Source organism: Nelumbo nucifera, chromosome 8 (assembly GCF_055504915.1).
Source record: "Nelumbo nucifera cultivar China Antique chromosome 8, China Antique-T2T, whole genome shotgun sequence".
Taxonomy (NCBI): Eukaryota; Viridiplantae; Streptophyta; class Magnoliopsida; order Proteales; family Nelumbonaceae; genus Nelumbo; species Nelumbo nucifera.
The window spans coordinates 37,337,067-37,481,245 of NC_142656.1; the positions used below are offsets into that span (position 1 = coordinate 37,337,067).

A 144,179-nucleotide genomic window follows, 5' to 3' on the forward strand; every position below is an offset into this window, starting at 1 on the left:
TTAGGTCATATTTGCTTGGCTCTAAAGTGATTGTTTTTTCTGACCATGCCGCTTTGAGATACCTACTAGCAAAGAAGGAGTCGAAACCGAGGCTGATAAGGTGGATACTCTTGCTCCAAGAGTTCGATCTAGAAATCAAGGATCGAAGGGGAGCTAAGAATTCGGTGGCTGATCACCTAAGTAGGTTGCTGAAAGACGAGGACTCCTCTCCCATCTGTGAGTTGTTTCCTGATGAGCAGTTGTTCCACATGAGAGGTATGACACCATGGTATGCTGACATTGTGAATTACTTGGTCATGGGAATTTTGCCTAATGACCCTATCAGATCCATAAAGAATAAAATCAGGTATGAGGCGAAATATTATGTATGGGACAAACCCTACCTATGGAAATTTTGTTCTGACCAAATGATTAGGAGATGTGTCCCTGAGGAGGAGCAGATATCGATTCTAAGGTTTTGTCATAATTATGCTTGTGGAGGCCATTTTGGGCCAAAGAGGACTGCTCGAAAAGTCTTGGATAGTGGGCTGTATTGGGCCACCCTATTTAGAGATGCCTAATTGTTTTGTAAAAACTATGAAAGATGTCAACAAACAGGTACACTATCTCGCAGGAATGAGATGCCCCAAACCCCCATTCTTATATGTGAAATATTTGATGTTTGGGGCATTGATTTCATGGGACCCTTTCCCCCCTCTTGTGGTTTTTCTTACATACTTTTGGCAGTCGATTATGTCTCAAAATGGGTGGAAGCCAAAGCCACCAAAACTGATGATTCTAAATGTGTTATAGGGTTTATAAAGTCTAACATCTTCAGTAGGTTTGGCATTCCTCGAGCCATCATAAGCGATCAAGGGACCCATTTTTGCAATAGAACAGTTGAAGCCTTGTTTAGAAGATATGGGGTGCATCACCGAATTGCCACTGCTTATCATCCCCAGACTAACGGGCAAGCTGAAATTTCCAATAGAGAGGTAAAGTCCATCTTGGAAAAGACGATGAATCCAGGAAGGAAGGATTGGAACCTACGTCAAGATGATAATCTCTGGGCATATCAGACAGCTTACAAGACCCCAATAGGTATGTCCCCTTACAGGTTAATTTTTGGCAAATCTTGCCACTTGTCGGTGGAAATTGAACATAGGGCCTATTGGGCAATCAAGCAATGCAACATGAATATGGAAGAAGTAGGGAAGGAAAGGAAGCTCCAGTTGCAAGAGCTGGAAGAGTTGAGGTTAGAGGCATATGAGAATTCAAGAATCTACAAAGAAAAGACCAAATTGTTCCATGACAATGCACTCTTAAGAAAACAATTTAAAATTGGACAAAAGGTCTTATTGTATAATTCTCGACTTCAACTCATGCTAGGTAAGCTGCGTTCCAGGTGGATGGGTCCGTTTACTGTGACTAAAGGTCTTAGTTGCTACCATGATCAAAAGTCTCGACACAGGTAAGATCATCAAGGTGAATGGGCATCGATTGAAGTTGTTCCACGAGGATGCAAATGTCCCCTCTACAGTAGACATCTCATTGGACATTCCTCGGTATTCATTGGATTAAATGAGCAAAAAGAGGACGTCGAGCATAACGACGTTAAACAATTGCGCTTGTGGGAGGCAACCCATTGTGTTTAATTAATTTTGTTATTTTGTTTGGTTTTGATTTTTGTGTTTAGTAGGAACCCAACAAGACAAATAGGGAAGTACCCCCAAATCCTTCTACTTTATGCATAATCACATACATTGGGGACAACGTATAACTTAAGTGTGGGGGGATTAGGGAAATCTAATGGAAATTTGGGATACCTTACCTTTTGAAATTTCTGCTCCCGAAAACTTATCCTTGAACAATTTCAACTTATTAGGAATCACGTGCTTAGGCTGAATAGATAAGATAGGATGCAAACATGACTAACTGAATCTTTCTTGGCTGCATATGGTACCTCATAATTTTAATCGATCAATAGGCAAGATGCATAAGGGTTTGATTGATTTTCACATAATTATCTATCAAACATGGGTTGATTATTCTAGAACTTGCTGTGTTAGGCATATAAAGACCACGATCAATGAATTCATGGATCAGGCGGTGAAACCCTGTGATTCTTGTGATAAAAAAAAAAAGAGATTAGGCATATAGAGACCACGATCAATGAATTCATGGATCAGGCGGTGAAACCCTGTGATTCTTGTGAAAAAAAAAAGAGGGGGAGTTTGAAACTAAAATCGTGACTAATGTGAGATGGAGCATAAAATGCACTCACATCTAGAAACAAAAACAAGTGTGAGATGGAGCATAAAATGCACTCACATCTAGAAATGAAAGCAAGTGTGAGATGGAGCATAAAATTCACTCACATCTTGAAAAGAAGGCAAGGGTGAGATGGAGCATAAAGTGCACTCACCCTAGAACCCCAACCCCATTCTCACCTTCAGATCCTAGGAATTCACACTAAGTGGTGGAGATGTGATGCATAGCAAGCTTATGGCAATAAGCACACATTGTTTTGATTCAAAGAAAAGTAATTGCATCTGGCTGAATTAGTTTGTTAAAAGCAATGAGCACCCATGCAGTCCAAGGAGTTTCAGCCCTGGAAGGCTTGTCTCCTTGACTATCGATTTAACTTGGGACCATGAGAACGGTGATTTGCGATCACTCTTGGACAAGAAAAATGGGAGAAAGAGATGAAAAGGGAAAGGTTACCAAGTCTGAACTAAATCATGAAATGAACCAGGCCTCATGTAGAGAAAAAGAAAGATTGAAAATCAATAGTTAGTCTCTCTTGAGATACTTGAGTTTTTTCCTTGCTCGAGGACGGACAAAGTTTAAGTGTGGGGGGATTTGATGAGACCAAAAAGAACCCTATTTCTATCCTCTAATATTCACTCTTTTATATTTATTTACCACTTAAATGGACTCATTACTCTTGTATTTTGATTCAGGGCAATAAAGAAGGCAATTGGAAGAAAACAAGGCAAATCGGGTGATTTTGCACAGTTTCGGTGACAGTCAGTAATCTGGGCCTAACTCTCAATTCCGGACTCCGAATTGGACAATTCAAGAAGCATTAAAAAGAAGAAAGGAAGGTCCACAACTGTTATGTTCTGGGTTTTGATCGATTCGGCCCGCCTTGAGTACGAAAACGAGCCTGAAGTCAGAGCAAGTTCGCAGTCAGGCCCATTTCACAACTTAAGCCCAACTCGCAGAAGTTCATTGAAGCAGCCCAAGTTTTTAAGCAGCCCAACTCGAATTCAAGAGTTAAGAGTCCGAATTTCGAAAGTAATCTCCAAGGATAGAGTTTTATCTGATCTAAAGTCTTGAATGTAATCCTAGAGAGATAAGAAGATTGAGATTAGATCATTAGATAAGAGATAGGATAGGATTAGTTCAAAGAAGATCAAGACTCCCTAAAAATAAGATGATCTCCTAGAAGGAGTTGGAAAACAGCCCTCTCCTTTGGCTATATAAAGAGGGGGGCAAACCAGCTCTAGCATCACTCACTCTCAGATCCAAGAGATCATCAAGAAGACCAAGAAGCTAAAGAAGGCAATTCGGCTATGGGGAAGCAAAGCATGGAGATTGCACAGATCATGTGTAGCTAAGCTTCTTTTTTCTGGTTCAAGGGGGGAGGTTCGATTGTGTCATCATGAGGTTCTATAGCTAAGCTTCTTAATGCTATCACTGTTTAACATGGAACGCTATCGTACCCAGTTGAGTGGTGATAAGGGTTGATCGAATGCTGGATTTGGTCAATTGAATTAGGAAAACACAAGGTTTATTATGGCTATCCTAATAAATCAAAGGTTAAATGCTTGAATGGAAAGAATGCTGAAATTTACCTAGGATCGATGGCCAATCGATTCAACCCGAACCCTTGAACCAGAATTCGGTAAGACTGATTTTCTCTTGTTTGTTTAGTTTTTTATTGCTTTCTTATTCTTTTAATTCTAGTTATTAAATTTTCCCACTCAATTATATTATCCATTCAGCTAAGAGATTATTATTTAGCTCCCTGTGGGATTCGACCTAGTACCACTTTTACTGCAAATATTTTTTTGTGGGACTAGTATTAATTTTGAGGGCTTCGACAAACCCATCAATGGTCTAGTGATGGTTACTGACGTGTCGCTTTATTTGAATGAATGTGCCTTTCAGAACCCACCTTTAGAGGGGTATTTAGGTAATTCCTCTAGTTTCTTTTCCACTAAGCATTGTTTTGGGCGATGGACAGGCGACCTTTCATCTTCTCCGACGCCATTTCATCTGCTATGTATGTGGAAGTGGGGATTCACTATAAAACGAGGAAGAGCAATCACATTTGTTCTTTCTTCAGCCCTTGTTGTCATCTCTGCATAATCATTTGTTCCTTGAGTTGCTGCGGAAGGCTTTTCCCTTTCTTTCTTAGCTCCTATTTTTTTGTCTGTTTCGTCTGCCTCCATGGCCACTCGTCAAGGAAATTCAGACACCTTTTTCGCCGACTTCGTTAGTGAAGGGATGGGAGATCCATCATATGGATGGCCAAATCATGCAAAGTGGCTGGGCAAAATTTCAAAAATTTCTTTCTTCCATCCAGGAATCGTATTCCTAATTTAGAAAAACTACATTTTTCTACACTCATTCTTGAAACAAACTGTACTAGATATGAAACCAAAAGAGGGAGAGGAATATACCTGATATGGAATCAATGTAGATAACTCCCAACATAGATGTTTGTGCCCAAAGAGGTCATCAAAACCCACCTCCACTGAAGATGACATAGCTTATGTTGAGACAGGATCAACAAGGAGGTTCTTTAGCAAGAACACTAATTCTTCAGCAAGAATCATGCAAGGGGTTGTGAGCACAACTTCAGATTGTTTCTTCTAGCAAGAAACAATATCAAGATCTAATCTTGATCAATTCCAAAAGTGGAGATCGAACTGGGTAGGGCGGTAAGAGCGGAGGGAGAAAACTACATAATGCTGAATATGTAAACTAAGGAATTCGCCCCCTTATTTATAACCTTCTTTGGATCAGCTTCCTAATCCAATTAGGAGTGAGTTTCTTGATCCAAATCTGTATTTGGATCTAGACTCTTAAGTGGATAAGACTTATCTTATCCTATAGCTGATCCTAATCAGATTATAAGCATTAATTCACCCCATTTAATTAAATCACTTAAGCCCAGTTCGAAATGGGCTTTAGGCCCATTAAGTCACATAGCTTACTTTCCCTTTTAAATTCTAGCTAGTGTGGCTCTCTTTATATGGCATGGGACCCTAGCATTGATCTCTACAAAAGCCATATGGGTTCAGCCCAGCCTCTATTACAAGGCCTGGCCGAATTCACTGCTGAAGATAGTGAACCCCTGAGCCTATTAGTATGGGCTCTTAGTAGGCCCAAAATTTACACTAGATGGTCCCTGGGTCCAACCACCTTATGAAAATCCAAGGACTATGGATTTATGTGAGATTATTACATCAGGTATAACCCTAAATGGTTTTACACATAACCTCTTAGCCCATAATGATCAAACACTGCCCGACAAGAGAGGACCTTGGTGGGTGTCGAATCCAACCAAAAATAAAAAGTCTTGCTCGAGTGAATAATTTGTATATAGTGATGAGCAAGGTCGTCTCCACAGGGATTGGGTGGATTTATTTCCAAGTATACGAAGTAGGGGTTGTTGAATTAAGGAAAATAAGATGAAATAAAAGAAAATAACAGAAAGCAAGGATCAAATCGATGGGAGATAGCTTCCGATTGAAGGGACAAGTTCATCTTTGATTCTTATCATTGATCCTCGATGCAAGGATAAATTCATATGTTTACGAATAAATTGGTTATAGCCATTAACAAGCTCTAACAGCGAGCCTCTACTCATATTATTAGACAACCAAAACAAGCTCTTTGATTGCTTTTCTTTTTAATAGAAAGTCCTAAACAAGCTCTTAGGATTTAATCTATTAATAGCATTAAGAGGGGAGAGACCCAATTCTGGTCAGCGATTTCACAAGCTCGGACCATTTAAACCAAATCATACATTTTTCCTAACATAGGTCAAAAACTTTTTTGCAATCAATTTCTATTAGTTGCTACCATGATCAAACTTACCAATCATATATGAAACTGGAGGTTCAATCGGCAATAGATTATTCTCATTGAATGAGCAAGGGCGCCTTCTTGCTTAATCAATAAAAATAATCTTCATAGTTAATCATAGAAAACATATGAACACCGATAAACAATGAACTGAAATAAAAATCAATTAGATCTCACAATGTTTATAGAATCAAATCTTCCCTAACCCTTCAACCAGAAATTAAAACCTTATAGACACTTCATAATGAAATCGCAGCTTCTAGATGAGAGGGGGCGAACTCTGCTTCTTCCTCCTTGGTTGCTGATTGCTCTCTTGAAGGCTAAAACTCTCTTGGAGGATTTGATGGTGCCCTTGGGTGTTAGTCCGCCCCCTTTATATAGACTTAGGAGGGAGCTGTCTCCTGCTCCTCTAAGGAGTTCTTTCCCCATTGGGAGTTCAGTTTTCTAATAGATAATGCCTAGATTAGATCTAATCTACTCCTATCTCTTAACTAGTAATCTTAATCTCTTTCATCCTTCTAGAAATACAATAGAAAATTGAATCTGATAGGACTCTTTGATGTTCTTATTCTTGCATTTGTATTGGGCTTCTTCAACGAATTGGGCAGCTGCAAGGCTTCTCTGCGAACTGGGCTTCAGTTGTGAATTGGGTTTCTCTATGAATTCGCTTAGACTTCGAGCAGAACTCCTTGTATAGTTTTTTCTTATCTTTTCAATGCATCTTGAGTCATCTCATTTGGAGTCCGGATGGGAGAGTTGTGCCCAAATTATTACGTGGCACTGAAACTGTGCAAAATTACCAGGGGATAGTGAACATACCTAGATCCTTGCATTTAGAGGGTAGTCTCTTTTGGATAATTGCTGAAACATTTTCTCCTTAATGGACTTTCTCATTGCCTTTAAGCCTTCTCTTAGTGGTGCATAACTCCTTGAGGAATTTAGCATAGCGGCATACCTGCTTGATTGCATCAAGGAGGGGGATATTTACCTCAACTTTGCAGAATGTCTCGAGAATATCCTTGTCTTGCTCCTCCTTCTTGGATTTTGCAAATCGGATAGGAAAAGGTGGAGCGATGACTATGGCTTGGGGTTGCTTTCCACTTGAATTTTTTCAGGGTGATGGTGTCTCCTTTTCTTTCTCTTCTTTAGTTGTATCTTTAGATGCTTCTTCACTAGGTTCATTCAGCTCCTTCCCGCTTCTTAAGGTGATTGTGCTAGAATTCTGTTTCAGATTAGCTATGGTTTGGGAGGGTAGCCTTCCTGATACTTGAGATTCTACTCAACTCACAGTAGTTGCCAATTGGCTGAATTGATTCTCCAGGTTTCGGATGCTTGTCCTTGTCTCCTATTGAAATGATTGAGTGTTAGTTGCAAGTGCTTTAACAATTTCATCTAGAGACATACCTGGGTTGGAAGACGAATATTGTGGAGCTGGCGGTCTAGATTGATGTTGTTGTTGGAAGCCGAAGGGCTTGGCTCCATAGCTAAGGTTAGGATGATCCCTCCATCCTGCAATGTAGGTATTTGAATAGGGATCGTATCTCTTTTGTGGGAAGCCTCCAACAGCATTGGCTTGTTCAAAGGGTTCATCTTGATGTGTAGGGCACATGTCGGTTGGATGACCCGTAGTTGAACAAATGCCACATGTCTTTGCTTGTTGTACATGACCTACCACCAATTTTTCCACAAGAGAAGTAAGAATGTCTAATCTTTGATCGATGGAAGAAGTTCTTACCTCATTGACCCTCCTTGGAATGGACTCCTGTCTAATGTCGAACTGTTGTGCATTGGTTGCCATGTTCGAGATTAATTCTCTTGCTTGGGTAGGCGTTTTGTTCACCAGCACACCTCCGCTTGCTGCATCAATCATACTCCTATCCAGCGGCAATAACCCTTTGTAAAAATATTGGATAAAGAGCTGGTCTGGAATCTGATGTTGCGGACAGCTGGCACAGAGTTGCTTAAATCTCTCCCAGTATTCGTAGAGAGTTTCCCCACTGAATTGCCTTATACCACATATCTCCTTTTTGATGTTAGCAGCTCGGGAGGCAGGGAAGAACTTTTCAAGAAATTGCCTTTTCATATCGTTCCATGTGGTGATAGAACCGGAGGGTAAGTAGTAAAGCCAATCCTTAGCTTTATTAGCTAATGAGAAAGGAAAGGCATGCAGCTTGATCTGTTCCTCAGTAACACCTTGCAGTTTCATGCTTAAGCATACTACATGGAATTCTTTTAAGTGTTTGTGGGGATCTTCACCTAAAAGTTAATGTAAAGTAGGAAGTAAGTGGATAAGACCAGATTTGAGTTCAAAAGGTACTGCTAGATCTGCATACTCAATGCAGAGTGGTTGTTGGTGTAGATATGGTGCGGCTAGCTCTCTAAGAGTTCTCTCTTTGATGTTGGCCATGATTTCTTCTTCAGCGTGGTTAGACGGCTCAAAGATCTCTACAGCCGATTTCACCCTAGGAGATGAGAGTGATGCTGATTGGTTGCGACGTTGCTTGGCTTCTTTCCTCAAGCGGCGAACTATGTTTTTGATCTCGGGATCGTAGTGGAGTTCACCTACACGAGAAGAACGAGGCATAAACCAAGCAAAAGGAAATAAATCTACTTATGACACCAATCCCCAGCAGTGGCGCCAAAATTTGGTGGGTGTCGAATCCAACCAAAGATAAAAAGCCTTGCTGGAGTGAATAAGTTGTATATAGTGATGAGCAAGGTCATCTCCACAAGGATTGGATGGATTTATTTCTGAGTATACGAAGTAGGGGGTTGTTGGATTAAGGAAAATAAGATGAAATAAAAGAAAATAACAAAAAGCAAGGATCAAATCGATGGGAGATAGCTTCCAGTTGAAGGGATAAGTTCACCTTTGATTCTTATCACTGATCCTCGATGCAAGGATAAATTCATATGTTTATGAATAAATTAGTTATAGCAAATAACAAGCTCTAACAGCCAGCCTCTACTTGTATTATTCGATAACCAAAACAAGCTCTTTGATTGCTTCTCTTATTAATATACAGTCCTAAACAAGCTCTTAGGATTTAATCTATTAATAGCATTAAGAGGAGAGAGACCCAATTCTGGTCAGCGATATCACAAGCTCAGACCGTTTAAACCAGATCATACATTTTCCTAACATAGATCGAAAACTTTTTTGCAATCAATTTCTGTTAGTTGCCACCATGATCAAACCTATCAATCATATACGAAACTGGAGGTTCAATCGGCCATAGATTATTCTCATTGAATGAGCAAGGGTGCCTTCTTACTTAATCAAAAAAAATAATCTTCACAGTTAATCGTAGAAAACATATGAATACCCATAAACAATGAACTGAAATAAAAATCAATTAGATCTCACAATATTTATGGAATCAAATCTTCCCTAACCCTTCAACCAAAAATTAAAACCTTACAGACATTTCATGATGAAATCGTAGCTTCCAGATGGGAGGGGGCGAACTCTGCTTCTTCCTCCTTGGTTGCTGATTGCTCTCTTGAAGGCTGAAGCTCTCTTGGAGGATTTGATGGTGCCCTTGGGTGCTAGTCTGCCCCCTTTATATAGACTTAGGAGGGAGCTGTCTCCTGTTCCTCTAAGGAGTTTTATCCCCATTGGGAGTTCAGTTTTCTAATAGAGAATGCCTAGATGAGATCTAATCTACTCCTATCACTTAACTGGTAATCTTAATCTCTTTTATGCTTCTACAAATATAATAGAAAATTGAATCTGATAGGACTATTTGATGTTTCTTATTCTTGAATTCGTATTGGGCTTCTTCAACGAATTGGGCTGCTACAAGGCTTCTCTACAAACTGGGCTTCAACTGTGAACTGGGCTTCTCTACGAATTCACTTAGAATTTGGGCCCAATTTTGGCCTTAACGCATTTGGAATCTATCAAAACGCAAAACATGAAAGTTGTAGAGTTTGTCCTTCTCATTCCAATGCATCTTGAATCATCTCAATCGGAGTCCGGATGGGAGAGTTGTGCCCAAATTATCACATGGTGCCGAAGCTATGGAAAATTACCCGATTAGCCTTGTTATTCACCCTACGCCTTCTTTCGTGCCCTAAATCGAAATACAAGAATAGTGAGTCCGATTAGGTACTAATTAAGTATAAAATACTGAATATTGAGGGATAAAAATATGATAATTTTTATTCTCATCAGACCTCTCCCTCGGCTGTAAGGTATAGTGTTGCACTCTTTGCTCACATGGATCTCAGGAATTAAAACCTTTGCAAACATTTTGTGAAACCATAATATATATGTATATCTCTATATAAATGTATTTTGAAAAACAAATCTCAATAAGTTTGAAATCAACTGCCGATAGTTTAGGTTTCCATCAGAGAGAGTGCATTCCCCGATCATTCACTTTGTCTAACAAAGGGGCTGATTCTGTCACTATGATCACCCACTCAGGCGAATTTTCTGACTGTCCCAACATACCCAGGTTTTGACCACCTCTAAGGATCTCACTGATTGGCATATCAAAGACAGCCCAATCCTACACATAGTGTAGTACCATAATCGAGTGTAGGGATTAGGTGTAACTTTCCAGTTTTGCCCATCTATTACCATGGTGTAGGGCATAACTAGAAAATGGTCCAGTTTAGAATTTCAATCAAACCCACACTACATGTTCTTCAGGTCATACCTTGGTAGCTGAGACAAGCCACCCCAACCTTCTTAACAACACATTAGTGTTAGCCTTGGTAGGATAAACCTCCCCAGGCCTATCCAGTGGCTGTGAAGATTCTAAACTAACACAAGTCTCATAAGTGTCTAGTTTAAGGGTATTACATTGAAACACACCATAATAACATGGGTCAATTATGCACTTTATTTATTTACAATAAATGTCAATAAGTACATCAATCTGATTAGAGCTAAGGGTATAACTATCTAATAGTTAGGCAGGTTGATACCACATCATTGTTGGTGGAGAGGGAGGCGGCCATGGCCATTGATGGTGGGAAGGGTTTTTGTTCCCTTGTGCCTGTGCCTTGGGGTTAAGGTGGCTCTTTTGATGTCATTACCAACACCGAATTAATGTGTCTTTGCGACACTACAGATGTTTCTAGGTCTTATAAGTGCCAGGACCCCGAACCAATGGTTCAAGGTCTTCCACCAACTATTCTGCCTAGACGCGATACATCCTTGAGAACCCCATGTATTGTCGGTTGCTTCAAGATGGTAGGCTTCTTAGGTTCATGGGTTGCTACACAAATCGTCAAGGTTGGGAAGGCATCAAGTATGTAAGGCACCTTCTGAGTCATTGGTGTTCTCATACCCACACCTTCATGGGTGCATTTGGGGAGTTTACCATCACAATGGAGGATGTGGCGGCATTGTTAGCGTTACTGGTTGGGGGTGCTGTGTCTGTGCAACATTTGCAACATGTTGAGTCTGTCCCTATAGAGTTGAAGGGATTATGTGTGGAGCTTCTTGGAGAAGCTCCTCCCTTTAAAGCGTTGGTGGACCAATCCACCTCTCGGGGTAAGATGTCATTGGATCAATGGATGGCATATTGGTTTGAGTGCGTGGTCCGGGTTCTCAATATCACCTTGCCGCCTACATCCTTTATGTGGCCTCCCATTTCCTATTCCCAGGGATACCGGATTACGGTCTCTATACCATTCTGATTCCGTTAGTTGTCCTTGTTGCCAGCGGGTATCAACTTCTATTGGCGTCGATGTTCCTTGGTTATTTGTACAAGCAATTGGACAACACTGTTTAGCAACTTAACAACCCCAACTGCAGGAGCCATGTGAGCTATGTTTTTGTGCCTTTTATTTGGATGTTTATTTGTGAGTGATTTAAGCTTAATGTAAGGCCACGGAGCCTACGTCCTCTCCATCTTCATGTCGCTACTCTCAATGGTGATGAGTTGGAGGAGAAAGTTTTCAAAGTCTATAGGGGAAAGTGCTAGCTCTAGGCTAAGAGGCACAAAAGCTTCAAGCTGAGTGAGATTAGCATGAAGTTGCCCTCTTTGGACAGTTACATGTGGAGGCCGTATGCTCAGACAATGTGCCACTCTATGCCATTTTGCATTGGTGTGCCTGTCCCAGAAGGCGGATATAATCAGTGTGCTCTCGATATGGGAAGTGCCACTGTGAGTATGGCATGGTTGGTTCTGTGGACTGGTGTTATTGGCTACTTAGATCGCTCAGGTGAGGCACAGCTCTCTGTGTACCATCTGGATCGAGTGCTCTGGCAATTTGGGTATGATGACATGGGTGCCCAATTTTTGAGGTCCGCCAGCGAGGACATGTTCTGGGTCCAGCATCACAACCATGCTTTCCTTGGGTGCGCTCAGTTTCTAGTGGCTGGATATGGCAGGGTATAGGTGTGTAGGTCTCTCCACTTGTCATATCTCTACACATTGTTTGGGAGGTTCTAGGAGCTGCTGTGGACAAACCCCCATCTGCGTCATGTGTCAGCCCCTTCTGAAGGTCACGCTGCTAACCAGGGGAAGTGAAGTTATTGTTCGCCCCGGTCTATTGAAGAGGTCGCTGTCCAAGCATGCCGAGAAATGGCTGGTTGCCAATGAAGGGGAGTGTAGCTATCCCCTTCTAGTGAAGAGGGCTAGGTCTGTGAGAGTGCCCCTTTCTTTTCATTCTAACAAGGCGCCTGGTGTAGCCGAAAGTGCATCGTTAAACACCTCGGAACACCAGTTTAAATATTTATAATTTTTACCATTTCTCAAACAACTACTAACATAGTAAGTGGGTGAGAATGGTTCATATCCATAGGGAAGCAAGGGAAAAATTAATATACACTCAAATCCAAAGAAGAGAACACAAGAGGGAAGTGTAGAAATATAAAAGTTAATTAATTCAACTGAGAATAATATAGAATTCGAACAGTACTGAAAGTTAAAAGTGCAGAAACATAAAAAAATACAGAAATAAATTAACAAAAGAAATGAAATAAAAATCTATAATCTGATCAGAGGTAGCATTCTTCGGATCTCTCCTTTGACTCTCAAACTTCTTGAGCTAGGCCTTCCGTCTTACCTGGTCGAATTGCAGATTGGTAGAAAATAAAACAAAGATCAAACGGAATGAAAATAAATTGCAGAAAGTAAATAACGAAACTAGAATTGGAAGAACAAAATTCCAGAGGTGGCAATAGTGGTGTTGGTGAACTGCAAGTAGGAACCCTTCCTCTTGCCTGGGCGTCCTCCTCTTCCTCTACCCTTGAAATTCACAAGATCAGCCTTCCATCTTACCCGGGGGCAGAATCCAACCCTTTCTCAAGAGCTCTTGGGTCCTTTTTATAGAGAAGGGTGGATATAACTGGAATTAGAGAGAAAGAGGGGGGTGGCAGTTGGGTTTTAGCAAAAGTATGGATGCCCTAGGGTTTAGAATGAAGGGTTGGTATGGTTCTACAGTGATCCTAAGGCTGAGAAGAGAAGGAGAAAGCACCCAATATTATGTAAGGCTGAGATTTAGTGGCTAAAGGCTGAATGGTGATGATTAGAAGTTAGGTGGCTCCTAGGGTTAGAATGCTAAAAAGAGAGTGCCCTAGAATGGATGGTGGAGATTAGAAGGGATGGAAGGTGAGGATTTAGCAGTTAGGGGTGCCTAGGGTTTGTTAAGAGTGAAAATAATGGGTTAAAAGGCACCCTAGGGTTTGCTAAGGTGTGGGGGGCATGCTAATACAGTAGGAGGGGCACCAAAGTGGGTTCAGCAGCTAGGAGGCACCTTCTTGCTTTCAATTTTTCACAAAAACACCCCCTTTCTTAACTGGACTTCACACTAGCTTCCCAAAAACTACAATTCAGCCATGAAACCTTCCCAGTTTTGCATAGAATTTGCATAGAGACCCTCAGAGGTCACAACATTGAATTTAACTAGGAAAAGGGCATACTTTGACTATTGTAAGGCCAAAAATAGCCATGAAATGATGCCCTAAAGGCATCAACATGTAGAGTTATTAGCACCAGAGCCTTCGCTTGTGGCTTCATTGTAGGTTTGTGAGGGTGGCCTGGGGCCTCCGACCTCGATTGTTGTGCATGGGACTGTGGTAGCCACAAAGTTTACAAGGATGCCAATTATGGTGGGAGCCGTCGTCTATTTCTCTAGCGGGAAGATGAAGAGGAAGGCCCCCCCCACCCTAAGTGAGGTCCTGGGGGTGATGATTCGATAGGTTTTCTTAATTTGTGCTCTACCTTTTCATTTTATGTTGTGTTTGGACAAAAAACTATGATAATGTTGTTTGCCCTTTCCTTTTCATAGTCTGTGGAGAGCGAAGTCATTCGTATGGACACAGAGGCTTGGGAGGTGCCTCCGGAGCAAATGATAGAGGCTCCGATCACCTCCTCCGCCGAGGCGGGTTTGGTGAGTGCATAAGTGCATGTTTTAAATTTGAATTTGTTATTGTTGTTGTTAGTATATATTGTGAGAATTGATTGCAAAATAGTCCTTTGTTCTTAGGCAGGTTGATCACGATGAAGCTCAACCCAACGAGGATGTCTTGACCATCAATGGAATGGATCAAGAGCTAGATCACAGTTGTGTTTCATTGCCTATTCAGTATGTGGCATATGGCCAGTATCGTTAATTTGACTATTTGTATTTGGCTTTATCGCAGGCACTCCTCTTTGAATGCCTAGTCGGGGTGCCAGGCACACCCTTCTTCAAGCGATTGGTTGAGGAGTTGAGGGCAACGCAATCCCCTAGCATCGAATCTGCGGTAGCTAAGGTTATCGTGGATGGCCGCATAGTTTCTGTGGACCGGACCAGTCAGCCAACTACAGACATGGGAGCGCCAACCGATTATGTAGAATCCTCCGATGCGGCCACTAGTGATGCCGAAGGCTCTGAAGGTGTGGAGGGTGCGGTTCATGTTGAGCCACAGTTCCCTATTATAACTTGTGGCATCACCGGGGATGCTTCTACACAAACTAGGGTAATCGACTCTGTGGGGCCTGAGGTCTTGGTTGAGGCGGAGCGTCACTCAGGGAATGAAGAGGCAGAGCCCAGCTTTGTCTTTCCCTCCGAGGAGGAGCTGTTAGACAGTGTATGCCCTTACCTCTAATCAAATTGATGTACATTATGGAATTTATTGTAAATGAATAAAGTACATATTTGATTCATGTTATTGTGGTGAATTCCTGTGTAATAGCCTTAAACTAGACACATATGAGACTCGTGTTAGTTTGGAATCTTCACAGTCATTAGATAGATCTAAGGAGATTTATCTTGCCAAGGCTGACACTGATGTACCGCCAAGTTGGTTGGGGGTGGATTGTCTCAGCTGCCAGGGTGAGACTTGAGGTACATGCAGTGTGGGTTTTCTTGAAACCCTGAACCGGACCAAAATTCCAATATTGCCTTGGACCTTGAAGATAGATGGGCAAAACTAGAATGTTACACCTGACCCTAAACTTGACTATGATACTGCACTAGGTGTCGAATGGGGTTGTCTTTGATGTGCCAATCAGTGAAATCCTTAGAGGTGGTCAAAACCTAGGTATGTTGGGACAGTTTGAGAATTCATTTGAGTGGGTGATCATAGTGATAGGATTAGCCCCTTTGTCGGACAAAGTGAATGATCGGGAAAATGCACTTTCTCTGATGGAAACCGAAACTGCTAGTAGTGAATTTCAAATGTGTTCGAAATTTGGTTTTGCAAAATATATTTATATAGAGATATACTTATATATTTATGGTTTCAAAATGTTTGCAAAATGTTTAAGTTCCCGAGATCCATGTGAGTAAAGAGTGCAACACTGTACCATGCAGCCGAGGGAGAGGTCCTCTCTTGTCAGGCAGTGCTTGATCATTAAGGGCTGAGAGGTTAAGTGTAAGACCATTGAGAGTTATACCTGATGGGCTAATCTTGCATCTGCCCATAGTCCTTGGACCTTCATAAGATGGATGAACTCAAAGACCATTTAGTGTAAATGTTGGGCCCATTAAGACCCCATAGTGATGGACTCAGGGATTCACTATATTCAGCAGTGAATTCAGCCTGGCCTTGTAATAGAGGCTAGGCCGGACCCATGTGGCTGATGTATAGATGAATGTTAGGGTCCAATGCCATACAAAGAGAGCCAAGCTAGCCAGCATTAAAAGGAAGTGAGCCTGAAAGCTTAATGGGCCTAAAAGCCCATTTTGAATCAGGTTAATTGGATTAATTAAATAGGGGCGGATCTGGGTTTGGATCAGCATATAAGGATAAGAGGATAACTCTTATCTACTTAAAGAGTCTAGATCCAAATAAAGATTTGGATCAGGGAACTCCTAATTTGATTAGGAATAAGTTGATCTTGAACTGTAGATAAGATAAGGGATTATCCTTATCACTTAAAGAGTCTAGATCCAAATAAAGAATTGGATCAGGAGACTCCTAATCAGATTAGGAGGTTGGCTCTTTAAGGCTATAAATAGATAGTAGGGCGGACCTGAAAAAGACGCACAAACAACACTAAGAAGACAACTCAGTTTGACTGTTTCTGCCTACAGTTCTTTTTCTCCCTGCTCTTGCCGCCCTAACCTGTTTGATCTACAATTCTTGGATCTGATCAAGATTTGATCTTGATATTGTTTCTTGCTAGAAGTAACAATTTTGAAGTTGTGCTCACTACCCCATTTGATTCTTGCTGAAGAATCACAAGTTCTTGGTGAAGAACTACCTGCTGATCCTGCCTCATCCTAAGCTGTGTCATGTTCAGTGGAGGGAGGATTTGGTACACTCTTTGGGCGTGAACACCTACGTTAGGAAGTGCTTTTTGCATGGATTCTGTATCAGGTATATCCCTCTCCTCCCTTTTGGTTTCAAATCTAGTCCGGTTTTGGTTCAAGATTGATCCTTGAAAATGTAATTTTTCTAAAATAGGGAATGTGATTCCCAAATGGGAGAGAGAGAAATTTTTTGAAATTTCGCCCAACCTTCCCGCATGGTTCGGTCGTCCGTATGATGGATCTCCCATCCCTTCAAGAGCCTTTTGAGATACAGAGGGAGCTGTTAGAATATTGCAACAATCATAATATCCCATTGTTGCACTTCCCAGAGGTGGAGCCGGTGCTGGTTTAGGAAAAAGGCCTACAGTAGAACATTTCCAGCGTAGTTGCCAAGTTCGCGTCGACTGCGATTCATGTGGGGTGTTTACCAAAAGGGAAGCTGCATCCTAAGATTGTGGGTCTTGCCCTTAACACTATTGCTACCCTAATGAGTCGTGTGATGCGTCACCCATAAGAGGATTTATCATGGGCTGACTTTGCCTGCTGATTGGAGGTGTGTCGAGGAGTTTCATCGAAGGGTTTCTTCATGATCCTGATCGAGCAACGAATCATGATATTAGTGCATGCCTTTTGGAAGGTCAACTGGGACATACCTCAGAATAACTTGTTCCGTTCCATGAAGGATGTTTGTAAGCGCCGAAAAATTGTTGAGGCAAGCATTGCTAGGGTCATAGATAAGCTAAAGGGTTTGAGGAAGAAGTGTGCATGACAGGAGTGGATCCTTGATGATTATATAGCAGAGTTGGAGAACCTGAAGAAATTTGAAGAGTCTAGCCACATTCTATAGGCCATATCCATAATTCGAGAAAAGTTGGTCGAATGACCATTGGTTGTTGCACTGTAATAGACTTTTTTGGGATTGCCCCAAATATTGTATAATAATTTTTGTTAGATAGTACAGAATTTGATTGTGTTCGGTGTTAAAGTTGTCACATATTATAAGAAGATTATCGGTTTTCAATCTTTTGGTCACCAATCGCATTGTGTGTTTCTGGTCCCCATGGTTCTTGCGAGGCTACTAGTGCGCTTATCTGACATATGTAGTGTGGCATTTGCTTATGCTCAACCTTCTGGCTGGACTTTATGAGTGATAACCTATAGTTCAGATATGTAGGCAACTTGATCATGGTATACCACTCTCATGTTTGTACTTGTCGTGCAATAAAGATGTAGCAGTGGGCGTTAATTAACGAGTGCCCTCATCGGCTTTCTCGTAACTGAAAGCGAGCATAATGTCACTTTATCGCAGGCTATTTAGAGAAACCAAGTGACATGGGTTGTCACCTTATCGCAAAATATTGATGAGTTGTGTGGTGGACACTAAGTTCGTCGTGATCGTTAGTGCAAATGGCAAGCTTTGTGTGGGTAAAATTTGGTCTCCCAGATTTTGCTAGGGTAGTGGGTATCTGTGTTTGTGAATTTTGGTGGGGGGGTTCATGCGTTATATCAACGGAGCCCCCCAATGATTTCGTGGACGTGTGCCCCCCTTGTGTAGGAGTAATGCTAGTCTTCCTTTTAACACACCAATTTTATTGTGAACTGGGCTCGATCATGATATATGTAAGTAGCATAGGTAGGACTTTCTGTTGGACAATTTTGTATGCCCTTAGCTTCAATCAGAATGATGTACTTTATGAGTTTATTATAAATGAATAAAAGTGCATATTTGATTCATGTTCCCTTGGTATGTTTCTGTGCAATACCCTTAAACTGGACACTTAATGAGACTCGTGTTAGTTTAGAATGTTCACAGCCAGTGGGTCGGTCTGGGGAGACCTATACGGATAAGGCTGACACTGTTGGGCCACCAAGTCGGTTGGGGTGGCCTGTCTCAGCTGCCAGGGTGAGACCGTAGGCACATACAGTGTAGGATTAATTGAATCTTTGAACTGGACCAGATTTCTAGTATTGCCCTGGACCTTCGAGATTGATGGGCAAAACTGGAAAGTTACACCCGACCCCTAGACTCGATTATGATACTGCACTAGGTGTCGGATTGGGCTGTCTTTGATGTACCAATCAGTGAGATCCTTAGCGGGGGTCAAAACCTGGGTATGTCGGGAGAGTCTGAGAATTCATCTGAGTGGGTGTTCATAGTGACAAGATTAGCCCCTTTGTTGGACAAAGGTATTGATCGGGGATGCACTCTCACTGATGGAAACCAAGACTGCCGGCAGCTGATTTCAATCGTTGATATTTGTTTTGCAAAGTATATTTTATATTAGATATGAAAGTATATATATTATGGTTTCTAAAATGTTTGCAAAATGGTTTTAATTACCAGGATCCATATAAGCAGAGAGTGCAACACTGTTCCTTGCAGCCGAGGGAGTGGTCCTCTCTTGTTGGGTAGTGTATGATCATTATGGGCTGAGAGGTTAAGTGTAAGACCAATGAGGATAATACTTGATTGGCTAATCTTGCATCTGCCCACAGTTCCTGGGTTTTACAAGGTGGCTTGGCCCAGGGACCACTTAGGGTAAGTGTTGGGCCCATAGAGCCCATTTGATGGGTTTCAGGGGGTGCACTGTCCATAATAGTGTATTCGGCTAGGCCTTGTAACAAAGGCTGGGCCGAACCCATGCGGCTGATGTGTAGGTATATGGGCCGAACCCATCAACCCTAATTCGGCCCATATACCTAGATAATATTAATGGTTAATATTATAGATTTAAAATGCGCTTCAAATGGGCCTTACAGATAATTAATTGATTGGATCAATTTATCCTTGCATGTGATGTATGGATGTGTGATGTGCTATGTACATGGGCCATAAATGCTTGGCCCATGATCAATCGACGGTGGCTCTAGCGCACACCATGGCTGAATGCACAACATTGCCATGGTGTCCCTTTTGGTCATTGGATGACCTCCCTCAGTGGTGGGCCCCACACCTCATGGAGAGGTTACGTGCGGGACCCTAGCCGATTTGGGCCAAACCGAAATCTGACTTTATGAAAGTTAGTGGGAGCCACTTGGGTTTGACCTAGATCAAACTAGGGCATAATTGATTGTTCCCTCCAGCTAATATGAGTGCATGTGATAGGGAGATTCATATGATGAACTCTCTAAAGGCCTTCCATCATTAGTATGAGGATGGGTCCTTCAGTAATGAGGAAACACACCAGAAAATGGGCAATCCATTTGCTATTGGGCTTGTCTGAATGTTTCATGAGATGATAGGGGCGTCATAGACCGATGTGGGAGGGGATTCACCAGAAAATGGGAACTCTCTCATGGTACCTTGGCGTTCACGAATATGATGGGTTAGCACTCACTGGATAGAAAGGTTTACCTGAAATCGGCTCTGAACCTTGTCTGACAGAGGCCAAAAGGAAAGCTCATATGATGAGTGGATATGATCCTTCACAGAAAGGTGGTAGGGTTTTGCAGCTAAAACAGTTGGCTCCATGCACCCAATGTGATTTCCCACATTTCCAGAGACAACTCGCAGTCTCCGTCACTGATAGTTCAAATGGCAAGTTTTGTGTGGGTAAAATTTGGTCTCCCAGATTTTGCTAGGGTAGTGGGTATCTGTGTTTGTGAATTTTGGTGGGGGGGTCATGCGTTCTATCAACGGAGCCCCCCAATGATTTCATGGACATGTGCCCTCCTTGTGCAGGAGTCATGCCAGTCTTCCTTTTAACACACCAATTTTATTGTGAACTGGGTTCGATCATGATATAAGTAAGTAGCATAGGTAGGACTTTCTATTGGACAGTTTTGTATGCCGTTAGCTTCAATCAGAATGATGTACTTTATGAGTTTATTGTAAATGAATAAAAGTGCATATTTGATTCAGGTTCGCTTGGTATGTTTCTATGTAATACCCTTAAACTGGACACTTAATGAGACTTGTGTTAGTTTAGAATGTTCACAGCCAGTGGGTCGGTCTGGGGAGACCTATCCTGATAAGGCTGACACTGTTGTGCCACCAAGTCGGTTCGGGTGGCCTGTCTCAGCTACCAGGGTGAGACCATAGGCACATATAGTGTAGGATTAATTGAATCTTTGAAGTGGACCAGATTTCTAGTATTGCCTTGGACCTTCGATATTGATGGGCAAAACTGGAAAGTTACACCCGACCCCTAGACTCGATTATGATACTGCACTAGGTGTCGGATTGGGCTGTCTTTGATGTACCAATCAGTGAGATCCTTAGCGGGGGTCAAAACCTGGGTATGTCGGGAGAGTCTGAGAATTCATCTGAGTGGGTGATCATAGTGACAAGATTAGCCCCTTTGTCGGACAAAGGTAATGATCGGGGATGCACTCTCACTAATGGAAACCAAGACTGCCGGCAGCCGATTTAAATCATTGATATTTGTTTTGCAAAGTATATTTTATATTAGATATGAAAGTATATATATTATGGTTTCTAAAATGTTTGCAAAAAGGTTTTAATTCCTAGGATCCATATAAGCAGAGAGTGCAACACTGTTCCTTGCAGCCGAGGGAGTGGTCCTCTCTTGTCGGGTAGTGTATGATCATTATGGGCTGAGAGGTTAAGTGTAAGACCATTGAGGATAATACTTGATCGGCTAATCTTGCATCTGCCCACAGTTCCTGGGTGTTATAAGGTGGCTTGGCCCAGGGACCACTTAGGGTAAGTGTTGGGCCCATAGAGCCCATTTGATGGGTTTGAGGGGGTGCACTGTCCATAATAGTGTATTCGGCTAGGCCTTGTAACAAAGGCTGGGCCGAACCCATGTGGCTGATGTGTAGATAGATCAATGCTTGGGTCCCACGCCATAAAAGGAATCCCAACTGGCCAGCAGTTAGGAAGGTTAAGTGAGCACATAAGCTAAATGGGCCTAAAGCCCATTTCGAACTGGACTTATTTAATAAGTTAAATATGGGAGAATTCCGAGATGGATCAGTAGATAGGATAGGGTCTTAACCCTATCCACTCAAAGAGTCCAGATCTGAATATGATTCAGATCTATAAGCCTCTTAATGAGATTAGGAGAGGGCTGATCTAATCTGCAGATAAGATAAGGGTTTATCCCTATCATCTAAAAGGATGTCTGATACAAATATGATTTGGATCAGCAGCTCTTAATTGGATTAGGAGCTGATCTTTTAGGGTTACAAAAGAAGGAGGGGGCGGCAGCCTTTAGAAGAATCACATAATCAGATCCTCTTCAGACTGAAATCACGAAAGAAAGATTTTTGCAATACCTACAAAGATCTTTCTTGCCGCCTCCTTCCTGCAGCCGCCAGACATCCAATTCGATCTCCAGTTGTGGGAGAAGTCAAGATTCGATCTTGACATTAGTTCTTTGAGAAAGAATTGATAGGAAATTGTGCTCACATGCCATCCTGCTGTTTCTTGCGAAGGACAGAATTCTTGGAGAAGAATACTGCTGATTCTGCTCCATCCTGCATTGCGCAATCATCAGTGGGAGCAATCTTTGGATCCTTCCTTGGGCATGAACACCTTCGTTGGGAGATACTTTTTCTCCGTATCAGGTATAATCCTCTCCTACTCCTTTTGGTTCAGATCTGGTTCAGTTTCTGGTTCAAGATTGATCATTGAAAATATGATTTTCTCAATAGGGAATGCGATTCCCAATTGAAAGGGAGAGAAAATATGATTTTCTATAGGCCATATCCGTAATTCGAGAAAAGTTGGTCGAATGAACATTGGTTGTTGCACTGTAATAGACTTTTTTGGTATTGCCCCGAATATTGTATAATAATTTTTGTTAGATAGTACAGAATTTGATTGTGTTCGGTGTTAATATTGTCACATATTATAAGAAGATTATCGGTTTTCAGTCTTTTGGTCACCAATCGCATTGTGTGTTTCTGGTCTCCATGGTTCTTGCGAGGCTACTAGTGCGCTTATATGACATATGTAGTGTGGCATTTGCTTATGCTCAACCTTCTGGCTGGACTTTATGAGTGATAACCTATAGTTCAGATATGTAGGCAACTTGATCGTGGTATACCACTCTCATGTTTGTACTTGTCGTGCAATAAAGATGTAGCAGTGGGCGTTAATTAACAAGTGCCCTCATCGGCTTTCTCGTAACTGAAAGCGGGCATAATGTCACTTTATCGCAGGCTATTTAGAGAAACCAAGTGGCATGGGTTGTCACCTTATCGCAAAATATTGATGAGCTGTGTGGTGGACACTAAGTTCGTCGTGATCGTTAGTGCAAATGGCAAGCTTTGTGTGGGTAAAATTTGGTCTCCCAGATTTTGCTAGTGGGTATCTGTGTTTGTGAATTTTGGTGGGGGGGTTCATGCGTTCTATCAACGGAGCCCCCCAATGATTTCGTGGACGTGTGCCCTCCTTGTGTAGGAGTCATGCTAGTCTTCCTTTTAACACACCAATTTTATTGTGAACTGGGCTCGATCATGATATAAGTAAGTAGCATAGGTAGGAATTTCTGTTGGACAATTTTGTATGCCCTTAGCTTCAATCAGAATGATGTACTTTATGAGTTTATTGTAAATGAATAAAAGTGCATATTTGATTCATGTTCCCTTGGTATGTCTCTGTGTAATACCCTTAAACTGGACACTTAATGAGACTCGAGTTAGTTTAGAATGTTCACAGCCAGTGGGTCAGTCTGGAGAGATCTATCCAAATAAGGCCGACACTATGGTGCCACCAAGTCGGTTCGGGTGACCTGTCTCAGCTGCCAGGGTGAGACCCTAGGCACACACAGTGTAGGATTAATTGAATCTACGAACTGGACCAGATTTCCGGTATTGCCTTGGACCATGGAGATTGATGGGCAAAACTGGAAAGTTACACCTGACCCCTAGACACGATTATGATACTGCACTAGGTGTCGGATTGGGCTGTTTTTGATGTATCAATTAGTGAGATCCTTAGCGGGGGTCAAAACCTGGGTATGTTGGGACAGTCTGAGAATTCATCTGAGTGGGTGATCATAGTGACAGGATCAGCCCCTGGACAAAGGTAATGATCAGGGATGAACTCTCACTGATGGAAACCAAGACTGCCGACAACCGATTTCAATCGTTGGGATTTGTTTTGGAAAGTATATTTTATATGAGATATAAAAGTATATATATTATGGTTTCAAAAATGTTTGCAAGAAGGTTTTAATTCCCGGGATCCATATAAGCAGAGAGTGCAACACTGTTCCTTGCAGCCGAGGGAGAAGTCCTCTCTTGTCAGGCAGTGTATGATCATTATGGGCTGAGAGGTTAAGTGTAAGACCATTGAGGATAATACCTGATGGGCTAATCTCGCATCAACCCACAGTCCCTGGGTGTTACAAGGTGGCCTGGCCTAGGGACCACTTAGGTAAGTGTTGGGCCCATAGAGCCCATTTGATGGGTTTCAGGGGGTGCACTGTCCATAACAGTGTATTCGGCCAGGCCTTATAACAAAGGCTGGGCCGAACCCATGTGGCTAATGTGTAGATCAATGCTGGGGTCCTACGCCATACAAGGAATCCCAACTGGCCAGCAATTAGTAAGGTTAAGTGAGCACATAAGCTTGATGGGCCTAAAGCCCATTTTGAACTGGACTTATTTATTAAGTTAAATATGGGCGAATTCTGAGATGGATCAGCACATAGGATAGGGTCTTAACCCTATCCACTCAAAGTGTCCAGATCTGAATATGATATTCAGATCTAGAAACCTCCTAACGAGATTAGGAGAAGGCTGATCTAATCTGCAGATAAGATAAGAGTTTATCCTTATCACCTAAAGAGAGGTCTGATCCAAATATGATTTGGATCAGCAGCTCCTAATTTGATTAGGAGCTGATCTCTTAGGGTTACAAAAGAAGGAGGGGGTGGCAGCCTTTAGAAGAATGACATAATTAGATCCTCTTCAGAGCTGAAATAACAGAAGAAAGATTTTTGCAATCCTTGCAAAGATCTTTCTTGCCGTCTCGTTCCTGCAACTGCCAGGCATCCAGTTCGATCTCCAGTTGTGGGAAAAGTCAAGATTCGATCTTGACATCAGTTCTTTGAGAAAGAATTGACAAGAAGCTGTGCTCACGTGCCATCCGGCTATTTTTTGCGAAGGACAGAATTCTTGGAGAAGAACACTGGTGATTCTGCTCCATCCTACACTGCGCCATCTTTAGTGGCAGCAGTCTTTGGATCCTTCCTTGGGCGTGAACATCTTCATTGGGAGATATTATTTCTCCGTATCAGGTATAATCCTCTCCTACTCCTTTTGGTTCAAATCTAGTTTAGTTTATGGTTCAAGATTGATCATTGAAAATATGATTTTCTAAATAGAAAATGCGATTCCCATTTGAAAGGGAGAGAAAAATTTTTTAAAATTCGCTCCTTTATTCCGCAAGATTTGGGCATCCATACGATGGATCTCTTATCCCTTCACATCAAATATTTCACATATAAGAATGGGGGTTTGGGGCATCTCATTCCTGCGAGATAGTGTACCTGTTTGCTGACATCTTTCACAATTTTTACAAAACAAGTATGCATCTCTAAATAGGGTTGCCCAATACAGCCCACTATCTAAGACCTTTTGAGCAGTCCTCTTTGGCCCAAAATGGCCACCATAAGCATAATTATGACAAAAAGTTAGAATCGACATCTGCTCCTCCTCAGGGACACACCTCCTAATCATTTGATCAGAACAGAATTTCCATAAATAGGGTTCGTTCCATACATAATATTTTGCCTCATACCTGATTTTGTTCTTCATGGATTTGCTAAGGTCATTGGGCAAAAATCCGGTGACCAAGTAGTTCACAATATCAGCATACCATGGAACCATACCTCTCATGTAAAACAACTGCTCATCAGGAAACAACTCATAGATGGGTGAGGAGTTTTCATCTTTTACCAACCTACATAGGTGATCTGCCACTGAGTTTTCAGCTTCCTTTTAATCCTTGATCTCTAAATCAAACTCTTTGAGCAAGAGTATCCACCTTATCAGCCTCGGTTTTGACTCCTTCTTAGCTAGTAGGTATTTTAAAGCTACATGGTCAGAAAATACAAGTACTTTAGAGCCAAGCAAATATGATCTAAATTTGTGTAAAGCAAACACAATAGCTAGTAGCTCTTTTTCAGTAGTTGTGTAGTTGCTCTATGCAGCATTCAATGTTTTGGAAGCATAGTAGATGACATGGCTCTTCCCATCAATTCGTTGACCTAGAACAGCCCCTACCGCAAAGTTATTTGCATCGGTCATGATCTCAAAGGGCAAGTTCCAATCGGGTGGTTGAATAATGGGTGCAATTGTTAACAACTTCTTGAATGTGTCAAATGCTTCCTTGCACTCCTCACCGAAATTGAAAGGCACATCCTTTTGCAGCAAATTGGACAATGGCAGGGCAATTTTTGAAAAATCTCTAATGAACCTGCGATAAAAACCTGCATGTCCAAGAAATGAACGAACCTCTCTAACATTTGTAGGGTAGGGTAAGCTCACAATCAAATCAATTTTGGCCTTGTCGACCTCTATTCCTCTAGCTGAAATGACATGTCCCAACACAATGCCTTCCTTCACCATAAAGTGGCATTTTTCATAGTTTAAGACAAGATTTGTTTCCAGACATCGATTCAAAAAATCATCAAACGAATCACCATAGACAGTAAAATCATCCATGAACACTTCAATGCATTTCTCAATAAATCAGAAAATATACTCATCATGCATCTTTGAAAAGTGCCTGGAGCGTTACACAAACCAAAGGGCATTCGTCTATAAGCAAAGGTGCCGAATGGGCAAGTGATGGTTATTTTCTCTTGGTCCTCCTGGGCAATAACAATCTGATAATATCCTGAGAACCCATCGAGAAAACAGAAAAAGGCCCTACCTGCCAATCTCTCTAGCATCTGATTGATGAAGGGTAAGGGAAAATGGTCCTTCCAAGTGGCCAGGTTAATTTTCAAAAATCTATTACCATTCGCCAACCACTTTGTACCCTCATGGGAATTAGTTCATTATTTTGATTTTTTACTACAGTAATCCCAGTTTTCTTAGGTACAACATGAATAGGACTTACCCATTTACTGTCTGAAATTGGATAAATTATCCCTTCACCTAATAGTTTAAGTACTTCTTTCATTACCGGGTTGAGTTTTTGTTGTGGTTCTCTAGCAGGTTTGGCGCCATCTTCCAAAAGGATCCTATGCATGCAAATCGAGGGGTTGACCCCCTTTATGTCGGCTAGGGTCCAACCAATCGCCGCCCTATATTCCTTTAGGACTTTGAGGAGCCTCTCCTCCTGTTCCTCAGTCAACCCTTTTGCAATGATCATGAGCAGTGCCTCTTTTTCGCCCAAATATGCATATTTAAGATGATCAGGTAGGGTCTTCAGTTCTAACTCTGGAGCCTGCAAAACAGAAGCCAACAATTTTGTATGAGAAACTGTCGATGGAATATCAGAATTACATACCTCTTGATACGGCATCGGTTCCGGAGTATCATAGGATGCATCGAACTCCTCTTCCTTGTCTGATTGTGCCTTGTATTCCAGTTCATCATCCATGTCCTCCTCTCCAAAGACTTCCTGCACAATCGAATCAATGGTATCAATAGAGCAGATCAAATGACATTCACTAGGGTACCCTCGTCCACATCTGTTTTGGTCTTGGCCATTTTCATGAATGGCCTGCCTAATAGAAGTGGATCTGAGCTTGTGGTTGTGCCCTCCTCCATCTTCAGGATGTAGAAATCAGCTGGAAAAATTAAATCGTTAACCTGCACCAATACATCCTCAACAATCCCTTCTAGGTAGGCATTAGAACGATCAGCTAATTGAATAACAACTCTAGTCTCTTTCATAGGACCTAGTCTCAAGGCACAGTAAATCGAGTATGGCATGACATTAATAGATGCACCTAAGTCCAACATGGCACGCTCGATTCGTTTATTTCCAATCACACAAGGTAGGGTAAACATACCTGGATCAGCACATTTTTCTGGCAAGTTCCTCTTGATCATGGCTGAAACGTTCTCTCCAACTCTTACCTTCTCATCGATTCACAGCCTTCTTTTGTTAGTGCATAAATCTTTCAAAAATTTTGCATATTTTGGGCTTTGTTTTATTGCATCTAACAAAGGGATGTTGATCTCCACCTTCCTGAAGGTTTCTAGCACTTCTTGCTCATATTCCTCTTTCTTGGACTTTCCCAACCTGCTAGGAAAAGGTTTCTAGCACTTCTTGCTCATATTCCTCTTTCTTGGACTTTCCCAACCTGCTAGGAAAAGGTTTCTAGCACTTCTTGCTCATATTCCTCTTTCTTTCCTCTTCCTTGGCTACCTTCAATGGCGAGCTTGGTTGGGGCTGCAACTCCTTTCCACTTCTCAACACTACTGCACTAGCATTCTCCTTTGGGTTAACTACCATTTGTGATGGTAGTTTCCTGGAGCACTGCGCCTCCAACTTGCTATTGGAAGTGGCAAGTTGGCTGATTTGGTTCCCCAAATTCTGAATGCTGGCTCTTGTTTCCTACTGAAATTGCTAAGTATTAGTAGCTAGAGCCTTAACTATATCATCTAATGACATACCTGGATTTGGGGGTTGGCCTTGCGCTGTGATAGGTGCTGAAAAATGGGGTTGTCGACTGAAAAATTAGGGCTGGTATTTCTGCTGTCCTCCTTGGTTCCTGTAGCTTAGATTTGGATGATCTCTCCACCCCGGATTGTAGTAATTGGAGTAAGGCTCATATTTTCGTTGGGGCTGGCCCGGGAACCGTCCTACGACACTTACTTGCTGCATCGATCCATCCTGTAGTGATGGACACATGTCCGTAGGATGACCAGGGATCGAACAGATACCACACACCCTGGCTAGTTGCAATTGTCCTGCAATGAGTTGCCTAACCAAAGCAGTTAAATCTGAAATATGATTTTCCAAAGTATGGCTTACCTCATTTACATGTCTAATGGTACCATTTGTCCTTGCACCAAACTGCTGTGAATTTTCAGCATGTTAGAAATTAATTCCGTGGCCGCTTCGGGTGTCTTGTTCACTAAAGCTCCTCCACTGGCTGCATCTACCATACTTCTATCTATGGGCTAGAGCCCTTCATAGAAGTATTGGATTAACAGTTGTTCGGGTATTTGGTTGTGTGGACAGCTAGCAACAAGTTGTTTCTCTCCCAATATTCATATAGCGTCTCACCACCAGATTGCCGAACTCCACATATTTCTTTTCTTATGTTTGCAGCCTGGGATGCAGGAAAGTATTTATCCAAAAATATCCTGTTCATCTCATCCCATGTGCGTATTGAACCGGGAGGAAGAATATACAACCAATCCTTTGCTTTGTCTCGTAAAGTTAATGAAAAGGCTATAAGTTTTACCTAGTCCTCGGTCATACCTTGGGGCTTTATAATCGAACAGACAACATGGAATTGCTTTAGATGCTTATGAGGGTCCTCACTAGGAAAACCATGAAAAATAGGCAATAATCGTATTAAACCAGATTTCAGTTCGAAAGCTACCTCAAGAGTGGGATATGTTATGCATAGGGGTTGTTGGTTCGAAATCCGAGTTCACCCTTTTAAGCGAACGATCCTTCCTTTGCTTTGCCTCCTTCCTTAAACGACGGGTAGTCCTCTCAATTTCTAGGTTGTACTCGAGTTCAGCTCGTTGAGAAGCATGAGTCATAAAATAAGAAGGTTAACAAAAAGAAGGTAATAGCTAAGAAATTAAAGTTGCTCCCTGGCAACGGTGCCAAAATTTTGACGGGTTATCGAAGCCCTCAAAATTAATGCTAGTCCCACAATAAAGTTTTTTGCAGTAAAAGTGGTTCTAGGTCGAACCCCACAGGGAGCTAAACAATAATCCCTCAGTCGAATGAATAATATAACTGAGTGGGAAAATTAAATAACAAAAATTTCTAAAAGAACAAGAAAGCAATAGCAAATTCAACCAACAAGAAGTAATCAGTCTTACCAAATTCTGGTTCAAGGGATCGATTTAGTCAATTGGCCAACGATTATAGGTAGACTTCGGTGGTCTTGCAATTCAAGCATTTAACCAAAGATTTATTAGGATAGACATAATAAACCTTGCATTTTCCTAAATCAGCTGACCAAACCCAGCATTCGATCAACACTTATCCCTAATCGATTGGGTATGATAGCGTTCCATATCAACTAATGATAGCATTAAGCTTTGTGAAAACAGTTAAACCAAAATAACAATAATTGAGATAGCTGCAATTATCGAATTCTGTTCCATCGATTCCCTTTAGGTTAAAACATGTCAATACATTGTTCAAAGGTTGTCACAAACAATTGACCCAGAAAGATATTAACCTAATTGCTACTTGTACCACTATTCGTGACAATTACGGATCACCGAACTATGGATAACAGTAAGAAAATCAACATTAATTCAGTTTGTCAGACTAATTAACATTAATATCCAATGAAAATATGCACAAGAATCAATGAATACTTGAATTAGAAAGCAAGATCTTAAATTAAATACTGAACCTCACAATGACTCATGTTAGACAGTTTTGTATGCCCTTAGCTTCAATCAGAATGATGTACTTTATGAGTTTATTGTAAATGAATAAAGATACATATTTGATTCATGTTCCCTTGGTATGTTTCTGTGTAATACCCTTAAACTGGACACTTAATGAGACTCGTGTTAGTTTAGAATGTTCACAGCCGGTGAGTCGGTCTGGGGAGACCTATCCTGACAAGGCTGACACTGTGGTGCCACCAAGTCGGTTGGGGTGGCCTGTCTCAGCTGCCAGGGTGAGACCCTAGGCACATACAGTGTAGGATTAATTGAATCTTTGAACTGGACCAGATTTCCAGTATTGCCCTGGACCTTGGAGATTGATGGGCAAAACTGGAAAGTTACACCCGACCCCTAGACTCGATTATGATACTGCACTAGGTGTCGGATTGGGCTATCTTTGATGTACCAATCAGTGAGATCCTTAGTGGGGGTCAAAACCTGGGTATGTTGGGACAGTCCAAGAATTCATCTGAGTGGGTGATCATAGTGACAGGATCAGCCCCTTTGTCGGACATAGGTAATGATCGGGGATGCACTCTCACTGATGGAAACCAAGACTGCCGGCAGCCGATTTCAACCGTTGAGATTTGTTTTGCAAAATATATTTTATATAAGATATAAAAGTATATATATATGGTTTCTAAAAGGTTTGCAAAAGGTTTTAATTCCCAGGATCCATATGAGTGGAGAGTGCAACACTGTTCCTTGCAGCCGAGGGAGAGTTCCTCTCTTGTCGGGCAGTGTATGATCATTATGGGCTTAGAGGTTAAGTGTAAGACCATTGAGGATAATACCTGATGGGCTAATCTTGCATCTGCCCACAGTCCCTGGGTGTTACAAGGTGGCTTGGCCCAGGGACCTCTTAGGGTAAGTGTTGGGCCCGTAGAGCCCATTTGATGGGTTTCAGGGGGTGCACTATCTTTAACAGTGTATTCGGCCAGGCCTTGTAACAAAGGCTGGGCCGAACCCATGTGGCTGATGTGTAGATCAATGCTTGGGTCCCATGCCATACAAGGAAGCCCAACTGGGCAGCAGTTAAGAGGGTTAAGTGAGCACATAAGCTTAATGGGCCTAAAGCCCATTTCGAACTGGGCTGTTTATTTAGTTAATAAAGGGGCGAAATCTGAAGTGGATCAGCTAATAGGATTGGGCTTAGACCCTATCCACTTAGAGAGTCCAAGATCTAAATAAGATTTAGATCTGGAAACCTCCTAATCAGATTAGGAGATGGCTGACTTGATGTCCAGATAAGATAAGGATTATCCCTTATCACTTAAAGGGACTTCTAACCCAAATATGATTTGGATTAGCAACTCATAATCTGATTAGGAGCTGATCCCTTTAAGATTATAAAAGAAGAAGGGGGCAGCAGCCTAAAAACACACACAGATCATCAGGTTTTCTTTAGTGCTGAAATCAAAAAGAGAGAATTCTGCTCCCTACAAATACTCTCTTGCCGCCTCCCTGTTCTTGCCGCCCTGTTTGCCAGTTCGATCTCCAGTTGTGGGAGAAGTCAAGATTGGATCTTGACATCAGTCCTTTGAGAAAGGATTGAAAGGAAGCTGTGCTCACGTACCATCTTGCTGATTCTTGCGAAGGACAGAGTTCTTGGAGAAGAACACTGCTGATTCTGCTCCACCTACACTGTGCCATCTTCAGTGGGAGCAGTCTTTGGATCCTTCCTTGGGCGTGAACACCTTCGTTGGGAGATATTACTTCTCCGTATCTGGTATAATCCTTCCCACTCCTTTTTGGTTCAGATCTGGTTCAGTTTATGGTTTAAGATTGATCCTTGAAAATATGATTTTCTAAATAGGGAATACGATTCCCAGTTGAAGGGAGAGAAAAATTTTTGAAATTCGCCCCTTATTCCGCAATCTTTGGGCATCCATAGGATGGATCTTTCATCCCTTCAGTGGTATCAGAGCTAGGTTCAAATCTTGAACCAGTTTGTTTCAGATCTGAACCTGCGCAATTGGGTAGAAGGTGTTCTACCCAATTTGCGCAGATATGGGTTTTGGGAAATTTTGTTCCCAAAATTAATGGGCGAATAATCTGAAATTAATTTTATATAAATCTGATTATTATTTAGAATTGTTCTTTATGATTTTCTTGATTTATGGGCTGTTCGTACAAGAGGAGATCGAAATCTTGGTTTGCGCAGGGAACCTGCAAGATTTGCGGTTTCTTGATTTATTTATTACATTTGGTCTATAAATATTTTTTTTATTTTCTAGACTCAATGTATAGGTATTCGATCTGATGTAATTATTAATAGAAATAGGATTTCTATTTTTTTTTAATTTTGGATCGAAGATGGCGGTGCAGAAAGGGAGATTTCGCAGAGAAGAAGATTTCGCAGATGGGAGAATCGCCATCTACGATTTGTAGTTTGTGAAACTGCATTCTGTGATCTAACCTTTGTTTTGCAGGATGGATTGTGCGAACAGCCCTGATTTACTGATTCTTGTTTTTCTTTTATCAGTAATTAATTTCAGAATATTTTCTTGAATTAAAGATTTAATTAAAAATCAAACCCTAGACCCATTCGAACCAAGATTGGTTCAAACTGTTTGGACCGAATCTAGGGTTTAATCAAGGCTGAAAGTCAGCCCTAATTTCCCACTAATGGGCCTAAGGATTGATATTTAATTAAATGGTTAATTCGGCCCAACCTGTAAAGGCCCAGTTTTAAACAGTTAAAACTGCTAAAAGCCCACCTAACCCTTAAAAGCTATATGGGTTGAACCATTCGGCCCATATACCTGGATAATATTAATGGTTAATATTATGGATTTAAAATGGGCTTCAAATGGGCTTTACAGATAATTAATTGATTGGATCAATTTATCCCTACATGTGATGTATGGATGTGTGATGTGCTACGTACATGGGCCATAAGTACTTGGCCCATGCTCAATCGACAGTGGCTCTTTCGCACACCATGGTTGAATGCACATCATTGCCATGGTGTCCCTTTTGGTCATTGGGTGACCTCCCTCAGTGGTGGGCCCCACACCTCATCATGAGGTCTCGTGCGGAACCCTAGCCGATTTAGGCCCACCAAAATCTAGCTTTATAAAAGTTAGTGGGAGCCACTTTGGTTTGACCTAAAGATAGAACTAGGGCGTAATTATCTATTCCCTCCAGATAATATGAGTGCATGTGATAGGGAGATTCATATGATGAACTCTCTAAAGGCCTTCCATCATTAGCACGAGGATGGGTCTTTCAGTAATGAGGAAACGCACCAGAAAATGGGCTATCCATTTACTGTTGGGCTTGTCTAAGTGTTTCATAAGATGATAGGGGCGTGTGTTGTTTCCTGAATGTCAGCAAACAGGGGTCCTAAGTAGCAAATGATAGAAATTCTACATTTGGATTTGGTTTCACGATAGGATCGTGTGTTGTTTCCTGAATGTCAGCAAACAGGGGTCCTAAGTAGAAAATTAATAGTCCACAACCCAAGCCGAAAGCATTGCCGTAAGTGAGGCTGCCTTATGAATGAAGGTGTTCATTCCTGAATTTGGAATTCAGCACATCACCCATTCCACTGTTGTATGACAACGCTGGACCTACGGGAGGATAGTGTAAAGAGGTAGCATCAGTGGAGAATGTGGTAGAGCCATTGACTAAGCCACTATCACAAAAAGTGTTTGAGAAACACGTGGAAAGCATGGGACTCCGGCTAGTACCTGATTGGACCTAAGTGCAAGTGGGAGCTGTTAGACAGTTTTGTATGCCCTTAGCTTCAATCAGAATGATGTACTTTATGAGTTTATTGTAAATGAATAAAGATACATATTTGATTCATGTTCCCTTGGTATGTTTCTGTGTAATACCCTTAAACTGGACACTTAATGAGACTCGTGTTAGTTTAGAATGTTCACAGCCGGTGGGTCGGTCTGGGGAGACCTATCCTGACAAGGCTGACACTGTGGTGCCACCAAGTCGGTTGGGGTGGCCTGTCTCAGCTGCCAGGGTGAGACCCTAGGCACATACAGTGTAGGATTAATTGAATCTTTGAACTGGACCAGATTTCCAGTATTGCCCTGGACCTTGGAGATTGATGGGCAAAACTGGAAAGTTACACCCGACCCCTAGACTCGATTAAGATATTGCACTAGGTGTCGGATTGGGCTATCTTTGATGTACCAATCAGCGAGATCCTTAGTGGGGGTCAAAACCTGGGTATGTTGGGACAGTCCGAGAATTCATCTGAGTGGGTGATCATAGTGACAGGATCAGCCCCTTTGTCGGACAAAGGTAATGATCGGGGATGCACTCTCACTGATGGAAACCAAGACTGCCGGCAGCCGATTTCAACCATTGAGATTTGTTTTGCAAAATATATTTTATATAAGATATAAAAGTATATATATATGGTTTCTAAATGGTTTGCAAAAGGTTTTAATTCCCGGGATCCATATGAGTGGAGAGTGCAACACTATTCCTTGCAGCCGAGGGAGAGGTCCTCTCTTGTCGGGCAGTGTATGAACATTATGGGCTGAGAGGTTAAGTGTAAGACCATTGAGGATAATACCTGATGGGCTAATCTTGCATCTGCCCACAGTCCCTAGGTGTTACAAGGTGGCTCGGCCCAGGGACCTCTTAGGGTAAGTGTTGGGCTCGTAGAGCCCATTTGATGGGTTTCAGGGGTGCGCTGTCTTTAACAGTGTATTCGGCCAGGCCTTGTAACAAAGGCTGGGCCGAACCCATGTGGCTGATGTGTAGATCAATGCTTGGGTCCCATGCCATACAAGGAAGCCCAACTGGGCAGCAGTTAAGAGGGTTAAGTGAGCACATAAGCTTAATGGGCCTAAAGCCCATTTCGAACTGGGCTGTTTATTTAGTTAATAATGGGGCGAAATCTGGAGTAGATCAGCTAATAGGATTGGGCTTAGACCCTATTCACTTAGAGAGTCCAAGATCTAAATAAGATTTAGATCTGGAAACCTCCTAATCAGATTAGGAGATGGCTGACCTGATCTCCAGATAAGATAAGGATTATCCCTTATCACTTAAATGGACTTCTAACCCAAATATGATTTGGATTAGCAACTCCTAATCTGATTAGGAGCTGATCCCTTTAAGATTATAAAAGAAGAAGGGGGCGGCAGCCTAAAAACACACACAGATCATCAGGTTTTCTTTAGTGCTGAAATCAAAAAGAGAGAATTCTGCTCCCTGTAAATACTCTCTTGCCGCCTCCCTGTTCTTGCCGCCCTGTTTGCCAGTTTGATCTCCAGTTGTGGGAGAAGTCAAGATTGGATCTTGACATCAGTCCTTTGAGAAAGGATTGAAAGGAAGCTGTGCTCACGTACCATCTTGCTGATTCTTGCGAAGGACAGAGTTCTTGGAGAAGAACACTACTGATTCTGCTCCACCGACACTGCGCCATCTTCAGTGGGAGTAGTCTTTGGATCCTTCCTTGGGCGTGAACACCTTCGTTGGGAGATATTATTTCTCCGTATCAGGTATAATCCTTCCCACTCCTTTTTGGTTCAGATCTGGTTCAGTTTATGGTTCAAAATTGATCCTTGAAAATATGATTTTCTAAATAGGGAATACGATTCCCAGTTGAAGGGAGAGAAAAATTTTTGAAATTCGCCCCTTATTCCGCAATCTTTGGGCGTCCATAGGATGGATCTCTCATCCCTTCAACTCAATCGAACCTCCCCCTTTGAACCAGAAAAGAAAAGCTTAGTTGCTCATGATCTCCGAATTCTCCATGCTCCGCTTCTCAATGGCCGAACTGCTCTCTTGATAGCTTAAGTTGCTTGATGAGCTCTTGGATCCTTGGATTGAGTGATGCTAGATCTGGTCCACCCCCCTCTTTATATTGCAGAGGGAGAGGGTTGTTTTCCAACTCCTTTTAGGAGATTAACTTCAAATTAGAAAGTTCTAATCTGTTTTGAACTAATCCTATCCTATCTCTTATCTAGTGATCTAATCCAATCTTCTTATATTGATTGGATTACATTCAATAATTTAAATCTAATAAGACTCTCTTTCTGGAGGTTACATTCGAAATTGGGGCTCTTGGCTCTTGAATTCGAGTTGGGCTGCTTTAAGAACTTGAGCTGCTACAAGGTTCTTCTGCGAGTTGGGCTTCAGCTGTGAACTGGGGCTGGCTGCGAACTTGCTCCGATTTCGGGCTCAGTTTCGTATTCGATGAAGGGATGAGAGATCCATCCTATGGACGCCCAAAGATTGCGGAATAAGGGGCGAATTTCAAAAATTTTTCTCTCCCTTCAACTGGGAATCGTATTCCCTATTTAGAAAATCATATTTTCAAGGATCAATCTTGAACCGTAAACTAAACCAGATCTGAACCAAAAATAATGGGAGAGGAATATACCTGATACAGAGATGTAATATCTCCCAATGGAGGTGTCCACGCCCAAGGAAGAATCCAAAGACTGCTCCCACTGAAGATGGCGCAGTGCAGGGTGGAGCAGAATCAGCAACGTTCTTCCAAAAGAACTTGACCCTTCTTAAGGATCAACTGGATGACTTGAGTACAGCTCCAACCAGTCTTTTCCCTAAAAGATTGAAATCAAGATCTAATCTTGATTGCTCCCAAGAACTGGAGATCGAACTGAAGGAATGGCAAAAGCAAGAAGGTGGCGGTAGGAGAGAATTCGCAGTATGCAGGAAATCTCTCATTCTCTCTTTCTTTAAGAGAAGAATGCTGTTGATGATAAAAAAGGCTGCCGCCCCCTTCCCCTTTTATAATCTCAAAGGGATCAGCTCCTAATCAGATTAGGAGTTGCTAATCCAAATCATATTTGGGTTAGAAGACCCTTAGTGATAAGGGATAATCCTTATCTTATCTGCAAATCAGATCAGCTGTCTCCTAATCTAATTAGGAGGTTTCCAGATCTAAATCTTATTTAGATCTTGGACTCTCTAAGTGGATAGGGTCTAAGCCCAATCCTTTCAGCTGACCCACTTCAGAATTCGCCCCCTTTAAATGACTGATCAAATCAGCCCAGTTCGAAATGGGCTTAAGGCCCATTAAGGTTTCGTACTCAAAAAACCTTCCAAATTGCTGCCCAGTTGGGCTTCCTTGTATGGCGTGGGACCCAAGCATTGATCTACACATCAGCCACATGGGTTCAGCCCAGCCTTTGTTACAAGGCCTGGCCGAATGCACTGCTGAAGACAGTGTACCCCTTGAAACCCATCAAATGAGCTCTATGGGCCCAACACTTACACTAAGTGGTCCCTGGGCCAAGCCACCTTGTAACACCCAGGGACTGTGGGCAGATACAAGATTAGCCCATCAGGTATTATCCTCAATGGTCTTACACTTAACCTCTCAGCCCATAATGATCATACACTGCCCGACAAGAGAGGACCTCTCCCTCGGCTGCAAGGAACAGTGTTGCACTCTCCACTTATATGGATCCCGGGAATTAAAACCTTCTTGCAAACAATTTAGAAACCATACATATATACTTTTATATCTTATATAAAATATATTTTGCAAAACAAATCTCAACGGTTGAAATCGGCTGCCGGCAGTCTTGGTTTCCATCAGTGAGAGTGCATCCCCGATCATTACCTTTGTCCAACAAAGGGGCTGATCCTGTCACTATGATCACCCACTCAGATGAATTCTCGGACTGTCCCAACATACCCAGGTTTTGACCCTCGCTAAGGATCTCACTGATTGGTACATCAAAGACAGTCCAATCCGACACCTAGTGTAGTATCATAATCGAGTCTAGGGGTCGGGTGTAACTTTCCAGTTTTGCCCATCAATCTCCAAGGTCCAGGGCAATACTGGAAATCTGGTCCAGTTCAAAGATTCAATTAATCCTACACTGTATGTGCCTAGGGTCTCACCCTGGCAGCTGAGACAAGCCACCCCAACCGACTTGGTGGCACTACAGTGTCAGCCTTGTCAGGATAGGTCACCCCAGACCGACCCACTGGCTGTGAACATTCTAAACTAACACGAGTCTCATTAAGTGTCCAGTTTAAGGGTATTACACAGAAACATAGCAAGGGAACATGAATCAAATATGTATCTTTATTCATTTACAATAAACTCATAAAGTACATCATTCTGATTGAAGCTAAGGGCATACAAAACTGTCTAACATTCGATGCGGACCGAATCTGTCCAAACCCAAAACATAAAAGTTGTGGGCCTTTATTTCATCTTTCTGATGCCTCTTGCATTGTCCAATTCGGAGTCCGGAATTGTGAGTTATGCCCAGATTACTGACTGTTGCCGAAACTATGCAAAATCATCCTAATTGCCCTGTTTTCTTCCAATTGATTTCTTTCTTGCCCTGAATCGAAATACAGGAGTAAAGAGTCCATTTAAGTGTTAAATTGATGTAAAAGAGTGAATATTAGGGGATAAAAATAGGGTACTTTTGAGGGGTTGTCGAAATCCTCAAAATTAATACTAGTCCCACAATAAAATATTTGCAGTAAAAGTGGTTTTTGGTCGAATCCCACAGGGAGCAAATCAATAATCTCTTAGCCAAATGGGTAATGTAATTGAATGAGAGAATTTAAATACTGAAATTAAAAGAAAAGAAAATAAATAGCAACTTAAACAAGAGAAAATCAGTTTTACCGAATTCTGGTTCAAGGGTTCGGGTTGAATCAATTGGTCATCGATCCTAGGTACATTTCAACATTCTTGCAATTCAAGCATTTAACCTTAGATTTATTAGGATAGCCATAATAAACCTTGTGTTTTCCTAATTTAGTTGACCAAACCCAGCATTCGATCAACACTTATCACCACTCAACTGGGTACGATAGCGTTCCATGTTAAACAATGATAGCATTAAGATTTGTGAAAACAGTTAAAACCAAAATAACAATAATTGAGATAGCTGCAATTACTGAATCTTGTTCCATCGATTCCTTTAGGTTGAACCATGTTAAAACATTGGTCAAAGGCTGTCATTAACAATTGACCCAAAAAGATATCAACCTAATTGCTACTTGTACAATTATTCGTGACAATTATAGATCACCGAAATCATGGATAGCAATAGGAAAATCAACATTAATTCAGTTTGCCAAACTAATTAACATCAACATCCAATAAAAATAGGCAAAAGAATCAATGAATACTTGAATTAAAAAGCAAGAAAATATATTAACTACAGAACCTCACAATGACACAATCGAACCTCCCCCCTTGAACCAGAAAAAGAGAAGCTTAGCTGCTCATGATCTGCGCAATCTCCATGCTTTTCTTCTCCATAGCCGAACTGCCTTCTTGAGCTTCTTGGTCTTCTTGATGATCTCTTGGATCTGAGAATTGAGTGATGCTAGAGCTGGTTCATTCCCCTCTTTATATAGCCAAAGGAGAGGGCTGTTTTCCTACTCCTTCTAGGAGATCAGCTTATCTTTAGGGAGTCTTGATCTTCTTTGAACTAATCCTATCCTATCTCTTATCTAATGATCTAATCTCAATCTTCTTATCTCTCTAAGATTACATTCAAGACTTTAGATCTGATAAGACTCTCTCCTTGGAGATTACATTCGGGATTTGGACTCTTGACCCTTGAATTCGAGTTGGGCTGCTTTAAAACTTGGGCTGCTTCAAGGTACTTCTGCGAGTTGGGATTAAGTTGTGAAATGGGCCTGGCTGCGAACTTGCTCCGACTTTCGGCTCGTTTTCGTATTCGATGTGTGCCGAATCTGTCAAAACCCAAAACATAAACATGGTGGGCCTTCCTTTCATCTTTCTAATACTTCTTGAATTGTCCAATTCGGAGTTCAGAATTGAGAGTTAGGCCCCGATTACTGACTGTCACCGAAACTGTGCAAAATCACCCGATTTTCTCTGTTTTTTTTCCAATTTTCTTGTTTATTGCCCTGAATCGAAATACAAGAGTAATGAGTCCATTTAAATGCTAAAGTAATGTAAAAATATGAAAATTAGGGGACAAAAATTGGGTTCTTTTCAGTCTCATCAAATCCCCCCACACTTAAACTTTGCCCGTCTTCGGGCAAGGCAAAACTCAAGCAAAACAATAGAACCTAACTACTGATTTTCAGTATTTTTTTTACATGAGGCCTGGTTCATTGCATGCTTTAGTTCAGACTTGGTAACCTTCCCTCTTCCTTCTCTTTCTTCCCTTCTTCTAATCCAAGAGTGATCGCAAATCACCATTCCTCATGGTCCCAAGTTAAATCGATAGTCAAGGAGACAAGCCTTCCTAGGCTGAAAACATCCTTGGCGGAATGGGTACTCATTGCTTTAACAAACCAGTACAGCCAGGTTCACTTACCTTTCTTTGTTTCTTAAGCCAAAACAAGGTGTGCGTATTGCCATAAGCTTGCTATGTAGTACATCTCCACCACTTAGTATGAATTCCTAAAATCCGATAGTGAGAATGGGGTTAGGGTTCTTGGGTGAGTCCATTTTTATTCTCCATCTCACCCTTGCCTTCGTTTCAAGATGTGAGTGCATTTAATGCTCCATCTCACACTTGTTTTTTGTTTCTGGATGTGAGTGCATTTAATGCTCCATCTCATACTTGTTTTTGTTTCTAGATGTGAGTGCATTTTATGCTCCATCTCACATTAGTCACGATTTTATTTTCTAATTTTTTTTCTTTTGCACAAGAATCGCAGGGTCTCGCTGCTTGATCCATGATTTCATTGATCGTGGTCTCAATATGCCTAACACAACAAGTTCTAGAATAATCAAACCATGTTTGACAGATAATTATGAGAAAATCAATCAAACCCTTATGCATCTTGCCTATTGATCGATTAAAATCATGAGGTACCATATGCAGTCAAAAAAGATTCAGTTAGTCATGCTTGCATCCTATCCTATACATTCAGCCTAAGCACATGATTCTTGATAAGTTGAAATCGTTCAAGGATAAGTTTCCGGGAGTAGAAAATTCAAGAAGGTAAGGTATCCCAAATTTCCATTAGATTTCCCTAATCTCCCCACACTTAAGTTATACATTGTCCCCAATGTATGTGATTATGCATAAAGTAGAAGGATTTGGGGGTAACTTCCCTGTTTGTCTTGTTGGATTCCTGCTAAACACAAAAAAATCAAAACCAAACAAAATAACAAAATTAACTAAACACAATGGGTTGTCTCCCACAAGCACAATTGTTTAACGTCGTTATGCTCGACGTTCTCCTTTGCTACCCTAACTCTCATGGTTGCAGCTTTCGGTGTGCTCCCCTTCCATCCATCATGGGTGGATTCAAATCTGGAATAGGGGCCTTGGTATCCAATTGTGCACTCGATTCTAACTCCTCATTCTTATCTTTTTCAAAAATTTCCTGCACAGTTGGATCAAAAGTGTCAACCGAATAGATCAAATGGTCTTCAATTGGGTACTTCACAGCTTCAAAAATATTAAATTTAACAGTCTCTCCATCAAATTCAACGGAGAGCGTACCCTCATCCACATCTATTTTGGTCTTGGCCGTTTTCATGAATGGCCTGCCTAATAGAAGTGGGGCTGAACTTTCGATCGTGTCCTCCTCCATCTTCAAAATGTAAAAATCAGCTGGGAAAATTAAATCATTAACCTGCACCATTATATTCTCAACAATTCCTTCTGGGTAGGCATTAGAATGATCAGCTAATTGGATAACAGCTTTAGTTTCCCTTAAAGGACCTAATCTCAAAGCATAGAAAATCGAGTATGGCATGACATTGATAGATGCACCTAAGTCTAGCATGGCATGCTCGATTTGCTTATTGCCAATCACACAAGGTAGGGTGAACATACCTGGATCAGCATGTTTTTCTGGTAAGGTCCTCTTGATCACGGCTGAAACGTTCTCTCTAACTCTTGAGTCCTGTACCTCCTCTTCTTCTTGTCCTTTATCCACCTCCCGTGGTGAGGTAGGTTCTAGCTGCAGTTCCTTCCCGCTTCTTAGCACCACTGCACTTACATTCTCCTTGGGGTTGACTACCATTTGTGATGGTAGTTTCTCGGAGCTCTGGCCTCCAACTTGCTAACGGTAGTGGCAAGTTGGTTGATTTCGTTCCCCAAATTCTGAATGCTGGCTCTTGTTTCCTGTTGAAATTGCTGAGTATTAGTAGCTAGAGCCTTAACTATATCTTCTAATGACGTACTTGAATTCAGGGGTTGGCCTTGCACTATGATGGGTGCAGAAAACTGGGGCTGTCAACTAAAAAAATGGGGTTGATATTGCTGTTGTCCTCCTTGGTTCCCGTAGCTCAGGTTTGGATGATCTCTCTACCCCGGATTGTAGTAATTGGAGTAGGGATCATACTTTCGGTTGGGCTAGCCCGGGAATCCTTCTACGACACTTACTTGTTGTATTGATCCATCCTGTAGTGATGGACACATGTCCGTAGGATGACCAGGGATCGAATAGATACCACACACCCTTGTAGTTTGTAATTGTCCTGCAGCGAGTTGCCTACCCAAGGCAGTTAAGTCAGAAATCTGATTTTCTAAATTTACATGGCTTACCTCATTAACCTGTCTTATGGTACCATCTGTCCTTGCACCGAACTGCTGTGAATTTTTGGCCATGTTGGAAATTAATTCCCTGGCCGCTTCGGGTGTTCTGTTCACCAAGGCTCCTCCACTGGCTGCATCGACCATACTTCTATCCATGGGCTGAAGCCCTTCATAGAAGTATTGGATCAAAAGTTGTTCGGGTATTTGGTGGTGTGGACAGCTAGCAACAAGTTGTTTAAACCTTTCCCAATATTCATATAGTGTCTCACCACCAAACTGCCGAACTCCACATATTTCTTTTCTTATATTTGCAGCCCGGGATGCAGGAAAATATTTATCTAAAAATATCCTATTCATCTCATCCCATGTGCGTATTGAACAGGGAGGAAGAATATACAACCAATCCTTTGCTTTTTCTCTTAAAGTAAATGGAAAGGCTATGAGTTTTACCTGGTCCTCAGTCATACCTTGGGGCTTCATGCTCGAATAGACGACATGGAATTCCTTTAGATGCTTATGAGGGTCCTCACCTGGAAAACCATGAAATATAGGCAATAGTTGAATCAAACCAGATTTGAGTTCAAAGGCTACCTCAAGAGTGGGATACGTTATGTAGAAGGGTTGTTGGTTCATAATCGATGCAGGCAACTCCCTTAATGTCCTCTCTCGGTCAGCCATTCTTTCTTCTTCTTTGAAGATGGGTAGATAACAAGTAGATATATCGCAATCTGAGTTCACCCTTTTAGGTGAACGATCCTTCCTTTGGTTCGCCTCCTTTCTTAAACGACGGGTGGTCCTCTCAATTTTGGGGTTGTACTTGAGTTCACTTGGTTGAGAAGCACGAGTCATAAAACAAGAAGATTAACAAAAAGAAGGTAATAGCTAAGAAATTAAAGTTGATCCCCGGCAACGGCACCAAAATTTTGATGGGTTATCGAAGCCCTCAAAATTAATACTAGTCCAACAATAAAATATTTGCAGTAAAAGTGGTTCTAGGTCGAATCCTACAGGGAGCAAATCAATAATCTCTTAGCCAAATGGGTAATGTAATTGAGTGAGAGAACTTAAATACTAAAATTAAAAGAAAAGAAAATAAATAGCAACTTAAACAAGAGAAAATCAGTCTTACCAAATTCTGGTTCAAGGGTTCGGGTTGAATCGATTGGCCATCGATCCTAGGTACATTTCAACATTCTTGCAATTCAAGCATTTAACCTTAGATTTATTAGGATAACCATAATAAACCTTGTGTTTTCCTAATTCAGTTGACCAAACCCAGCATTCGATCAACACTTATCACCACTCAACTGGGTACGATAGCGTTCCATGTTAAACAATGATAGCATTAAGATTTGTGAAAACAGTTAAACCAAAATAACAATAATTGAGATAGCTGCAATTACTGAATCTTGTTCCATCGATTCCTTTAGGTTGAACCATGTTAAAACATTGGTCAAAGGCTGTCATGAACAATTGACCAAAAAGATATCAACCTAATTGCTACTTGTACCATTATTCGTGACAATTACGGATCACCGAAATAATGGATAGCAATAGAAAAATCAACCTTAGTTCAGTTTGTCAAACTAATTAACATCAACATCCAATTAAAATATGCACAAGAATCAATGAATACTTGAATTAAAAAGCAAGAAAATAAATTAACTACAAAACCTCACAATGACACAATCGAACCTCCCCCCTTGAACCAAAAAAAAAAGAAGCTTAGCTGCTCATGATCTACGCAATCTCCATGCTTTTCTTCTACATAGGCAAACTGCCTTCTTGAGCTTCTTGGTCTTCTAGATGATCTCTTGGATCTGAGAATTGAGTGATGCTAGAGCTGGTTCACCCCCCTCTTTATATCGCCAAAGGAGAGGGCTGTTTTCCAACTCCTTGGAGATCAGCTTATCTTTAGGGAGTCTTGATCTTCTTTGAACGAATCCTATCCTATCTCTTATCTAATGATTTAATCTCAATCTTCTTATCTCTCTAGGATTACATTCAAGATTTTAGATCTGATAAGACTCTCTCCTTGGAGATTACATTCAGGATTTGGACTCTTGACTCTTGAATTCGAGTTGGGCTACTTCAAGGTACTTGTGTGAGTTGGGCTTAAGTTGTGAAATGGGTCTGGCTGCAAACTTGCTCCGACTTCGGGCTCGTTTTCGTACTCGATTCGGGCCAAATCTATCAGAACCCAGAACATAAACGTTATGGGCCTTCCTTTCATCTTTCTAATGCTTCTTGCATTGTCCAATTCCGAGTTTGGAATTGAGAGTTAGGCCCAGATTACTGACTGTCACCAAAACTGTGCAAAATCACCCGATTTGCCCTGTTTTTTTTCCAATTGCCTTGTTTATTGCCCTGAATCGAAATACAAGAGTAATGAGTCCATTTAAGTGCTAAAGTAATGTAAAATTATGAAAATTAGGGGACAAAAATAGGGTTCTTTTCAGTCTCATCAAATCCCCCCACACTTAAACTTTGCCCATCCTCGGGCAAGGCAAAACTCAAGCAAAACAAGAGAACCTAACTACTGATTTTCAATATTTTTTTTTACATGAGGCCCTGGTTCATTGCATGCTTTAGTTCAGACTTGGTAACCTTCCCTCTTCCATCTCTTTCTTCCCTTCTTCTCGTCCAAGAGTGATCGCAAATCACCATTCCTCATGGTCCCAAGTTAAATCGATAGTCAAGGAGACAAGCCTTCCTAGGCTGAAAACATCTTTGGCGGAATGGGTACTCATTGCTTTAACAAACCAATACAGCCAGATTCACTTACCTTTCTTTGTTTCAAGTTTGTCTGCAAGTAAGGCATCTAAGTCTTTTGTCCTTATCTTCTTACCCACTGCGAAGGCTATCCCAGTGGATACAACTTTTATCTCAGCTAGGAGTACTGCTTCTTGACCGTAGACCAAGGAATAGGGTGTCGCCTGTGTACTTTTTCTAATAGAGGTGCGATAAGCCCAAAGTGTTTCCAATAGTTTATCTGTCCAATCCCTTTGATTATCTGCCACTGTTTTTCTCAACATTCTTAGTAGTGTCTTGTTTGTGACTTCTACCTGACCATTGCCCTAGGGATAATATGTTGTAGATGTTTCTAATCTCGCCCCGTACTACCCTAAGAGGTCATAGACTTCTTGGTTTTTGATGGACAAGCCATTATCGGTCAGTATCTGCATTGGTACCCCTAATCTATGGACTATGTTTTGTCACAGGAAATTTACTATTTTGGCTTCACAAATCCATCGTAAGGGAATGGCTTCTGCCCACTTGGTGAAGTAGTCTATGGCCACGATGGTGAAACAGTACCCCCTAGAGGGCGGGTGTATCTTTCCTATGAGGTCTACCCTCCAAGTGTAAAAGGGTCAGGGTGTGATGATTGGATGTGGGCTGTTGGCAGGCTTGTGGATTCTTTCATCGTGGATTTGGCACTTATGACATCGATGCACATGCCACTGCGTATCTTCCATCATAGTCGGCCAATAGAAACCGAGGTGTGGGATGTGGTTATGTAGGGCAAGCTGGCCTTCATGGGCTGCAGGTTTAGAGCTATGGGCTGCTTCTAATATGTCATCAATCTCCTAACCGGCTAAACATCATAAATGTTTTTCTACGTGTGATTTCCTGTACAACACCCCATCTTGGAGGTAGAACTTCTTGACCTTAGATAATAGCTTCCTCCACAGTTGGATATTGATGGGGAGTGTGTGCTCCCACAGGTACTCTATGTACATCCTCCTCCAGTCCTCATCGCAGACTATTAAACATTCTCTGTTGTCTATTTGTGGGATGCATTTATCGCATTCTTTTTGTACCTTAGTAGAGTCCTACTTCATCGTAGGCCAGTAATACCCTAACCGTTGTAGTTTGCAGAATAGGGTACTTGTGACATCCCCACAGCTGGCCTTGTGAACTTTGTCCAGGACCACTTTCGCCTCTGGTTTGCCTAGGCACCTTGTCCTTACACCATCTAGTTCTCTGTGATATAGCACTCTGTTTACCAGTTGGAATTTTGCGATTAGCATAATGTCTTGCATCCATCTAATTCTCTGGATTGCCTAATGTCTTGCATCTATATCACTTCATACCTCTAGTCGTTTGTTGCTATTTGGTCTTCATCTTCCACTCGGTCTCTCAGGGTGAAAGTTGATTGTTTGGCCACCAATTGGATGGTAATCCATATTGGCTCTGGACTGGCTTGCAACTTCGACCCTAGGGTTGCTAGTGCATCGCCGAACCTATTTTTGGCTCTGTTCTGATGTTTAAAGTCTACATCCAGGTTGCGAACTAGCTTCAGGGTCCTATATGATAGGATGGTTACCTCCTTCACCGTCGTGCTTAAGCTATCCAATCACCAGCTTGGTGTCACCAATTACCTTTATCTTTTTTGCACCGACTTCTATGGCTTTTATCAGGCCAAGGACCAATGCTTCGTACTCTGCTATATTGTGGGAATAAGGGAATTGAAGCTTAAATGTGTAAGCAAGGGTTTGTCTATCAGGGGAAGTTAAGATTACTCTAGCGCCAACCAAAGTGTTGGTGCTGCTCCTGTCGAAGGTTAAGACCCATTCTCTATTTTCGACTAGGGTGATCATAGGTATGTCTCCGGGAACCTCTTCTGGTATTGGAAAGTCAAAACTCAATGGGAAGGTGGCCAATAGGTCTGTTGTTGCCTGGCACTTAATGGCTTTAGGCTGTGTATACTCTATTGCGTACTTGTTGAGTTGCATTATCCACTTGATGAGTCTGCCAGAGAAAGGAGGTCTATCCATGAAGAACTTGATTAGGCCACTTTGTGCGATGAGCCTCACCTTTTTCCCAAGGATGCAGTGCCTAAACTTCTATGTAGCAAAAACTAGAGCCAGCCACTGTTGCTCCATATGGGAATAGTTCCTTTCTGCCAGTTTCAGGGTTCTACTAGTGTAGTAGATGGGGAATTCCACTTTGCCCCTATCCTCCTGTGCTATGGTTTATGTTCCTATTGCGATGTATATTTTGAACTCTCGCCCATCTTTGGGCGGTAATGTTGTTGGTGCCTTAGCTTGTGTTGCCTTTAATTTCTCAAAAGTAATTTGATGCTCCTGAGTCCATCTAAATTCAGCAGATTTCTTAACTAATTTCATCAACAGCAGAGCTGCATGTGCACGGCTAGGGATAAACCTTCTTAAATATGAGACCTTTCCTAGGAATGTTTTCAATTGGGACTCATTCACTGGTGGCAGAAGATCTAAGATGGATTTAACCTTACTTTTGTCTGGATGTATCCCAGCCTGATCTACTCAATATCCTAGGAACTTTCTAGACTGTACTCCAAATGTGCACTTTAGTGGGTTCAATCTTAACTTGAATTCTCTGCATCTTGCGAACACTATTCTCAAAACTCTTGAATGCTACTCTCTTCTTCTTGCCTTGACAACTATGTCATCCACGTAACATTCTATTTCCTTGTGAATCATGTCATGGAAAACACTAGTCATCGCTCTCTAATATGTGGCTCCAGCATTCTTCAAACCAAAGGGCATCATCTTGTAATAGAAGTTCCCTATGGGTGTCCTGAAGGTTGTGTGGGGTGCATCTGCGGGGTCTATCAAAATTTGGTTGTACCCACTGTAAGCATCTAGGAAGGAGAAAAGCTCATGCCCCGCAGTTGAGTTTATCAACACCTCCAGGTTGGGAAGGGGGAACTCGTCTTTCAAACAGGCCTTGTTCAGGTCCCTAAAATCGATGCAACATCTACGATAAGGTGGAGTTAGTACTTTGGTGTTTGACTATTTTTAAGAGACTAAGTGGGAAAGGTACTAACCTCAATTGCCCATTCTTCTTCTTTACTGGAACTACATTAGCGAGCCACTGAGGGTGAGTTTTAGGTTTGATGAAGCCTACTTTCAAAAGTTATTGTACTTCCTCCATGATCTTTAGAGTTATTTCTAGCTTAAAGATCCTTTGTGGCTACTTCACTGGCCAAATTCTTGGATCTATTCATAGAGAATGGCGGACAAGCTCTAAATCATGTTCTGGACCAGGCGAATACATCCTTAAATTTTGTGAGAGAGACGCGGGTTAGACTGGTTTTGGGCTCTAAAGTTTCTGCGATATGGATGTTCCGTTACCTTTTAGAAGTGCGATGAGTTTCCCTCTGTCTTCGGCTGCTAGCTTGGCAGGTATGTATAAAGGTCTTTTATCTATACTGTCGGTTGCTAGATTAATCTCCTCTAATGGTTCCTCGGCCGTGTCGATGGAATCCGTTATGCACCTCGGAGGCGCTCTGACTTCATTGTAGTATTCCAATGCATTTTCTTTCAGTCTTGAAGTTGTCCAAGTTGTTATTTGTTTTGACTTTTGGAAAGTTCATATCTATATAGGTCTGTGGTTTTAATGTTGTACCTTTGTGCCATATTCAGTAGATGGAATCCCATCAGGTATTACCCCCAATGGTCTTACACTTAACCTCTCAGCCCATAATAATCATGAAGGGATGAGAGATCCATCATATGGATGACCGAACCCTGCAGGAAGGTTGGGCAAAATTTCAAAAATTTCTCTCTCTCCCATCTAGGAATCACATTCCCTATTTTAGAAAACTGCACTTTCAATGATCAATCTTGAAACAAACCGGACCAAATCTGAAACCAAAAGGGAGGAGAGGGATATACCTAATATGGAGTAATAGTAACTCCCAAAGAAGGTGTTCACGCCCAAGGAGAAAGCCAAAATTTGCTCCCACTGAAGATGACATAGTGTGGGGTGAAGCAGAATCAGCATGACAACTCTTCAGCAAGAACCAAATTCTTTAATAAGAATGTAGTAAAGGGTCGGTGAGCACAACTTTAGATTGCCTCTTCTAGCAAGAAGCAATATCAAGAATGATTCTTGATCACTCCCATAGGTGGAGATCGAACTAGGTAGGGGCGGCAAGAACCGGAAGAAAAGAGTAGAAGATAGGAGCAGTCAAACTGTGAGTTGTCTTCTCTCTTAATTCAGCAGACTGTGAGTGTATTTGTAGGTCTGCCCTACTCTCCTATTTATAGCCTTAAAGATAGGCTCTCCTAATCCCATTAGGAGTTTCCTAATCCAAATCTTTATGTGGATCTAGACTCTCTTTAAGTGATAAAGATAATCCCTTATCTTATCTGCAGATAAAGATCAATCTTCTTAATCAAATTCGGAGTTTCCTGATCCAAATCTTTATTTGGATCTGGACTCTTTGAGTGGATAGGGATAATCCCTTATCCTATCTTCTGATCCAAATCCCAGAACCACCCCTTATTTAATTAATCTTATAAAGCCAGTTCGAATGGGCTTTCCTGCTACCTAGTTGGCTATCCTTGTATGGCATAGAACCAAAACATTGATCTACACATCAGCAATAAGGGTTCACCCAGCCTTTTTAACAAGGCCTGGTCGAATTCACTATAAGAGACAGTGAACCCCTGAGTCCATCACCATGAGCTCTTAATGGGCCCAACATTTACACTAAATGGTCCTTGTGAAGGGAAGAGAGATCCATCATATGGATAGCCGAAACATGCCTGAAGGTAGGTTGAAATTTAAAAAATTTCTCTCTCTCCCATGTGGTAATCATATTCCCTATTTTAAAAAACTGCATTTTCAAGGATCAGTCTTGAACCCTAAACCTTACCAGATCTGAAACCAAAAGGTAGGAGAGGGATATACCTGATATAGAGTAGTAGTAACTCCCAATGAAGGTGTTCATGCCCAAGGAGATCTCCAAAGACTTCTCCCACTGAAGATGACACAGTGTAGGGTAGAGCAGAATCAGTAGGGTGGTCCTTCAGCAAGAACCTGATTCTTCACCAAGAATCTGATGGAGGGCGAATGAGCAGGACTTCAGATCAGTTTTCTGCAAAAACTGATATCAAGAACACTTGTGGGACACCTCCCACTAACCCTGAGCTCTCATCGTCAAGAACAACTTCCTGATGATGATTGTTTAGGATGTAATCATCCCCCAAGAAATGGGCATTTTGGCAACAAAACACATTCTGTTATCCCAGGTCATAGAATAGGTAACCCACAGAGCCTTTGGGGTAGCCTACGAATAGGCAACGACTGGTCTTGGATTCCAAGTTGTCCGCACTCGTTCTTTTAACGTGTGTTGGACAACCCCAAATCTTTAAGTGTCTTACACTTGGTTTCTTTTCGGTCCAAAGCTCATAGGGAGTCTTCGAAACTAATTTGGTTGGAACCCGGTTCAGCACGTATATCGCAGTCTCCAATGTGAAACCCCAATAGGATGTGGGCAACTCTAAGTGTACGAGAAGTGACCGGACCATATCCAATAAGGTCCTATTCCTCCTCTCTGAAACACCGTTTAGCTGTGGTGTAGCAGGAGGAGCTAACTGTGATACTATCCCGTTGACCTTCAAGTAGTCCCTAAATTCGTCAGAGAGATACTCGCCACCTCGATCCGATCAAAGGGTCTTAATTTCACTACCTAACTATTTCTCGACCTCTTGTCTGAATTCTTTGAACTTTTCAAATGATTCAGACTTGTGTCTCATTAGGTACACGTAACCATACCGAGAATAATCATCGATGAATGTAATAAAATACATGTGCTGGTTATGAGTCCTAACACTTAGTGGACCACATACATCAGTATGTATAAGGTCTAGCGTGCCTATACATCTTTCAAGCTTACCGTTAAATGGCCATTTCATCATCTTACCCTGAAGGCAAGGTTCACAAGTGGGAAGATCTTCTACAGTTAGAAAATCCAAAGGACCATCCATTACCAACCTTGTGATACGATCTATATTAATATGGCCAAGTCGGTAATGCCATAAGCATGTGGGATTAACTGTATCATGGATTCTTTTCTTAGGGATATCAATCGACCTAGTTTCAGCTATGTTAGTTTCTAGAGAAGGATGGAGAACATAGAGACCATTCTCATGTTCTACGTATGCGATGAATTTGTTATTTCTTTTTACAGTAATCGTATTACCAAAAAGAATAGAATATCCATCCACACACAATTTTGAAACAGAAATCAAATTTCTTCTCAAATTCTGAACATAAAGACAATCTTTTAGTACCATAGATCCTTCTCTGAAAAATAACTCTACGGTTCCTATAGCCAAAGCTGCAACACTTGTAGAAGTCCCCAAGTAAAGAGTTACTTCTCCGTTACTCAGTCTTCTACTTATCTTGAACCCCTGTAGTGAGTTACACGCATAAGTTGATGCCTCGGAGTCAATACATGATGAGACTGAAAAGAACCCTATTTTTGTCCCCTAATTTTCATCTTTTTACATTACTTTAGCACTGAAATGAACTTGTTACTCTTGTATTTCGATTAAGGGAAATAAAGAAGGCAATTGGAAGAAAACAGGGCAAATCGGGTGATTTTGCACAGTTTCGGCGACAGTCAGTAATCTGGGCATTACTCTCAATTCCGGACTCCGAATTGGACAATTCAAGAAGAAATTGAAAGATGAAAGGAAGGCCCACAACTCTTAAGTTTTGGGTTTGACATATTCAGCCTGCATCGAGTACAAAAACAAGCCCGAAGTCAGAGCAAGTTCGTAGCCAGGCCCATTTCACAACTGAAGCCCAACTCGCAGAAGTACTTTGAAACAGCCCAAGTTATCAAAGCAGCCCAACTCGAAATCAAAAGTCAAGAGTCCCAATTTCAAATGTAATCTCCAAGGAGAGAGTCTTATCAGATCTAAAGTCTTGAATGTAATCCTAGAGAGGTAAGAAGATTGAGATTAGATCATTAGATAAGAGATAGGATAGAATTAGTTCAAAGAAGATCAAGACTCCCTGAAGATAGGATGATCTCCTAGAAGGATTTGGAAAATAGCCCTCTCCTTTGGCTATATAAAGAGGGGGGTGAACCAGCTCTAGCATCACTCACTCTCAGATCCAAGAGATCATCAAGAAATCCAAGATCCAAGAGATCATCAAGAAAGTCAAGAAACTCAAGAAAGCAGTTCGGCCATGGAGAAGCAGAGCATGGAGATTACGTAGATCATGAGCAGCTAAGCATCTTTTTCTGGTTCAAGGGGGGAGGTTCGATTGTGTCATTGTGAGATTCTGTAGTTAATTTATTTTCTTGCTTTCTAATTCAAGTATTCATTGATTCTTGTGCATATTTTTATTGGATGTTGATGTTAATTAGTTTGACAAACTGAATTAATGTTGATTTTCCTACTACTATCCATGATTTCGATGATCCATAATTGTCATGAATAATGGTACAAGTAGCAATTAGGTTAATATCTTTTTGGGTCAATTGTTCGTGACAGCCTTTGACCAATGTTTTAACATGGTTCAACCTAAAGGAATTGATGGAAGAAGATTCAGTAATTCCAGCTATCTCAATTATTGTTATTTTGGTTTAACTGTTTTAACAAATCTTAATGCTATCACTGTTTAACATGGAACGCTATCATACCCAGTTGAGTGGTGATAAGTGTTGATCGAATGCTGGGTTTGGTCAACTGAATTAGGAAAACGCAAGGTTTATTATGGTTATCCTAATAAATCTAAGGTTAAATGCTTGAATGGCAAGAATGTTGAAATTAACCTAGGATCGATGGCCAATCGATTCAACCCGAACCCTTGAACTAGAATTCGGTAAGACTGATTTTCTCTTGTTTGTTTAGTTTGTTATTGCTTTCTTATTCTTTTAATTTTAGTTATTAAAATTTCCCACTCAATTACTTTATCCATTCGGCTAAGAGATTACTGAATTGCTCCCTGTGGGATTCGACCTAGTACCACTTTTTACTGCAATTATTTGATTGTGGGACTAGTAGTAATTTTGAGGGCTTCAACAACCCATCAATACACCAGGAAGTAGAATTTACCAACAAATTGGTTTCTATGACACAGGATTCGAAATTACCTTGTTTCTTGGATTCTAGGTATTGAGGACAGTTCCTCTTCCAGTGGCTGGTCTGCTTGTAGAAGTGATAAGCATCTGATGCTCTGTCCTTCTTTTGCCTCTTAGACTTGGCAGCCTTCTTTAGGGGCTTTCTTTTAGCCTTCTGCTTCTTCTTGCCCGATTTGCCAGTTTCAACAAGCATGGCTATGGACTCATCCTTCTTGATAAGTTCTTCAGCCCTCTACAACATATTGTGGAGTTCCAGGATGTTGACATTCAGTTTGTTCATGTTGTAGTTCATGATGAACTGATTGAAGGAAGGAGGCAAAGAATTCAAAATGGCGTCTACCTTCATGACATGGTCAAGCCCGGATCCAAGAGCCTCAAGTTCATTAATGTAACCCATCATCCGAAGACAATGGTCATGAACCTGCTGGTTCTTGGACATCTTTGTGGTCATGAACTGTTTGAGGACCTTCTGACGTGTAGAACGATTCTGCTCCTCATACATCGTCCTTAGACTATCCAATATGTCCTTCGATAATTTGATTTGATTGAATTGCCTCTGTATCGGATTATCCAAGGAGGCTATGATGTAGCACTGGGCTAGGGAATTCTTCTCTTCCCATTCCTGGTAGTCCCTCCTTCAGGCCTCAGAAGCCCTATAACCCGGACGCTCCGAGGTAGGATTCTTTGCTACTTTGTCTAATTTTTCAGAGGTTAGGACCAGCATAAGATTACGGTACCAGTCAAAATAGTTTGGGCCCTTAAGTTTGTTGTCGTCCAACAGCTTAGCGAATTGTCCGTTTGCCATTTCTGATAAAAAGCAAACATTAGTCCACAACCTAATTTGATTCATGTTATCTACATAGATATGGCTTTTAATCTATGTTCCATTTCCATTTATTCATCTCTAAGATTTCCCTCCCATCTCAGTGACGGAGACTACGAATTATGTCTCTGGAAATGTGAGAAATCACATAGGGTGCATGGAGCCAACTATTTCAGTTGCATAACCCCACCACCTTTCTGTGAAGGATCATATCCACTCATCATATGAGCTTTCCCTTTGGCCTCTGTCAGACAAGGTTCATTGCCATTTTAGATTAAACCTTTCTGTCCAGTGAGTGCTCAGCCATCATATTTGTGAACGCCAAGGTACCTTGAGAGAGTCTTCCATTTTAGGATAGGTCCCTCCCACATTGGTCTATGATGCCTCTATCATCTTATAAAACATTCCAACAGATCCAACAGAAAATGGATAGCCCAATTTTATGGTGTGTTTCCTCATTACTGAATGACCCATCTTCATGCTAATGACGGAAGGCCTTTAGAGAGTTCATCACATGAATCTCCCTATCACATGCACTCATATTTCAAGAGGGAACAAAAGTTACGTCCTAGTTTAATTTAGGTCAAACCAAAGTGGCTCCCACTAACTTTCATAAAGTCAAATTTCGGTGGGCCCTAAACGGCTAGGGTTCTGCACGGTTCCTCTTTAGGGAGGTATGGGGCTCACTACGAAGGGAGATCATCCAATGATCTTTAGGGCACCATGACAATGATGTGCATTCAGCCATTGTGTGTGCAAGAGCCACTATCGCATCTACATGGGCCAAGTACTTATGGCCCATGAACGTTGCACATCACACATCCATACATCATATGCAAGGATAGAATTGATCCAATCAATTAATATCTATAAAGCCCATTATTAAAGCCCAATTTGATCCATAATATTACTGATTAATATCATCTAGGTATATGGGCTGAATAGCATTAAGCAGTTCGGCCCCTATAGCTTTTCTACAGCTAATGGGCTTAAGTAGTTTTAACACTTTAAAACTGGGCTTTACAGGTGTGGGCCGAATTAGGTCTTGCAATTAAATATGAATCTCTTGATCCAAGAGTGGGAAATTAGGGCTGAGAACAGCCCCCATCGAACCACAGATTCGGTCTAACCAGTTTGGTCCAATCTGGTTCGAATGGGTGTAGGGTTTGATTTTTAATTCAAGAATTGATCTGAAATCAATTTACTGATTAAAGACAATAAAAAATCAGTACTAGGGCTGTTCACACATCTGCTACCTGCAAAACAGATGTTAGATTTCAGATTGCAGTTTCACAAACTACAAATCGCAGATAGCAAAACCCTAATCTGCGAAATCTCCTTCTTTTGCAAGTAAAAGAACTGCAAAATCACAGATTTGCTGTGCCAATAAAGACTTCGATCTCCATCATATGAACAACCCATAAATCAAGAAAAATATAAATAACTATTCTAGATGTAATTCAGATTTCTAAAGATTTAATTTCATATCAACAACCCTTAATCTGGGAACCAAATCCCAGAAAATCAATCATCTGCACAAATCGGGTAGAACACCTTCTGCCCATTTGCGCAGGTTCAGATCTGATCAATTTTGGTTCAAGACTTGAACCTGGCTCTGATACCACTGAATGGAAGAGAGATCCATCATATGGATAGCCAAACCCTGCAGGAAGGTAGGGCGAAATTTCAAAAATTTCTCTCTCTCCATGTGGGAATCATATTCCCTATTTTAGAAAACTCCATTTTCAAGGATAGTCTTGAACCCTAAACTGAACCAGATCTGAAACCAAAAGGTAGGAGAGGGATATGAAGGGATGAGAGATCCATCATAGGATGCCCAAATCATGCAAAATAAGGTGGGCGAATTTCAAAAATTTCTCTCCCCATCAACTGGGAATCGAATTCTCTATTTAGAAAATCAAATTTTCAATGATCAATCTTGAACCATAAACTAAACCAGATCTGAACCAAAAGGAGTAGGAGACAGGTATACCTAATACAGAGAAATATTACCTCTCAATGAAGGTGTTCACGCCCAAGGAAGAATCCAAAGACTGCTTCCACTGAAGATGGCACAGTGTAGGATGGAGAAGAATCTACAGTGTTCTTCTCCAAGAACTCTGTCCTTCACAAGAAACAGCAGGATGGCACGTGAGCACAGCATCCTATCAATCCTTTCAGAAAGAACTGATGTCAAGATCGAATCTTGACTTCTCCCACAACTGGAGATCGAACTGGCAAACTGGGTGGCAAGAACAAGGAGGCGGCAAAAAAGAATTCTGCAGGGTTGCTTAATTCTTCCTTCTGTGTATTCAGCTCTGAAGAGGATGTGATTATCTGTTCTCTAAAGGCTGCTGCCCCCTCTTTCTTTTGTAACCCCAAAGGATCAGCTCCTAATCCAATTAGGAGTTGCTGACCCAAATCATATTTGGATCAGACTTCCCCTTAGGTGATAAGGATAAACCCTTATCTTATCTGTAGATTAGATCAGCCTTCTCCTAATCTCATTAGGAGGTTTCTAGATTTGAATCATAAATAGATCTGGACTCTCTGAGTGGAAAGGGTTAAGACCCTATCCTATCTGTTGATCCATCTCAGAATTCGCCCATATTTAACTTATTAAATAAGTCCAATTCGAAATTGGGCTTTAGGCCCATTAAGCTTATGTGCTCACTTAGCCTTCCAATCTGCTGCCCAGTTGGGCTTCCTTGTATGGTGTGGGACCCAAAGATTGATCTACACATCAGCCACATGGGTTCGGCCCAGCCTTTGTTAAAAGGCCTGGCCGAATACACTGCTAAGGACAGTGCACCCCCTGAAACCCATCAAATGGGCTCTATGGGCCCAACACTTACCCTAAGTCATCCCTGGGCCAAGCCACCTTGTAACACTCAGGGAGTGTGGGCAGATGCAAGATTAGCCCATCAGGCATTACCCTCAATGGTCTTACACTTAACCTCTCAACCCATAATGATCAAACATTGCCCGACAAGAGAGGACCTCTCCCTCGGCTGCAAGGAACAATGTTGCACTCTCTGCTTATATGGATCCCGGGAATGAAAACCTTTTGCAAAAATTTTAGAAACCACATAATATATATACTTTTATATCTCAAATAAAATATACTTTGCAAAACAAATCTCAATGAATGAAATCGGCTGCCTGCAGCCTTGGTTTCCTTTAGTGAGAGTGCATCCCCGATCATTACCTTTGTCCGACAAAGGGGTTGATCTTGTCACTATGATCACCCACTCAGATGAATTCTCAGACTGTCCCAACATACCTAGGTTTTGACCCCTCCTAAGGATCTTATTGATTGGTACATAAAAGACAGCCCAATCTGACACCTAGTGCAGTATCATAATCGAATCTAGGGGTCGGATGTAACTTTCCAGTTTTGCCCATTAATCTCCAAGGTACAGGGCAATACTGGAAATCTGGTCCAGTTCAAAGATTCAATTAATCCTACACTGTATGTGCCTAGGGTCTCACCCTGGCAGCTGAGACAGGCCACCCCAACCGACTTGTTGGCACAACAGTGTCAGTCTTATCAAGATAGGTCTCCCCAAACCGACCCACTGGCTGTGAACATTCTAAACTAACACGAGTCTCATTAAGTGTCCAGTTTAAGGGTATTACACAGAAACATACCAAGGGAACATGAATCAAATATGTACTTTTATTCATTTATAATAAACTCATAATGTACATCATTCTGCTTGAAGCTAAGGGCATACAAAACTGTCTAACAGGGTACACCTGATACAGAATAGTAGTAAGTCCCAATGAAGGTGTTCACGCCCATGGAGATCTCCAAAGACTGCTCCCACTAAAGATGACACAGTGTAGGGTGGAGCAGAATCAGCAAGGTGGTCCTTCAGCAAGAACCTGATTCTTCACCAAGAATCTGATGGAGGGCGAATGAGCACGACTTTAGATCAGTTTTTCTCCAAAGACTAATATCAAGAACACTTTTTTATCACTCCTACTGGTGGAGAACGAGCTGGCAATTGCGGCAGCAATAGAGGGAGGCAAGAGCAGAAGATGGCATCAGTCTGACTGTAGCTATCTTCTCTCTTGGATCTAAGATGTTGTTGGGTGAAGTAGGGTTCGCCCTCCTCCACTATTTATAGCCTTAAAGAGAGCTCCTCCTAATCCCATTAGGAGTTTCCTAATCCAAATCTTTATTTGGATCTGGACTCTATTTAAGAGATAAGGATAAACCCTTATCTTATTTGCAGATTAAGATCAGCCCTCCTAATCTAATGAGGAGTTTCCTAATCCAAATCATTATTTGGATCTGGACTCTCTGAGTGTATAGGGATAACTCCCTATCCTATCTGCTGATCTAAATCCCAGAACCGCCACTCCTTAATTAATTAAATTAAACCAGTTCGATTTGGGCTTTAGGCCCATTAAGTTCATGTGCTCATTCAGCCTCTAAACTACTGCCAAGTTGGGTATCCTTGTATGGCATGGGACCCAAACATTGATCTACAAATCAGCCACATGGGTTCAGCCCAACCTTTGTTACGAGGCCTGGCTGAATTCACTGTAGGAAATAGTGAACCCTTGAGCCCATCACCATGGTCTCTTAATGGTCCCAACACTTACAATAAGTGGTCCCTGGGTCAAACCACCTTATAAAAACCCAAGGGCTGTGGGCAGATGCAAGATTAGCCCATCAGGTATTACCCTCAATGGTCTTACACTTAACCTCTCAGCCCATAAGGATCAAACACTGCCCGACAAGAGAGGACCTCTCCCCCTTGCTGCAAGGAACAGTGCTACATTCTCTACTCATATGGATCCTGGGAATTAAAACCTTTTGCAAACATTTTGAAACCGTAATATATATGTATATCTTTATATAAATATATTGTGCAAAACAAATTTCAACGATTGAAATCGACTGCCGGCAGCTTTGGTTTCCATCGGAGAGAGTGCATCCCCGATCAATACCTTTGTCCGACAAAGGGGCTGATCCTGTCACTATAATCACCCACTCAGATGAATTCTCAGACTGTCCCAACATACCCAAGTTTTGACCCCCTCAAAGGATCTTACTGATTGGCATATCAAAGACAGCCCAATCCGACACCTAATGCAGTATCATAATCGAGTCTACGGGTCGGGTGTAACATTCCAGTTTTGTCCATCAATCTCCAAGGTCCAGGGCAATACTGGAATTCTAGTCCGGTTCAGGGTTTCAAGAAAACCTACACTGCATGTACCACAGGTCTCACCCTAGCAGGTGATACAAGCCACCCCAACCAACTTGGTGGCACATCAGTGTCAGCCTTGGCAGGATAAATCTCCCCAGATCTATCCAACGGCTGTGAAGATTCTAAACTAACACGAGTCTCATAAGTGTCCAGTTTAAGGGTATTACAAAGAAACACACCACAATAACATGAATCAAATATGTACTTTATTCATTTACAATAAATGTCATAATGTACATCATTCTGATTGGAGCTAAAGGCATACACTGTCTAACTCCTTAGGTCCCTCCACCTTAGGACTGTGGGCAGATGCAAGATTAGCCCATCAGGTATTACCCTCAATGGTCTTACACTTAACCTCTCAACCCATAATGATAAAACACTGCCTGAAAAGAGAGGACTTCTCCCTCGGCTGCAAGGTACAGTGCTGCACTCTCTACTCACATGGATCTTGGGAGTTAAAACCTTTTGCAAACATTTTGAAACCATTATATATATATATATATATATATATATATATATCTTTATATAAATATATTTTGCTAAACAAATTTCAACGGTTGAAATCAAATGTCGGTTGTTTAGGTTTCCATCAGAGAGAGTGCATCCCCGATCATTCACTTTGTCCGACAAAGGGGTTGATCCTTTCACTATGATCACCCACTCAGATGAATTCTCGGGCTATCCCAGCATACCCAGGTTTTGACCCCCTCTAAGGATCTCACTGATTGGCATATCAAAGACAGCCTAATCCGACACTCAGTGTAAAATCATAATCGAGTCTAGGGGTTAGGTGTAATATTCAAATTTTTCCCATCTATCTCCAAGGTCCAAGGCAATACTGGAATTTTGGTCCGGTTTAGGGTTTCAGGAAAACCCACACTACATGTACCTTAGGTCTCACCCTTGCAGGTAAGACAAGCCACCCCAACCAACTTGGTGGTACATCAGTGTCAGCCTTGGTAGGATAAATCTCCCCAGGTCTATCCAACGGTTGTGAAGATTCTAAAATTACATGAGTCTGATTAAGTGTCTAATTTAAGGGTATTACACAAAAACACACCACAATGACATGAATCAATTATGTATTTTATTCATTTACAATAATTGTCAAAAAGGTACATCATTTTGATTGGAGCTAAAGGGCATAACTGTTTAATAGCTCCCACTTGCACTTTGGTCCAATTGGGTATAAGCCGGAGTCCCATACTTTCCACGTGTTTCTCAAACACTTTCTGTGTCAGTGGCTTAGTCAATGGGTCTCCTACATTTTCCGCTGATGCTACCTTCTGAATCAGGACGTCCCCTTTTCCAACTATCTTTCGCAGTACATGGTACTTCCTCTCGATGTGATTCTACTTCGAGTGGGCTCGTGGCTCCTTAGACTGAGCAATGGCTCTAGTGTTGTCACACAACAATGGAATGGGTGATGTGCTAGATGGAACTACTCCTAATTCCCGAATGAACTTCTTCATCCAAACGGCTTCCTTGGCAGCTTCACTTGTGGCAATGTATTCGACTTTGGTTGTGGAATCCGTGGTCGACCCCTGTTTATGAAGGGATGAGAAATCCATCCTATGGACGCCCAAAAGATTGCGGAATAAGGGGCGAATTTCAAAAATTTTTCTCTCCCTTCAACTGGGAATCGTATTCCCCATTTAGAAAATCATATTTTCAAGGATCAATTCTGAACCATAAACTGAACCAGATCTAAACCAAAAAGAAGTGGGAAGGATTATACCTGATACGGAGAAGTAATATCTCCCAACGAAGGTGTTCACGCCCAAGGAAGGATACAAAGACTGCTCCCACTGAAGATGGCGCAGTGCAGGTGGAGCAGAATCAGCAGTGTTCTTCTCCAAGAACTCTGTCCTTCGCAAAAATCAGCAAGATGGCACGTGAGCACAGCTTCTTTTCAATCCTTTCTCAAAGGACTGATGTCAAGATCCAATCTTGACTTCTCCCACCAGTGGAGATCGAACTGGAAAGCAGGGCGGCAAGAATAGGGAGGTGGCAAGAGAGTATTTGCAGGGAGCAGAATTCTCTCTTCTAGATTTCAGCACCAAAGAAACCTGATGATCTGTGTGTATTGTGTGTCTAAAGGCTGCCGCCCCCTTCTTCTTTTATAGTCTTAAAGGGATCAGCTCCTAATCAGATTAGGAGTTGCTAATCCAAATCATATTTGGTTTAGAAGTCCCTTTAAGTGATAAGGGATAATCCTTATCTTATCTGGAGATCAGATCAGCCATCTCCTAATCTGATTAGGAGGTTTCCAGATCTAAATCTTATTTAGATCTTGGACTCTCTAAGTGGATAGGGTCTAAGCCCAATCCTATTAGCTGATCCACTTCAGATTTCGCCCCTTTGTTAACTAAATAAGCAGCCCAGTTCGAAATGGGTTTTAGGCCCATTAAGCTTATGTACTCACTTAACCCTCTTAACTGCTGCCCAGTTGGGCTTCCTTGTATGGTGTGGGACCCAAGCATTGATCTACACATCAGCCACATGGGTTCGGCCCAGCCTTTGTTACAACGCCTGGCCGAATACACTGTTAAAGACAGTGCACCCCCTGAAACCCATCAAATGGGCTCTACGGGCCCAACACTTACCCTAAGAGGTCCCTGGGCCAAGCCACCTTGTAACACCCAGGGACTGTGGGCAGATGCAAGATTAGCCCATCAGGTATTAACCTCAATGATCTTACACTTAACCTCTCAGCCCATAATGATCATACACTGCCCGACAAGAGAGGACCTCTCCCTCGGCTGCAAGGAACAGTGTTGCACTCTCCACTCATATGGATCCCGGGAATTAAAACCTTCTTGCAAACAATTTAGAAACCATACATATATACTTTTATATCTTATATAAAATATATTTTGCAAAACAAATCTCAACGGTTGAAATCGGCTGCCGGCAGTCTTGGTTTCCATCAGTGAGAGTGCATCCCCGATCATTACCTTTGTCCGACAAAGGGGCTGATCCTGTCACTATGATCACCCACTCAGATGAATTCTCGAACTGTCCCAACATACCCAGGTTTTGACCCCCGCTAAGGATCTCACTGATTGGTACATCAAAGACAGCCCAATCCGACACCTAGTGTAGTATCATAATCGAGTCTAGGGGTCGGGTGTAACTTTCCAGTTTTGCCCATCAATCTCCAAGGTCCAAAGCAATACTGGAAATTTGGTCCAGTTCAAAGATTCAATTAATCCTACACTGTATGTGCCTAGGGTCTCACCCTGGCAGCTGAGACAGGCCACCCCAACCGACTTGGTGGCACCACAGTGTCAGCCTTGTCAGGATAGGTCTCCCCAGACCGACCCACTGGCTGTGAACATTCTAAACTAACACGAGTCTCATTAAGTGTCCAGTTTAAGGGTATTACACAGAAACATACCAAGGGAACATGAATCAAATATGTATCTTTATTCATTTACAATAAACTCATAAAGTACATCATTCTGATTGAAGCTAAGGGCATACAAAACTGTCTAACAGTTTACTACTTTTCCAACAAACAACACACGATCCTATCTTGAAGATATAACCAGATGTAGACTTTCTATCATCTGGATCTGACTAGAAATCGACATCAGTATACCCTTGGATCTATAATGAACTACTATCGAATAGCAGACAAAACTATTTTGTCCTTTGAAGGTATTTTAGTATGTTTTTCACAGCGGTCCAATGCTCCTTCCCTGGGTTAGATTGGTATCTGCTTACCACACTCACTGCTTGAGAAATGTCAAGACAAGTGCACAACATGGCATACATGATGCTCCCTACGGTTGAGTCATAGAGAACCTCTTTCATGCCATCAATCTCTTCGGGGAGTCTGTTGTACGATTTTTGTAAGTATATAGATCGTGGGCAAGTAATAGTGTGTGAATAGACTGTCGATCCCACAGAGAAGGTGTTGTCAAGTACCAAATTTTATGATTTCTCTATTATTTAGAAATCAAAAATTCAATTCTCAAGCCAAATTAAAGAAATGATAATGCAAGTAAATAGGTTTAATTCAGAATAAAAAAAAGCCTAGGATTCGGGTTTCATCAAATGATTACCTATGACATACTTATGTTTTCTTAGATTGGTTTATTGTTGTAGGAATTTATGATCAGATTTCCCCAAATTATATGAAGTTCTCTCTCAAGATACAACACATGTGTTTATGTTTACCATGTGTCTAATCTCGTGATCACGGGCAATGAACACAAACCCATTAAGATCAATGGAAATCAGTTTAACAATCACAAAGGAGTGTTCTTATCGCTAAGCAACACATACCCTAAGTCAATTATCTCAATGAACTAGTATTATGCTTCCATTCTCACTACTTCACACAATACCTTAATTCAAGTAATTAATGGCCAATTAATTACTAGCATTAAGCCCTAATATAAAAGATAAATCCCAACAATCAATGACCCAATCAATTAAACAAAATCTATCATAGGCAAATCAAAAGACTACATCCAAATCCTAGATCAAGAATTTAGCTACTCATATTATTAATGAAAAGAATCATTCCAACGATAAAATTTAGATTAAACATAAGTGAAATTGAATAATAACAGAGAGTAAAGTTTGAAGAAAAAAAACTCTTGAATAGAAGTTAATAGAGGGGAACTCCTCGCCCTTGAATCTTCAATTCTCCTCTTCGCCGCCTTTCTTCTCCTCCTGGGTTGCTGACTTCCTTGGAGGCTGAAGCTCTTGGAGGATTTCTCCTTGCTCCCTTGATTGATTGATGCCTGGTGCTAGTCCCCTCCCCCCCTTTATATAGCTTTAGGAGGAGGGGCTGTTTCCAACTCCTTTTTAGAGGACTTTCTCAAAAAATAGAAAGTCCTAATTCCTAATTATTAGTTTAAATCTAATCCTATCCTATCTCTTATCTGGTAATCTCAATCTCCTTTATCTTTCTAGAATTACATCTGAAAATTAAATCTGATAGGACTCTTTGCAGTTTCCTTATTCTTGTATTTGTATTGGGCTTCTGCTGCGAATTGGGCTTCTGCTACGAACTGGGCTTCTACTGCGAACTAGGCTTCCCTACGAATTTGCTAAGACTTCGGGCCCGATTTTGACTTTTATGCAGTCCGAACATATCAAAACTCAAAACATGAAAGTTGTATAGTTTTTCCTTATCTTTCCAATGCATCATGAATCATCTCAATCGGAGTCCGGATGGAAGAGCTATGCCCAGATTACTATGCGGCGCTGAAACTATGCAAAATTACCCGATTAGCCTTATTTTTCTCCTAACGCCTTCTTTCATGCCCTGAATCAAAATACAATCATAATGAGTCCAATTAAGTACTAATTAAGTATAAAAGACTGAATATTTAGGGATAAAAATATGATAATTTTTATTCTTACCAGAGTCTTGGGAGACATACCCTTGGAGAGAGTGACTCCATGTCTGAAAGGAACATTTTCTTTTTTCGAGTTCTCCATGCTATATCTCTTGACTGTTTTGTCATTGTAAGTAGATTGGGATAATCCTATTATCCTCTTCGATCTATCTCTGTAGAGTCAAAGACCCAGTATGTACGAGGCTTCATCAAGATCTTTCATGGATAATTGCTGTGAAAGCCACACTTTCACCGTAGTTAACATTCCTACATCATTCCCAAAGAGTAGAAAGTCATCTACATACAGAACCAATAACGTAACCTTATCACCACTGGTTTTCCTATAAACACAGGGTTCATCCAGATTTTGCTCAAAGTCAAACTGTTTGACAGTAGAGTGAAACTGGATGTTCCAATTCCTAAAAGCTTGCTTAAGTCCATATATGGATCGGTTGAGTTAACATACCATGTGTTCCTGACCTACAACTATGAAACCTTGCGGTTGCTGCATATAGATATCTTTAGTAAGATCTCCATTCAGGAATGCAGTTTTGACATCCATTTGCCAAATCTCGTAGTCTTGGTATGCTACTACAGCTAGCAGGATCCTAATGAATTTAAGCATGGCCACGGGCAAGAAGGTTTCCTCATAATCGATTCCCTCCTTCGGAGCATATCCTTTCGCCACAAGATGAGCCTTGTAGATTTCAACTTTACCATCGGGGCCCTTCTTCCTCTTATAGATCCATTTGCAACCAATTGCCTTTACCCCAAGGGGCGGATCTACTAGAGTCCAGACTACATTGGTCTCCATTGATTCCATCTCAGCTCTCATGGCATCTACTCACTTCAAGGAATCTATGTCCAACATAGCTTCCATACAAGTCACGGGATCCTTCTTACTGGTCGTGGCTTCCACCAAGTAACTTTCTTGGTCATAGCCAAAATGAACTGGAAGCCTAGAAAACTGGGTAGATCTCCTAGGTTGGTTATTTTCTGGAGCTGGTGGGATATCTCCCACTACCCCTAGGCTCTTCTCATCAAGAACAACTTATGATATTATCCAGGATGCAATCTTCTTCTACGAAGTGGACATTTCGATTGCGAAACACCTTTGGCTCTTTTGGATCATAGAATAAGTAACCCATAGAGCCTTTGGGGTAGCCTATAAATAGGCAACGACTGGTCTTGAATTCCAATTTGTTAGCACTTTTGTTCTTTTAACATGTACCGGACAACCCCAAATCTTCAAGTGTCTTACATTTGGTTTCTTGTCGGTCCAAAGCTCATAGGGAGTCTTTGGAATGGATTTGGTTGGAACCTAGTTCAGCACGTATATCGTAGTCTCAAATGCGTAACCCCAAAAGGATGTGGGTAACTCCGAGTGTACCTAAATTTGTTAGAGAGATACTCGCCACTTCGATCTGATCGAAGGGTCTTAATTTCTCTCCCTAACTATTTCTCGACTTCTTGTCTGAATTCTCTAGACTTTTCAAAAGATTCAGACTTATGTCTCATTAGGTACAAGTAACCATACTGTGAGTAATCTCAGTAAAGGTAATGAAATAAACATGCTGGTTACATGTCCTAACATTCAGGGGATCACATACATCAGTATGTATAAGGTCAAGTGTGCCTGTAGATCTTTCAGGCTTACCGGTAAATGGTCGTTTCGTCATCTTACCCTGAAGGCAAGGTTCACAAGTTGGAAGATTTTCTACAGTTAGAAAATCCAAAGGACATTCTTTAACCAATCTTGTGATATGATCTACATTAATGTGGCCAAGTCGGTAATGCCACAGGCGCGTGGGATTCACTGTATAACGAGTCCTCTTCTTGGGGATTATTTCCGACGTAGTTTCGGTAAGGTTTGTTTCCAGAGAAGGATGGAGAACATAGAGACTGTTCTCAAGTTCTTTGTATGCAAGGAATTTGTTATTCCATTTAATAGTAATTACATTACTAAATAAGATAAAATAACCATCCATGCACAATTTTGAGACAAAAATCAAATTTCTTCTTAAATTCAGTACGAAAAGACAATCTTTAAGTACAATAGTTCCTCTAAAAACTAATTCTACAGTTCCTATGTGTTAGACAGTTATGTATGCCCTTAGTTTCAATTAGAATGATGTACTTTATGAGTTTATTGTAAATAAATAAAGATACATATTTGATCCATGTTCCCTTGGTATGTTTCTGTGTAATACCCTTAAACTAGACACTTAATGAGACTCGTGTTAGTTTAGAATGTTCACAGCCAGTGGGTCGGTCTGGGGAGACCTATCCTGACAAGGCTGACACTGTGGTGCCACCAAGTCGGTTGGGGTGGCCTATCTTAGCTGCCAGGGTGAGACCCTAGGCACATACAGTGTAGGATTAATTGAATCTTTGAACTGGACCAGATTTCCAGTATTGCCTTGGACCTTGGAGATTGATGGGAAAAACTGGAAAGTTACACCCGACCCCTAGACTCGATTATGATACCGCACTAGGTGTCGGATTGGACTATCTTTGATGTACCAATCAGTGAGATCCTTAGCGGGGGTCAAAACCTGGGTATGTTGGGACAGTCCGAGAATTCATCTGAGTGGGTGATCATAGTGACAGGATCAGCCCCTTTGTCGGACAAAGGTAATGATCGGGGATGCACTCTCACTGATGGAAACCAGGACTGCCGGCAGCCGACTTCAACCGTTGAGATTTGTTTTGCAAAATATATTTTATATAAGATATAAAAGTATATATATGGTTTCTAAAATGTTTGCAAAAGGTTTTAATTCCCGGGATCCATATGAGTGGAGAGTGCAACACTGTTCCTTGCCCCCGAGGGAGAGGCCCTCTCTTGTCGGGCAGTGTATGATCATTATGGGCTGAGAGGTTATGTGTAAGACCATTGAGGATAATACCTGATGGGCTAATCTTGCATCAGAAGAACACTGCTGATTCTGCTCCACCTACACTGCGCCATCTTCAGTGGGAGCAGTCTTTGGATCCTTCCTTGGGCGTGAACACCTTCGTTGGGAGATATTACTGCTCTGTATCAGGTATAATCCTTCCCACTCCTTTTTGGTTCAGATCTGGTTCAGTTTATGGTTCAAGATTGATCCTTGAAAATATGATTTTCTAAATAGGGAATACGATTCCCAGTTGAAGGGAGAGAAAATTTTTTTGAAATTCGCCCCTTATTCCGCAATCTTTGGGCGTCCATAGGATGGATCTCTCATCCCTTCACTATGGTTGTAGATGCAACTATTGCAGAAGTCCCCAAATAAAGTGTCACTTCTTCATCACTCAGTCTTCTGCTTATCTTGAACCCTTGCAGTGAGTTACACGCATGAGTTGAAGCCCAGAGTCAATACACCAAGAAGAAGAAGTGACCAATAGGCATCTGATGCCTTATCCTTCTTCTGCTTCTTAGCTTTGCTATTTTTTTTCTGAGTCTTCCCTTTATCATTCCGCTTTCTCTTGCTCAATTTGCCACCTTCAACAAGCATGGCTTTCGGTTTTTCCTTCTTGATCAGTTCTTCAACCCTTTGCAACGTATTGCAGAGTTCCTGAAGGCTAATGTTTAACTTATTCATGTTATAGTTCATGATAAACTGATTGAAGGAGGGAGGTAGGGAATTGAGGATAGCATCAATTTTGGTGTCATGGTCTAGCCCTGATCTGAGAGCCTCTAGTTCATTAATATAACCCATCATCTTTAGACAATGGTCATGAACTTGTTGACTCTCGGTCATCTATGCGGTCATTAACAACTTTAAGACCTTCTGATGAGTAGAACGGTTCTGCTCCTCACACATTAGTCTTTAGACTATCCAATATATCCTTGGACACTTCGATCTTATCGAATTGTCACTGTATTGGATTATCCAAAGAGGCTATAATATAACACCGGGCAAGAGAATTTTTCTCCTCCCATTCTTAATACTCTCTTCGTCTGGCCTCAGAAGCCCTATCACCCGGATGATCTGGAGCAAGGTTTTTAGTAATTTTGTCCAATTTCTCGGACGTTAGGACCAGCATAAGGTTTCATAACCAATCAGCATAATTTGGGTCCTTGAGTTTGTTGTCGTCCAACAGTTTGGCAAATTGTCCATTTGCCATTTCTGATAAAAGGCAAGGCAGATTTGTGAGTCCACAACCTAATTGATTCATGTCATCAAATAGATATGGCTTTTAATCTATGTTCCATTTCCATTTTGGGCATATCCGAGATTCCCTCCAATCTCAGTGACGAAGATAGTTGTCTCTAGAAATGTGGGAAATCACATAGGGTGCATGGAACCAACTCTTTCAATTGCATAATCCCACCACCTTCTGTGAAGGATCTTATCTACTCATCTTATGAGTTTTCCCTTTGGCCTTTGTCAAATAAGGTTCATAGCCATTTTAGGTTAAACCTTTCTGTCCAGTAAGTGCTCACCCATCATGTTCGTGAACACCAAGGTACCGTGAGAGAGTCTTCCATTTTAGGATAGGCTCCTCCCACATCAGTCTATGACGCTCCTATCATCTCATGAAACAATCCAGCCAACTACATTAGCAGATGGATAGCCCAATTTTATGGTGCATCCCCACCCACCAATGCAGTCAACCTTCATACTAATGTTGGAAGGCCTTTAGAGAGTTCATCATATGAATCTCCCTATCACATGCACTTATATTTTTAAGAGGGAATGAATAATTACGTCCTAGTTAAATTTAGGTCAAACCAAAGTGGCTCCCACTGGCTTTCATAAAACTAGATTTAGACGGGCCCTAAACTGTTAGGGTTTCGCATGGTTCCTCTTGGGGAGGAAGCTAGTGTGGGGTCTGACGGGTTGTCGAAGCCCTCAATATTAATGCTAGTCCCACCCTACAATAAATTTCTAGTAACAGCGGTACCAGGTTGAATACCATAGGGAGCTAGTAATTTTTCATCCGAATGCACAATTTAAAGAGTGGGAAATTCGAATGATTAAATTTCTAAAATAGCAATTAACGCAAAATAGCGAATAGCAATTAACAAGGAAAATTCAGTCTTACCGAATTTTGATCCAAGGGTTCGGATTGAGTCAATTGGTCATCGTCAGAGGTAAACTTCAGCAGTCTTGCAATTAAACTATTTAACCTTAGGATTTATTAGGATAGCCATAATTAACCTCATGTTTTCCTGAATTAGTTGACCAAACCCAACATTCGATCAACAATTATCATTAACCGACTGGGTACAATAGTGTTCCATATCAATTAATGATAGCAATAACCTTTTTGAAAACAGTTAAACCAAAATAACAGTAATTGAGATAGCTGCAATTATCGAATCTTATTCTGTTGATTCCCCTTAGGTTAAAACATGCCAATACATTGGACAAAGGCTGTCACAAACAATTGACCCAAAAAGATAATAATCTAATTGCTACTTGTACCACTATTCGTGACAATTACAGATCATCGAACCATGGATAGGAATAGGAAGATCAACATTAATTAATTTGTCAAACTAATTAACATTAACATCCATAAGAACATGCACAAGAATCAATGAATACTTGAATTAAAAGCAAGAATTTAAATTAAACACAGAACCTCATGATGACACAATTGAATCGAAAATCCCCCTTGAATCAGAAAAGAAAAGCTTAGCCGCTCATGGTTGTCGACTCCTTCTTGCTCTGCTTCCCAGATGGATGGACTGATCTTCTGAATTGATTGAGTGCTGAAGCTAGTCCCCCCTCCCCCCCTTTATATAGCTTAGCTTTAGGGGAAGGGCTGTTTTCCAACTCCCTTTAGGAGATTATCCTCAAAATTAGAAAGTCCTAATTGGTTCTGAACTAATCCTATCCTATCTCTTATCTAGTGATCTAATGTCAATCTTCCTATCCTTTTAGAATTACATTTGAAATTTAAATCTGATGGGGCTCTTTATTCTTGAATTCGAGTTGGGGTCTTTAATAACTTGGGTTGCTACAAGGCTTTCCTACGAATTGGGCTTCAGCTGTGAACTGGGCTTTACTACGAATTTGTTCTGACTTCGGGCTAGATTTTGACCTCGATGCAGACTGAATCTATGAAAATCCAAAACATGAGAGTTATGGAGTTCTTCCTTATCTTTCCAGTTCATCTTGAATCATCCCAAGCGGAGTTTTGAGTTGAGAGTTATGCCCCGATTACTGAATATTGCTGAAACTGTGCAAAATCATCCGATTAGCCTTGTTTTCCTCCAGTTGCCTTCTTGCTTGCCCTAAATCGAAATACAAGAGTAATGAGTCCAATTAATTCATAATTCAATGTAAAAGAATGAGTAATTGGGGATAAAAATATTATAATTTTTATTCACATCAAATCCCCCCACACTTAAACCTTGCCTGTCCTTGGGCAAGACAAAACTCAAGCAAAAACAAAACAAACCTACTGATTTTTAAATTCTCTCTCAACATGATGCTGTCCTTTTGCATGCTTTAATCCGGACTTAATAATCTTCCCATTTTTCATTTCCTTCTCCCCTTGAACTTGTCAAGGATTAACCTCAAATCACCATTCCTCATGATTCCAAGTTAAATCAACAGTCAAGGAAACAAGCCTTCCACCGTCTGATCATTCTTGGACTAAAATAGGCACTCATTGTTTTAACAATCAAATGCAGTCAGATTCAAACATCCTCTCTCTGTTTTTGAGGTGTCATTAGTCTCTCATGTCAAACAAGGTATGGTATTACCATAAGCTTTCTTATCTATCACATCTCCACCACTAAGCATGAGTTCAATGCATCAAAAGGTGAAATGGGGCTTGGGGTTCTAGGGGTGAGTGCATTTTATGCTCCATCTCACCCTTGTCTTTCACTTCTAGGGGTGAGTGCATTTATTCTCCATCTCACCCTTTTCTTTTGCTTCTAGATGTGAGTGCATTTTATGCTCCATCTCACACTAGTCACGATTTTTTTTTTTTTGCACAAGAATCACAAGGGCATCACCATTCCGATCCATGAACTCATTAACGTGGTCTCAACATGTCTAACACATCAAGTTCTAGAATAATCAAACCGTGTTTGACAGACATTTAGGCGAAAATTAATCAAATGCTCATAAGGGTTAAATTTGTATTGAATCTTGCCTATTGATCATTTAAAATAATGAGGTACCTTATGTAGCCAAAAATTTCAGTTAGTCATGCTTGCATCCTATCTTGTCTATTCAACCTAAGCACATAATTCATGATAGTTTGAAATTATTCAAAAATAAGTTTCTAGGGAGCAGAAACTTTAAAAAGCAAGGTTAAAAAGTGACGATCGAAGCATGCTAGGGTTACCCCAGAAACTGTCAAATTCCCCTAATCCCCCCACACTTAAGGTATACATTGTCCCCAATGTATATGACTATGCGTACGATAGAAGGATTTAAGGGAACTTCCCTGAAAGCCTTGTTGAGATCCTTCCAGTGTGAAATCAGCTGCTAAACACGACCGTGTTCCTAAAATTGAAAACAATAAAAATAACTGGACAAAAATAATTAAACACAATGGGTTGCCTCCCACAAGCGCAATTGTTTAACGTCGTTATGCTCAACATCCTTCTCGCTTTCTTAATTCGATGAATAATGAGGGAGATCCAATGAGATGTCTACCAAGGAGGAGACATTTTCATCCTCATGGATCAACTTTAATCTATGCCCATTCACTCTGAAAACCTTATTTGTATCAAGACTTTTGATCTCCACTGCACCATAAGGAAACACATTAGTAAAAACAAATGGACCCATCCACCTAGAACGCAACTTACCTGGCATGAGTTGGAGTCGAGAATTATATAATAACACCTTTTGACCAACCATAAACTATTTCCTTAAAAGCAAATTATCATGGAACAACTTGTTCTTCTCTTTGCAGATTCTCGAATTCTCATTTGCTTCTAACCGTAACTCCTCCAATTCTTGTAATTGGAGCTATCTTGCCTTGCCAGCTTCTTCTATGTCCATATTGAAACATTTGATCGCCCAATATGCATTATGCTCGATTTTAACTGGTAAATGACAAGATTTGCCAAAAACTAACCTATAGGGAGACATCCCTATTGGTATTCTATATGCGGTTCGGTATGGCCAAAGTGCGTCATCTAGACGTAGACTCCAATCCTTTCTGCCCGGGCTCACCGTCTTTTCTAAAATGGACTTGACTTCTCAATTGGAAACCTCAGCTTGTCCATTTGTCTGGGGGTGATAGACAGTGGTGAGTCGGTGATGCACCCCATACTTTTTCAGCAAGGCTTCAACGGCTTTATTGCAAAAGTGGGTCCCTTGATCACTTATGATGGCTCGAGGAATACCAAACCTACTAAAAATGTTAGATTTGATAAAACCTACAACACACTTAGAATCATCAGTTTTGGTGGCTTTTGCTTCCACCCATTTTGAGACATAATCAACTACCAGAAGTATGTAAACTAAACCACAAGAGGAAGGAAAGGGTCCCATAAAATCAATACCCCAAACATCAAAAATTTCACAAATAAGAATGGGGGTTTGGGGCATCTCATTTCTGTGAGATAATGCACCTGTTCGTTGGCATCTTTCACAATTTTTACAGAACAAGTATGCATCTTTAAATAAGGTTGCCCAATACAACCCACTATCTAAGACCTTCCTAGCAGTTCATTTTGGCCCAAATTGACCACCACAAGCATAATTATGAAAAAAATTCAAAATCGACATATGTTCACTTTCAGGGACACATCTCCTAACGACTTGATCAGAGCAAAATTTCCACAAATAAGGTTCGTCCCAAACATAATATTTTGCCTCATACCTGATTTTATCCTTCATCGACTTGCTAAGATAACTAGGCAAAATTCCAGTAACTAAGTAATTCACGATATCAGCATACCAAGGGACTATATCTTTTATTTGGAACAATTGCTCATCAGGAAAAAGCTTAGAGATGGGTGAGGAGTCTTCATCTTTTACCAACCTGCTTAGATGGTCCACCACCGAATTTTCAGCTCCCCTTCCATCCTTAATTTCTAAATCGAACTCTTGGAGCAAAAGTATCCACCGTATCAGCCTCGGCTTTGACTCCTTTTTCTCCAATGAGTATTTCAAAGCTGCATGATCAGAAAACACAATCACTTTAGAGCCAAGCAAATATGATCGAAATTTATCTAAAGCAAAAACAATTGCTAATAGCTCCTTTTCGGTGGTTTTGTTGTTGCATTGTGCAGCATTCAGCGTCCTTGAAGCATAGTAAATGACATGACTCTTCCCATCAATCCGTTGACCTAGAATAGCTCCTACCGCATAGTTTCTTGCATCGCCCATGATTTCAAAGGGCAAGTTCCAATCCGGTGGTTGAATAATGGGTGCAATCGTCAGCAAATTCTTGAGCTTATTAAATGCTTCCTTGCATTCATCCCCAAAGTCGAAATGCACATCTTTTTGAAGCAATTTGGGCAATGGCAGGGCAATTTTTGAAAAGTCCTTGACAAACCTACGATAAAAACCTGCATGTCCAAGAAAAGCACACACTTCTCTAACATTTGTAGGGTAAGGTAAACTCACAATTAAATCAACCTTTGCCTTATCGACTTCTATGCCTCTTGCAGAGATAACATGTCCCAACACAATGCCTTCCTTTACCATAAAGTGGCATTTTTCATAATTCAAAACCAAATTAGTTTCAACACATCTATCCAGAATTTTACTCAAATTATCTAAACAATCATCAAACGAATCACCATAGACAGTAAAATCATCCATGAACACTTCAATGCACTTCTCAATTGAAAGAATGGTAGGATCCATCCAATGGACGCCATAAAGGTTGCGGAATGGGTGGGCGAATTTCAAAAATTTCCTACCTTCTCCCAACTGGGAATCATATTCCCTAAATTTAGAATATATTATTCAAGGATCCTACTTGAACCATAATCAAACCAGATCTGTACCAAAAGGTAAATGGGAGGAATATACCTAATCCGGAGAAGCACTATCTCCCAAAGTTGGTGTTCACGCCCAAAGAACGCTCCAAGATCCGTTCCTGCTGAAGATGACACAGCTGTGGATGGAACAGAACCAGCAGGGTGCATCCTACACACAGGATCCTTCACAAGAATCCTCTGGAAGAACTAAACACTGTAACCTTTTCAGTCTTTCTTGCAAGACTGATGTCAAGAACAGATTTCATGACTTTCTTTTCTTGCAAAGATCCAATCTTGCAATGGCAGATGGCGACGGCAGGAGGAGAGAACCAAAACAAAAAAAAGTTGAACTGCTTTTTTTCTCTTTTCTGGAGAGTATGAGATCTTATCTCAAAATCGCAGAAGGTATCCCTTGTGTATCCAAAGGATGGTTCGAAATCTGATGTATTTTCTTTTTTTGGGTTTCTCCTCTTTTCTTCTTGATTAAGAAACCTCCTAATTAGGAGTTATCCCAATCCAAATCAGTATCTGGATAGAGGATCATCTTAATCCTATCTGCAGATAAAGTTAGTTTACTCCTGATCTTATCAGGAGGTTACCAGATTCAAATCTGATTTGAATTTGGTCTCCCAGAGTGGATAAGGTTAAAAGCCCCATCCTTTTCACTAACATTAATCTCATATTCGCCCCATCTTTTGGGTGATCATATCAGCCCAGTTCGAAATGGGCTTTTGGCCCATTAAGTATTCAGTGTTTAATTAGTTTGCAATCTGCTGCCCAGTTGGGCTTCTTTGTATGGCGTGGGACCCAAGCATTGATCTACACACCAGCCACATGGGTTCGGCCCAGCCTTTAAAACAAGGCCCAGCCGAATTCACTGAAAAGCTCAATGAACCCCTTGAGTCCATCGTATGGACCCTATGGGCCCAACACTTACATTAAGTGGTCCCTGGCCAAGCCATCTTATAAAAACCCAGGGACTGTGGGCAGGTGCAAGATTAGCCCATCAGGTATTATCCTAAATGGTCTTACACTTAACCTCTCAGCCCTTAATGATCAAGCACTGCCCGACAAGAGAGGACCTCTCCCTCGGCTGCAAGGAACAGCGCCTCACCTCCCTCTCACATGGATCCCGGGAATTAAAACCATTTGCAAACATTTTTGAAACCGTACATATAATATAAGTATATTAATTTTGCAAAACAAAATTCCAACGATTGAAATCAACTGCCGGCAGTTTGGTTTCCATCAGAAAGAGTGCATTCCCGATCATTACCCTTTGTCCGACAAAGTGGCTGATTCTGTCACTATGACCACCCACTCAGATGAATTCTCAAACTGCCCCAACATACCCAGGTTTTGATCCCCGCTAAGGATCTCACTGATTGGCATATCAAAGGCGACCTGATCCAGCACCTAGTGAAGTGTCATAATCGAGTCTAGGGGTCAGGTGTAACTTTCTAGTTTTGCCCATCTATCTCCAAGGTCCAGGGCAAGACTGGAAATCTGGTCCGGTTCAAGGATTCAAGTAATCCCATACTGCATGTGCCTCGGGTCTTACCCTGATGGCTGAGACAGGCCATCCCAACACTTGGTGGCACACCAGCATCAGCCTTGGCAGGATAAATCTCCCCAGACTTATCCAACGGCTGTGAACATTTAAAACTAACATGAATCTCTATAAATGTCCAATTTTAGGGTTTTACACAGAATTAAACCAAACAACATGAATCAAAACATGCACTTTATTTATTTCCACTAAATAACAAGTACATCAAATCAGATTGAAGTTAAGGGCATACATAAACTGTCTAACATCAATAAATTCAGAAAATATACTAATCATGCACCTTTGAAAAGTACCTAGAGCGTTGCACATACCAAAAGGCATCCGTCTGAAGGCAAAAGTGCCGAATGGGTAAGTAAAAGTCATTTTCTCTTGGTCCTCTTGAGCAATAATGATTTGATAATAACCTAAAAATCCATCAAGAAAACAAAAGAATGCCTTGCCGGCTAACCTTTCTAACATTTGATCTATGAAGGGCAAGGGGAAATGGTCTTTTCTAGTGGCTAAACTAAGTTTCCAAAAGTCAATCACCATACGCCAGCCATTTTGTACCCTCATTGGGACTAGTTTGTTATTTTGATTTCTTACCACAGTGATCCTAGTTTTCTTGGGTACAACATGTATTGGACTCACCCACTTACTATCCGAAATCGGATAGATTATCCCTTCATCTAGTAACTTAAGCACTTCTTTCTTTACCACTTCTTTCATTGTCGGGTTGAGCTTCCTTTGCGATTCTCTGACTGGCTTGGCACCATCTTCCTAAAGAATTCCGTGCATGTAGATTGAGGAGCTGACCCCTTTTATATCGACTAAGGTCCAACCAATTGCCGCCTTGTGCTCTTTCAGAACCTTGATGAGCCGTGCCTCTTGATCATCAGTCAACCCTTTTGCAATGATTACTGGCAATGTTTCTTTGTCACCCAAGTAAGCATACTTAAGGTGATCTAGCAAGGTCTTCAGCTCTAACTTCGGAGCCTGCAAAACAGAAGGCAACAATTTCTTATGAGAAGATGATGATGGAATATTAGAATTTGTTACCTCTTGTTCCATTATCAGTTTCGAAGCTTCATATGATGAATCTAGCTCTTCCTTCATATTCAATTGTGCACTCAATTCGAGCTCCTCATTTATATCCCCTTCCCCAAAAATTTCCTGCACAATTGAGTCAACAATGTCAATTGAACAAATCAAATGACATTCATTGGGGTACTTCATTGCCTCAAAAATATTAAATTTAACAATCTCGCCGTCAAACTCGACGGAGAGGGTACCCTCATCCACATCTATTTTGGTTTTGGCCATTTTCATAAATGGCCTGCCTAATAGAAGTGGGGCTGAACTTGTGATAGTATCTTCCTCCATCTTCAAGATGTAAAAGTCGGTTGGAAATATAAGGTCATTAACTTGCACCAAAACATCTTCAACAATCCCTTCAGGGTAAGCATTAGAATGGTCAACTAACTAAATGACAACCCTAGTTTCTTTCAATGGACCTAAATTCAAAGCACAATAAATTGAGTATGACATGACATTGATGGATGCACCTAAATCTAGCATGGCATGCTCAATTCTTTTATTGCCAATCACGCAAGGTAAAGTAAACATACCTGGATCAGCACGCTTTTCCGGTAGGGTCCTCTTGATGACAGCTCACACATTCTCCCCAACCTTTACCTTCTCATCTCCTCTTAGCTTCCTTTTGTTAGTGCACAACTCCTTCAGAAATTTTGCGTATTTGGGGATTTGCTTGATGGCATCTAACAAGGGAATATTTATTTCCACCTTCCTAAAGGTCTCCAAGATTTCTTGCTCGTACTCTTCTTTCTTAGATTTTTCCAACCTACTAGGAAGTGGTGGCACAATGGAAGTAGACATCTTAGGTAGAGGGGGGTCGGGTTTTACCTTATGGGAGTTCTCATGTGATACTTGTTCCTCCTCTTCTTTCTACTCTTTGTCCTCTTTCCTTGGTGAAGTAGGCTGTGACTGTAATTCTTTCCCACTTCTCAGCACCACTGCACTCGCATTCTCCTTGGGATTGACTACCGTCTATCAAGTTGACTGATTTGGTTCCCTAAGTTCTGGATGCTGGCCTTTGTTTCCTATTGGAATTGTTGAGTGATAGTCGCTAGAGCCTTAACTATCTCATCAAAAGACATACCTGAACTTGAGGGTTGATTTTGAACTTGGGTAGGTGCTGGAACTAGAGGTTGTCTGTTTAAAGCTTGGGGCTAGAATCTCTGTGGTCCTCCTAGATTTCCGTAGCTCAGATTGGGATGATCCCTCCACCCAGGATTGTAATAGTTAGAATAGGGATCATACTTGCATTGAGGTTGGCCCGGAAATCCTCCTACGGCACTAACTTGCTGCATCGAACCATCTTGTAATGATGGGCACATATCCGTAGGATGCCCAGGAATCGAGCATATACCACAAACCCTTGCTGTTTGTAATTTCCATACAGCCAATTGACGAACCAAAGTAGTTAGATTAGATATTTGACTCTCCAAATTAGAATGGCTTACCTCATTAACACATCTGATAGCACCATCTGTTCTTGCTCCAAATTGTTGGGAATTTTCGGCCAAGTTGGAAATCAACTCCCTAGCCGCTTCGGGTGTTTTATTGACCAAGGCTCCTCCACTAGCTGCATCTACCATACTTCTATCCATAGGTTGGAGTCCTTCATATAAGTATTGGATTAATAGCAGTTCAGGTATTTGGTGGTGTGGACAGCTAGCACAGAGTTGTTTAAACCTTTCCCAATACTCGTATAGTGTCTCACCACTAAACTGCCGAACCCCACAAATCTCCTTTCTAATATTTGTAGCTCGCGATGCAGGGAAATATTTATCTAAAAACATCCTATTCATCTCATCCCATGTACATATTGAACCAAGAGGAAGAATATATAACCAGCCCTTGGCTTTATCTCATAAAGTAAAAGGGAAAGCTATAAGTTTTACCTGATCCTCAGTCATACCCTAGGGTTTCATGCTCGAATAGATGACATGGAACTCTTTAAGATGCATATGAGGGTCCTCACCTGGAAAGCCATGAAAAATAGGAAGCAATTGAATCAAACCCGATTTAAGTTCAAAAGCTACCTCGAGAGTGGGATAGATTATGCATAAAGGCTGTTGATTCATGATTGGCGCAGCTAACTCTCTTAGTGTTCTTTCCCTATCAGCCATCCTTTCTTCCTCTTCGAAAATGGGTCGATCACAAGTTGTCAAATCAATATCAGAATTCACCCGTGGAGGTGAACGGTCCTTCCTTTGTTTCGCCACCTTTCTCTACCGATGGGTGCTCTTCTCAATTTCAGGGTTATATTCTAGTTCACCTTGGTGAGAAGCACGAGTCATAAAACAAAGGAGGTTAACACAAACAAAAGGTACAAAGCTAAGAAATTAAATTAGCTCCCTAGCAACGATGCCAAAATTTGACGGGTTGTCGAAGCCCTCAAAATTAATGCTAGTCCCACCCTACAATAAATTTGTAGTAACAGTGGTACCAGGTCGAATCCCATAGGGAGCTAGTAATTTCTCAGCCGAATGTGCAATTTAAAGAGTGGAAAATTTGAATGATTAAATTTCTAAAATAACAATTAATGCAAAGTAGCAAATAAAAATTAACAAGGAAAATTCAGTCTTTCCGAATTCTGATCTAAAGGTTCGAATTGAGTCAATTGGTCATCAATCATAGGTAAACTTCAGCAGTCTTGCAATTCAAGTATTTAACCTTAGGATTTATTAGGATAGCCATAATAAACCTCGTGTTTTCCTGAATTAGTTGACCAAACCCAGCATTCGATCAACACTTATCATTAATCGACTGGGTACGATAGCATTCCATATCAATTAATGATAGCAATAACCTTTGTGAAAACAGTTAAACCAAAATAACAATAATTGAGATAGCTGCAATTATCGAATCTTGTTCCGTTGATTCCTCTTAGGTTAAAACATGCCAATACATTGGTCAAAGGCTGTCACGAACAATTGACCCAAAAAGATAATAACCTAATTGCTACTTGTACCACTATTCGTGACAATTACGGATCATCGAACTGTGGATAGCAGTAGAAAGATCAATGTTAATTAATTTGTCAGACTAATTAACATTAACATCCATAAGAACATGCACAAGAATCAACGAATACTTGAATTAAAAGCAAGAATTAAAATTAAACACAGAACCTCATGATGACACAATTGAATCGAAAATCCCCCTTGAATCAGAAAAGAAAAGCTTAGCCGCTCATGGTTGTCGACTCCTTCTTGCTTTGCTTCCTAGATGGATGGACTGATCTTCTGAATTGATTGAATGCTGAAGCTAATCCACCCCCCCCCCCCCCTTTATATAGCTTAGCTTTAGGGGAAGGGCTGTTTTCCAACTCCCTTTAGGAGATTATCCTCAAAATTAGAAAGTCCTAATTGGTTCTGAACTAATCCTATCCTATCTCTTATCTAGGGATCTAATCTCAATCTTCTTATCCTTCTAGAATTACATTTGAAATTTAAATCTGATGGGGCTCTTTATTCTTGAATTCGAGTTGGGCTCTTTAATAACTTGAGCCGCTACAAGGCTCTCCTGCGAATTGGGCTTCAGCTGTGAACTGGGCTTTACTACGAATTTTCTCCGACTTCGGGCCAAATTTTGACCTCGATTCAGATGGAATCTATGAAAGACGAAAACATGAGAGTTGTGGAATTCTCCCTTATCTTTCCACTTCATCTTGAATTATCCCAATCGGAGTTCGGAGTTGAGAGTTATTCCACGATTACTGAATGGTGCCGAAACTGTGCAAAATCATCCGATTAGCATTGTTTTCCTCCAATTGCCTTCTTGCTTGCCCTGAATCGATATACAAGAGTAATGAGTCCAATTAAGTGATAATTCACTGTAAAAGAATGAGTAATTGGGGATAAAAATATGATAAATTTTATTCACATTAGGGCCCACCACGAAGGGAGATCATCCAATGATCTTAAGGACACCATGGCAAAGATGTGCATTCAGCCATGGTGTGCGCAAGAGCCACTATCGAATCAGCATGGGCCAAGTACTTATGGCCCATGAACGTAGCACATCACACATTCATACATCACATGCATGAAATTGATAATTGATCCAATCAATTAAATAACTGTAAAACCCATATGTAAAGCCCATTTAAAGCCCATAATATTTATCAAATAATATTATCTAGGTATATGGGCTGAACTGCAAAGAGCGGTTCGACCCATATAGCATTTATGCGGAATTGGGCTAAAGCAGTTTTAACAGATTAAAACTGGGCTTTACATATGTGGACCAAATTGCATCTTGCAATTAATCATCAACTCCTTATGAAATTTTAGGGCTGAGAACAACCCCATCGAACCATAGATTTGGTCTAACCAATTTGGTCCAATCTAGTTTGAATGGGTCTAGGGTTTGATGTTTAATTCAAGATTCAAATCAAGAATGATGATCTAAAATTAAATAATTGATACAATACAATCAAGAATTAGTAGGAGGGTTGTTCGTAAGACTGCTACCCTGCAAAACAAAGATTAGATCACAATATGCAATTTCCAAAAAATCACAGATGGCTGAACACAAATCTGCGAAAATTTCTGCTCTACGTAATCTGCTTCATCATCGAATGAAATAAAATAGAGAACCTATTTTTCTATTAATATTACATCATATTTAAATTTCTATACATTCTGTCTAAAAATTAAAAAAAAATTAATTACAGACCAAGAATGAATAGAACAGTAGGTGCGCAGATTTCTTGCGCCATTGAAGAATTCGATCTCCACCATACAAACAACCAAAAAATCAAGAAAAATATATAGAACAATTCTAAATATAAATCAGATTTATAAAGATTTAATTTCAGATCAATTCCTCAAAAACTAGTAACCAATTTCCCAGAAAAATGTTAACTACGCAAATCGGGTAGAATGCCTACTGCCCATTTGTGCAGTTCCAGATCCGGTTTAATTTGATTCAAGATTTGAACCTGGCTCTGATACCACTGAAGGGATGAGAGATGAATCATATGGATGGGCGAACCCTGAAGAAAGGTTGGGCGAAATTTCAAAAATTTCCCTCTCTCCCATCTGAGAATCACATTCCCTGTTGAAGATGATACAATGTGAGGTGAAGCAGAATAAGCAGGATGACTCTTCAGCAAGAACCAAATTCTTCAGCAAGAATGTAGTAAAGGGCTGGTGAGCACAACTTCAATTGCCTCTTCTAGCAAGAAGAAATATCAAGAACGATTCCTAATCACTCCCACAGGTGGAGATCGAACTGGGTAGGGGCAGACAGGAAGAAAAGTGCAAAAGACAGGAGCAATCAAACTATGAGTTGTCTTCTCTCTTAATTCAACAGACTGTGAGTGTGTTTGGAGGTTCACCCTGCTCTCCTATTTATAGCCTTAAAGAGAGACTCTCCTAATCCCATTAGGTGTTTCCTAATCCAAATCTTTATTTGGATTTGGACTCTATTTAAGTGATAAGGATAATCCCTTATCTTATGTACACATAAAGATTAGCCTTCCTAATCAAATTAGGAGTTTCCTGATTAAAATCTTTATTTAGTTTTATACTCTTTGAGTGGATAAGGATAATCCCTTATCCTATCTACTAATCCAAATCCCAGAACTGCCCCTTATTTAATTAATCTTATTAAGCCAGTTCGAATGGGCTTTAGGCCCATTAAGTCTATGTGCTCACTTAACCTCTTAACTTGCTACACAGTTGGCTGTCCTTGTATGGCGTGGGTCCCAAACATTGATCTACACATCAACCACATGGGTTCAGCCCAGCCTTTGTTACAAGGCCTGGCCGAATTCACTGTAAGAGACAATGAACCCCTGAGTTCATCACCATGGGCTCTTAATGGGCCCAACATTTACACTAAATGGCCCTTGGGTCCACCCACCTTATGAAAACCCAAGGACTATGGGCAGATGCAAGATTAGCCCATCAGGTATTACTCTCACTGGTCTTATACTTAACCTCTCAGCCCATAATGATCAAACACTACCTAACAAGAGAGGACCTTGCCCTCGGCTGCAAGGTACAGTGTCACACTCTCTACTCACATGTATCCCGAGAATTAAATATATTTTGTAAAACAAATTTCAATGGTTAAAATCAACTGCCGACAGTTTAGGTTCCCATCAGAGAGAGTGCATCCCCGATTATTCACTTTATCCAAAAAAGGGGATGATCCTATCACTATGATCACCCACTCAGATGAATTCTTGGACTGTCCCAACATACCCAGGTTTTGAGCCCCTTTAAGGATCTCACTGATTGGCATATCAAAGGCAGCCAAATCCAACACCCAGTGTAGTATCATAATCGAGTCTAGGGGTTAGGTGTAATATTCTAGTTTTGCCCATCTATCTCCAAGGTCCAAGGAAATATTGGAATTTTGGTCCGGTTCAGGGTTTTAAGAAAACCCACACTGCATGTACCTCAGGTCTCACCCAGGTAGCTGAGACAAGCCACCCCAACCAACTTGGTGGCACATCAGTGTCAGCCTTTGTAGGATAAATCTCCCCAAATCTATCCAACGGCTATGAAGATTCTAAACTAACATGAGTCTCATTAAGTGTCCATTTTAAGGGTATTACACAGAAACACACCACAATGACATGAATCAATTATGTACTTTATTAATTCACAATAAATGTCAAAAAGGTACATCAATTTGATTGGAGCTAAAGGGCATAATTGTCTAACAGATCAAACACTGCCCGACAAGAGAGGACCTCTCCCTTGGTTGCAAGGAACAGTGCTGCACTCTCTACCCACATGGATCCCGGGAATTAAAACCTTTTGCAAACATTTTGAAAACATAATATATATGTATATCTTTATATAAATATATTTTACAAAAACAAATTTCAACGGTTGAAATCAACTGTCGGAAGTTTAGGTTTCCATTAGAGAGAGTGCATCCCCGATCATTCACTTTGTTCGATAAAGGAGCTGATCCTTTCACTATGATTACCCACTCAGATGAATTCTCGGACTGTCCCAACATAACTAGGTTTTGACTTACTCTAAGGATCTCCCTAGTTGGCACATCAAAGACAGCCCAATCTGACACCTTGTGTAGTATCATAATTGAGTCTAGGGGTTAGGTGTAACATTCAAATTTTGCCCATCTATCTCCAAGGTCCAGGGCAATACTGGAATTTCAGCCTGGTTCAGGGTTTCAAGAAAACCCACACTGCATGCACCTCAGGTCTCACCCTGGCAGTTGAGACAACCCACCCCAACCAACTTGTTAGCACATCAGTGTCAGCCTTGGCAAGATAAATCTCCCCAGATCTATCCAACGGCTGTGAAGATTCTAAACTAACATGAGTCTCATTAGTGTCTATCTTAAGGGTATTACACAGAAACATACCAAATCACGTGAATCAATTATGCACTTTATTCATTTACAATAAATGACATAATGTACATCAATCTGATTGGATCTAAGGGCATACACTATCTAACAATTGTCAGCCCCAAATATGGGACTGCAACATCGGGCAAGCCCCAATACCTCATTGGACATAGGAAATCCATGAGAAGACCTCCAAACTTGTGAAAAATTGTTACACAGAGAAAGGTCAACTACAGACCCTCCTCTCTCAAAATCTTTGCCTATTTTAGTGAAAAACTCCGCTGAGTCACAAACATTTGAGTGAATTTCAAACCCATCTCCCTCCATTTTCTTTGTAAATAGAGGTCCAACTTGAGCTTGAAGGGGGAGGGGGGCAGTTTTCCAACTTCTATAATATACCCATTCTGCTTGAAATCCTGAAATCCTTAAAGCCAAGCTCAAGCCTCATCCCCTGCCTTCCAAACTTAACACTAGAAATGCTCAGCCCAACTCCTACCTTGCTCAAGTTTCATTTAAAGTCATTTTATTTCATGGAAAGTTTTTTTCGAGGTCGTACACGAAAGGTAAACCTCTCCCCGCCATCTCTCTACTTTTAGTTTAGTTTCAGATTGCTTAAAGTCCTAAAATCCTAGGAAACTTACATTCCTAGCTTCCTCTAGACTGAGAAAAAGAGGTAGAGAGTTGAGGGTCTTAGGGAAACCAGTACCTAAGACCCGATAACATCACCTCAAATCAATTCTGGATAAAGTTGGGGACGTTTTTGCCAAATTTCAAGAGCTTTTAGCAATCCTACTAATTAGTGTTTTGCCAGAATTTGAACCTGAATTACTCCCATAATGGGCTGCTACAACAACTTGGAGAGAGGGGTGCCTAATACCTTCCCTCTCCTAATCCTTGGGGCCTGAAATCTCTCGGTTATGTGCCTTTTCCATGGAGGACAAAGTCACTATCAAACACTTAAATCAAGTTTTTGAATGGGAAGGGATGGAATGTTGAAAGGAAGCGAGAGGGGATCTCGATAATTCCAACCAACAAAAGTTTTCTTTTCTACTTGTTTATTAGTATTTGCAAAAAAATAAAAAAAAAATGTTGTATATGGTGTGAAGTTTTTTAAATCTTCTTCCTAAATCCTACTTGGATTGATGATACCAAAAGGAAAATCATAAATTATATTATCTTACATGGAAACTTGAGTCTAGACCATCTAATTTCATATCTCACAAAACAAGTCTACAGATCTAATGGTAAAACTATAAGGAAATTTTATTTCTAACAACACACTTTTCTCACTTAGTCTTCTATACTTCCAACTAACAAACTAAAATTCTTGATACAACTTCTGTATAGGTGGATTGACTGTGCATTTGCCAACTATTGATTATCATTTCACCAGGTGTAAGTACATGTAGTTAGTCATTACCAGAATTACAATGGAAGCCTTAAACAAAGACTACATAAAGAAGTCCCAGCGAGAAAGGATAGAGCAGTTAGAATAAATAAGGTGATTAGAGATGCCTGAAGTGCCTAAGCAACTGAGACACCTCTATAATAGCACGATGATACTTTGTTGAAGTAATATAAACCACCTACACTTGTAATGAGCATAAAAACCCTTCTGGTACCTAGGATGAGCATAGTGTGCTATTCGAGACCAACAATGGGTACAAAATGATATTGCAGCTCTGTGATGAACTCAATACACTACCAACATCTTGCGGTGAGCATAGAATAACAACTCATGCCATGATGAATTGGCGATATCTGTTCACAGGCGACTTATGCTTATTCCGGTTACAACCAGCTATGATGAGGTGCCTCAAGGACAATTAATGAGACATTCAAACACGTCAACTAGACTAAGATCTTGTCCTTGACACATGGTCTCGAGGGAACACATAAAGGGACGTAGCCAGCATGTGCTATGTGAGAATCCTTAGGAAAAAAGAAACTTTATTCTCAGAGGATCTCACTGGACACATGGCGAAACTCCAGTGGTGTATGTCTGATGGTTGACGTGAAGACAAAGATCTCCTTCCTCAATAAGAAAAGTCCTCTTTTGAACTCTTCTCCGTATAGCCTTGAGTTCACCTCTACAAAAATGGGAGGAGGAAAACTACATGGGATACGAGAACTCTAACAATCCACCATCTTAGAATTCCATTAATCCATTCTTCTATAAAATCTTAAGCCTACTTACAACCCCCAACCTGAGTCTTATACCATCTTCATCCTTCAAGGATGGAGTGCCCATGAGTAGGATGTAGATTCGAGAATATGTATAGGGCCTCATAGAAGAGAGTTAGGGTAAGTCCTAATCTGCCTACACTCTTTAGAAACCTTACTCGAATCACATCTTGCTTAAGCTGTATCTTATTGGGTACACTCCCCCGCAACAGTGGCCACAGTATGATGGGCAAAAGGGATGCCCTCAAGAGCATGTAAGAAAATTCAAAGATGCCTTGGGAGCTTTCGCTCTGGATAGAGATTTAAAGGTTCGAAAGTTTTCTAAGTCCTTCACTAGATTGACATATTCATGGTTTGTTAACATGACCCTAGGAAGCCTAGACTCTTGGGGTAGTCTCACAACAAATTTCCTGCCTAAATAGTTCACCCTGGAGTGGAGATTAACATTAGCTAACCTTTGAAACATTAGACAATGGCTGGGGGAGGATCTTTTGACTTATGTCATGCATTTCCAAAACCTTACCTATGTCGTGTTCAATGAGCATGCAATGGAGAAAGGATTCATGGAATAGTGCATTTAGGGATGCATCTGACCTATAGGGTCGAGATAGAAAACATTAAACTGGAAACATTTAGCCAATTGTGGAAATGTGCTGAGAGAACTACAAGAACCATTACTATGCCCGAGACACAACAAGCCAGTCCTAGACTGATGTATCAGTGGCAAGAGGAATATGTTATTGACCGAAAACCATGGAACACTAGGGGATCCAGCTGTGCTCCATACTTTTGACCCGATAGACAAAGGTTGTAAGGCAACAGATCATTGTCATCACCCCCTCGCGTAACAAAAAATGAAGTAATCATGATCATGAACAAACTAGTGGGAGACTGGGTCATCAACTTACTTGCGCCACCTATCAGTGTGAATCTTGAGAAAGATAGACATGGGCCAAGGTGGTGCGATTACCACCAGTCCCCACACCATGACTTAATGGATTGCTTCACCCTCTAACACCTGTTTGCCTAGAAGGACAAGTTAGACGAATTCGTCAAATGGAAGCTCGAGCAAGTTAACACCAATCCTCTATCTGCACATCAGCAAGCTCGAGCAAGTTGACACCAGTCCCCATACCATGGTAAGTGTTGTAGCTCGGGATGGCACTATTGTAGACATGTTGGTACATGGTTTGAGCAAAGTTAAGAACTGCAACACTTCCTCAACAAATAATGAGTGAGTAGCACTATGCAAACTATCGCCATACGGGAATTGGTAGAAGCATTTAGACAGGCCCCTAGAGCCTCATCACATGATCAACTTGAACATTGAGTTTTACGGCTGAGGATATGCTGGCCAGTAACCCTCATGATAATTAGCCCCCATACATAATAGCAAAAATAAGGGGTACGAGATGAAACAATCATTGGTAGAAAAGGGGAGTTCTATAAACCTGATATCTATGCACACATTGAAGTTGATGAAGATAGAGGAAGAAGAAATCAATGACTTGTCCATCAAAGTCACAAACTTCAATGGGAACATGTCTGCCACCAGGGGATCCCTCACACTCCTTGTGGCCATTGGCCCATTCCTTGTAGAATCAAAGTTCTAGATAATTTTAGGAAGAACAACATATCACGCCCTACTCGGACGATCGCTGATACATGCTTTGGCACTGGTACCATCCAACTACCACCAATGCATAAAAGAAAAACACAAAGGAAAGATAGTCAGGATCCTAGTAACTAAGGTCCCATTTGATAGGTAGGTCGGAGGCATACCTACAAGATGTGATTTATTACACGGACTTGGCTGAAGATGGCAAAACACAAGTAGCAAAGGTCAAAGTGGTGGAACTCCTAAGAAAAGCCAAACTTGATGCAACCACCATGGAAAAGAAAAAGTGTTAGTGCTATGTCTGTATAACAGATGGAGACGGGAAGAGCTACTACATGATCATGGAAGAGGATGAGGTCCCCTTCAGAAAGAAAATAACATCGAAGGTATGAGGAATTTTCTTAGAATGAATTATTGAAACTGATGTTATGGATAGAATACATGTATAATGATATATTTCCTTTTTGATAAATATTATTGTTTAGAAAAACAAAGCTGAACTCATAATGCCCTCACCACCACTCCATAATGAACAAAACAATATGGGTAACATTGGGACACTCTTGTCGCATTAAGAAATTGTAGCACTCCAAACACAACTAGCAACGAACAAGGTACAAAACTCATCGCATAAAAAGACCGAGATATTTAAGGACAAAACTGATAACAAAGGGATAATTAACAGGACATACCAGGGGAAATCCTTGAATATTATGATGAAGTCCATTCACCACCTAAGCACATGCAAGATTAGAAGCGATGGAAGAACCGCTAGAGGAAATCAACCTAGCCACAGAGCAAACGGATAAAAGACCTCTGTACATCTATACCATGCTACCAGATAATAATAACAAAACTGATAGAATTTCTAAAAGGTGGTCTACCCTCCCCTCCCATAGAATTAGATGCTCCACTAAGTGCCGCACTCACCCTCTCCCTACACTTGGGAAAATTCCAAGACATCTTTGCCTAGTTGTATGACCAGATGTTGAGGTTAGACTTAGCTCTTGTCAAGTACTTATTGTACGTCAACCCAAAACACAAGCCTATCAATAAGCCCTAGCATGTCTTCAAGCCAGAGGCAGCACTAAAGATCAAGAAAGAGGTAGAGAGGCTCCAAAAAGTAGGACTCATAAAGCCCATTGCACACCCTCAGTGGCTAGCGAATGTTGTACCGGTCAAGGAAAAGAACAATCAACTAAGGTTAGTCCCTATGACCCTTCACTTTTAAAGTGCTCATCGCGTGATGAAAACTCTTACATTTTTCCTCTGTCATCTCTTAGGTGCTACATTGACTTCCGAGATCTCAATAGAGCCTACCCAAAATGTTAGACAGTGTATGCCCTTAGCTCTAATTAGACTAATGTACACAAGCATTTATCTATAAATGAATAAAGTACATAATTGTTTCATGCTTATATTGGTATGTTTCCTATGTTTTACCCCTTAAATTGGACACTTATGAGTTAGTTTAGAATGTTCTTAGCCATTGGATAAACTTGGGGAGTTTATACTGGTAAGGTGGACACCGGTGTGCTGCCAAATAGTTGGAGGAGCTTATCTTAGTGCTAAGGTTAGACCCCAAGAACAACTAGTGGGTGTTTATAAGAAACACTAAACCTAGACCAATTTCCAATTATGTCCTAGACATTAGAGATAGATAGGCAAAAATGGAAAGTTACACATAACCCCAAACTTTATTATGATACTGCAATAAGTAATGGACCAGGCTGCCTTTGATGTGCAACCAATGAGATCCATCACGGGTTAAAATATCTAGGCATGTTAGAGCAATTTGGGAAATTACTTGATTGGGTGATCATAGTGATAAGATCGACCCCTTTGTCAGACAAAGTGAATATCAGGGTTTGCACTCTCTCCAAGCTGCTGTAGTAGCTCCATACGGGAATAGTTCAAGCTTAAAATCAAACAAAACACCATTGAAAAAGGATATTTAGAGCTCCAAAAATTAGGCAAAAACTCTTCCAAATTCACCCAGAATTGATTTGAGGAGATGTTATCAGGTCTTAGGTACTGAATTCCCTAAGACCCTCACCTCTTTACCTCTTTTTCTCAATATGGAGGAAATTATGAATGCATGTTTCCCATGGTTTTGGGACTTTAAGCAACCTAGAACTAAATTGAAAATAGAGATTATGAATTCAAACTTAGAAAAATGGTGGAATGAGAGACTTACCTCATGTGTGCAACCTTGATAAGAGTTTCCCAATAACTAGAAAAAGTTCAAATAAAATTTGGACAACCTATTGAGTTGGGGTGAATACTTTAGGCTTTAAATTTTCAATCTGGAAAATAGAGGAAGCATATTTGAGGCTTTATCTTCAAGGACTTTGGGATAAGTAAATATCCTTTTCCAATGGGATCAATATTTATAGAGAAAAAGGAGGGGAGAGTTCTGAAATTCATTCCATCAAAGAGCTTGGGCTTCAAAAGGTTTTTTTTACAGGAAAATGGGCAAAGATTTTTTATGGGAAAAGGTGCTTAGTTAACCTTTCCTACTTGCTGAAATTTTATCTTCAACTGGGGGTGGTTTTTATGGTTTTTGTGCGTCCAATGGTAGCTTGGTGTGTGCCTGTCATGGAAATCTTGTATTTGGGGCTGTTAGTGGCAAAAAATGTAAAAGTGGTTTTGTCTTTTTTAGTTTTAAGTGAGGGTATCTTTGGCATTTTGAGCTTTTTAAGCTTATTAGGCTCAGTTCCATTGGTCCAAGCGTTTGAACACATCAAGAATGGTTTTGACATCAGCCATTATCCTTTTGAAGTGTCAGGTTGGGACAGATGAGGTGGCAATTCGATATAATGCGTCGAAATAACATCTTCCTAGTTTAATGGTCAAATGGGCAAATTAAGTTGTGAAATTTGACATGTTGGGGTTTTATGGGTCTCTAAACACAATGGTGAGGTCCAATTGGCCAAAAAGGGTAGGGATGATGGAGATCTATGGTTGACAAGTTTATATCAATAAGTTTTGCTGAAATAGAATCTTTGTTTGATGAACGGTCAAATAGGGGAATTTTGTGATGGAATTTGGTGGGTAGGCACTTTCGAACGTCCTAAATTTGATGAAAATAATGAATATTTGATCAAAGGTGTATATTGACATATTTATTTTGGGTCAATGGTTTATTAGTTAATAAAACGACCCAGAATGGAGTCTTACTTGTTTACCGGTCAAATGAAGGAGTTTGGTCATGAAATTTCACATGTTCAGGTTTTTTGGGTTTCTAAATATAGTGATGAGGTCTGATTGGTCAAATGAATTTGGGATGATGGATAATGAGCTCTTATCAATGAGATTTGCTGAAATTGGATCTAGGCTTAATGGTGGGTCAAAAGGGAAAATTTTGGGATAAAATTTGGTGGGTATGCATAGATTACGATGAGGAGTCAAGTGGATGGTTTTGATCTGAGAAAGAAATGGTCAACCTTGGTAGTTGTTCAAGGCCATCAAAATGGGACCTTTATGTTTTTACGATTGATTGTCATAGATTTGTGGTGGGATTTGCTAGTTGATTATATCCTAGTGATTTTGATTTGATGGATGCATTGGATGGAATGATGGTTGTGTGGCTAATTTATAATTTTATAAATTTGAGGGTGTTGGGAGGAGGTGTTAGGCTGGATTGGAAGTGGTCTCTCTTCGAAAGACGAAGGAGAGTCTCTATAGGGAATAAAGGCCTTTTGGTATGGGGTTAGAGAAAAAATGAGAGGGTTATAGGGGCTCGAGGGTATCAGTAGTGGAATGCTTGGGGTTTGATGACCTCTAATGTGAGGGAGGTCCTTTATTTATCAAGAAAATCCCGAGATCCTGAAAGGTAGGAGATGATGATCTTCACTCAGTATCGGGAAAGGAAGTACATTCTTTGTTGGCAATCATTAGATGCGCTAATGGGCACTGCCACGTGTCTCATGAAGATCTTTTCAAGGATCGGCTTTCCTTATCTTCAAGATTCCTCATTACTCACATGTGCTACTACCTTTTTGTGCATCATGACTAAACCTATGCGGTCGATGATGATGTCACCCTTTGAAGGTTGATGTTTCGTCGATGCCTCATGGCGTTTCGCAAAGTGCTTTATTGCCATGGGTTCGCATGTGTCCGGGCACACGCGAGCCTCGTCATGGGCTTGACCTACTGTCCTCTTTGACCCGTTGTCCGAAGCAGGTTCACAGGCTATGGGTTTATAGTAGTTTAACTTAACATGTTGTGGGTTCATCGCGAAGATGGCGTGAGCCGTAGGTTCATCACAACACGGGGGTTGATCGTAAGCTGTTCGTGAGTGTTTCTATGGTGTTACTCTTGGTATATGAGTGTTCATTGAGGGTTTGAGTGAGTTGTACATACCTACATTAGCCCCCCTCCTTATTGGTAAGTGGGAACTTGTCGATAAGCACATTGTCTTTTGTCTTTCCGACGTTGGGTCTAGTATTTCTCCTTGTTTTGGGTTTTTGTGTAAACCACATGCTCCCTATGCACGCACTTGGTAATTCATGATGATTGAAGGTTCAGCCCCCTGTCTTTTGGTGATTTGATTTCTGATGGCAGTTAGTGTTGCTTGTGTGGTCTAGCCACCACTCCCTCTCACTATTGTCAGGAAAGAAAAATCATCAAAAGACAATGAAATAGTAGTTGGGAGAGAAGGTGTTGGATGGTGGGATTAGGGAGTATGTAGTGGCTAAGTTGCAGCCACAATCATCATAGTCCTCAGTTAGATGTAAGAAGTGACACGTGTGACATTGGGGTTTTGAAATTTTAAATGACGGTGTTGGGTACATAATTAAATCTCTATAGGTGTTGCGCGGTGCCCCGTCTCCCTTTGGGTTTTATTTATGAGTTGTAATGTGTCATTGTTCGCGGCAATCCATCTGAACGTGCCTGTTTGGCTCCCCTTGTCATTGGGTCATGGTAGTTTATAAAAGGGTGTCTTATGCCCTATTCCACAACGTTGTCTGAGTCCGATTTGCGCTTGATAGCTCAATTGTCCCTTTGGGGTACAAAGTCATTGACTGGTTTCATGTTTGGGGTGTTCGTCTAGGGGACCAATTTTTAGTAACACAGGAAATAGTGACTTTCGTATAGATGATTGTCCGGTCTGGTTGGCTGCCCCCAATTGAACTGCTTGCTTGCATTGTTAGTCTAGTGTTGAACACACTCGCAGGTATGATGTCAGAGATAATTAACCTCCCCCACGATCAAATTATGTGGTGTGTCGGCTTTCAAGTCATAGAAGTTGAGAACCGCATCATCGTATGGAGGTTGTGGAAGCAAGGCGAGCTGTGGCAGCCAGAGACCTCACGGACCTTGAGGAGCAGTGTGCTCGGCAATGTCAAATGGTGGCAGAGTGCGAGGCAGAGATTAGCGAGTTAACAGCATATGCAACTCGGGGACCTCTACTTGGGGGTATAGAAGCGGCGAGGAATGAATGGGCTGCATTGTAACTTTTATATTATATGCTTTTTGTTTTTGTTTTGATAATGTACACCGATTTTTGAATGAACCCAACGAAGTGTTGTGTATTTAGTGTTATTGATTAGTTGTGTTGTGTGTGTACCATATCTGGGTGGGTCGTAGTTAGCTCTGATACGGTTTCAACCCATTATCATTGTCGAGGCCTCACCGGCCCCTTTGTGTATAGCGGTCATGCCGCTAGTCATTTTCAAACTACCGGTAGCATGTGGGCAGTAGGCTTTCATGTACGATGATTAAATTAGTATCGTGTGTGTCCTTTTGTCCAGTGCATGCAATCTGATTGGGCATCGTCGTATCTTCGAGGGTTAGCAACAAGAGTTTTTTGTGAGGAAAATCCATGTGGCACCCAATAATGATTTACTTTCCGTCACTAATCCGAGATTACTGTGATTTAGTCACATGTGTGGATCGGGTTTCAAATTTGATATGATATGGCGATGGTTACTATCCATTGCTATTACGGTATGGGATGACGCATTTGCATTAAATGCGCCTCATTGGTCTCACCTCCGAAAGGGACTTTTGGGTAATTTCGTGAGCTTACTTATTCACGATGCATTGCTTCGGGTGTTGTGCAGGCATCTTACCATCTTCTCCAGCGCCGTTTAGTACTCTACGCTCATGGTTATTATAAAACAGGGCAGGCGGGCTACTCTCGCTTTATTTGCGGTTGTTGCTATTATCTCCCCCATTCAACCATTGGAAGGCTATTTGATAGGCGAGAAGAAACTTTTCTCCTTTGTATCATTTTCAGGTTACTCAATCTGTCTTCATGGCTACTCGACAAGGAAGTCCAGATTCCTTCTTTAAAGATTTCGTCAGACAGGTTGACACTTCGTCATTGCTAATAGAGAGGGAAGCGGTTGATGTGTCTTTGCAAAACGGTTCATTTGATGTTGTCACTGGTACCGGGTTGATGTGTCTTTGCAAAACCACGGAGGTTTCCATGTCATACAAATGCCAAGAGCCGCGAACCGATGCGTCAAAGTCTTCAACCAATTATACTACTTGGACGCGATTCATTTTGGAAAATCCTATGTATTGCTGAACGCTTTAGGATGCTAGGCTTTTTAGGTTTGTAAACTACTGCACTGATCTTCCAGGCCAGGAAGGTGTTAAGTATGTAGGGCACCTGCTGAATCATTGGTGTCCATGTACACATATTTTCGTTGGTTTGTTTGGCGAATTTACTATTACAGTAGAGGATGTGGTGGCATTGTTAGCATTGCCGATTGGGGGTGCGATAACTGTAGAGCATTTGCAACATATCGAGTCCATCATGCCGGAGTTGAAGGAGCTTTGTTCGGAGCTTATTGGGGAGGTTTCCCCCTACAAGGCATTGGTGGACCGATCCTCTTCGCGGGGCAAAATGCCACTAGATCAATGGATGGCTTACTGGTTCGAGTGTCGCGGCGATGAGAATGTCATGGTATGAGGTGCAGGCTCTCAATGCCACCTTGCTGCCTATATTCTATACGTGGCTCCCTGCTTCTTGTTTCCAGGGATGCCAGACTACTGTCTCTGCACCGTTTTGATCCCCCTGGCTGTCATTGCTGCTATCGGGTATCAACTCTCCCTAGCGTCAATGTTTCTTGGCTATTTGTACAAATAGCTGGATGACACTGTTCAGTAGCTAAACGACCCTAGTTGTAAGAGACACGTGAGTTACGTCTTCGCTCTGTTTATTTGGATGTTCATCTGTGAACACTTTGATCTCAATGTGAGGCCGCCAATTCTTCATCCTCTCCACCTTCAGATTGCTACTCTCAATGGTAATGAATCAGAGGAGAAGGTTTTGGAAGTGTGCAGGGGTAAACAGTGGCTTCACGCAAAGAGGCACAAAAATTTTTAAATGAATGAGATTAGTATGAAATTGGCCTCTTTGAACAGATATATATGGAGACCATATGCTCGCACGGTCCGCCATGTTGTGCCTTTCTGCATTGGCGTGCTTGTCCCGGAGGGTGGGGATAACCATTGTGCTCTTGAGATGGGAAGTGTTGTTGTGAGAATGGCACGAGTAATTTTGTTGCCTAGGGTTATTGCATATTTGGACCGCTTAGGTGAATCACATCTCTCTATCTATCATCCAGACTGGGTGCTCTAGCAATTTGGGTACCACGACATAAGCGACCAGTTTTTGAGAAACCTTACAGAAGACATATTTTGGGTTCAGTGTCACAATCTAGCATTCCCGGGGTGTGCTTAGTTTTCAATTGTTGGTTATGGCAAAATGCAAGTGTGTAAGTTGCTCTATCTGTCATACCTCTGCTCACTGCTCATCGAGTTCCAGGAATTATTGTGGGCAAACTCACGAGCCTACCATGTGCCGGCCCCTCCCCCAGGCCATGCTACTTGCCGAGGGGCGGGAATAACTCTTCTTCGCTCTAATTCACTGAAGAGATCACCGTCCAAACGTTCTAGGAAATGACCGGTTATCGAGAGTAAAAGTTGTAGTCACGCTCCTCCGGTGAAGAGGGATAGGTCTGCAAGGGTGCTTCGCTCCTTTCGTCCTGGCAGTGTACCATCACCTTCTGATCCGGCTCCGGTATAGGTTCATGAAGGTGATTACAGTTCTCCAGCCCCAACTATCGTGGGTGGGTCTATAGCCAGCCGAGATGTTTTAGCGACAGCCCTTGGGAGTGATGTTGGTCTAGTGTTGGAGCCTGTGAAGCTTGTGAATGTGTCACCCTCCCTAGGTGGTGTTACGATTCGCTTCTCAAGCAGGCGATTGAAGAAAAGGGCTTCCCGTCAGCTAAGGTGGAGTCTAAAGAATGACGAGTCGATAAGTTTTGTTGAATGTTTGTATGATTATTGAACTATGATTAAACGAAATTGCATTACCTTTGCTAAGCATTGATCCTATCACAGCCTATTGTGAATGAAGGCAGTCAAGCCGTTGTAGGTGATCAAGCAGTTTGTATGGAACCATCCGTTGGGGTTCCGATAGCGACTCTAGGTGGGCGGGGTTTGGTAAGTGTATTGGCTTGCATTTTAGTTATAGCTTTCTACATCTATCATGTATTGTGAGGATTGATTGTGAAACACTCTTTCACTTTGAAGTGGGTTGACCGCAATGAGCCAGATTTTGATGGGGACGAGGTGGACTTAGAGGTGAGAAGTTATTTGAGATTCATTGGTTCTGATTGCTTAGGTATGTCTTTATCGTAGACTCTCTTATCTAAGTTTCCCCTTGGGGAGTCCTGCACACCCTTCTTTTGGCGTCTGGTTGAGGAACTAAGGGCGATGCAGCCCCCACAATTGAGCCCGTGGTGACTAGAAACCAGGATAGTGTTGTTATGTGTACCATGGATAATGCAGCCCCCCATACTACTCCTCAAGCGTCCGACAGCCAAGTTTATCGAGTTTTTGTTCCAAAGAAGTGGATCGGACGACTCAGCCGGGGTCTAACGTGGTGGCGGTGACACAGTATGAAGACGCGTGTAGGAAGGTTTCTATGGAATCCATGCCTCATAACGATGCTGGTAACCCTTCCAGGGGTGTTTACCCACAGTCTAGCTGCAATGATGCACCAATACCTAACTTTTTCGATGATGAGGAACACTACTCAGGGAATGAGGACGTGGACAGGGAGTTTGCTTCCCATTCGGAGGTGTCGTACGAGGAAGAGTTTGACCAAATACGACAACAACTATTGGGATACCGTGAAAATCATGATATACCGTTAATGCACTTCCTAGTGACGGATCCTATGTATGTTCAATGTAAGGAGGTGCATTATAACGTCTCCAGTACGGTTGCCCAATTTGCTTCTGCCACGATTCATTCGGATTGGTTGCCAGAAGGAAGACTGCATCCGGATGTGTTGGGTTGATGTGGCTCATTATGACAGTAGCAAGTGCATTAGCCGTTCAGGTAGTAAAGTAGTGAATAAAGTATCGTTTCCACGAGGATTTAGGAAACAATTACCAATACTAAATTGGGCACTTCTTATCTGATCAACAACAAATCAAAACTTTATTCAAGAGCTAAAAATCCTAAAATAAAATCTATCTAAATTATTGGCCCAATTGCCTTCAATTCAGGTTAGAAGAGTAAGCAGTTAATGTTAATCTCAGAATTCAGCAATCAATAAAATTGAATCATTCAAATAGATCATGATAGAGCATTGGTTTGATGAAACCCCAAGGTCATGAACAACCTCTTTCAAGTGCATGTTCAATCTATGCATGAGTGATGCTCCCCATATCTCTATCAAGGATATAATCCCCATGCATGCATTTCTTCAAACATTTCTAAGGTATCAATTCAAATCTGAATTGATCACCAACTGAATTGTGCAAGTTATCTCTAACATTGCATTCAATTCAGTTCTTGAATAGTAGATCTGAATTCCTAGTCTTTCTCAAGCACTCTAAGAATTCCAAGCTTTAGATTAATTCGGCCAATCTAAAATTTGCAGATCTAAATTCTCTTTCAAGCAATTCAGATCTTGCAATCTCAGATCTGAGAATTCGGATCTGAGTTTTGAAAGTTAACTGGCCGAATTAATCTAGAATTTAACCCCTATTCAAGAAACTTCAAGTACAATTCACAACCATTCGAATGAATAAAAAAGAATTTGATTGCTGATCTGAAATTTTACAAACTGAAATATATCAAGAAGGAATGGAAGGGGGAGAAAGAAAAATTTACAACAAGGAAGCTGAATTCAAATCAAAGGAAAATGAAACTAGAATAGAATGATTACAATAGATCTCTGAATCAAAAACCCCTAATTTCAAACTCACATTCTCTTCTTGCTAGCTTGACTTGAACTCCTTCAGCCCCTTCTTCTTCTTCTTCCTTGCGCCTAGCCCTTCTTCTCTTCCTTCTCTTCATGGAGTTCGAACCTCTAGGAGTGGGAGAGCCTTTCTCTCAAGCAATTGAACACCTTCCCCCCTTCTAGAGGCCTCCTCATATAGATTTTCAAGGGGGCTCTTGCCCCTTCTTGAAGCCTTTAGAATGGGGTGTATTACTCCCCCTTCTTGAACTTTCTAGAGTTCTCTTGAAAGCCTTTTAAGAGTGCTGCTATTAGGGCTGCACTTAGGCTCCCTCTTAGCACATGATAGCTACACTCTAGGTTCCTCTTTTGGGCTGAGAATGAGCCTTCTCTATTGGGCTGAATTTTACTCTTTGCTAGGCTTTCTTTTTCTGGGTTTTTTCAAGGAATCAACTTGTTCTTCTTGGGCTGAAGTGCTCTCTCTTGCTTCCACAATCGGGCTGGGCTGAAATTGGACTTTTTGAACCTTCTTTTCTTGCCTTCTTTCTTTTTCTTGGATTAATTACCCCTGAAATCTTTTCTTATCATTAAACTAAATTAGGGCAAAATTAAATAAAAACAACATAAAAATCCATGCAAAGACCTCATAAATTATAGATAAATTATATGTTCATCAAATACCCCCACACTTAAGCTTTTGCTTGTCCTCAAGCAAAGACATCAACCATAAATTGAACATTTCCCCCCCTCTATTCTCACCAATTATTAGGTGAATTTTTAAGATAGAAATGCTTTGAGTAGTTGGGAAACTTTGGTAAGTGTTCAGCTCTTATTCTTGTAAATTACCATTTAACACATGTATAAGATCCAAGGAAAGGAGAATATGAATTTCTTCAAAGTCCAGCCTTCACTCCCAATCAATATATAAATCAGCTCCTTAATTGTCAAAGTTAATAATCTAATTGCACTAAGTTTCACATCTGTAACTATATCTTAATGAGAGTTCAACTTTAGTATGCCCCTTTGAACCTCAGCTGTCACCATAATTACTTATTTCAAGGGGTGAGTGCATTTTATGCTCCGTCTCACCCTTTTCTTCTTCTTTTAGTGTGAGTGCATTTTATGCTCCATCTCACACTCTTCTTTTTCTCTCGTTTTTTTATTTTTTTTTTGTGTGAGTGCACTTTATGCTCCATCTCACACCGGTCACATGCTTGAGGTAGATAACAAGACTCATGTTCTGAGCTGCTAGTTTTACTATTCAGCTCAAAATAGCAGAGTCAATTTGGGCTCAATTATTGTACCTCATGTATTAGCATTTCAGATGTGCACTAGCTTTCTTGACCATTAACAATGAAATCAAGTGCTTTCATACACATGAAGGTAGTTAAGGCTAGTTATGCTGAAAGACATATTCAGCTCTTCCTTTTTCTCATGATACTAAGTTTGGTCATTCGCAAGAATAAAAACTTACAATTACATTGGTTTCCCTCAACTCATTGTATTCCTTCTTAAAAAAAATCACCTAATAAATATCAATGAACTTAAGGGGTTCCAGTCTACTTGGATATGTCATTGCCTGCATATGTGTGTTGGGGTGAATGAGGTGCATGGTTTCAATTCCCACACCCTAGCCTCAGGCTCACTCCTCCACACTTAAGATGAACATTGTCCGCAATGTTCCTAGTGTTAGGGAATGACAATGAAATCAACAAAAGCAATAGCAAGTAAAGAGAAGGGTGAATAGAGGACTCCCTGGATAATAAAATGGGATCTTTGGTGGGAAGCCTCTTCTGCTAAAATTGAATTGAAATTTTGAAAAAGACATCTTTATTTTACTAACTAATATCCTAAAAAAAAATGAAGAAAAGATGCCTTAACCTGTTCATGAACAAGAAGATCATTGGTGGTCAAGATAAATAGTGGATGGAGGGGGGACAGTACCGCCCACTAAATATGGTTTCAAGCACTGGCCATTTACTTTAAATGTGCCTTGAACCGGGTGGGTGATTTCTATAGCCCCATGGGGAAAAACCTGAGTGATGGTGAAGGGTCCAGACCACCTGGATCTCAGCTTGCCTGGGAACAGGCAAAGATGGGAATTATATAACAATACCTGCTGCCCAACATAAAAGTCCCGCCTCAGCAAGTTCTTATCATGCTATATTTTAATTCTTTCTTTATAGACTTTGGCATTTTCATAGGCGGCAAGTCTGAATTCATCCATCTCATTCAATTGCAGCCTCCTTTTAGCCCCCTATGGCCTCAATGTCAAAATTCAAGAATTTAAGAGCCCAATAGGCCTTGTGCTCTAATTCTCCTGGTAAATGGCATGCTTTACCAAAGACCAACCTGTAGGGGGACATGCCAATGGGTGTCTTATATGCAATTCTGTATGCCCATAATACATCATCTAAATTGATGGACCAATCTTTTCTAGAAGATGCTAAAGTCTTTTCCAGAATTCTTTTGAGCTCCTTGTTAGCCAGCTTCACTTGGCCACTAGTTTGAGGGTGATAAGGGGTAGCCAATTTATGTGTAATTCCATATTTTTGCATTAAGAGCTCAAAATGGCTATTGCAAAAGTGAGTTCCCCTATCACTAATTATAACTCGTGGAGTGCTAAAATGGGAAAATTGCTTTTTCAGGAAATGTACCACCCTCCTTGAGTCATTTGTGGGCAAAGCCACGAGTTCTACCCATTTAGATACCTAATCAACAACAACAAGGATGTACTTATTCCCAAAAGAATTCGGGAATGGTCCCATGAAGTCTATACCCCGAACATCAAAGATTTCACAAATTAAAATAATGGAGAGGAGCATTTCATTCTGTCGGGAAACGTTGCCCGATCTTTGGCATTTGTCACATGTGGATACATACTTGTGGGCATCTTTGAATAATGTAGGCCAATAAAAACCTGATTGCAAAACCTTGGCTGTAGTGTGGCTAGCTCCAAAATGACCTCCTGCTTCTTTATCATGGCAAAATTGGAGTACCGACTCCATCCCCTCCTCAGGGACACATCTCCTTATGATCTGATCTACACATAATTTATATAAAAAGGGTTCCTCCCACAAATAGTATTTTACATCAGAAAGGAATTTCTTCTTTTGTTGATATGATAGGTTAGGAGGAATGACTTGTGTAGCTAGATAATTTACAAAATCAGCATACCAAGGAGATGCGTATTCTTGAACTGAGTACAACTGTTCATCTAGAAATTCTTCTCAGATGTTGCTAGTTATCTCCTCTTCTGAGCTTACCTTGTCTAACCGGGAGAGATGATCAGCAGCCAGGTTTGCAGAACCCTTCATGTCTCTAATCTCAATATCAAATTCTTGTAGTAGAAGGATCCACCTGATCAGTCTTGGTTTTGAATTTTTCTTGGTAAGCAAGTGCCGTAATGCCGAGTGATTTGTGTATACAACAACTTTGGACAATATCAGATATGAACGAAATTTGTCAAGTGCAATGATTACTGCTAGAAGTTCCTTTTCTATGGTGGTGTAATTGAGTTGGGGTCCATTCAAAGTTCTGCTAGCATAGTAAATTGGCTGAAAATGTTTGTTCACTCTTTGTCCCAAAACAGCCCCTACAGCAGAATCACTCGCATCACACATTAATTCAAATGGGAGGGTCCAATCTGGTGCTACCATGATAGGTGCATGGATCAATCTGTCTTTCAAGGTGTTGAAAGTATGAAGGCGTTCAATTGAAAATTCAAAAGGCACTTCCTTCTGAAGCAAGGTAGATAGTGGCTTGGCAATTTTTGAGAAATCCTTAATAAACCTCCTATAGAAGCTGACATGGCCTAAGAAACTTCTCACAGAATGGACAGATGATGGGGGTGGCAATTTTTCAATTGCCTCCACCTTGGCAATTCTTGTGTCCAAGCACTATGCCTTCTTGCACCATAAAATGACATTTCTCCCAATTCAACACAAGATGTGTTTCTTCGCATCTAGTAAGCACCTGTTCCAGATTATTCAAGCATGCATCAAACGAAGAGCCAAAAACTGAAAAATCATCCATAAAGATCTCAATAAATTTTTCAACCATATCAGAAAATATGGACACCATGCATCGCTGAAAACTTGCTAGGGCATTGCATAATCCAAAGGGCATCCTTTGGTATGCAAAGGTACCATATGGGCAAGTAAAAGTGGTCTTGTCTTGGTCTTCTGGTGCAATTGGGATCTGGTTATACCCCGAATATCCATCCAAGAAACAATGATACTCATGCCTGGCTAGCCTCTCTAACATTTGGTCCATAAATGGGAGAGGGAAAAGGTCCTTCCAGGTGGCTTCATTTAACTTTCTATAGTCAATACATACACACCATCCGGTGACAGTTCTAGTCAGGATGAGTTCATTTTTCTCATTTGGAACAACGGTCATACCCCCTTTCTTGGGCACGACTTTCACGGGGCTTACCCAAGAACTATCAGAAATAGGATAAATGATCCCGACATCTAATAGCTTAATTAATTCAGCCTTTACCACTTCTTTCATGTTGGGGTTGAAAGGGATGGTAGAATCCATCGTATGGATGCCAAAAGGTTGTGGAATGGGTGGGCGAATTTCAAAAATTTTCTACCTACCTTCCAATTAGGAATCGCATTCCCTAATTTTAGAATCAAGATTCAAGGATCCTACTTGAACCATAATTGAACCAGATCTGAACCAAAATATAAGGGAGTGATTATACCTGATCCAAATAAATAATATCTCCCAAAGTTGGTGTTCACGCCAAAGAAGACACCAAGATCTGCTCCTGCTGAAGATGACACAACAACCGTGGAACAGAACCAGCAGAGTGTGTCCCACACATTGAATCCTTCACAAGAATCCTTTGGAAGACAATGAGCACCAAACTGAATCAGCCTTTCAGTAAAGACTGATATCAAGAACTCTTTTTTGATATTTCTCTGGCAGAGAAATCGAACTGTAGTAGATGGTGGCGGCTACAACAGGAGGAAACTAGAGAAGAGGATGGCGAACTGCTTTTTTTTTCTCCAGGGTTTCTAAGATCCTATCTCAAAACTGCAGGGTGTGTTTTGTGTAATTCCCCTAGGGTTCAAATTCTTGTAATTCAAATAGGGTTTCCTCCAGTTGCTTAATGATTAAGAAAAGATCTCCTGATCATATCAAGAGTTGCCCTTATCCAAATCTGTATTTGGATTAGGACTCTTCTTAATCCTATCTGCAAATTAGATAAGATTTTGGGCTCATCCTAATCTCAATCTTCCCCTTGTTAATGACTAATCAAATCAGCCCAGTTCAAAATGGGCTTTAGGCCCAATAAGAATCAAGTGCTCAAAAGTCTTCCAAACTGCTGCCTAGTTGGGCTTCTTTGTATGGCGTGGGACCCAAGCATTGATCTACACACCAGCCACATGGGTTCGGCCCAGCCTCTATTACAAGGCCTGGCTGAATTCACTAGAGGGCCCAGTGAACCCCCTGAGCCCATCACATGGACCCTATGGGCCCAACACTTACACTAAGTGGTCCCTGGGCTAAGCCATCTTATAAAAGCCCAGGGACTGTGGGCAGGTGCAAGATTAGCCCATCAGGTATTATCCCAAATGGCCTTACACTTAACCTCTCAGCCCATAATGATCAAGCACTGCCCGACAAGAGAGGACCTCTCCTTTGGCTGCAAGGAACAGTGTTGCACTCTCTACTTGCATGGATCCCGGGAATTAAACCCATTGGCTAATATTTTGAAACCATACATAGATATATATCATATATATAAGTTTTTTGAAACAAAATTCCAACGATTAAAATCAATTGCCAGTAGTTTGGTTTCCATCAGAGAGAGTGCATCCCCGATCATTACCTTTGTCCGACAAAGGGGCTGAACCCGTCACTATGATCACCCACTCAGATGAATTCTCAGACTGTCCCAACATACCCAGGTTTTGACCCCCACTAAGGATCTCACTGATTGGCATATCAAAGACAGCCCAATCCGACACTTAGTGTAGTACCATAATCGGGTCTAGGGGTCAGGTGTAACTTTCCAGTTTTGCCCATCAATCTCCAAGGTCCAGGGCAATACTGGAAATTTGGTCCGATTCAAGGGTTCAAGTAATCCTACACTACATGTGGCTTGGGTCTCACCCTGGCGGCTGAGACAAGCCACCCCAATAGTTGGCAGCACACCAGTGTCAACCTTGGCAGGATAAATCTCCCCAAACTTATCCAACGGATGTGAACATTTAAAACCAACACAAGTCTCATTAAGTGTCCAATTTTAGGGTCTTACACACAGAAGTATACCACACAACATGAATCAAACATGTACTTCATTTATTTACATTAAATATCAAAAGTACATCAAAACTGATTGAAGCTAAGGCATACAAAAACTGTCCAACAGGGTTTCAAGCGTCTTTGGGGCTGAATGGAAGGCTTGCTGTCCTCTTCCATCAAAATTCTGTGAGTACAGATTGATGGATTAATGCCTTTGATATCCTCTACCTTCCAAGATATAGCATTTTGTGTTCCCGTAGCACTCTTAATAATTTTTCTTTTTGTAATGGATTCAGTGATGCGGAAATTATTACGGGGAGAGTTGATGGTTCCTCAAGGAAAGCATACTCTAAATGGAAAGGTAATTGCTTCAGTTCAAGGGTGGGGGGGTTCTTGGGATGATGGCTTACCTGATGGTCCAGGAAATTTGCCTAAGTTCTCTAATTTGTGAAACCCCTTTCCCTTGAATTGAGGCTTATCATTCAGATATGCTATCATGAGGTTTATTTCTTCATTTTCTCCTTTTTCAAGTTCTCCCTGCTAGAGGCAGAGTTCAAGAGGATCAGCCATCCTACTTACCTGGAAGCATTCATCAATTGTCATATCAATGGCATCAATCATATAACAAGAATCATCACTAGAGGGTGCATGTTTCATAGCATCAGACATTTTAAAAATTATCTCCTCATCTTGTATCCTAAGGCTAAGTTGTCCTTGTTGGACATCAATAATCACTTTCCCGGTAGCCAGGAAGGGTCTACCTAGGATAAGTGGGACCTCCACATCTTCTTGCATGTCTAACACAATGAAATCAACTGGAAAAATGAATTTTTCAACTTTAACTAAGACATCTTCTATGATCCCCCTAGGATGTCTAATGGATCTATCAGCCAAATGTAATGCCATTCTAGTGGGTTGGGGTTCCCCCAATCCCAATTTCTTGAAGATAGAAAATGACATTAAAATGATGCTAGCTCCCAGGTCACATAAAGCTTTCTCAATTTTTAAACTACCTATTGTACAAGGAATAGTTAAACTCTGTGGATCTTTGAGTTTCTGAGGCAGCTTGTTCAGAAGGATAGCAGAACATTCCTCATTCAAAGCAACTGTAGCCACATCTCCCAGTTTCTTTTTGTTTGCCAATAATTCCTTCAAAAACCTTGCATAGTGTGGCATCTGGGCTAAAGCATCAGCAAAAGGAATATTAATGTGTAAAATTTTAAATATTTCAAGAAACTTACCAAATTCCTTCTCCATTTTTTGTTGCTTCAGCCTATTAGGGAATGGAACTTGTGGCTGCTGGTGCATCCCTTATTGTACTTCAGGTTGTTCCTTCTTCTGTTGTCCGGTCCCAAGGCTTGTTTCTACCTTGGGTTCAGCCCTATTCTTCTTTTCTACGTCGAGCAACTCTTTTCCACGCCTTAAAGTAATAGCTTGTACCTGCTCTCGTGGATTCACTTCAGTGTTGCTTGGAAGAGTTCCCAGCAGTCTGGAAGAGATTAATTGTGCCAATTGCCCCACTTGGTTTTCCAGGTTCTTGATTGAGGCTTCCTGGTTCTGGAACCTGGTTTCCGCACTTGCTATAAATTTTGTCATCAGCTCCTCCAAATTGGATTTTGGTTCGGGCTAATGATAAGTCTAGTGAAAAGGCTTGGAAGTATGCTGACTTGGCCAGGACTGGTTTGGATGCCCCCTCCATCCTGGGTGAAAGGTATGGTGACTCTAGTAACCCTGCTATCTTGACAGATTGCTGACATAGTCGACTTGTTCAGTAGATGGCCTAAACTGATTGCCAACTTGGCAGTCAGTACTGATGTTGTTAGACAGTTTTGTATGCCCTTAGCTTCAATCATTTTGATGTACTTTTGTTATTTAGTGGAAATAAATAAAGTGCATGTTTGATTCATGTTGTTTGGTTTAATTCTGTGTAAAACCCTAAAACTGGACATTTGTAGAGACTCATGTTAGTTTTGAATGTTCACAGCCGTTGGATAAGTCTGGGGAGATTTATCCTGCCAAGGCTGATACTGGTGTGCCACCAAGTGTTGGGATGGCCTGTCTCAGCCATCAGGGTAAGACCCGAGGCACATACAGCATGGGATTACTTGAATCCTTGAACCGGACCAGATTTCCAGTCTTGCCCTGGACCTTGGAGATAGATGGGCAAAACTGGAAAGTTACACCTGACCCCTAGACTCGATTATGACACTTCACTAGGTGCTGGATCAGCCTGCCTTTGATATGCCAATCAGTGAGATCCTTAGTGGGGATCAAAACCTGGGTATGTTGGGGCAGTTTGAGAATTCATCTGAGTGGGTGGTCATAGTGACAGAATCAGCCACTTTGTCGGACAAAGGGTAATGATCGGGAATGCACTCTCTCTGATGGAAACCAACTGCCGGCAGTTGATTTCAATCGTTGGAATTTTGTTTTTGCAAAATTAATATATTTACATATATATGTATGGTTTCAAAATGTTTGCAAATGGTTTTAATTCCCGGGATCCATGTGAGAGGAGAGTGCGGCACTGTTCCTTGCAGCCGAGGGAGAGGTCCTCTCTTGTCGGGCAGTGCTTGATCATTAAGGGCTGAGAGGTTAAGTGTAAGACCATTTAGGATAATACCTGATGGGCTAATCTTGCACCTGCCCACAGTCCCTGGGTTTTTATAAGATGGCTTGGCCCAGGGACCACTTAATGTAAGTGTTGGGCCCATAGGGTTCATACGATGGACTCAAGGGGTTCATTGAGATTTTCAGTGAATTTGGCTGGGCCTTGTATTAAAGGCTGGGCCGAACCCATGTGGCTGGTGTGTAGATCAATGCTTGGGTCCCACGCCATACAAAGAAGCCCAACTAGGCAGCAGATTGGAAACTAATTAAACACTGAATACTTAATGGGCCAAAAGCCCATTTCGAGGTGGGCTGATATGATCACCCATCAATGGGGCGAATTTGAGATTGAAGTTAGCAAAAAGGATTGGGCTCTTAGCCTTATCCACTCTTAGAGACCAAATTCAAATCAGATTTGAATCTGGTAACCTCCTGATAAGATCAGGAGTAAGCTAACTCTATCTGGGAAAGGGATTAAGATTATCCCCTATCCAAATACTGATTTGGATTGGGATAACTCCTAATTAGGAGATTTCTTAATCAAGAAGAAAAGAGAGGAGATTTTCGAATGAACCAAGACAGGGAAATCAGATTTCGATCCAAGAGGTTCTGGTAAGCAAGAAAGGTTCCTGCGAATTGAGATTAGATCTCATTCTCTCCAGAAAAGAAAACAGTTCAGCCTTTTCGTTTCTGGAAATCTCCTCCTGCCGCCGCCATCTGCATTGTTGCAAGATTTGATCTTTGCAGAAAAGAAAGTCAAGAAACCAGTTCTTGACATCAGTCTTGCAAGAAAGACTGAAAGAATTCAGTGTTTAGTACATCCAGGGGATTCTTGTGAAGGATCCAGTGTGTAGGACGCACCCTGCTGGTTCTGTTCCATCCATAGCTGTGTCATCTTCAGCAGGGACAGATCTTGGAGCATTCTTTGGGCGTGAACACCAACTTTGGGAGATACTGCTTCTCCGGATCAGGTAAATCCTCCCATTTATCTTTTGGTACAGATCTGGTTTGATTAAGGTTCAAGTAGATCCTTGAATATTGTATTCTAAATTCAGGGAATATGATTCCCAGTTGGGAGAAGGTAGGAAATTTTTGAAATTCGCCCCACCCATTCCACAACCTTTATGGCGTCCATTAGATGGATCCTACCATTCTTTCAGATGTGGCCTCCCCCACACAATTCATAAGTAAGAGGCTGCACATGCATGGCAGCTATCCGCATTTCATCAATTTTCTTACTGAGTGCTCCTATTTGTGCAGATAGTGTCGTATAAGTATCAACATTATGTAGACCATGTTGCTTCCTAGTTTGGGTTCTTTCAGAATGCCATTGATAGTTGTTGGCTGCCATTTCTTCAATGAGTGCATGGGCAACCTCAGGAGTCTTATTGTTTATGGATCCTCCGACTGTAGCATCTAGTATGGTCTTATTTGAGTCGGTAAGACCATTATAGAAGGTCTGCACTTGCATCCATATGGGAAGGCCATGGTGAGGAACTCTTCTCAGCAGCTCCTTGTATCTTTCCCATGACTCATATAATGATTCCCCTTCTTGTTGGAAAAATGTAGTGATATCATTCCTCATTTTAGCAGTTTTAGAAGGGGGAAAATACTTAGAGTGGAAACGGCTGGCCATTTCATCCCACGTAGCTATTGATCCCACTGGTAACGAATTCAGCCATACTTTGGCTTTATCCTTCAAAGAGAATGAGAATAACCTCAGCCTAATGGCATCATCACTTACCCCATTGTGTTTGAAGGTGTCACATATTTCTAAAAAGTTAGCAATATGTGCGTTGGGATCTTCGTGGGCCATTCCACAGAATTGCACAGTGTTTTGAATCATTTGTATAATGGCAGGTTTAATCTCAAAGTTGTTAGCAACAATAGTAGGCCTGATAATGCTGGAAGCAGCTCCAGTGAGTGAGGGTTTGGCATAATCCATCATGGTTCTCTATTCAGCCATTTCTTGAGCTTCTTGAGCTTCTTGTTGGACTTGTCTAGCTGCTCTTAGACGGACACATAGAGTTCTTTCAATCTCCGGGTCGTAGAGGATCTCCTCCAGCTCGACTTTGCTTGTCATAAACTGTGAAAGTCAACGCAATAAAAATGCTAATACAACAAAATATGATTACCTAAACCTACTATAACTGAGATATGTACAATGATTTATTATCATACAAGTACTGATCATAATTAAATTTTTTATTATTAAAAAGGATCTGAACCAGCAATTTTATTCACATCCCTTAATTGCAGAATCTTTTAGGTCTGTAATTCTTTGGGCTTGTTGGTTCAGAGAAATTCAACAAATGATTGAAATCTGAATGGAATATACAATTCTTGAAATATAATGTACACAATTGCACACATCCATTAACATCCGCTAGGCTGACGGCTACGTATCAGAGCTGAATTGTCAATGTGCCTTTAGAGGACCTAAATTGGCCTACAATCAGACCTGAGCCAGGTTTGGGTTCAGGTTTGTAAGCTTATGCAAGTGTATGGCTTCACAAGTTTGAGGAATTCTATTGACTTGAAATCAGGTCTGATATTGTCCTGTAAATGCTGCTGCTATTGAAAGCAGTTCAGTTCACATTCAATCCATTCAATATCTTGGTTTAGACTTCTTATGAATTCGTACAAATGCTCATAAGTCAAAACCATCCATAGCAACCCAAAGTTCAACAGTAGACAAAACATTCATTCCACACAATTTCAAATTCAGGTCTGCTGTATTGTAAGCAGTGCAGCAGTAGCAGATCTGAATTGGGTCAAAATCTTTAGACTTTCTATTCATGCACATCTGAAATCAAAGCTTTCTAACTTGAAAATTTTCAAGGATCAGCCCAAGACCATTCACAATGCCAATTTAGTAATGTTAATTGTAATACAAACCTGTTCAAAACCTGCCCTGATTCAGCCTTGCTGTAGCAGGTCTGCTGTAGCAGCCCTGCTACAGGTCTGAATTCTAATAGAAAAATGGTGTGGAAGTGCCACTTTGCATGAAATCTCTTGAGGCATAAAAAATTCTCAGATTAAATATACTTTTCCTCAACCAAATCAGCTCAGATAGATCAGAGTACAAGTTATCTAACATTGCAAAGTCTGCCCTATATCCTACTCTATTCACAAACCCAGTTCAGATCTGGGTGATTTCAGATCCAAATTTCTTCAACCATGGCTATCCACTTGTTCTTGGGGGATAGCAGATGTGTCCTAGGCTGAATTGGGGTGGTGATGACCCCTAATTACCCTCAAACTTACCTCGGTTCAGGTCTGAGTTCAGAGGAACTCAGATCTGAACTGTTGCAGTTCTGTTATAGCAGAATTCAGATCTGAACTCATGATTGTGCCACCTGCGACCATGGGCATGTCTCCAGAGGTTTCTTCTGATATAAGGAAGTCAGAGGCAGATGGGAAAGTGGCTAGTAGGTCAGCAGCGGCCTGACACTTGACAGCTTTGGGCTGTGTATATTCTATATCGTACTCATTAAGTTGCATCATCCATTTCATGAGCCAGTCAGACAATGGAGGTCTATCCATAAAGAACTTGATCAGGTCACTTCGTGTGATGAGCCACACCTTTTGCCCCAAAAATGTAATGCCTAAATTTTTGTATAGCAAAGACCAAAGTGATAGCTATAATTATATAACCCTAACAAGTGCACTAGTTATCAAGTAGTATAAAAATATCGTTCCCATGAGGATTTAACAAAATAAGTATTAGAACTACAACCTTCCTTAATTATTTGGACAACCGAATTTCAAATTTGAAGATAAAAACTAATGAAAAGCAGAAAAAGAAAACATGAGCAGAAGTAACCAATGCTGAAGTATGTAACGATTGACTGAATTCGCTAGGACTTTTGGTCCACCTAACCATTCCAATGAATATTAATGTATGAGATTACCCAAGATAATTTGTCATTCCCATAAGCTGAAGTCTTTCCAATTTTATTTAATATTCTCTCTCGAGATATACTAAAACTACTTCTATCAAGTAACCCTTCGATCTCTCAACTAGAGTTCTCAAGGTAGAAGTGCATTAAGTTCAAGGAAAAACTATTACATTCAGATGAATCATGTGTATATACCCCTACATACCATTCAATTCACACCATGAATTGTGTGGTCTGCTATATGAATTCCTCTCTCGATTCATTCACAAAAACCTAATCAATTAAGAGATGGTCACTCCTAATAGCATTAAGCAAGATAACTCATAGACTATATGGAAATCACAATCTTGGATAAATCAGAATAAAAAGATATTCATTGTTATGATTAGGCTTTCCAAAGTCCTAGCTACAAATAAATCAGTTCATACTAGATGAAATAAAATAAACAAGAGGAAAGAAAGAACTCATGGTGTTGCCCTTAGAGCTGAGGTCTCCTCTTCTCCTTGCCGCCACCTTCTTCTTGCAGTCTTCTTGCTTTCTTGACTGGATTGCTCCTTTACTTAAGGGGAGGGGGTGGTCTCCAACTCCTTCTTGGAGTTTATCTTTCAAAAATAGAAAGTCCTAGTCTAATCCTACTCTTATCTCTTTATCTAGTGAACTCAATCTCTTTATCTTTCTATGATTACATCACAAATTTAAACCTGGTAGGACTCTTCTCAGTTTCTTGTTCTTGCATTCGTATTAGGCTTCCTCTGCTGCTGCAAGGCTTTTCTGCAAGTTGGGCTTCAGCTGCGAATTGGGCCTTCCTACGAATTTTCCCCGACTTCGGGCCCGGATTTGATTTGATGCATGCCGACTCTGCGAAAGCCCAAAACATGAAAGTTGTAGCTTTCTCTCTTATCTTTATAGTGAGTCTTGAATCAGCCCAATCAGAATTCGGATACAAGAGTTAGGCCCAGATTACTGAACGGTGCCGAAACTGTGAAAAATCATCCGATTTGCCTTGCTTTTCTCCTAATGCCTTCTTTCATGTCCTGAACCGAAATACAAGAAATATGAGTCCAAATAAGCACTAATTCAGTATAAAAGACTGACTATTTGGGGATAAAAATATGATAAATTTTATTCTCATCACAAATCTAGACATTGTTGTTCCATGTGGGAATATTTCTTCTTTGCAACTTTGAGGGTTCTATTGGCGTAGTAGACGGGAGTTTCTATTTTGCTTTCATCTTGCCCCTCTTTGGGAGGCCTCATCGTGGGTGCTTTGGCTAGTGCTTGTTTCAACCGTTCAAAAGTGTCTTGGTGCTCTAAGGTCCATTTGAACTCAGTGGCCTTCTTGACTAGTTTCATTAATGGTAAGGCTATGTGTGCGAGGCCGAGAGTGAATCTCCTTAGATAGGAAACTTTTCCAAGGAAAGTCTTCAGCTGGGACTGATTTATTAGTGGCGGCAAGTCTAGGACGTCTTTAACTTTGTTCTCGTCTGGGTGTATCCCAGCTTGATCTACTCGGTAACCTAAGAATTTGCCTGACTCTACTCCAAATGCACATTTCAATGGGTTCTGAAGGGATGAGAGATCCATCATATGGATGGCCGAACCCTGCAGGAAGGTTGGGCAAAATTTCAAAAATTTCTCTCTCTCCATGTGCGAATCGCATTCCATATTTTAGAAAACTGCATTTTCAATGATCAATCTTGAAACCAAACCGGACCAGATCTGAAACCAAAAGGGGGTAGAGGGATATACCTGATATGAAGTAATAGTAAACCTTCAATGAAGGTGTTCACGCCCAAGCAGAAAACTAAAGACCGCTTCCACCGAAGATGACACGGTGTGAGGTGAAACAGAATCAGCAAGACGATTCTTCAACAAGAACTAAATTCTTCAGCAAGAATATGATGGAGGGCTGGTGAGCACGACTTCAGATTTCCTCTTCTAGCAAAAGGCAATATCAAGAATTGTTCTTGATCACTCCCACTGGTGGAGAATGAATGGGGTAGGGCGGCAAGAGCAGGAACAAGAGCAGAAGACAGAAGCAGCCGAACTGTATATTGTCTTCTCTCTTAATTCAGCAGACTATCTGTTGTGTCTGTTGTATCTCTGTAGGTTCCCCTACTCTTCTATTTATAGCCTTAAAGAGAGGTTCTCCTAATCCTATTAGGAGTTTCCTAATCCAAATCTTATATTTGGATCTAGACTTTCTTTAAGAGATAAGGATAATCCCTTATCTTATCTACAAATAAAGTTTAGCCTTCCTAATCAAATTAGGAGTTTCCTGATCCAAATCTTTATTTGGATCTGGACTCTTTGAGTGGATAGGGATAATCCCTTATCCTATTTGCTGATCCAAATCCCAGAACCACCCTCATTTAATTAATCTTATTAAGCCAGTTCGAATTGAGCATTAGGCCCATTAAGTCAATGTGCTCACTTAACCTCTTAATCTTCTGCCCATTTGGCTATCCTTGTATGGCATGGGTTCAACCTAGCCTCTGTTACAAGCCCTGGCCGAATTCACTGTAGGAGACAGTGAACCCCTGAGTCCATCGCCATGGGCTCTTAATGGCCCCAACATTTACACTAAATGGTCCTTGGGTCAAGCCACCTTATTAAAACCCAAGGACTGTGGGCAGATGCAAGATTAGCTCATCAGGTATTACCCTCAATGGTCATACACTTAACCTCTCAGCCCATAATGATCAAACACTACCTAACAAGAGAGGACCTCTCCCTCAGATGCAAGGTACAATGCTGCACTCTCTACTCACATGGATCCCGAGAATTAAAACCTTTTGCAAACATTTTGAAACCATAATATATACATGTATATCTTTATATAAATATATATTGCAAAACAAATTTCAACGGTTGAAATTGACTGCTGGCAGTTTTGGTTTCCATCAGAGAGAGTGCATCCCCGATCATTCACTTTGTCTAACAAAGAGGCTGATCCTGTCACTATGATCACCCACTTAGATGAATTCTCAGACTGTCCCAACATACCCAGGTTTTGACCCCCTCTAAGGATCTCACTGATTGGCATATCAAAGATAGTCCAATCCGACACCGAGTGTAGTATCATAGTCGAGTCTAGGGGTCTGGTGTAACATTCCTATTTTGCCCATCTATCTCCAAGGTACAGAGCAATACTGGAATTTTGGTCTGGTTTAGGGTTTCAAGAAAACCCACACTACATGTACCTCAGGTCTCACCCTAGCAGCTGAGACTAGCCACGCAAACCAACTTGGCGGCACATCTGTGTCAGCCTTGGCAAGATAAATCTCCCCAGATCTATCCAACGGCTGTAAAGATTCTAAACTAACACGAGTCTCATATGTGTCCAGATTAAGGGTATTACACAGAAACACACCATAATAACATGAATCAAATATGTACTTTATTCATTTACATTAAATGTCATAATGTACATCATTCTGATTGGAGCTAAAGGCATACACTATCTGACAAGTCCCATTTGCACTTAGGTCCAATCGGGTATAAGCCAGAGTCCTATGCTTTCCACGTGTTTCTCAAACACTTTGTGTCAGTGGCTTAGTCAATGGGTCTACTACATTTTCCGCTAATGCTACCTTCTGAATCAGGATGTCCCCTCTACCATCTATCTCTCGCAGTACATGGTACTTCCTCTTGATGTGCTTCAACTTCGAGTGGGCTCTTGGCTCCTTAGCCTAAAGCAATGGTTCTAGTGTTTTCACACAACAATGGAATGGGTGATGTGCTGGATGGAACTACTCCTAATTCCTGAATGAACTTCTTCATCCATACGGCTTCTTTGGCAGTTTCACTTGTGGCAATGTATTTGGCTTCGATTGTGGAATCCATCATGGATCCCTATTTGCTGCTTTTCCAGTAAACAGTACACGATCCTATCATGAAGATATAACCAGATGTAGACTTTCTATCATATGGATCTGATTGGAAATCGACATCAGTATACCCCTGGATCTGTAGTGAACTACCATGGAATACTAGACAAAACTCTTTTGTCCTTCGAAGGTGTTTAAGTATGTTTTTCACAGCGGTTCAATGCTCCTGCCTTGGGTTAGATTGGTACCTGCATACCACACTCACTACCTGAGAAATGTCAAGATGAGTGTACAGCATGGCATACATGATGCTCCCTACGGCTGAGGCATAGGGAACCTCTTTCATGCCCTCAATCTCTTTGGGAGTATTGGGAAACATACCCCTGGAGAGAGTGACTCCATGCCTGAAAGGAACGTTTCCTTTCTTGGAGTTCTCCAAGCTGTATCTCTTGACTTTTTTGTCAATGTAAGCGGACTGAGATAATTCTATTATCCTCTTCGATCTATCTCTATAGAGTCAAAGACCCAATATGTAGAAGGCTTCTCCAAGATCTTTCATGGAGAATTGCTGTGAAAGCCATACTTTCACCGTAGTTAACATTCCTACTGTTAGACAGTGTATGCCCTTAGCTCCAATCAGAATGATGTACATATGACATTTAATATAAATGAATAAAGTACATATTTGATTCATGTTATTATGGTGTGTTTCTGTGTACTACTCTTAAACTGGACACATATGTGACTCATGTTACTTTATAATGTTCACAGTCATTGGATAGATCTGGGGAAATTTATCTTGATAAGGCTGACACTGATGTGCCGCCAAGTTGGTTGGGGTAGGTTTACTTGAAACCCTGAACCAGACCAGAATTCTAGTATTGCCTTAGACCTTGGTGATTAGTGGGCAAAACTGGAATGTTACACCTGACCCCTAGACTCGACTATGATATTTCACTAGGTGTCGCATTGGGTTGTCTTTGATATGCCAATTGGTGAGATCCTTAGAGGGGGTCAAAACCTAGGTATGTTGGGACAGTTCGAGAATTCATCTGAGTGGGTGATCATAGAAATAGGATCAGCCCCTTTGTCGGACAAAGGTAAGGGGATGCACTCTCTCTGATGGAAACCAAAGCTGATAGCAGCCGATTTCAATTGTTGAAATTTGTTTTTGCAAAATATATTTATATAAAGATATACATATATATATTATGGTTTCAAAATGTTTGCAAAAGGTTTTAATTCTTGGGATCCATGTGAGTAGAGAGTGCAGCACTGTTCCTTGCAGCCGAGGGAGAGGTCCTCTCTTGTTGGGCAGTGTTTGATCATTATGAGCTGAGAGGTTAAGTGTAAAACTATTGAGGGTAATACCTGATGGGATAATCTTGCATCTGCCTGTTAGACAGTTTTGTATGCCCTTAGCTTCAATCTGATTTGATGTACTTTTGATGTTTAGTGTAAATAAATAAAGTGTATGTTTGATTCATGTTGTTTCGTATAATTCTGTGTAAGACCCTAAAACTGGACACTTATTGAGACTCGTGTTAGTTTTAAATGTTCACAGCCATTGGATGAGTCTGGGGAGATTCATCCTGCCAAGGCTGATACTGGTGTGCCACCAAGTGTTGGGATGGCCTGTCTTGGCCACCAAGGTGAGATCCAAGGCACATGATGTATGGGATTACTCGAATCCTTGAACCAGACCAGATTTCCAGTATTGCCCTGGACCTTGGAGACAGATGGGCAAAACTGGAAAGTTACACCTGACCCCTAGACTCGATTATGATACTTCACTGGGTGTTGGATCGGGCTGTCTTTGATATGCCAATCAGTGAGATCCTTAGCGGGGGTCACAACCTGGGCATGTTGGGGCAGTCTGAGAATTCATCTGAGTGGGTGATCATAGTGACAGGATCAGCCTCTTTGTCGGACAAAGGTAATGACCGGGAATGCACTCTCTCTGATGGAAACCAAACTGCCGGCAGTTGATTTCAATTGTTGGAATTTTGTTTTGAAAAATTAAAATATATATATATATATGTATGGTTTCAAAATGTTTCCAAATAGTTTTAATTCCCGGGATCCATGTGAGTGGAGAGTGCAGCACTTTTCCTTGCAGCCGAGGGAGAGGTCCTCTCTTGTCGGGCAGTGCTTGATCATTATGGGCTGGGAGGTTAAGTGTAAGGCCATTTGGGATAATACCTGATGGGCTAATCTTGCACCTGCCCACAGTCATTGGGTTTTTATAAGATGGCTTGGCCCAGGGACCACTTAATGCAAGTGTTGGGTCCATAGGGTCCATGTGATGGGCTCAGGGGTTCACTGGGCTTCTCAGTGAATTCGGCTAGGCCTTGTAAAAAAGGTTGGGCCGAACCCATGTGGCTGGTGTGTAGATCAATGCTTGGGTCCCATGCCATACAAAGAAGCCCAACTAGGCAGCAGATTGGAAACTAGTTAAGCACTAAACACATAATGGGCCGAAAGCTCATTTCGAACTGGGCTGATATGATCACCCATTTATGCGGCGGATCTGAGATTAAAGTCAGCAAAAGGATTGGGCCTTTAACCTTATCCACTCTGGGAGACCAAATTCAAATCAGATTTGAATCTGGTAACCTCCTGATAAGATCGGGAGTAAGCTAACTTAATCTGCAAATAGGATTAAGATCATCCCCTATCCAAATACTGATTTGGATTAGGATAACTCCTCCTTAGGAGGTTTCTTAATCAAGAAGAAAAGAGGAGAAACCCTAAGAGAGAGAACAAAATCAGAATTTGAACATAGGGTTTGTGCGCAAGAAATCATCCTGCGTATTGAGATTGGATCTCATACACACTCCAGAGAGAAGAAAAGCGATTTCAGCCATCTTCACTTAAGGAGTTCTCCTCCAGCCGCCACCATTCTTTCTGACAAGATTCGATCTTTGAAGAAGAAAGAAATCAAGAAATCAGTTCTTGATATCAGTTCCACAAAAAGAACTGAAAAGATTTGGTGCTCAGAGTTTCCAGAGGATTCTTGCGAAGGATCCAGTGTGTAGGACGCACTCTGCTGGTTCCGTTCCACATACAACTATGTCATCTTCAACAGGAGCGGATCTTGGTGTCCTCTTTCGGCGTGAACACCAACTTTGTGAGATACTGCTTCTCTAGATCCGGTATAATTCCTCCCTTGTCTTTTGGTTTAGATCAGGTTCGATTATGGTTCAAGCAGGATCCTTGAATATTGTATTCTCAATTTAGGGAACATGATTCCCAGTTTGAAGAAGGTAGGAAATTTTTGAAATTCGCCCACCCATTCCACAACCTTTATGGCGTCCATACGATGAATCCTACCATTCTTTCAGTGGTATCAGAGCCATGTTCGAATCTTGAACCAAAAGAAAATCAGATCTAAACCTGCGCAGATGGACAGAAGATGTTCTGCCAAAGATTTGCGCAAATTATTTTCTTTTTTTTTTCAAGAAACTGTTTCTTATTAAGGGCGATTGATCTGAAATTAATTTATGTTAAATCCAAAATTTATTTAGAACTGTTCTTTATTTATTTTTTATTTAATGGACTGTTCAAACCTGGAGATCGCAGTGCAGATTTGGCGCAGATGGTCTACGCACCTTTTTAATTTATTATTCATTCAATTCGGTCTGTAAATAATTTTTTTTTATTTTCTAGACTGAATGTATAGGATTTGATCAAGAATGTAATTAATTAATAGAAATAGGATTTATGTTTCTTTTTATTTTCTGGATTGAAGAAGGAAGAAGAAGGCAGCGCTGGAGATTTATAGATGGAGAGATCGCTTTCTGCGATTTGCAGTTTGTGAAACTGCAACCCTAGTGATTAACCTTTGTTTTGCAAGTGGTGCAAACAATCCATATTTGATTTTTGATTGTTTAAAATCAAAATTATTAATTTCAGATCTTTCATGGATTAATTCTTGAATTGAAAATCAGTTTCGGACATTTTCGGACTAGATTGGACCAAAACTGTTTGGACCAAATCTAGGGTTCGAAAGGGACTGTTTTCAGTCCATTTTTCCTCCCTCTTGTAGTTCCAAATCTGATGTTCAATTGTAGGGATTAATTCGGCCCACCTGTAAAGCCCAGTTTTAAAAGGTTAAAACTACTAAAGCCCACTCTTGTGAGGAAAGTTGTATGGGCTGAACTGCTAACTGTGATTCAGCCCATATACCTAGTCGACATTAATTGTTAATGTTATCAATTTTAAGTGGGCTGTTCAATGGGCTTTACAACAATTAATTGATTTGGATGTTTGATGTGCTACCACCATGGGCCATAAGCACTTGGCCCATGATAACTCGTTAGTGGCTCTTGCGCACACCATGGCTGAATGCACATCATTTCCATGGTGTCCCTTAAGGTCATTGGATGACCTATCCTTACTTGGTGGGCCCCACAACCCTGAAAAGGGACGCGTGCGGTAACCCTAGCCGATTAAGGCCCACCAGAAATCTGACTTTATAAAAGTCGGTGGGAGCCACTCTAGTTTGACCTAAACGAGAACTAGGGCGTAATTTTGTTGCCTCCAGCAAATATGAGTGCATGTTCTTCTATGTTTATATCTATGATTGCTTCCTTTTGGTTGAAGGAAGCAGAAGCCTCAAAATCCACCAAACTGTGAGATCTAATTTGGTTTTTATTGTTTAATTCATGCTTTGGATATCGAATGTTCTTCTATGTTTATATCTATGATTGTTTCGTTTGAATGGTAGGAAGGCCTACTAGTTTATTATTCATCACAATCTATTGCTAGATTAGATATCAAATCCATAATTGTTTGGTCCCTCTAATCTGCGAAGCAACTAGGGTTTAATGATTTGTTGTGTTAGAAATCGTTAGATCTTAGGAAGAACACTCGACTAAATTAAATGCAACCGCTTGTGCTTGTGTTGTTTAGCTTCATCGATCTCTAATGCTTAATGATATTGCTGGATTAAATCTTTAACGCTTGTTTAGGTGTTGTTCAGCAGTAAGGGTTAAGAGGATCGCTTGTTTTCCTATTAACTGATAATAGGAAGATGCAGGAAAATAATTCCTACGATGAATATTCAAAGTCTGAATTGATTTATTTTTGGATCGTTGAGCAGTAGTGAAATTCTGGTGGTGGATGTTATCCTAGACCAAGATTTGTTCTTTTGGTTAATTATAGCACTCTAAATTGCCTTGCTTCCCATTTAAATTTTGTTCTCTTTAATCCTGATTTTCTTTCTTTCAAATCTGGTTTTCGTTACACCCCCCCCCCCCACCATCCTTGATTCACGTAGCACATAATTCAGGTCAGATACTCTCTATGGGAACAATCCTTACTCGCACTACTACATTCCATATTTACGAGTAGTGGTTTATTTTTGGGTGCCTATGATAGCACACCAAATTTTGACGCCGTTGCCGGGGAGTTTTTCTAATCAGTTTTGTGCTTCTCGTGATCATTGTTTAGTTCTTGAAATTTTCAAAAAAAAAAATTCCTTTTTTTTCTATAGAGCACTTTGATTGTTTGTGTTTTAGCATAGATTATGTTCTATTTTATTCATTTATCTATTTATTTAATCATTCTATAATTTTTTTTATTTTATTTTAATTTTTTTATTGTATGTCGTTCAGAGTTTATTAGGGTTTCCTTGATTTATGCCTATAACACGATTCTCTAAGAAAGGTGAATTGTAGTACGATCCAGAAATAGAAGGACTTTGCACAGGTTAAGGAGGGAAGCTCGGAGTCATTCCAAGGAGAACAATCCAGCCTTCGATTCTCTATCTGTTAGTGGATCTGATTTGAGAGAAGAGGACATCATGGCCAGAAATCGATCCTTGAAAGAGCTTCCTGCACTTGATTTGAATCAGCAAACCCTATGCATAACTTTTCCTGCTTTAGATGCTGAAGCTAATTTTGTATTGAAATCTGGACTGATACATCTCTTGCCCACTTTTCATGGTCTTGCAGGTGAAGATCCTCACAAGCACTTGAAGGAGCTGCATGTGGTATGCACGAGCATGAAACCCATGAGGGTAACTGAAGAGTAAATTAAATTGAGAGCCTTCCCGATTTCTCTGAAAGATTCAGCTAAGGATTGGCTCTATTATCTACCTTCCGAGAGTGTTACCACATGAAACGTGATGAAGAGGCTATTCCTAGAAAAGTACTTCCCAGCTTCAATGGTGGCCAATATCAGAAAAGAAATCTGCAGTGTAAGGCAGTACAACGGGGAGTCCCTACACGAGTATTGCGAATGCTTTAAAAAATTATGTGCAAGCTGTACCCATCATCAAATCAGCGAACAGCTACTTATTCAGTATTTTTATGAGGGACGTCAACCTACTGATAGGAGCATGATTGATGCTGGTAGTGGAGGGGCTTTATTAGATAAAACCCCCGAGGCCGCGAGAAATCTGATTGCAAATATGGCGGCCAACTCTCAATAGTTCGACTATAGGCTCCACCCTCCATCAAAACATGCTAATGAGTTAAATATTTCTTCCCTAGAACAACAAATTGCAAGTTTGACCTCTCTTGTTCGTCAAATGGCTGTAGGTAACACGCAAACGGTGAAGGCTTGTTGGATATGTTCGATAGTAGGGCATCCAACGGATATGTGTCCAACTCTTCAAGAGGAGCCCGTCGAGCAAGTAAATGTGGCAGGTAGTTTTCCAAGGCAATCGCAAAGGAAATATGATCCCTATTCGAGCACGTATAATCCGGGATTGAGGAATCACCCCAATCTAAGCTATGAGAATCCATAGAACCACCCAAGTTTCTCGTAGTATCATCCGATTTTCCAGCAATATCAGCCGCACCCCCCTAGACAACAGCCAGCCCAAACTTCTGATTCAGGTATGTCTTTAGAGGATATTGTTAAATCTCTTGCCAATAATACTTTGTTATTTCAACAGGAGACGAAACAATTTCAGCAAGAGACAAGGGCCAGTGTCCAATGTTTGGACAATCAGATGGGCCAAAAGGCGACAGTAATTAGTCTGTTAGAGGCGCATAGTTTGTGGAAATTACCCTCTCAACCTATTGTGAACCCAAAAGAAAATGCAAGTGCGATTGTGTTGAGAAGCAGTAAAGAGGTTGGGGCACCAGCAAGGACAGCCTCCACAGTGTAATTGATACGCCAGACTTGTAGGTTGACCTAGAGGAATTTTAGGAGATTTTGTAGGCTTCTCTTTGGGGAAGTAGAAAAGAGGAGAAAACCCTAGAGGGAAGGAAGTTAGATTGGGAGCAGCCGAACCTCTCTTCTCTTCTCTTCTATTCTCTCTGTCCCTCTCTTCTTTATTCTCTGATTTTCTTGGAGTTTTCACCATGAGAATCCACCAAACTGTGAGACCTAATTTGGTTCTTATTGTTTAATTCATGCTTTGGATATCGATTGTTCTTCTATGTTTATATCTATGATTGTTTCGTTTGATTGCTAGGAAGGCCTACTTGTTTATTATTCATTACAATCTATTGCTAGATTAGATATCATATCCATAATTGTTTGGTCCCTCTAATCTGTGAAGCAACTAGGGTTTAATGATTTGCTGCGTAAAAAATCGTTAGATCTTAGGAAGAACACTCGACTAAATTAAATGCAACCGCTTGTGCTTGTGTTGTTTAGCTTCATCGATCTCTAATGCTTAATGCTATTGTTGGATTAAATCTTTAACGCTTGTTTAGGTGTTGTTCAGCAGTAAGGGTTAAGAGGATCGCTTGTTTTCCTATTAACTGATAATAGGAAGATGCAGGAAAATAATTCCTACGATGAATATTCAAAATCTGAATCGATTTATTTTTGGATCGTTGAGCAGTAGTGAAATTCTGGTGGTGGATGTTATCCTAGACCAAGATTCATTCTTTTGGTTAATTACAGCACTCTAAATTTCCTTGCTTCCCATTTAAATTTTGTTCTCTTTAATCCTAATTTTCTTTCTTTCAAATCTGGTTTTCATTAGACACCCCCCCCCTCCATCCTTGATTCACGTAGCACATAATTCAGGTCAGATACTCTCTGTGAGAACGATCCTTACTCGCACTACTATATTCCATATTTATGAGTTGAGGTTTATTTTTGGGTGCCTACGACAGCACACCAGGCTTCTTCTTCACCTTCCTCTTCTTCTTGCCCGATTTTCCACCTTCAACAAGCATGGCAATGGGCTCATCCTTCTTTATTAGTTCTTCGGCCATCTACAACATATTGCAGAGTTCTTGGATGCTAACATTTTGTTTGTTCATGTTATAGTTCATGATGAACTGATTGAAGGAAGGAGGCAAAGAGTTCAGGATGGCATTAACCTTGGTGACATGATCTAGCCTAGATCGAAGAGCCTCCAGTTCCTTGATGTATCCCATCATCTTAAGACAATGATCATGAACCAGCTGGTTCTTGGACAGTTGTGTGGTCATGAACTGTTTCAGGACCTTTTAACGAGTAGAACGATTCTGCTCCTCATACATTGTCCTTAGACTATCCAAGATATCCTTGGATAATTCAATCTGATCAAATTGCAGTTGTATCTGATTATCTAAGGAGGCTATGATATAACACTGGGCAAGAGAATTTTTCTCCTCCCATTCTTGATAGTCCCTCCTACGGGCCTCAGAAGCCCTATCACCCAGACGTTCTAGAGCAGGGTTCTTAGCTACCTTGTCCAATTTCTCAGATGTAAGGACCAGCATAAGGTTACGATACCAGTCAGCGTAATTTGGGCCCTTAAGCTTGTTGTCATCCAACAGTTTAGCGTATTGACCGTTTGCCATTTCTGATAAAGGGCAAAGCAAATATTAGTCCACAACCTTAAGGACACCATGGCAATGATGTGCATTCAGCCATGGTGTACGTAAGAGCCACTTATCGAATCAACATGGGCCAAATACTTATGGTCCATGAACATAGCACATCACACATCCATACATCACATGCATGAAATCCATAATTGATCCAATCAATTAAATAATTGTAAAACACATAATTAAAACCCGTATATTTTCATAATATTACTAATTAATATTATCTAGGTATATGGGCTGAACTGCAAAGAGCAGTTCGGCCTATATAGCTTTTATGCTGAATTGGGTTAAAGCAGTTTTAATAGATTAAAACTAGGTTTTACAGATATGGGCTGAATTGCATCTTGCAATTAATCATCAACTCTTGGACCCATATGTGAAATTTAATGGCTGAGAACAGCCCCATCGAACCACAGATTCAGTCCAACCAGTTTGGTCCAATCTGGTTCGAATGGGTCTAGGGTTTGATTTTTAATTCAAGATTTTAAGTCAAGAAAGATGATCAGAAATTAAATAACTGATACAAGTGATGAGACTGAAAAGAACCCTATTTTTGTCCCCTAATTTTCATATTTTTATATTACTTTAGCACTTAAAGGGACTCGTTACTCTTGTATTCCGATTCAGGGCAATAAAGAAGGCAATTGGAAAAAAATAGGGCAAATCGGGTGATTTTGCACAGTTTCGGTGACAGTCAGGAATTTGGGCCTAACTCTCAATTCCGAACTCCGAATTGGACAATTCAAGAATCATTAGAAAGCTGAAAGGAAGGCCCACAACTTTTATGTTTTGGGTTTTGACAGATTCGGCACGAGTCGAGTACGAAAATGAGCCTGAAGTCGAAGCAAGTTCGCAGCCAGGCCCATTTCACAACTTAAGCCCAACTCGCAGAAGTACCTTCAAGCAGCCCAACTCGAATTCAAGAGTCAAGAGTCCAAATCTCGAATGTAATCTCCAAGGAGAGAGTCTTATCAGATATAAAGTCTTGAATGTAATCCTAGAGAGATAAGAAGATTGAGATTAGATCATTAGATAAGAGATAGGATAGGATTAGTTCAAAGAAGATCAAGACTCCCTAAAGATAAGATGATCTCCTAGAAGGAGTTGGAAAACAGCCCTCTCCTTTGACTATATAAAGAGGGGGGCGAACCAGCTCTAGCATCACTGAATTCTCAGATCCAAGAGATCATCAAGAAGACCAAGAAGCTCAAGAAGGAAGTTCGGCTATGGAGAAGAAAACCATGGAGATTGCATAGATCATGAGCAGCTAAGCTTCTTTTTTATGGTTCAAGGGGGAGGTTCGATTGTGTCATTGTGAGGTTCTGTAGTTAATTTATTTTCTTGCTTTTTAATTCAAGTATTCATTGATTCTTGTGCATATTTTTACTGGATGTTGATGTTAATTAGTTTGACAAACTGAATTAATGTTGATTTTCCTATTGCTATCCATGATTTTGGTGATCCGTAATTGTCACGAATAATGGTACAAGATTCAGAAGTTGCAGCTATCTCAATTATTGTTATTTTGGTTTAACTGTTTTCACAAATCTTAATGCTCTCTCATTGTTTAACATGGAATGCTATCTTACCCAGTTGAGTGGTGATGAGTGTTGATTGAATGCTGGGTTTGGTCAACTGAATTAGGAAAACACAAGGTTTATTATGGCTATCCTAATAAATCTATGGTTAAATGCTTGAATTGCAAGAATGTTGAAATGTACCTAGGATCGATGGCCAATCGATTCAACCCGAACCCTTGAACCAGAATTCGATAAGACTGATTTTCTCTTGTTTAAGTTGCTATTTATTTTCTTTTCTTTTAATTTCAGTATTTAAATTCTCTCACTCAATTACATTACCCATTTGGCTAAGAGATTATTGATTTGCTCCCTGTGGGATTCGACCTAGAACCACTTTTACTGCAAATATTTTATTGTGGGACTAGTATTAATTTTGAGGGCTTCAACAACCCATCAACAAGACAATCAAGAATCAGTAGGAGGGTTGTTTGTAGGACTGCTACCCTACAAAACAAAATTAGAACGCAGTATGCAATTTCCAAAACTGCAAATCGCAGATGGCTGAACCCATATCTGTGAAAATTTCTCCTCTGCGTAATCTGCTTCATCTTCGAATGAAATAAAATAGAAAACCTATTTTCTATTAATATTACATCAGAATTGAATTCCTATACATTCCTTCTAAAAATTAAAAAAAAAATTACAGACCAAGAATGAATAGAACAGCAGTTGCGCTGATTTCTTGCGCCATTAAAGAATTCGATCTCCACCATACGAACAGTCCAAAAATCAAGAAAAATATATAGAAAAAATCTAAATATAAATAAGATTCATAAAGATTTAATTTCAGATCAATCGCCCAAAAACTGGGAACCGATTTCCCAGAAAAAATTAACTGCGCAAATCGGGTAGAACGCCTTTTGCCCATTTGTGCAGATCCAAATCTGGTTTAATTTTGATTCACGATTTGAACCTGGCTCCGATACCACTGAAGGGATGAGAGATCCATCATATGGATGGCCGAACCCTGCTTGAAGGTTGGGCGAAATTTCAAAATTTTCTCTCTCTCCCATGTGGGAATCACATTCCCTATTTTAGAAAACTGCATTTTCAATGATCAGTCTTGAAACCAAACCGGACCAAATCTGAAACCAAAAGGGAGTAGAGGGATATACCTAATACGGAGTAATAGTAAACCCCTAATGAAGGTGTTCACGCCCAAGGAGGAAACCAAAAACTGCTTCCACCAAAGATGAGACGGTGTGAGGTGAAGCAGAATCAGCAGGACGATTCTTCAGCAAAAACCGAATTCTTTAGCAAGAATTGAAGGAATGGGAGGATCCATCTAATGGACACCAAAAGGTTGCGGAATGGGTGGGCGAATTTCAAAAATTTCCTACCTTCCCCCAACTGGGAATCGTATTCCCTAAATTTAGAACACCATATTCAAGGATCTTATTTGAACCATAATCGAACCAGATCTGAACCAAAAGGTTAATGGAAGGATTATACCTAATCCGGAGAAGCAGTATCTCCCAAAGTTGGTGCTCACGCCCAAAGAAGAAACCAAGATCCGCTCCTGCTGAAGATGACACAGCTGTGGATGGAACGGAACTAGCAGGGTGCATCCTACACACTGGATCCTTCGCAAGAATCCTCTGGAAACTCTGAACACCGAATCTTCTTCAGTCTTTCTTGCAAGACTGATGTCAAGAACTGATTTCTTGACTTCCTATTGTTGCAAAGATCGAATCTTGCAAGGGTGAATGGTGGCAGCAGGAGGAGAACTCCAGGGACGAAGATGGCTGAACTGCTTTTCTTCTTTCTGGAGTATGAATGAGATCTAACCTCAATTCGCAGGGAGTTTTCTTTCACCAAAACCCTAGTTCGAATTCTGATGTTTTTTTTCTCCCCTGGTTTTTCTCCTCTTTTCTTCTTGATTAAGAAACCTCCTAATTAGGAGTTATCCCAATCCAAATTTGTATTTGGATAGGGGATTATCTTAATCCTATCTGTAGATTAAGTTAGTTTACTCCTGATCTTATCAGGAGGTTACCAGATTCAAATCTAATTTGAATTTGGTCTCCTGGAGTGGATAAGGTTAAAAGCCCAATCCTTTTACTAACATTAATCTCATATTCGCCCCATAGATGGGTGATCATATCAGCCCAGCTCGAAATGGGCTTTTGGCCCATTACATGTTCAGTGTTTAACTAGTTTCCAACCTACTGCCCAGTTGGGCTTCTTTGTATGGCGTGGGACCCAAGAATTGATCTACACACCAACCACATGGGTTTGGCCCAGCCTTTAATACAAGGCCCAGCCGAATTCACTGAAAAACTCAGTAAACCCCTGAGTCCATCATATGGACCCTATGGGCCCAATACTTACATTAAGTGGTCCTTGGGCCAATCCATCTTATAAAAACCCAGGGACTGTGGGCAGGTGCAAGATTAGCCCATCAGGTATTATCCTAAATGGTCTTACACTTAACTTCTCAGCCCTAAATGATCAAGCACTGCTCGACAAGAGAGGACCTCTCCCTCGGCTGCAAGGAACAGTGCCGCACTCTCCACTCACATGGATCCCGGGAATTAAAAACATTTGCAAACAATTCGAAACCGTACATATATATATATAAATATACTAATTTTGCAAAACAAAATTCCAACGATTGAAATCAATTGCTGGTAGTTTGGTTTCCATCAGGGAGAGTGCATTCCTGATCATTACCCTTTGTCCGACAAAGGGGCTGATCCTGTCACTATGATCATCCACTCAGATGAATTCTCAGACTGTCCCAACATACCCAGGTTTTGATCCCCATCTAAGGATCTCACTGATTGGCATATCAAAGACAGCTCGATCCGAAACCTAGTGAAATGTCATAATCGAGTCTAGGGGTCAGGTGTAACTTCCCAATTTTGCCCATCTGTCTCCAAGGTCCAGAGCAACACTGGAAATCTGGTCCGGTTCAAGGATTCAAGTAATCCCATACTGCATGTGCCTTGGGTCTTACCTTGGTGGCTGAGACAGGCCATCCCAACATTTGGTGGCACACCAGTATCGGCCTTGGCAGGATAAATCTCCCCAGACTTATCCAACGGCTGTGAATATTTAAAACTAACACAAGTCTCTATAAGTGTCCAATTTTAGGGTCTTACACAGAATTAAACCAAACAACATGAATCGAACATGTACTTTATTTATTTCCACTAAATAACAAAAGTACATCAAATTGGATTGAAGCTAAGGGCATACAAAACTGTCTAACAAGAATATGATGGAGGGCTGGTGAGCACGACTTCAAATTGCCTCTTCTAGCAAAAGGTAATATCAAGAACTGTTCTTGAACACTCCCACTGGTGGAGATCGAACTGGGTAGGGCGGCAAGAGCAGGAACTAGAACAAAAGACAGAAGCAGTCGAACTATATATTATCTTCTCTCTTAATTCAGTAGACTATCTGTTGTGTCTGTTGTATCTCTGTAGGTTCCCCTGCTCTCCTATTTATAGCCTTAAAGAGAGGTTCTCCTAATCCTATTAGGAGTTTCCTAATCTAAATCTTATATTTGGATCTGGACTCTCTTTAAGAGATAAGGATAATCCCTTATCTTATCTGCAGATAAAGATCAACCTTCCTAATCAAATTAGGAGTTTCCTGACCAAAATCTTTATTTGGATCTAGACTCTTTGAGTGGATAAGGATAATCCCTTATCCTATCTGCTGATCCAAATCCCAGAACCGTCCTCATTTGATTAATCTTATTAAGCCAGTTCGAATTGGGCCTTAGGCTCATTAAGTCTATGTGCTCACTTAACCTCTTAATCTGCTGCCCAGTTGGCTATCCTTGTATCGTGTGGGACCCAACATTGATCTACACATCAGCCACATGGGTTCAGCCCAACCTCTATTACAAGGTCTGACCGAATTCACTGTAGAAGACAGTGGACCCCTAAGTCCATCACCATTGGCTCTTAATGGGCCCAACATTTACACTAAATGGTCATTGGGCCAAGCCACCTTATAAAAACCCAAGGATTATGGGCAGATGCAAGAATAGCCCATCAGGTATTATTCTCAATGGTCTTACACTTAACCTCTCAATCCATAATGATCAAACACTGCCCGACAAGAGAGGACCTCTCCCTCGGCTGCAAGGTACAGTGCTGCACTCTCTACTCACATGGATCCCGGGAATTAAAACCTTTTGCAAACATTTTGAAACCATAATATATACATGTATATATTTATATAAATATATTTTGCAAAACAAATTTCAATGGTTGAAATCGATTACTGACAGTTTTGGTTTCCATCAGAGTGAATGCATCCCCGATCATTCACTTTGTCCGACAAAGGGGCTGATCCTATCACTATGATCACCCACTCAAATGAATTCTTGGACTGTCCCAACATACCCAGGTTTTGACCCCCTCTAAGGATCTCACTGATTGGCATATCAAAGACAGCCCAATCCGACGCCTAGTGTAGTATCATAATCGAGTCTAGTGGTCTAGTGTAACTTTTCAGTTTTGCCCATCTATCTCCAAGGTCCAGGGCAATACTGGAATTTTGGTCTAGTTCAGGGTTTCAAGAAAACCCACACTGCATGTACCTTAGGTCTCACCCTGGCAGCTGAGACTAGCCACCCCAACCAACTTGGCGGCACATCAGTGTCAGCCTTGGCAAGATAAATCTCCCCAATCTATCCAATGGCTATGAAGATTCTAAACTAACACGAGTCTCATATATGTCAAGTTTAAGGGTATTACACAGGAACACACCATAATAACATGAATCAAATATGTGCTTTATTCATTTACATTAAATGTCATAATGTACATCATTCTGATTGGAGCTAAGGGCTTACACTGTTTAATAGGTTCAACCTCAGTTTTAACTCCCTACATTTGGTAAAGATTTTCCTCAAGACTTCGGGGTGCTCCTCTTTCTTCTTAGCTTTGACAACTATGTCATCCACGTATTACACAAGAACACACCATAATAATATGAATCAAATATGTACTTTATTCATTTACATTAAATGTCATAATGTACATCATTATGATTGGAGCTAAGGGCTTACATTGTTTAATAGGTTAAACCTCAGTTTTAACTCCCTACATCTGGTAAAGATTTTCCTCAAGACTTTGGGGTGCTCCTCTTTCTTCTTAGCTTTAACAACTATGTCATCCACGTAGCACTCTATTTCCTTGTAGATCATATCATGGAAGACACTAGTCATTGCCCTTTGGTACATAGCTCCAACATTCTTTAACCCGAAGGGCATCATTTTGTAGAAGAAATTTCCTATGGGTGTCCTGAAGGCTGTGTGAGGTGCATCCTTGGGATCCATAAACATTTAGTTATACCCATTGTAAGCATCTAGGAAAGAGAAGAGTTTGTGCCCTGCTGTTGAATCTATAAGAACTTTCATATTAGGGAGAGGGAACTCGTCCTTGGGGCAAGCCTTGTTTAAGTCTCTAAATTCAACACAACATCCGAGCTACCCATTTTTCTTTTTTACTGGGACGACGTTGGCTAGCCACTAGGGGTGTGCTATGGGCTTGATAAAACCTACTTTCAGAAGCCGCTCTACTTTTATTTTTAGTGTCACTTCTGGCTTAAAGACTCTCTGTGGTTGTTTTACTGGCCGAAAGTTTGGGTCAATGCAAAGAGAGTGGCGGACTAGCTTTAGGTCGAGTCCTGGCATCTGGTCGTACGACCAGGCGAACACGTCCTGAAGCTCTAGGTCGGACTAGCTCTAGCTCTAGCTTCCAAGGTCTTTTGTGATAAGGTGCTTTCTTTACCTTCTAGGAGTGTGATTAACTTCTCCTTATCCTTTGCTGACTGCCTAGCAGATATGTACAATGGTCACTTGTCGGATCCGTCAGCCGCTAAGTTGATTTCTTCTAACGGCTCTTCAACCATGTCGATGGAGTCCGTCATGCACTTTGGGGGCACCCTAACTTCATCATAGTATTCTAGTGTGCCCTCTTTCTATTCATGAAGTTGTTTAATTATTATTCGTCTGAGCCTTAGTTATCTTATACTTTCATATGTATGGAGTTTAAACACTGTACCTTTGTGCTTAGTTCAGGGGTCGGTATGTCGCTTGACGGTGTGATATCACTTTGTGTGTAGCAAAATAGCACAGGTTGAAACATTACTTGGAGTCTTCGGTTAGACGGAAAATGAGAGTATGTTTTACAAATATATGCTTTTAAAAAAAAACATTATAGCTTTTCTTGAAAAGAATAGTAAAAGCCCATTTTCTTTCTTGATACATAGTGCGATCAGGTCATATCTTGGTAATTAAAAAAATGCTCATACCTTGGGGGTAGCTTTCTTAGTTGTAGGGAGTTTGTCATCCTCGTAGTCTGCAACGATGGTATAGTACTCTTTCCCGTCATCCCCTGTCATCCGTACACATCTACTCCTCTTCCGCCGCTCTGATGTTCCTGCAAACTCGCTTTTAGGAGGATGTGGCAGCTTTGTCCCCTTCAAGCTTGGCTATCCTTGTCTCACTGTCTTCTGCCAACTCTGTGAAATAAATTGCGTCCTGAAGGTGTGTCTCTATTTTGTCGAATGGGGCCCTGGTAACCGGAATCCTTATTGACCTTCCTCAATATCTTGCCTTGATGCACAGATGGTACGTTGAAGGGACAAGGGTCGGGTCATGTATCAGTGGTCGCCCTAAGAGCATGTGGAAGGAGATTTTTCCTCAGATTAATTGAAATTCTTGTCTTACATTGAATTGCCCGACTGCAACCTGCAGCTCTATGGATCCCACAGTGGTCAAGAGGGTTCCGTTAAAGTCTGTTACTTCTAGTGGGAGTCCCTTGATGTCTTCTTTCTGAATGCCCATCAGCTTCAGTGTATGGACCGGGATAAGGTTCACAAATCTTCCAGGGTCAACCATTCATCTCTGCATGTCATACTCCCTATCTTTGCCATAATGTACAGGGGCCAGTTGTGGAGAGGGTCATTTACCAGCATGTCATCCTCCATGAATTCCACGCTATGACGGTCATGGCTATACGGTTGCAGGGGGTATCGGAATATTTCTGCCAACGCTCTGATGGCTATTTTTTGCATCTTCATGTTGGCCCCCTATTTCATGAAGAACTGGCTCAGATCTTCACTCCACTCAAATCGCTCTATCAGAGCGTTGGCCTGGTGTTGTCCTATAGCCCCAACTACATTGATGTTACCTCCTCGGGAGTGCATTGGCAAGGGATCGATCTCTATTCAAGCTGGTCCTTTCATTACAAATTGATCTAACTTCACTTTCTGTGCAAATATCCTCCTAAAGGTGAAGTAGTCCATCAACTCGTGGTGTGTTATCTGGTGGTAGTTACACCACCTGTCGCCGTGCTTGGCTTTCTCCGAATTCACTCTGGAGGGTGATGGCGGCAAGTTGATTACCCCGTCTTCTACTAGCTTGTTCATGATCATGATCACTTCTTCTTTCGTACAAGGAAAAGGGGGAGGTGTTGGCACATCTCTTCTTCCTTGGGCGTTGTTTCGCTAGTACAGCCCTTGTCTGGCTACTCCATTGTTCCTTGGCCTCCTATCAATCGCATATGCCTCTTCCCTATTGTATGGGGTCATGCCCTTGATGGTTTGCACCATCCTCTCTGTGCATTTCCAGAGCTGGCTGAAAGTTTTTGCTTCGACATTTCTGATGTTGATCCAGTATGCAGGGTGCATCCCCATAACACACTGTTCGACAAAGCCTTTCTTAGTAGCGTGCTCATCGAAGACGGAATGGGTGAGCTTCTAAAATCTCAAGATGTAAGCTAGAAGGTCTTCCCCTGGTCCCTATTCCACATTCCACAGGTCAACCATAGTCAACTTCCTCTCCAGTGTAAACCACTTCGACAGGAATTTCTTGGCTAATTCTCCCCACGAGTCAATGCTCCCGGTGATGAAACTCACAAACCATATGTATGTTAGGCCCAATAACGATTTTGAGAACTCCCAGACTTTGAGGTCCCCATCAAGAGAAAGGGGACCGAGGGAATCTTTAAACTTGCTGATATGTTCTTGCAAGCTACCCTTTGCCCATCATACTATGGTCACATTTGAGGGGAGGCATACCCAACAGGATACGGTTTGTATGAGATACTATCGGAATACAGCTTTTTTAAAACATTGGAATCTTGTGCTTGGTTACGACTCTCAACCACTAACCCTTGAACATATTCCTTCAATTTGTCCCTACTGAGGGGGACTTTTGACAGCGGGCCGCTGCTGGGGAGAATGAAACTAGTGGGTGGGTATAGAGCCTACTTGAGATGGGAATGGGTTGGCCTTATGGTGTTGTTCCGGGATGCCAGGGAAGGTGGGTGTGGTACCAGAAGCATACCAACTAGGATTGGGATTAGGTGGTGGGTGTCGAATCCAACCAAAAATAAAAATCCTGCTCGAATTAAATATTTTTGTATATAGTGATGAGCAAGGTCATCTCTATAGGGATTGGGTTGATTTATTTCCAAGAAAACAAAGTAGAGGGTTGTTATAAAGATAAGGAAAATAAAATAAAATAAAGATTAAATCAATAAGAGGCAGCTCCTGGTTGAAGGGATAAGTTCAGCTCTGATTCTTGCAATTGATCATCAATGCAAGGATGGATTCATGTGCTTATGAGTAAATTGGTTATAGCTATTAACAAGCTCTAATAGCCAATCTCTTCTTGAGTTTCCGGTAACCAAAACAAGCTCTTCGACTACCTTACTTATTGATAGACAACCCTAAACAAGCTCTTAGGATTAACCTATCAATAGCATTAAGAATTAGAGAGACCCAATTCTAATCGGTGAACATGCAAGCTCGGTTCATCTAAATTAGATCATATATTTTCATAACATAAATCGAAAACTTGTCCATAATCAATTTATGTTATTCGCCTCAACGATTAAATCTAACAAACATATACGAATTTGATGATCTAATCGGCAATAGATTATTTCATCGATTGAACAATGGATCCTTTTTGCTCAATCAATAGAAATAATCATCACAGGAAATCACAGAAAATATATAAATAATAAACAATGAACTGAAATAAAATCAATTAGATCTCACAATTTTTTGTAGAACCAAAGCTTCCTTAACCTTCAACCAGAAAATAAAAGCAAATCGCACTTCATGGAGAGATCGCAGCTTCCAGATGAAGAGGACATATTTTGCTTTCTTCCTTCCTTCCTTCACTCCTTGATTGATTGAGTGATTCGATTGCTAGTCCACCCCCTTTATATAGCCTTAGGGGAAAGGGTTGTTTCCATCACCTCTTAGGAGTTCTTTCTCAAAAATAGAAAGTCCAATTTCTTAATGGGATAATGCTTAATTCAGATATAATCTTATCCTTATCTCTAAATAGAAATTCTTAACTAAGATGGACTTTGACTTTCTATCTTTTTAGAAGTACAGCAAGAAATAGACTCTATTAAAACTCTTGGTGACTCACGCCTCCAACTCAGCCGAATCCTACTAGGCTTAATGGGGCCCACTTCTTGCATGCTGACATCGTGCTGGTCTTCTCCCATCGTGTTGGGGCTATGCTGCAAGCTCCTTTCAGCTTTCTTCCCAAATTGTGATTTTCTAAATAAAACACACTAAAATCCATTAATTAACTTACTAATTAAATAAGAAAAAATACAAATAATATGGAAATTACGCACACTATCAAACCTCCCCCCACTTAGACCTTGCCCGTCCTCGGGCAAGACAAAATTTAAGCAAAAATAAGCAAACTATCCTACCAAACTTTAAACTCAGCTTTCCTTCTTCTTTTTCCACAAATATTCTAGGTTAACTATGGCAAACCGTTAAATCAATACAACCAAGTCATACACGACTCATCTATCAACCAATTCAATTTTTGCTACTACAAACCAAGTAGTAAACTAGGGAAAACATTTTTATCTTTACTCTCTTTTTTCTCTTCTTGGTGAAAGTGAGTGCATTTTATGCTCCATCTCACTTTTAGGATTACTTGGCCAGTAGGTGCATTTTATGCTCCATCCTACTGTTAAAATTGCTGGAATAGTAGGTGCATTTTATGCTCCATCCTACTTTTGAATTGCTGGTTAGTATGTGCATCTTATGCAAAATTGCTGGAATAGTAGGTGCATTTTATGCAAAATTACTGGAATAGTAGGTGCATTTTATGCTCCATCCTACTTTTGAATTGCTGGTTAGTAGGTGCATTTTATGCTCCATCCTACTTTTGAATGGTTGGCTAGTAGGTGCATTTTATTCTCCATCCTACTAGGTTACCTCAATTGTATGGTAAAAATATTTATCCTATTTACTTAATCCTGAATTTAGGACTAGCTCAAAAGGAAATGGCTTCAGATAAGTCATGTATTCCCTAATCGCACCTCATTACTAGGTTCACAAGAATTTTCCCAGAATATTGTTTCAATTGATTTCAAGAGAGTTGAGTGTTTTTTTTAACTGAAATAAATACTACTCATCTAAAATCCTGAATCAAATCCTATACTTCACGCCCCCCCCCCCCCACACACACTTAAAACTTGCATTGTCCCCAATGCAAAGAAAAGGTGGAAATAACTAAACTATAAATGCAAAAACAAGAAGTAAAAAAAGAAAAATAAACTTCTCTGTTTTTAATCATCATAAACCAGATCCTCTAACTTTTGTAGTTGCAACTTCCGGTGTTCTCCCCTTTCAACCATCATGGGTGGGTACAAATCTGGAATAGGGGCCTGCAAAATAGAGGGTAAAGGTCTCTCATTAGAAATTGGTAACGGAATATAAGGAACGTTACCTGACTGTTGTAACTCCAGAGAATCATTCAATGTTGCAACAGTTTCCTGCAATTTAGAATTCAAGATTAACTCCTCTTCCTCAGGATGCTTAGTAATGGAAATTCCGAATCCCTCCTTCCCACCAAGTTCAAAAACTTCCTGTGCTAAAGAATCAATCACATCAATAGAATAAATAGGATTATCATCACTAGGATATTTCATGGCATCATAAATATTAAAGTTGATAATCTCATCATCAAATTCCATGGTAAGTGTCCCCTTATGCACATCGATTTTAGTCTTGGATGTCTTAAGAAATGGGCTTCCCAACAAAATTGGAGTTGAATTGGAAGAATTATCTTCTTCCATATCAATCACATAAAAATCAACAGGAAAGACCAGATCATTGACTTGGACTAAGACGTCCTCCAAAACTCCCTTTGGATATGTAGTGGATCGATCAGCAAGTTGTAGAATCACTCTCGTTTCTTTCAATGGCCCAAGGTTCAAAGTTGTGTAAATAGAATGGGGCATGACATTTATCGAAGCTTCTAGATCTAACATTGCTCTTTCAATCTTAACGTTTCCTATCTTACAAGGGATAGAAAACATACCTGGATCCTTGCATTTAGGAGGTAATTTTTTTTTGGAGGATTGCTTAAACATTCTCCCCTATATGGACTTCCTCATTACCTTTCAGCTTTTTCTTAGTAGTACATAACTCCTTAAGGAATTTAGCATAGCGAGGTACTTGCTTGACTGCATCAAGGAGGGGAATATTTACCTCAACCTTGCGAAATGTCTCAAGAATATCCTTCTCTTGCTCCTCCTTCATGGATTTTGCAAATCAGCTAGGAAAAGGTGGAGTTGTCACTATGGCTTGGGGTTGTTCACCCGCTTGGATCTTGAGTTTGGGGTGGTGGTGCTTTCTTTTCTATTTCTTCTTCAATTGTATTCTTAGGCACTTCCTTGCTAGGCCTATTCAGCTCCTTTCCGCTTCTTAAAGTGATTGTACTAGCATTCTGCTTAGGGTTGACTATGGTCTATGAGGGTAGTTCCCTGATCCTTGAGATTCTAATCGACTCACAACAGTTTCCAATTGGCTCACTTGATTCTCCAGGTTTTGGATGATTGTCCTTGTCTCCTGTTGAAATTGTTGGGTGTTAGTTGCAAGTGCTTGAACAATTTCATCTAAACACTTACCTAGTTTTGGAGATGAATGTTGTGGAGTCGGTTGTCTAGCTTGATATTGTTGGAAGCCGAAGGGCTTGGCTCCATAGCTAAGATTAGGATGATCCATCCATCCAGCATTATAAGTATTTGAATAGGGATCGTATCTCCTTTGTGGGAATCCTCCGACAGCATTGGCTTGTTCATAGGGTTCATCTTGAAGTGTAGGGCACATGTTGGTTGGATGACCCATAGTGGAACAAATGCCACAAGTCTTTACTTGTTGTACATGACCTACTACCAATTTTTCCACAAGAGAGGTGAGAGTATCTAATCGTTAATCGATGGAAGAAGTACTTACCTCATCGACTCTCCTCGGGATGGACTCTTGTCTATTGCCAAATTGTTGTGCATTGGCGGCCATGTTTGCAATTAGTTCCCTTGCTTGAGTAGGAGTTTTAATCACCAACACACATCCATTTGCAGCATCGATCATACTCCTGTCCATAGGCAATAATCCTTCATAAAAATATTGGATAAGGAGTTGATCCGGAATCTGATGTTGAGGACAGCTTGCACATAGTTGTTTATCTTATCTTAAGTAAGAGTGTGTTACCAATAGAAGTAGGTAATTAGGAGTTTGAGTTCAAGTTGGAGTTTGAGTTTAATTAGGAATTTCCTTCTGTAATCTCCTATTTAAGGAGCTACGAATTGAAATAAAGGCATTCAATTTTCCAGTCAAGAAAGAGAGTGAGGAGAGTTCGGGTGGTCTCTTACACAAATCACCCATTAAGAGAGTTCGGGTGATCTCTTGGACAAATCACCCACGCGATTGCCACAATAGGGTCTATACGCAAGGGCAAGGGCAAGGGCAAGGAAAGACAGGAGTCTCTCCCGGTGGACCGACCCATGATGAGATCCTACGCGCGGGCCCATAACATTTTGGTATCAGAGCCAAACGTCATGGGTGATATGGAGCAGCTGTCTTCCAAGGTCTACGAACTGGAACGCAAACTTGCAGAGACCAGCATGGAGGGATGTGAGGTCAAGGATGATGTCCGGGAGCTTCGACGCTTGCTGGAGACATTCTTAGACAATAGGGAAAGAAACTCAGAAGGAACCGCCACCAACAACAGCCACAGATCGGACTGGGCAGAAACGCCTGGCGAACATCAGACGGCCACCCCGACTACCGCTATTATCCCCAAATACACTTGGCTAGAATTTCCGTCCTACAACGGCACGAGAGACCCACTGGGATGGTTGCACCGCTGTGAACAGTTCTTCCGCAACCAGCGCACCGATGACAGAGACAAGGTCAGCCTGGCCGCATTCCACCTGACCGAAGAAGTGCAACTCTGGTTCTACCGAGTGGAGAAGGAGGAACCAGGTCTTAGTTGGGGGCAGTTCAAGTCGTACTGCCTCCTTCGGTTCGGACCCCCACTAAAAAACAACCCCTTGGGGGAACTCATTAATCTCAAGCAGACCGGTACCGTAACAGAGTATCAGCGGCAGTTCCTGACCCTTCTCGCCAGGGCCTCTTTAGTACGCCCAGACCAGCAGGTGGATATGTTCATAGCTGGTCTAGCCGAACCCCTGAGAGTTGATGTAGAGATGCAGAGCCTGCCTAACCTGGTCATGGCAATGAATTTAGCCCGAGCCTTCGGGCGCAAACTACAGATTAGCCGAGGGCCGTTCAGCATGGGATGCCCAGCAGCGGCTTGGACAAACCCGAAGCCTACTGGAGGAGGGTCTTCACTGGCAGCCAACAGGGAACCACTCGGAATGGCTCCATATCCAGTAGCCAACCCAGAACGGAAGCCACCGATGAGCACCAATTCCAGATCAGCATCCAGTGTGGGGAGCAGCGGCGGTACACCCCCTATTAAGCACTTGTCCAAGGCTGAGATGGCAGAACGCAGGGCGAGGGGGCAATGTTTTAATTGCGATGAACTCTACTCAGCAGGGCACAGGTGCAAGAGACTTTTCTGCCTCCTAGTGAAACAAGAGGAAGATGAGGATGAACCCCCTCCATGGGAACCCGATCCAGGAGGGCAAAGCCATCCAGGATTCCTTTGAGGGTGTTTTCAACACCCAATTCGAGCTTGAGGGCAAGCTCATAGTCCGGGAGGGGTGTAATGTTTTGGTCACACCAACCGGCAGCGCACTACGGCGCAGTCATAGGCAGAAGCACGCACAACTGGCCACACAACAGCACGCACCACCTGGCAGTGCCGCACAGTAGCACGCACCGCCAACAGCGCGCAACACACACCGCCTGGCAGCACGCAAACGCATCGCCCAGCAGCGCCGTGCGGCAGCACTGACCGCCTAACAGCACGCAGCACACACTGCATGGCAGTAGCACTAGGCAGCAGCAAACACTGCAGGGCAGCAACACGCACCGCATGGCAGCAGCACCACGAGACGCGTGCACCGCCCGACAACAGCAGTAGGGCGGGGCCCATATGATATCTCGTCAGAATGGGCCCACACTTATTTTACCACATCAGCTCTGCCTGCCAACTCGCCGCCAGCTACACCATTCCTTATCCTTTATCTTATCTTATCCTTATCTTTATCTTATCTTAAGTAAGAGTGTGTTACCAATAGGAGTAGGTAATTAGGAGTTTGAGTTCAAGTTGGAGTTTGAGTTTAATTAGGAATTTCCTTCTACAATCTCCTATTTAAGGAGCTACGAATTGAAATAAAGGCATTCAGTTTTCCAGTCAAGAAAGAGAGTGAGGAGAGTTCGGGTGATCTCTTGGACAAATCACCCATGCGATTGCCACAATAGGGTCTGTACACAAGGGAAGACAGGAGTCTCTCCCGGTGGACAGGAGTCTCTCCCGGTGGATCGACCCGGGACGAGATCCTACGTGCGGGCCCATAACATTAGACCCAAAGCACATGCAGTGTAGGATTAATTGAATCTTTGAACCAGACCACATTTCCAGTATAGACCTGGACCTTGGAGATTAATGGGCAAAACTGGAAAGTTACACCCGACCCCTAGAGTTCATTATGATATTGCACTAGGTGTCGGATTGGGCTATCTTTGATGTACCAATCAGAGAGATCCTTAGCGGGGGTCAAAACCTGGGTATGTTGGGGCAGTCTGAGAATTCATCTAAGTGGGTGATCATAGTGACAAGATCAGCCCCTTTGTCAGACAAAGGTAATGATTGGGGATGCACTCTCATTGATGGAAACCAAGACTGCCCGCAGCCGATTTCAATCGTTGAGATTTGTTTTGCAAAATATATTTTATATGAGATATCAAAGTATATATATTACGGTTTCCAAAATGTTTTCAAGAAGGTTTTAATTCCCGGGATCCATATAAGAAGAGAGTGCAACACTGTTCCTTGCAGCCGAGGGAGAGGTCCTCTCTTGTCGAGCAGTGTTTGATCATTATGGGCTGAGAGGTTAAGTGTAAGACCATTGAGGATAATACCTGATGGGCAAATTTTGCATCTGCCCACAGTCCCTGGGTGTTACAAGGTGGCTTGGCCCATGGACCATTTAGGGTAAGTGTTGGGCCCATAGAGCGCATGTGATGGGTTTCAGCAGGTGCACTGTCCATAACAGTGTATTTGGCCAGGCCTTGTAACAAAGGTTGGGCTGAACCCATGTGGCTGATGTGTAGATCAATGCTTGGGTCCCATGCCATACAAGGAAGCCCAACTGGGTAGCAGTTAGGAAGGCTAAGTGAGCACATAACCTTATTGGGCCTAAAGCCCATTTCGAACTAGGCTAATTTAAGTGGTTAAATAAGGGATGGATTCTGGAATGGATTAGCAGATAGCATAGGGTCTTAATCCTTTCCACTCTGAGAGTCCAGATCTGAATGTGATTCAGATTTGGAAACCTCCTAATGAGATTAGGAGAAGGCTAATCCAATCTGCAGATAAGATAAGGGTTTATCCTTATCACCTAAAGGGATGTCTGATCCAAATATGATTTGAATCAGCAACTCCTAATGGGACTAGGAGCTGATCCTTTAAGGTTACAAAAGAAGGAAGGGATGATAGCCTTTAGATTATCACAAGATCATCAGATTACTTTAAATCTTTAGAGCTGAAATCGCAGAAGAGAGAATTCAGCATACATGCGAAAATTCTCTCTTGCCGCCTCCTTCCTGTAGCCGCCTCACCTGCCAATTCGACCTCCTTTTTAGTGGGAGAAATCAAGAATTGATCTTGATATCAGTTCCTTGTGAAGGGAATGATAGGAGGTTGTGCTCACGTGCCATCCTGTTATTTCTTGCGAAGGACTAGGTTCTTGGAGAAGAACACTACTGATTCTGCTCCATCCTACACTACGCCATCTTTAGTGGGAGCAGTCTTTGGATCTTTCCTTGGGTGTGAACACCTTCGTTGGGAGAAATTATTTCTCCGTATCAGGTATAATCCTCTCCTACTGCTTTTTGTTCAGATCGGGTTCAGTTTATAGTTCAAGATTGATCCTTGAAAATATGATTTTCTAAATAGGGAATGCGATTCCTAGTTGGAGGGAGTGAAATTTTTTTCAAATTCCCCCACCTTATTCCACAAGATTTGGGCGTCCATACGATGGATCTCTCATCCCTTCAGTGATATCAGAGTCATGGTTCCAATCTTGAACCAATTCTTTTCAGATCTGAACCTGCGCAAATGGGCAGAGGGCGTTCTACCCGATTTGCGCGGATAAGGGTTTTGGGAAATTGTTCCCAATATTATGGGCGAATAATCTGAAATTAAATTTTACATAAATCTGATTATTGTTTAGAATTGTTTTTTTATGATTTTCTTGATTTATGGACTGTTCATACAAAAGGAGATCAAAATCTTGATTTGCGCAGGGAACCTGCGATTTTGCAGTTTCTGGATTATTTTATTACATTTGGTCTGTAAAATAATTTTTTTTTTCGACTGAATGTATAAGTATTCGATCTGATGTAATTATTAATAGAAATTAGGTTTTCTATTTATTTTATTTTGGATCGAAGATGGCATCGCAGAGGAGAATTTCGCAGATGGGAGAATCGCAATCTGTGATTTGCAGTTTATGAAACTGCAAACTGTGATCTAACCTCTGTTTTAGGGGATGGATTGTGCGAACAGCCCTGTTTGACTGATTCTTGATTTTCTTTTATCGGAATTTAATTTCAGATTATTTTCTTGAATTAAATATTTAATTAAAGATCAAACCCTAGACCCATTCGAACCAACATTGGTTCAAATTGTTTGGACCAAATCTAGGGTTCGAACAAGGCTGAATGTCAGCCCTAATTTTTCCCAAAATGGGCCTGTGGATTGATAATTATTTAAATGCTTAATTCGGCCAAACCTGTAAAGGCCCAGTTTTAAATAGTTAAAACTGCTAAAAGCTCACTTAATAGACAAGCTATATGGGCCGAACCCTTCAACCCTAATTCAGCCCATATACCTAGATAATATTAATGGTTAATATTATGGATTAAAAATGGGCTTCAAATGGGCTTTACAGATATTTAATTGATTGGATCAATTTATCCTTGCATGTGATGCATGGATGTGTGATGTGCTACGTACATGGGCCATAAGTGCTTGGCCCATGCTGAAACGATAGTGGCTCTTGTGCACACCATGGCTGAATGCACATCATTGCCATGGTGTCCCTTCTGGTCATTGGATGACCTCCCTCAGTGGTGGACCCCACACCTCATGGAGAGGCTACGTGCGGGACCCTAGCCGATTTGGGCCCACCGAAATCTGCCTTTATGAAAGTCAGTGGGAGCCACTTTGGTTTGACCTAGATCAAACTAGGGCATAATTTACTGTTCCCTCCAGCTAATATGAGTGCATGTGATATGAAGATTCATATGATGAACTCTCTAAAGGCCTTCCATCATTAGCATGAGGATGGGTCCTTTAGTAATGAGGAAACGCACCAGAAAATGGGTTATCCATTTTCTATTGGGCTTGTCTATGTGTTTCATAAGATGATAGGGGCGTCATAGATCGATGTGGGAGGGGCTTCACCAGAAAATGGGAACTCTCTCACGGTACCTTGGCGTTCATGAATATGATGGGTAAGCACACACTGGACAGAAAGGTTTACCTGAAAATGGCTCTGAACCTTGTCTGATAGAGGCCAAAGGGAAAACTCATATGATGAGTGGATATGATCCTTTATAGAAAGGTGGTGGGATTTTGTAGCTGAAACAGTTGGTAACATGCACCCTATGTGATTTCCCACATTTCTAGAGACAACTCGCAGTCTCCACCACTGAGAAGGGAGGGAAATCTCAGAGATGAATAAATGGGAACGAAACATAGATTAAAAGCCATATCTATGTAATGAACATGAATCAAATTAAGTTCTAGACTGATGTTTGCTCCTTTATTGGAAAATGGCAAACGGACAATTT

General features: G+C 41.1%; 1 protein-coding gene, 1 non-coding gene and 1 pseudogene across 2 annotated transcripts; 1 reads left to right on the forward strand and 2 right to left on the reverse strand.

Moving 5' to 3' along the window:
- Positions 1-7,426: 7,426 nt before the first annotated feature.
- LOC104589923 (uncharacterized) lies at positions 7,427-8,287 on the reverse strand. Its single transcript, XM_010248402.2, has one exon. It carries the CDS (start codon positions 8,285-8,287, stop codon positions 7,427-7,429), a length of 861 nt encoding a protein of 286 aa, XP_010246704.2.
- A 17,414-nt stretch (positions 8,288-25,701) lies between these two features.
- On the reverse strand, positions 25,702-106,092 carry LOC148789878 (uncharacterized; annotated as a pseudogene).
- Positions 106,093-109,277: 3,185 nt separating this feature from the next.
- On the forward strand, positions 109,278-109,384 carry LOC148789879 (small nucleolar RNA R71). The gene has a single exon (XR_016079945.1). It is a non-coding gene; the product is annotated as a small nucleolar RNA R71 (small nucleolar RNA).
- Positions 109,385-144,179: the final 34,795 nt, after the last annotated feature.

What these genes read in the sequence shown, in the direction of transcription:
- LOC104589923 (XM_010248402.2), bottom strand. Translation starts at nt 8,287, where the DNA reads ATGAAACTGCAAGGTGTTACTGAGGAACAGATCAAGCTGCATGCCTTT.